Below are 144,179 nucleotides of genomic sequence, written 5' to 3'. Positions count from 1 at the left end.
ACACACGCACGCACACACACAAAACCTTCCTATGACTCACTGGGCTTTGCCCCTGCTCTCTCATCAGTGACACAGACACAGGAAGAGAGACAGAGAGGTCACATCCACACGCCCCAGACCAACGCTGGCCAGCTTCCCTCCCCAGGCAGGCCTTACCCTGGCAAGGCAGAGGTAGAGTCATTAGCCCTCCCTCCACTACAGCCATATAGTGCAGGCCTCTGTCGTCAGTGACAATTTACAGGAAATGAGAGGTGCTTTTGACCAGGAAAAAATCTATGTGTCTCTACTTGTGTGTGTGTGTGTCTACATCGGGTGTAGATAATGACCCTAATATTTTCTCATAGACGGATGACTTGTACCATCTGTAGTAGACAGCAGCTGTTGCCAATTGAAGGGAGTGAGGGGGGCGTTGCCGGCCATCACACAGATTGCTATGGCGCTGGACAGACACCACTCAACTAATGGGGCTGTATCTTCATGAACATGTAAAGATGTGCCTTAATGAGTGTGTGTGTCCTTGTGTGTGAGTGTGTGTGGGGGAGGGGTGTGAATGAGTGAGCTTGTGTGTGTGTGTGTGTGTGTGTGTGTGTGTGTGTGTGTGTGTGTGTGTGTGTGTGTGTGTGTGTGTGTGTGTGTGTTAGCTCGTTCCTGCACATATGTGTGTGACAATGTGAGCAATAGAGTGCCTTTGCATGCGTGTGTGCAATAATTTCTATCACGGTTTTGCGAAGACGCTGGAAATGAAATCTCTCCCTGTATCTTCTGTGGGACCTATGGTTTACATAGAGATCATCGGTACAGATTAGAATAACAGGTTAGGTTGGCGTCAGAAGAAGTTGAACTGTGTACCCCAGGGTAAGCGGGTCAGGTCAGGTGTGGTTGACACAGACGAGACAAGGCGAGGCTGGGAGTAGGTTGCCACAGAGTTGAGGTAGCAGCCTTCTCACATCAACTCACTTCCTCTCGCTGCCAAGCTTCTCACGCCATGGCGGTTGATCACTTTCAGTATCTGTGACATCAGGCTGCCTGTCTGTGTCTCACACACTCCTCTGTGTCACCTGTGTCCTCCGACTCCTCTGTGTCCTCTGTGTCCTCCGATTCTTCTGTGTCCTCTGTGTCCTCCGATTCTTCTGTGTCCTCTGTGCATGATAGCTTTTCTTATTTTGTTTAGTTTCGTTTCTCCTTGTTTTTTCTCTTTTCTGTGTTGTTCTTCTCCTCTTTTCCCTGTTAGGTTATCTTGTCTGTGTGCCATTCGTATACACTCTCCAAACAGTATATCAATCTTATCCAATACTACAAGCCTATAGGAGTCCAATAAACCATGCATACATCATTTGGACTTCTGCTTATGTTAAGACTTACTTAAGACCAGGAAAGAGATTAACTGTGCTCTCCCGCCCAGGTGGAATGGCCAGTTGTTTTCGGAACTCTCTCTCACTCTCACTCTCTCTCTCTCTCTTTCTCACACACACACTCCCCCTCTCTCCTGCACTCTCTCTCATGCCCTCTCTCCCTCCACTCCATTTCACCCTCTCCCTCCCTCTGTCCCTGCTCTGGTTTTCACAAGACCCTCCCAAGGTTCCCAGAGGAGGAGTTGCAGGGCTTTCTGGGAGAGAGAGCTGTCAGATTAATAGATTTTATTTTTCCTCCCTGTGATGCGAGAGGGCCAGAAAGCCTCTCCCTGCTAGGGGCTCACTGCTGCTAAAAGCAACGTTTTTGTGTTTCGAAGGGGAAAGTGGTTGGGAGGAGGGTGTGTGTGTGTTGGGGGTGTGTGTGTGTGTGTGTGTGGGGGGGGGGGGGGGGGGGGGGGGGGTTGCTTGTGTGTGTGTTTGTGTGCATGCGAGCAACACATCCTATTTCCCTGTTCCCCTCTGTGTGTCTTGGCTTGTTTTCATTAGTCCTAACAGAGTAGAGGAGTAGGAACACTAAACACAAACAGTATATGCCCCATGACTTTGCTCTCCATGCCAGTGAACCTGTGGCCATGTATCTGGTATATTGGTGAGTCTAAAAACTTACCCAACAGTGCCACCTACCAGCCAATCAGTGTCCTTCAGCTGCAATGAAGTTGCTTTCATAAGTCAGGTGCTTTTTAAAAAATGTTTGCCTAAAATGACATACCCAAATCTAACTGGGAGAATATAATAAAATGGCTCAGGGTTGAACTCCAGTGTTCTTATTGAAGTCACCATGCAGATTCTGTCAAATTAAACTATCCTTCATGATTCATGACCACTGAGTCCGAAAAATAAAATAGTCTAAACTGCACTTATGACCTACTACTTTTAACTATGCCTATGAAAGAAAGCTCCTTATTTCAATAAGCTCTTCTATATCAGGATTCTAATGACGCGTTTTCATCTCTCTTTGGTCATGTGGTTCCACATACACTGAGTGTACAAAGCAAGTAGCCTAGTGGTTAGAGCATTGTGCTAGTAACCGCAAGGCTGCAAGATTGAATCCCCGAGCTGACAAGTTAAAAATATTTTGTTCTGCCCCTGAACAAGGCAGTTAACCCACTGTTCCTAGGCCGTCATTGAAAATAAGAATTAGTTCTTAACTGACTTGCCTAGTTAAATAAAGGTGAACATTTTTGGGGGGAACATGTTCCTAATATTGAGTTGCACCCCCTTTTGCCCTCAGAACAGCCTCAATTTGTTGCCCCATTATCTCTACAAGGTGTCGAAAGCGTTCCACAGGGATACTGGCCCATGTTGACTCCAATGCTTCCCACAGTTGAGTCAAGTTGGCTGGATGTGTTTTGGGTGGTGGACCGTTCTTGATACACATGGGGAACTGATAAAAAAAAAAACCAGCAGCTTTGCAGTTCTTGACACACTCAAACTGGTGCACCTGGCACCTACTTCCACACCCCGTTCAAAGACAATTCAATATTTTGAATGACCAATTCACCCTCTGAATGGCACACATACACAATCCATGTTTCAATTGTCTCGTAGCTCCAAGGGATCATAGCTTTCACCTGGATTCACCTGGTCAGTCTATGTCCTGATGTTTGGACACTCCATGTATATTTTAAGCCCCAACTCTGAGGCTTTGTCATCACCTAAAGATAGCACGGAGAAAGTGGGGCATTGGTATGCGGGTATTTACTGCCTACCAAACAGCACCAAGTCTATTTTTATGGCCTAGCGCAACAGCACCTTATCAACATCACCACCAAGACCTTGTTTAGCTGAATCAGGTAGTGGTGGGCTCAGATAAAAGTCTGCACAGACTGTGGTCCTCCAGAACCAGGAGTTAATAACACTGTGTTGAGCAGCACTTCTATATGCAATAACTACAGTAAGATCAAGACAGTCGCCTTGAAGAAATCATTTAAGTGATATTGTCGAATTGGGGAGTGATGCAATTTGACCTATTTTAACTAAGATCATCGATTGACCAGCATCCAATGAGCATCCAATCAATATCCCGGGCAGCAGTTGTGGATCTTTGACTTACAGTATAAATGCTAGAAGTGTAAGGGGTTGTAATATGACTCTTCCTGAGTTCCTCAGCTATAAATACTCTCTCCTCTCCTCCCTCTCTATAACTATGACTGAGTGTCTCTAGGCTCCATGAATCTCCTGACTCCATCGCAGGGAGGATTGTGGGTGACACGCAGACATATGGCCCAACTCCCAGCATGCACTGGAAGGCACCTGCCATACGCAGCTAAAGAGTGGACCAGACTCAGTTCTTTATGACTTCCGTCTTGTGGTGATCAATACACACACACACACACACACACACACACACACACACACACACACACTGTCATCTTATATCTGCACACATAAGTCCCAAAGCCACCACCAATTAATTTAGTCGCTACTGTACATGTTTTGTTCTTGTGTTGAGTTCAATAGTTAAAAAAAAACGAGGGAGGGCTATTTTCAACTTCATTGATGTGACAGACTTTTTTCACAATTTCTTAGGGTCTGAAGTTGCGCTGGGGGTTGAGGTGAACTTGCACAAAACTGTTTGACTTCGTATAGAATCACTATCTGTGATCCTTGAATATCTCCAAGTAGAGCTAATTACTGTGTTTTTGTGACGGTGAATGGTAGCAACATTAGAGGGTGATATTTACAGTGTACGAATAAACAATTAGCCTAATTCTAGGTTTTAGAGTGTAGCCTGTTTCCGACTGTGAATGGTAATACCATTTGCCGAGGGTGATATTCTTAGAATGACAGGTCACAAAGTGTCTGATGACTGAAAAGTACATTCTGGAAATGAAAAAAGCAGCGCTCATCAATTTACTTTTATACGCTACTGTCATATTGCTATAATCATGGGGTCAGCATTTATACTACCAGGCAGTTGTCTAAAATAGATCTCAGTCTGTGCTACTGTGCCAACAATACACAAACGGATGAACCTCCTTCGACTTCTGTTAGTCAGCGATGCATCATGTGTGTCTCTTCAAATCAAATCAAATGTATTTATGAAGCCCTTTTTACATCGGCCGATTGTCACAAAGTGCTGTACAGAAACCCAGCCTAAATCCCCAAGCAGCAAGCAATGCAGATGTAGAAGTGCGGTGGCTAGGAAAAACTCCTTAGAGGAAGGAACCTAGGAATAAACATAGAGAGGAACCAGGCTCTGAGGGGTGGCCAGTCCTCTTCTGGCTGTGTAGGGTTGTGATTATAACACTACATGGCCAAGATGTTCAAACGTTCATAGACGACCAGCAGGGTCAAATAATAATAATCATCACAGTGGTTGTAGAGGGTGCAACAGGTCAGCACCTCAGGAGGAAATGTCAGTTGGCTTTTCATAGCAGAGCATTGAGTTAGAGACAGCAGTTGAGGTTGAGAGAGAGTCGAAAAACAGCAGGTCCAGGACAAGGTAGCACGTCCGGTGAACAGGTCAGGGTTCAATAGCCGCAGGCAGAACATAAACTGGAGCAGCAGCACGACCAGGTGGACTGGAGACAGCAAGGACTCATCAGGCCAGGTAGTCCTGAGGCATGGTCTCAGGGCTCAGGTTCTCTGGGAGGGGAGGGAGAGAGAGAGAATTAGAGGGAGCATACTTAAATTCACACAGGACACCAGATAAAACAGGAGAAATACTCCAGACATAACAGACTGACCCTAGCCCCCCCGACACGTAAGCTATTGCAGCATAAATACTGGAGGCTGAGACAGGAGGGGCCTGGGAGACACTGTGGCCCCATCCGACGATACCCCCGGACAGGATTAACCAGGCAGGATATAACTACACCCACTTCGCCAAAGCACAGCCTCCACACCACTAGAGGGATATATTTTAACCACCAACTTACTACTGAGTATACTACTGAGTACAGCCCACAAAGATCTGCCCCATGGCACGAACCTGAAGGGGGCGCCAAACCCAGACAGGAAGATCGCGTAAGTGACTCAACCCACTCAAGTGATGCACCTCTCCTAGGGACGGGATGGAAGAGCACAGGTAAGCCAGTGACTCACCCTATTACGGGGGCTAAGAGGCAAAGAATCCTGGTGGACTGAGGGGAACCGGCCAGGCAGATACAGCAAGGGCGGTTCATTACTCCAGTGCCTTTCCGTTCACCATCACACCCCTGGGCCAGACTACACTCAATCATAGGACCTACTGAAGAGATGAGTCTTCAATAAAGACTTAAAGTTGAGACCGAGTCTGCGCCTCTCACATGGGTAGGCAGACCATTCTATACAAATTGAGCTCTATAGGAGAAAGCCCTGCCTCCAGTTGTTTGCTTAGAAATTCTAGGGACAATAAGGAGGCCTGCGTCTTGTGACCATACTGTACGTGTAGGTATGTACTGCAGGACCAAATCGGAGAGATAGGTAGGAACAAGCCCATGTAATGCTTTGTATGTTAGCAGTAAAAACTTGAAATCAGCTCTAGCCTTTACTAGAGGCCAGTGTAGAGAGGCTAGCGCTGGAGTAATATGATCACATTTTGGGGTTCTAGTCAAAATTCTTGCAGCCGTGTTTAGCACCAAGTTATTTAGTGCTACTTTTTCAAAGTAGAACATTGCAGTAGTCTAATCTAGAAGTGACAAAAGCATGGATGAACTTTTCTGCATCATTTTTTCTTGAAAGTTTCTTGAAATAGTCTTGATATGTTCATCAAAAGAGAGATCAAGGTCCAGAGTAACACAGAGGTCAATCCACAGTTTTATTTGAGACGACTGCACAACCATCAAGATTCACTGTCATATCCAACAGAAGATCTCCCCGTTTCTTGGGAAAGGATCGTTTCCGAAGATGGAACAAGCATCTCTGTTTCATCTGAGTTTAAAAGTAAAACATTTGCTGCCATCCACTTCCTGAAGTCTGAAAAACAGGCTTCCAGGGAGGGCAATTGTGGGGCTTCACCATGTTTCATCGAAATGTACAGCTGTGTATTGTCCGCATAGCAGTGAAAGGTAACATTATGTTTCCAAATGACATCACCAAGAGGTCAAATAGATGGAAGATGGAGTTCCAGCAGCAACACAGAGCCAGGGCCTCGTCTCTGCTCACAGACATACCTGGTGCATTAGCTCATTGAACCAATCCTGAACTATGAGGATAGCCCCCTAGTGCATGGCCACAACACTTGGATCCTAAAGGAGAGTTTTGGGATCACGTCAGTGTCCAGCCATCTGTAGCCTTCACTTCTAGTATGTCGCCCAAGCCTAGCCAACACCCCCAAAATAGTCAGGGGTGGGGCTCCAAACACATGTATGAAACACCAGGGACAACATTACCCCGTTGATCTCATCCAACAGCCGTGACTCAGGGTAGAGGGTGGAGTGTGGTAAGGCGACCCTCAGCTGTGGCACGACCAACCCAGCGCTGTGACTAATGAACCAATGACAAACACAGAGGTAAAAATAGAAGCATCTCCCCGTAAAAACGTAAACAGGATATGGCCATAAGCTCAGTTTAAACCACTGACTTCTCGCAGGGTATTCTTGTTTCTTGTACCATACCACTTAATGCCCCCTTCCCCCGTCCTTCTTTATTGAGCTCATGTGTTGTAAATAGGGCAACAAGGCGGAGGGCTTTAGGGAGAGAGGGAGTATATAAGCCTGAGAGGTACTACCACAAGTTCAGAAACACTTGCGGGAGTAGAGCACCAACCAAGAGATCCTCACAGCAAGAGATCCAAGGAACTCACACTCCTCTTCTTCTAAACAGACTGGAAAGGAAAACAGAAAAAATAACAATATGACTCAGTCCGCCGCCCCAGCAATCGAGAGCATCTTCGGAAACGATCCTTTCTTCAGTCAGGAGAGGATGGTCTTCCCCCCCATGCACCACCAGGCCCTCTCCGGCGTCCAAGAGGACTTCTTTCAAAGGAGGTCCAACCTGGCCAGTGATCTCCTCAAGGAGGTTCGCGATGGGCTCCCCAGTATGCACCAGCTACACGAGAGGGCCCACCTCCGAATGGCCTCCCCATTCATGGAGAGGAGGATCACAGGAGTTCCAGCAACAGCACAGAGCCAGGTGGCTGAGACAGGCCGGAGCCACAGCCCCCTGGCCCTGAGCCTAAACGTCCAAGGCTTCAACCCAGAAGACATCACAGTCAAGCTGGATGGACGGAGGCTAGCCGTGGTGGCCATGAAACAGGCCAAAGCAGAAGAGGCTAAATCCACCTCCTCCGCCAACTCTTCCTGCTCCTTTTCCTCCTCCTCGTCCCAACAGAAAGGCTTTGTCCAGAAAATTGACCTGCCTGCCCACCTAGACCTAACAGCCTTGACCTGTTCTCTGGGAGAAGATGGACAGCTGAGGATCGAAGCTCCCACAGCCGCCCCCCAGCTGGAAGCTCCTACAGAGGAGCAGGAGGTCCCCCTCCACTTCAGAACCTCCCTGGACGTACCCATAGCCAAGGGAACCATGGAAGAGTCTACAACAGGGAAGACCTCAAAACCTTGAATTACAAAGACTGTCTGAATATTTTATAAAACACTTAATTGTATTAATAATCCGGTGGATGACATTGTGGAAAATCATTTATAATATGCCTATTTGAATAAATATTATTTAATAAAGACAATATGATATTGGAATGATGGTTGCTAGAATTGTGGCTTGTGTGGGTGACAGTTTTAAAATAGATAACTAGATAACTGTCATTGCCAACAAAGGATATATAACAAAGTATTGAGATAAACTTTTGTTATTGACCAAATACTTATTTTCCACCATAATTTGCAAATAAATTCATAAAAAATCCTACAATGTGATTTTCTGGATTTTTTTTCTCATTTTGTCTGTCATAGTTTAAGTGTACCTATGATGAAAATTACAGGCCTCTCTCATCTTTTTAAGTGGGAGAACTTGCACAATTGGTGGCTGACTAAATACTTTTTTGCCCCACTGTAAGTGATGGATCCTGTCATTACTAGCATACTATACACTTTAAACAGTCATGTGAACTGAATATTTTTACAGTCCAAAAAACAAATGCAACCTTGCACTCCGTACCTCAAAACACACAGTATTTTTCTCACTCACATCTGGATTAGGAGACAGATGTCTCCTGGACAAAGACATTGTTGCATGTCACGTTGGTTGCATTTGCATGTTCTCTACATCTGTATTGAAATCAGGGGTACAGGCATGTGTGGACTTGGTGGACACAGGCCCACCCACTGCGGAACCAGGTCCTACCAGGCCGACCCAAACAGATTGAGCAAAAACAAAACAAAAATATTTATTTTAACCTTAGCGGATCCCTTTATGTTCCTGTATGTCTAAGATGGCGTAGCAGTCGGACATGTGTTTTGTCTTGTCCCATGTAAATAATAGTTTTACTCGGTTTTTTTCTTATATATTTAGTACGGATTAAATATACTCCTCACCCAATGTGGTACGGATCTGCTATTTTTATACTTTAGGACCGGAACCCCCATCAGAAGCAAGCCAGCTAACTAGCTACTAGCTAGTAGTCAGTTGGCTAGCGGTCTTCACCGTTAACTCTAACACCAGCTAGCCTCAGCTCAGTCAATACCTGCCAGTCTGCACAGCGCGATATCAACCCAATGCAAATCGGACTTCTATTTCTCAACCACATCTCAGGATTCCTACCGTAAGCTCTGGACCATTACACCGGATCATCGCAGCTGGCTAGCTGCAATCCGAGTGGCTACTCCTGGCTAACGCCTCTGTCCCAAAGCAAGCACAAGTTAGCCTTGAGCTAGCCTCGAGCTAGGCCCACCTCCCGGCTAGCCGAAGAGGTCTACCAGCTAATTATTGGGCAACAATATCTCTTTCGCCAATTGGCCCGGACCCTTTATTGCCGACATGGAGCCCCGCCGATCCATCACGACTGGTCTGCCGACGTATTCGTCCGAGCTGGTTTCAACAGGCTTTTCCGTTGTCACGTCGCCGAAGACCCATCTGCTAGCCCCGGCCCGCTAGCTCCAGCTCACCTAGCGTAGTAGCGACTACTGAACGACTCCCTGGCTCACCTATTGCTGCTCATTGGACCCTATGATCACTCGGCTACACATGCCTCTCCCTAATGTCAATATGCCTTGTCTACTGCAGTTTAGGTTAGTTATTATTGTTTTATTTCACTGTAGAGCCCCCAGCCCCGCGCTAAATGCCTTAGATAGCTCTTTTGTCGCACCCTCCACACATGCGGAGACCTCACCCGGCTTAACTGGTGCCTTCAGAGACGCAACCACTCTCATCGTCACAATGCCAAGGTTTACTTCCACTGTACTCACATCCTACCATACCCTTGACTGTACATTATGCCCTGAATCTATTCTACCACGCCCAGAAATCTACTCCTTTTATTCTCTGTCCCCAATGCACTAGACAACCAGTTCTTATAGCTTTTAGCCGTACCCTTATCCTACTCCTCCTCTGTTCCTCTGGTGATGTAGAGGTTAACCCAGGCACTGTAGCCCCCAGCACCACACCCTTTCACAAGGCACTCTCATTTGTTGACTTCTGTAAATGTAAAAGCCTTGGTTTCATGCATGTTAACATCAGAAGCCTCCTCCCTAAGTTTGTTTTATTCACTGCTTTAGCACACTCTGCCAACCCTGATGCCCTAGCTGTGTCTGAATCCTGACTTAGGAAGACCACCAAAAATGATGACATTTTCATCCCCAACTACAACATTTTCTGACAAGATAGAACTGCCAAAGGGGGCAGAGTTGCAATCTACTGCAGAGATAGCCTGCAGAGTTATGTCATACCATCCAGGTCTGTGCCCAAACAATTCGAGCTTCTACTTTTATAAATCCATCTTTCCAGAAATAAGTCTCTCACCGTTGCTGCTTGTTATAGACCCCCCTCAGCCCCGAGCTGTGCCCTTGACATCATATGTGAATTGACTGCCCCCCATCTATCTTCAAAGTTCGTGCTGTTTAGGTGACCTAAACTGGGATATGCTTCACACCCCGGCCGTCCTACAATCTAAGCTAGATTCCCTCAATCTCACACAAATTATCAAGGAACCTACCAGGTACAACCCTAAATCCGTAACCATGGGAACAGTCATATATATCACCCTGACCAACTTGCCCTCTAAATACACCTCTGCTGTTTTCAACCAGGATCTCAGCGATCACTGCCTCATTGCCTGAGTCCATAACGGGTCCGCGGTCAAACGACCACCCCTCATCACTGTCAAACGCTCCCTTAAACACTTCAACGAGCAGGCCTTTCTAATCGACCTGACCCGGGTATCCTGGAAGGATATTGACCTCATCCCTTCAGTAGAGGATGCCTGGTTGCTCTTTAAAAGTCCTTTCCTCACCATCTTAAAAAAGCATGCCCCATTCAAAAAATGTAGAACTAAGAACAGATATAGCCATTGCTTCACTTGTCACGCCCTGACCTTAGAGAGCCTTTTTATGTCTCTATTTGGTCAGGGTGTGATTTGGGGTGGGCATTCTATGTTTTTGTTTTCTATGATTTTGTATTTCTATGTTTTGGCCGGGTATGGTTCTCAATCAGGGACAGCTGTCTATCATTGTCTCTGATTGGGAACCATACTTAGGTAGCCCTTTCCCTCCTTTCAGGGTAGGAAATGAACTTTGTTTGTGGCACTTAGCCCTGAAGCGTCACGGTTGTTTTTGTATTGTTTATTGTTTTTGTCGGCGTCATCATCATCCTAATAAAAAATATGTACTCTCACCACGCTTTGGTCTACTTCATTTGACGGCCATGACATCACTCCAGACTTGACTGCCCTTGACCAGCACAAAAACATCCTGTGGCATACTGCATTAGCATCGAATAGCCCCCGTGATATGCAACTTTTCAGGGAAGTCAGGAACCAATATACACAATCAGTTAGGAAAGCTAAGGCTAGCTTTTTCAAACAGAAATTTGCATCCTGTAGCACTAATTCCAAAAAGTTTTGGGACACTAAAGTCCATGGAGAATAAGAGCACCTCCTCTGCCCACTGCACTGAGGCTCGGAAACACAGTCACCACCGATAAATCTACGATAATGGATAATTTCAAAAAGCATTTTTCTACGGCTGGCCATGCTTTCCACCTGGCTACCCCCACCTCGGCCAACAGTTCTGCACCCCCCCCCCCCCCCCCCCCGTGCTTCTCCTTCACCTAAATCCAGAATGCTGATGTTCTGAAAGAGCTGCAAAATCTGGATCCCTACAAATCAGCTGGGCTAGACAAACTGGACCCTCTATTTCTAAAATTATCAGCAGAAATTGTTGCAACCTCTATTACTAGCCTGTTCAACCTCTTTCGTATCGTACATTGGAAAGCTGCAGCGGTCATCCCCCTCTTCAAAGGGGGAGACACTCTAGACCCAAACTGTCATAGACCTATATCCATCCTGTCCTGCCTTTCTAAAATCTTCAGAAGCCAAGTTAACAAACAGAACCATTTCGAATCCCACCGTACCTTCTCCACTATGCAATCTGGTTTCCGAGCTGGTCAAGGGTGCACCTCAGCCATGCTCAAGGTCCTAATCGATATCATAATTGCCATTGATAAAAGACAGTGCTGTGCAGCCGTCTTCATCGACCTGGCCAAGGCTTTCGACTCTGTCAATCACCGAATTCTTATCAGCAGACTCCTTAGTTTCTCAAATGACTGCCTCGCCTGGTTCACCAACTACTTCTCAGATAGAGTTCAGTGTGTCACTGGCCATAGTCATATATAACACAACAGATTGGATAAACTGGAATGACATTCTCATTTGCACAAAAAGAGCTGCAAGCAAACCACGCCCCAAAATATTTGAATGAGCCGCCACCCCTACATTTTAATTATTACTAAAAGAGCAAAGAACCCTTTTGTGAACTGCTAATAACCATTTGAAGATTCTTTGAGAACCAAAGGGTTATTTGAGTCATTATGGTTCCACATAGGACCATCACCCTTCCCAAAGAACCCTCCTTTCTTAGTGTGTACCCTTAACAAACACTACCTCTTCATTGTCAGATGATGGCGCCAGTACCCTATAATAAGGAATTTCCCATTCCAGTTGATGTTTGTGTAATTCAATCAGACATACTCTTCCAAACCATCTATCATTCTGTTGAAGTAATGGTTTGCTTCATATTTTCTGTTGAATAAATTAATTGCAACATTTGATCGTATAAGTTCGTATAGGTCCTGCATACTGTTTACTGGTGAAGACCAAACAAGTCTGTATAGATCCATGTTAACTTCTAGTAATGGTAAAACTAAACAAAAGGGACACTGAGCAGGAACGCAAGCTGTAATTTGACATATGCAGTGTAAGAGGCCTCTTCTTCCTTATTCATTTCATGTGACTTTTTGTGTATGCCACATATAATCTTTTATTTCTATATTTTTTTAATTCAACCTATATTTATCCAGGTTAGTCTCATTGAGGTAAAAAAAATATTTATTTTTCGAGAGACCTGCTTCCAATCTAGACCTGGTAGCTAATCTAGCTAGATTTGCGTACACAACAATCCATTTGCATACACCACAATTCAATTCACTCGTTGTGTAAAACCCCACAATTCACTCTTTGCTTTCACCACGTTCACAAGACACACTGAACCTCCTGGCTCAGACTTACATCAGTCTGGTTGTTACTGGTTACTGAATGTGAACTTCAACAGAGCAGGGAGTCAAGTCAGGAAAGTTGTAGCAAGTTATAGTCAAGCACTAATCATGGATACGTCCTATACAGCCACTGAAACAAATGTTTTCTCAACTAAAGCTCACGGGCAACTTTTCAATCACCTCTAGAATCCCTTCCAGAATCCCTTTATTAAGGCTGATGACGAAGAATCTACCGGAGACAAAGGGGTTCAGAGAAGGGTAAGACGCCAAACGGAAAACAGCATCTTTCGTCTCTACACTTGGGGGAACTCAACACCAGGGAAAGGAGAAGAAGAAAGAGCTTTAAATGCTACCATTACACCCAACACCCTGAAGGGGCCTAAATTAGTATCTGTAAAGGTTCCTCTGACATTTGCTACCTGAGAGACACTATTTGTTGTCGAGCCATAACAGGGACAAAACACAGCAGTTAATATTTGATGAGTACTGCCCGGGGCAACGCGATAGACTCTAGGAAGAGAAGAAGAAAGGAAACCACTTAAATCTTTAGCTTTATTTAAATGTCACTGAAATCAAAGATTTACATAATGAGAGCTAGCTGACCCTTTCCAATGTGTAAAGGCTCCACTCCAATGTAGAACAGGCAAATTCGTATAGGTGAAAGAGCTGGTACAGTACGTTCAGAGAAACATACACTAGTCGAGTTGCACTATTCAGTTAACAGGGATCTGTTTTTCTGTTTTTCACAAATTAAGAGTGCTTCCTCTGCCATGCTTATACCCAAGGATCATCTCATGTTAGATAGAGCACTTTCACAATGTTTTGGGGACACAAATAAAGCGTTGTCAATCCAAGTGGATAATCATCACCTGGAGGGGGGAACCAAAAATCTCAGGGATCCCGTTTCTCCCCAGTAAATATGGTTCCTTGTATGACAAACTAAACCCAATGACACAGTCCACAGCCGGCCTGGCAGCTTGTATAATCTGGATGAATATGTAGACAGCACGTGTTGGTCTAAAATAGTGTCTGACTGGTATCGATGTTCAGCCCTGATGAGGTGCAGAGAGCTGCTGCCACATCATCATCATCATCATCCCAAAGTGTCAGTCAGTGTTGCTATCGTAAGCTGAACCCCCAACTTTCTCTCTCTCTCTCTCCCTCCATCTGTCTCTCTCTTTCTTTCTCTCTGAGAATAGTGTGGGTTGTTTTCATTATCATCCTTAACTACACTACAGATCCATAACTACACTATCCTCTCTGAGAATAGTGTGGGTTGTTTTCATTATCATCTTTAACTACACTACAGATCCATAACTACACTATCCTCTCTGAGAATAGTGTGGCCTGTTTTCATTATCATCCTTAACTACACTACAGATCCATAACTACACTATCCTCTCTGAGAATAGTGTGGATTGTTTTCATTATCATCCTTAACTACTGTCACGTCTTCCTCCTCTTCATCTGAAGAGGAGAGGCGAGAAGGATCAGAGGACCCAAATGCAGTGTGGTATGTGTTCATAGTGAATTTTAATAAAGAGAACACTGAACACTGCAACACTATACAAAAACAATAAACCAATGACGACCGTGAAGCTACAAATGAGACCTGTGCTGACACAAGCCACTAACATAGACAATCACCCACAAACAAACAGTGCAACCCCGGCTACCTAAGTATGATTCTCAATCAGAGACAACTAATGACACCTGCCTCTGATTGAGAACCATACTAGGCCCAAACATAGAAATGCCCAAATCATAGAAAATCAAACATAGACTGCCCACCCAACTCACACCCTGACCATACTAAATAAATACAAAACAAAGGAAATAAAGGTCAGAACGTGACAACTACACTACAGATCCATAACTACACTATCCTCTCTGAGAATAGTGTGGGTTGTTTTCATTATCATCCTTAACTACACTACAGATCCATAACTACACTATCCTCTCTGAGAATAGTGGGTTGTTTCCCTTCTCATCCACTACCCGACCCACAGCCTCATAACAGTAGATCCTTGATCGTCAGTATTGTTTCTCACTGATGTTCAGTGGAGTAAGACTAAATGATCTTGCCCTAGTTATAAGGGCCCAGAATTTTCCTGGCCAAGTCACATGAAAAACAGGAAAAACTCCCTGACTTATAAACTAGATGAGCTTCACAAGGCTTACAGATCTTCCTGATACAGTCTACAGCCAACTTATGGATATGAACAAGATCAATACCTCACTATGACTGTCCATTATGATGTGTGATCATCTGTGGCCCCTGAGGTGGAAGAACAGGCGGACAGACAGAAAATGTTATGTTATGCCTCAGCCCTCCAGAGTCTCATCTGTGAAATCTGACCTGAATGATGTGTTCTATCAGGACACGGGCATTTGGTCTTTGTTCCTGGTCTTGGGTTTGTTTGCTGGAGAGTGAAGCCATGACGATAATGGTCTGGGAAGAGCTTTCAGAGGCTCAGTAATCTCTCTTGGGCAGATTTTGTGTGTAATCCAAATAATGTGAAGGATAACACAGCAATAGTTCCTGTAGCATCAGGCATCAGTAGTTCCTGCGTTTTGGTTATCTTCACTGATATTTGGATGGGGGGGCTTTGGCTGAGAGCTTCATTTTGCGAGAGTGGACTTCACAAATTAGAACTCCCCATTTCTAACACGTATGGACCCAGAACTAAATCACTCACCTGACCAAATTGTTCTCGGTTAACCGAAATTAGAGGCTCAGTGGTGTTTTGGTCGAGTTACATATTCTAGCTCTCATCCGAGATATCCATTTTATAGGTGTAGGACTTTTCAAAGGGGATACTTTTTGTTGACATCTCTCCGCAACCATCAGTATCTTCCAGAATGTAATAGGATTCTAATATTTAGAGGGTTCTATTCTATTGTTTGTCTTGATCTTCCAGAAATCCTCTCATCTCCCCAAGGTAGGGTACCTAATTTGGAGAGCGCAATGGGAGAACATTATTGCCACCGTCAGCTATTACAGACCTGTGTAATATTAGATCATGTTGCTATTGGGCGTTTATGAGCGGGCGGTAGGACAAGGTCTGGAGCGCAGCTCCCCCGAAGGTTCTGGATGTCATAGAGACGACAGCATGAAATGTGGTCCGCTGCGTCAAACCCAATGAGCTTTGCCATGGCGACGAATATGAACTGGTAATGAAGATGGATTCCGACGGTGTCTCGGTATGGCCAGGGCCGAGGCAGGGGGTCGAAGGCTGATTTGATTTGTCAGGCGATCTAGCCGATACAGGGGCGAGTGCAGACAAGCGTTTAGCTGGGTCTCCAGTCCTTTATCTGGAGCTCACAGCACATTAGTGATTTTGGTGATAGCTCAGCCACAGGTTGCAGATGCTGTGGTGTACTAAACTAAGCAGACAGACATGTGTGTGTTCCCGTGGGATTATGAGGCTGCAGCATGTGACTCACGGGTTTAAAAAGATTTCTGCTTTGACAAATCTTTAAATATTCATGGGGCCGGTGGCTATTAGTGGTAGGTAAGATAATAAATAACTATAAGCAGGTAATTTCACGCAAATCATATAAATGGACAAACTAAGAATGCAGATATGTAAAAAAAAATACAAATATATACAGTGCCTTGCGAAAGTATTCGGCCCCCTTGAAATTTGCGACCTTTTGCCACATTTCAGGCTTCAAACATAAAGATATAAAACTGTATTTTTTTGTGAAGAGTCAACAACAAGTGGGACACAATCATGAAGTGGAACGACATTTATTGGATATTTCAAACTTTTTTAACAAATCAAAAACTGAAAAATTGGGTGTGCAAAATTATTCAGCCCCCTTAAGTTAATACTTTGTAGCGCCACCTTTTGCTGCGATTACAGCTGTAAGTCGCTTGGGGTATGTCCTTATCAGTTTTGCACATCGAGAGACTGAAGTTCTTTCCCATTCCTCCTTGCAAAACAGCTCGAGCTCAGTGAGGTTGGATGGAGAGCATTTGTGAACAGCAGTTTTCAGTTCTTTCCACAGATTCTCGATTGGATTCAGGTCTGGACTTTGACTTGGCCATTCTAACACCTGGATATGTTTATTTTTGAACCATTCCATTGTAGATTTTGCTTTATGTTTTGGATCATTGTCTTGTTGGAAGACAAATCTCCGTCCCAGTCTCAGGTCTTTTGCAGACTCCATCAGGTTTTCTTCCAGAATGGTCCTGTATTTGGCTCCATCCATCTTCCCATCAATTTTAACCATCTTCCCTGTCCCTGCTGAAGAAAAGCAGGCCCAAACCATGATGCTGCCACCACCATGTTTGACAATGGGGATGGTGTGTTCAGGGTGATGAGCTGTGTTGCTTTTACGCCAAACATAATGTTTTGCATTGTTGCCAAAAAATTCCATTTTGGTTTCATCTGACCAGAGCACCTTCTTCCACATGTTTGGTGTGTCTCCCAGGTGGCTTGTGGCAAACTTTAATAAACAACACTTTTTATGGATATCTTTAAGAAATGGCTTTCTTCTTGCCACTCTTCCACAAAGGCCAGATTTGTGCAATATACGACTGATTGTTGTCCTATGGACAGAGTCTCCCACCTCAGCTGTAGATCTCTGCAGTTCATCCAGAGTGATCATGGGCCTCTTGGCTGCATCTCTGATCAGTCTTCTCCTTGTATGAGCTGAAAGTTTAGAGGGACGGCCAGGTCTTGGTAGATTTGCAGTGGTCTGATACTCCTTCCATTTCAATATTATCGCTTGCACAGTGCTCCTTGGGATGTTTAAAGCTTGGGAAATCTTTTTGTATCCAAATCCGGCTTTAAACTTCTTCACAACAGTATCTCGGACCTGCCTGGTGTGTTCCTTGTTCTTCATGATGCTCTCTGTGCTTTTAACGGACCTCTGAGACTATCACAGTGCATGTGCATTTATACGGAGGCTTGATTACACACAGGTGGATTGTATTTATCATCATTAGTCATTTAGGTCAACATTGGATCATTCAGAGATCCTCACTGAACTTCTGGAGAGAGTTTGCTGCACTGAAAGTAAAGGGGCTGAATAATTTTGCACGCCCAATTTTTCAGTTTTTGATTTGTTAAAACAGTTTGAAATATCCAATAAATGTCGTTCCACTTCATGATTGTGTCCCACTTGTTGTTGATTCTTCACAAAAAAATACAGTTTTATATCTTTATGTTTGAAGCCTGAAATGTGGCAAAAGGTCGCCGAATACTTTCGCAAGGCACTGTATGTACATTAAAGTTGAGGGGCCCTTGTGTTGAGGACCAGCGTGGTGGATGTGTTGTTACCCTTACCACCTGGGGAAGGCCCGTCAGGAAGTCCAGGATCCAGTTGCAGAGGGAGGTGTTTAGTCCCAGGTTCCTTACCGTATTGATGAGCTTTGAGTGCACTATGGTGTTGAATGCTGCGCTGTAGTCAATGAATAAACGACCTGGCCTGGGTATCCTGGAAGGATTTTGACCTCATCCTGTCAGTAGAGGATGCCTGGTTATTCTTTAAAAGTGCTTTCCTCGCCATCTTAAATAAGCATGCCCTTTTCAAAAAATGTAGAACCAGGAACAGATAAAGCCCTGGTTCTCTCCAGACCTGACTGCCATTGACCTGCACAAAAACATCCTGTGGCGTTCTGCATTAGCATCGAACAGCCTCCTTGATGTGCAACTTTTCAGGGAAGTTAGAAACAAATATACACAGGCAGCTAGGAAAGATAAGGTTAGCTTTTTCAAGCATAAATTTGCATCCTGTAGCACAAACTCAAAAAAGTTCTGGGACACTGTAAAATTGAGAATAAGAGCACTTCCTCCCAACTACCCACTGCGCTGAGCCTAGGAACACTGTTACCACCTATAAATCCACTATAATTGAGAATTTCAATAAGCATTTTTCTACGGCTGGCCATGCTTTCCACCTGGCTACCCCTACCCCAGTCAACAGCCCTGCGCTCCCCACAGCAACTCACCCAAACCTCCCCCACTTCTCCTTCACCCAAATCCAGATATCTGAAAGAAAGAAAGAGAAAGAAAGAGCTGCAAAATCTGGACCCCTACAAATCACCCGGGCTAGACAATCTGGACAATCTCTTTCTAATATTATCTGCCGAAATTGTTGCACCCCCTATTACTAGCCCATTCAACCTCTCTTTCGTATCGTCTGAGATTCCCATAAATTGGAATGCTGCCGCGGTCATCCCCCTCTTAAAAAGTGAAGACACTCTAGACCCAAACTGCTACAGACCTATATCTATTCTTCCCTGCCTTTCTAAGGTCTTTGATTGCCAAGTTAACAAACAGATTTCTGACCATTTCGAATCCCACCGTACCTTTTCTGCTATGCAATCTTGTTTCAGAGCTGGTCATGGGTGCACCTCAACCACGCTCAAGGTCCTAAACGATATCATAACCGCCATCGATAAGAGACATTACTGTGCAGCCGTATTCATCGACGTGACTAAGGCTTTCGACTCTGTCAATCCCCACATTCTTATTGGCAGACTCAACTGCCTTGGTTTCTCAAATGATTGCCTCACCTGGTTCACCAACTACTTCTCTGATAGAGTTCAGTATGTCAAATCGGAGGGCCTGTTGTCCAGACCTCTGGCAGTCTCTATGGGGGTGCCACAGGGTTAAATTCTCTGTATACATCAATGATGTCGGTGATTCTTTGATCCACCTCTACGCAGACAACACCATTCTGTATACCTCTGGCCCTTCTTTGGACACTGTATTAACTAACCTCCAAATGAGCTTCAATGCCATACAACTCTCCTTCTGTGGCATCCAACTGCTCTTAAATTCAAGTAAAACTAAATGCATGCTCTTCAACCGATCGCTGCCCTTCACCTGCCCGCCCGTCCAGCATCACTACTCTGGACGGTTCTGACTTAGAATATGTGGACTACAAATACTACAACTACAAATACCTAGGTGTCTGGTTAGACTGTAAACTCTTCTTCCAGATTCACATCAAAATTAAATCTAGAATCGGCTTCCTATTTCGCAACAAAGCATCCTTCATTCATGCTGCCTAACATACCCTCGTAAAACTGACTATCCTACCGATCCTTGACTTTGGCGATGTCATTTACAAAATAGCCTCCAACTCTCTACTCAACAAATTGGATGCAGTCTATCACAGTGCCATCCATTTTGTCACCAAAGCCCCATATACTACCCACAACTGAGACCTGTACGCCCTCATTGGCTGTTCCTTGCTTCATACTCGTCGCCAAACCCACTGGCTCCAGGTCATCTACAAGTCTCTGCTAGGTAAAGCCCCGCCTTATCTCAGCTCACTGGTCATAGCAGCACCCACCCGTAGCACGCGCTCCAGCAGGTATATCGAATTGGTCACCCCCAAAGCCAATTCTTCCTTTGGCCGCCTCTCCTTCCAGTTCGCTGCTGCCAATGACTGGAAAGAACTGCAGAAATCACTAAAGCTGGAGACTCTTACCTCACTCACTAGCTTTAAGCACCAGCTGTCAGAGCAGCTCACAGATCACTTCACCTGTACATAGCTCATCTGTAAATAGCCCATCCAATCTACCTCAAGTATTTATTTATTTATTTATCTTGCTCCTTTGCACCCCAGTATCTCTACTTGCACATTCATCTTCTGCACATTCTACCATTCCAGTGATTAATTGCTATATTGTAATTACTTCGCCACCATGGCCTATTTATTGCCTTACCTCTCTTATCCTACCTCATTTGCACATGCTGTATATAGATTTTTCTACTGTATGTTTGTTTATTCCATGTGTAACTCTGTGTTGTTGTATGTGTTGAACTGCTTTGCTTTATCTTGGCCAGGTTGCAGTTGCAAATGTGAACTTGTACTCAACTAGCCTACCTGGTTAAATAAAGGGGAAATAATATTTTTTTTAAATAGCATTCTCACATAGCTGTTCCTTTGGTCCAGGTGGGAAAGGGCAGTGGAGTGCAATAGAGATTGCATCATCTGTGAATCTGTTAGGGCGGTATGCAAATGGGAGTGGGTCTAGGGTTTCTGGGATAATGTGAGCCATGACCAGCCTTTCAAAGCACTTCATGGCTACATTCGTGAATGCTACGGGTCGGTAGTCATTTAGGCAGGTCACCTTAGTGTTCTTGGGCACAGGGACTATGGCGGTCTGCTTAAAACATGTTGGTATTACGGATTCGTACAGGGAGAGGTTGAAAATGTCAGTGAAGACACTTGCCAGTTGGTCAGTGCATGCTCGCAATACGCGTCCTGGTAATCCATCTGGCCCCGCGGTCTTGTGAATGTTGGCCTGTTTAAAGGTCTTACTCACATCGGCTAGGGAAAGCGTGATAACACAGTCTTACCAGAACAGCTGGTGCTCTCATGCATGTTTCAGTGTTATTTGCCTCGAAGAGAGCATATAAGTAGTTTAGGTCGTCTGGTAGGCTCGTGTCACTGGGAAGCTCTCGGCTGTGCTTCCCTTTGTAGTCTGTAATGATTTGCAAGCCCTGCCACATCCAATGAGCGTCAGAGCCGGTGTAGTACGATTCGATCTTAGTCCTGAAATTGACTCTTTGCCTGTTTGATGGTTCGTTGGAGGGCATAATGGGATTTCTTATAAGCTTCCGGGTCCCGCTCCTTGAAAGCGGCAGTTCTAGCCTTTAGCTCAGTGCGGATGTTGCCTTTAATCCATGGCTTCTGGTTGGGGTATGTACGTACGGTCACTGTGGGGACTTTGGCATCGACACACTTATTGATGAAGCCAATGACTGATGTGGTGTACTCCTCAATGCCATCAGAGGAATCATGGAATATATTCCAGTCTGTGCTAGCAAAACAGTACTATAGCTTAGCATCTGCTTCATCTGACAACTTTTTTATTGATCAAATCACTGGCGCTTCCTGCTTTAATTTTTGCTTGTAAGCAGGAATCAGGAGGATAGAATTATGGTCAGATTTGCCAAATGGGGGGCGAGGGAGAGCTTCGCGTGGGTCTCTGTGTGTGGAATAAAGGTAGTCCAGAGTTTTTTCCCTCTGGTTGCACATTTAACATGCTGTTAGAAATGTGGTAAGATGGATTTTCCTGCAGTAACGTCCCCGGCCACTAGGATCGCCGCCTCTGGGTGAGCATTTTCCTGTTTGCTTATGGCGGAATACAGCTCATTGAGTGCAGCCTTAGTGCCAGGATCAGCCTGTTGTGGTATGTCGACAGCTACAAAAAATACAGATGAAAACTCTCTAGGTAGATAGTGTTGTCTACAGCTTATCATGAGATACTCTACCTCAGGCAAGCAAAACCTCAAGACTTCCTTAGATATCGTGCACCAGCTGTTATTTACAAAAATACATAGTCCCCCGCCCCTTGTCTAACCAGATGCCACTGTTCTATCCTGCCGATTCAGCCTTGATAACGTTGTCTTTCAGTCACAACTCTGTGAAGCATAAGATATTACAGTTTTGAATGTCCCGTTGGTAGTTTAATCTTCTGTGTAGGTCATCGATTTTATTTTCCAAAGATTGCACGTTTGCTAGCAGAATTGAAGACAGTGGGGGTTTATTCAATCACCTATGAATTCCCAGAAGGCACGCAAATCTTCACGCAAATGAAGGGGATCTGGGCCTGTTCCCAGGAAAGCAGCATGTCATTCACGTCGGGCACACAAGACTCTTTAAAGGAAAAAAAGGATTCTGCCAGTTCGTGGTTAGTAATCACAGTTCTGATGTCCAGAAGTTATTTTCGGTCATAAGATACTGTAGCAGCAACACTATGTACAAAATACTGTCAGTGAAAAAAACAAGTTACAAACAACGCAAAAAAAACAAAACCCCCCCACAATTGGTAAGGAACACGTAAAACGTCAGCCTTCTTCTCCGGCGGCCATCTTGCCATTCTAATCTGTACTACGACACTGATGGCATAGATATTTTTTGCACTTATTGTACTCCGCAAATTGAACTTTTTGTATTCTTTTGGTATGGAATTCAATTAAGTCTTTTTTTTTTTTTACATCTCTGGCTCATTGGTTTTTCCTTTTGTGGTTTGAGTGTAAGTAGCTGCTGAACTGATGCATCAGAATAGAACCACACATGAAATCAAAACCATCACAGTATAGAAATTTAAAGAACATATGTAGTTTTGGATAAAAATCCACAATGACTTTTGAGGATGACCAAATTAGTGTAGGAGGAATTGACTCCAAAATCTTGTGTATAAAATGCAAGAGGCCCTCTGATGGATCTAGCAAGATAGCTAATCGTGGCCTCCCAAGTGGCGCAGTGGTCTAAGGCACTGTATCGCAGTGCTAGCTGTGCCACTAGAGATTCCAGAGTCCAGGCTCTGTCGCATCCAGCCACAACCCGGAGACCAAATGGGGCGGCGCACAATTGGCCCAGAATTTGCCGGGTTAGGGGCTGGTGTGGCCGGCAATGAAGTCCTTGTCCCATCGCGCTCTAGCGACTCCTGTGGCGGGCTGGGCGCAGTACACGTTGACACGGTCGCCAGGTGTACGGTGTTTGACATATTGGTGCGGCTGGCTTCCAGGTTATGTGGGCATTGTGTCAAGAAGCAGTGCGGCTCGGTTGGGTTGTGTTTCGGGGGACGCACGGCTCTCGACCTTCGCCTCTCCTGGGTCCATATGGGAGTTGCAACAATGAGACAAGACTGTCACTACCAATTGGGGAGAAAAATAGGTAAAAAAAGAATACTGTGAATTATAAAAACCTCAGTATGAATCCAATTTAAAAGTAACTAAGATACATTATAAGTTTAGGCAATTAGAATACAATTATCAAAGGTGTACACATACCATAGGTCTTCAAAGTAACTAATGCACCGTACTGTGGCATACAAAGTATAAACAAGAGATTTGCAATACAATTTCTCCATGAACAAAGCAACCATCAACCATTAACCCTACCTAGGGCGAACTCAATGTCTATAACCCTCATCATTTAATTAGCGTCGCACTGCTAGCCAGGAAACAATAGGCTATAGCGAAAGGCATAAAACTTCACACTCATTCTCTAAACCTAATTATAAACACCTCACCAGCCTATGTCGGCCTTCCACATGTGCAATGGAAGGTGGCCGAGCCACAGCTGTGCTTATCGGACCAATAGACATCCCGAAAATCAATATTCTCACGAAAACGGCTCTCACGACACAAATGTCACGGGACTCATCTGAAGGTAACCCATACAAACAAATGGAAGTATGGAGGTAGTTTTGTGCTCTTTGTGAGCTATTGAAAGGATCCAAACATGACAATTAAATTCATACAGTTACATTCAACACAAGTTTCATCAGCTTTCAAGTCTCTGAGGGCTCCCGTATGGAGTTCCGTGGGAATGTCCCGCCCTGGAGGAAGCCATGGGCGAAGGTGTGCTCACTCCTATGATGTGTAAACATATGGCCATACATTCGGACAGGGCCATGAATTGTGATCAAATGATCAGGCTGTGCCTTAGTGCTGACAAGTCGCCGACATGTCTTCATCACTACCTTCATCATCGGTTACCCACATGCTGTTTGGGTTATTAAATGCCGCTAGTGTTTCCAGGCCTTCTCTGGGCTCCTGGGCCGACCATGTTGTGTCTGAGACAAACTGCTGCAATAACAGTGGTGGCCATTTTGTTTGTGGATTGTTGATGCTTGTGGCTGTGAGCCTCTTGGTCAGTTTTGAATAAAACAACAAATTTAGGGCATCAGTCACTTTTTAATAGGCCTAGCTGTATTTCTGCCATTATTTGATAGATGTTTCAAATAAGAACAATATAATTTCATGCGACAACACAGACTTGTTAAACGCTAGAAGCTAGCTGTTAAAAACGAATGGAACTAGGCCTAGTCTGGATGACTTTTTTAGAGTAATTATACATTGTAGAGTGAACCACTGAAAGCACTGGGTCTAAATCCTGATTTGTGTGCATATCCATATCCTGTCTATAAAAAAAATCTTCAAAAAATGATACCTTGAGGATACCAGTATTGTCTATGTCTCAATAATCTGCGGTATGTTCATTCCTCACTGCTCAACTGACCTCACCCTCCCTCTCTCTGTCCTAAGGTAAAGAGACAACAGGTGCTTCATTCCAAAGGATGGATCAATGGTCGAAACGAGCTTTGTGATCCCACCCGAAGCCGACAAAAACACACTCCCATCTTTCCAACCTCCCCCTAGTACTGACAAAATGGATGAAATGTAGGAGGATGATAAAAATGTATGTCCTGGGTCTGCCCGGTGGTCAACCCCTTCCTTTCACTCCTCGCCCCCTCAACATGGAACTCCTGGTAATCCCCTGAAGAGCCAATACAGCCCTGTGGATTTCCAGTAATGTTTCGCTTGTATTGTGTATCCTAAAAGCTACGTAAAGCTACGTAAAGCTGTCATAAACATGATACGTCACCTGTCATAATAACAAAGTACAGGTGATAGAATACAAAACATTTCACAAACTATATGTTCTTTTGTGACACATGCAATGACTACCAAGTGGCTATTTGGCAAACGCCTTTTCTCTGCTTCCTTCCACTCCAAACATTTCCTCTGATTGGTGGAAATTGCCAGGCATTAATATTACCTTGTTACAATAACCCAATGACACTTTTAATTCAGCTGACGTCACTTTTGTGAGACATTTGCGACCCAAGAGCAAATAAAGTATACATTCCTATCCTAATAATGGTAAATTGTCAGTGCTTGAATGAATATGAAATCATGAGGAACTGTCTCATATGACAGGCTTCAGGCTTTGCCTAAGTTATAAACAGATGGGCATATGTTACGTTCTGACCTTTATTTCCTTTGTTTTGTCATTATTGAGTATGGTCAAGGTGTGAGTTGGGGTGGGCAGTCTATGTTTGTTTTTCTATGATTTGGGGATTTCTATGTTTCGGCCTAGTATGGTTCTCAATCAGAGGCAAGTGGCATTAGTTGTCTCTGATTGAGAATCATCATCAGCCTGGGTTTCACTGTTTGTTTGTGGGTGTTTGTTTCCGTGTCTGTGTTTTTCACCACACAGTACTGTTTTGGGTTTAGTTCGTTCCACGTTTATTGTTTTTGTATTCAGTTGTGTTCATGTTAAGTATTTCTTATTAAAAGAACCATGGACACTTACCACGCCGCATATTGGTCCTCTGATCCTTCTCGCCTCTCCTCTTTGGAAGAAGAGGAGGAAATCCCTTACAACATAACATTATAAAGTTATAAACACATGGGCATAATGTGTGAATACAATTCATTTCTTAGGGATATTTGAATGTCATTTTGATATGACATATGGGAATATACACTGAGTGTGAAAAACATTAAGAACACCTTCCTAATATCGAGTTGCACCCCCACCCACCCCTTTAACCATGAGAACAGCCTCAATTCATCAGAGCATGGACTCCACAAGGTGTCGAAAGCGTTCCATTGTGTCAAGTTGGCTGGATGTCCTTTGGGTGGTGGACCACACGGGAAACTGTTGAGCGTGAAAAAGCCAGCAGAGTTGCAGTTCTTGACACAAACCATTGCGCCTGGCACCTACTACCATGGCCCGTTCAAAGGCACTTCAATCTTTTGTCTTGCCCAATCACCCTCTTAAAAAAGGCTTAAAAATGCTTATTTAACCTGTCTCCTCCCCTTTATCTACACTGATTGAATTGGACTTGACAAGCGACATCAATAAGGGGGACCGTATCTTTCACCTGGATTCACCTGGTCAGTCCATGTCTTGGAAAGAGCAGGTGTTCATAATGTTTTGTTCATAACGACACAATATCAGTTCCACTTTCTTCACAGACCATGATGTGTGCTGTATAGGTTATTCTGGATGACATCTTCCTTACGGCTTTTGAGATCCTGACAGTATAAAGTGTTTTATTGACCAGGCTTAGCCTCAGTAAGCTGAGTAGCTAACCAACTGTAATATCTATCATCAAAGACAGATATGGAGGCAAAGATAGATACAGCACATCCTAAGAGAGAAATAAATCAAACAGGCAATTATACTATTTCTTGAGGACCTCTTTATATCGCACAAAACAATGGACAATACCCTACAAGAGCAGATCCAAAATTCCGACTAATATATATTTTTTCTCCCCAAAACGTTCTGTCAAACCGTAAAGACACAGTGTGGTTTACCTACGGTGTTCTCACTGATCAAATGAAGACATTCCCCTTGGACAGAAGCGACACCAGTAGTGCCTTGATGTTTCATATCCAGCCATTGATCTGTTCACATCCTTTTTCTGTGAATTGAGTAGATAGATTAAAACAGGATCTGGGAAGCCCAGCAGATGTGTTCTATTCCCCGGGCTAAGAAATGATCTGCCTGCTGAGCCTTGTCGCTCTCTTGTCTACATTGCTTTCTCTGTTGTTGCCTGAGCTAAAATCTTGAAATCATTCCTATCCCGTCGGTGATCGGCCACTTTTTCGCGCCCATTGTATGTCACGGCTGCAGCTTTAACCAAATGTACTTACCTGCAGTATGTGTGGATTCAATTAGCTTCATTTCTCTCATTTTCAGATTAGCTACAATTACACAATTTAAAATAAGGCTTGTGTTTACACTTTTAACTCAAAATTCCATGAATGTTCACAGTTCACACCCCAAAGATCAATGTACTGTATCATATTTTATAACCCGGTACAACTGGTAGTTGTGCATTATCTGTATATCGTGGCCATTGGGCAGTCTTCCAACGTTGAATTTGTTTGCTTGCCTTGGCTCTGTGGATTGACACTATCAGTGGGTAGCTTATCGGCCTTCCCATAGACAAACACTGGACTTTAAACAAGCAGTGCTTTCCTAGAGTGCTCTGGATCCCTCACTTAGAAGATAAGACCTGGGATCAAATGCCTATTTCCTGTCTAAAGAAGTAAGAGATGTGTATTAAGTGCAAATGTTTAAACGTTACAGTTCTGTCCATCTAAGTTATTCTGGTTGACCTGGAGCATTGGTCAACCCGAACATCCTGCTGATAAAGCTGTAAAACCTGTCATGTTGTTAGATAAGAATGAACCAATAACACAAAAATCTGTGATCGACTGAGTAACTTCGGCATCGGAGAACTGATTAGGGTGTGCTTTTATTCATATTTGAGAAGCAATTTTTATAACATGCAAATATGTAAATATAGTTTTGATATCCATGGATAATTTGGGGCAGATGGATCTGAAATGCTCCCGTTTACAATTGGTCAATGGGTTATTAAGAGTGACCAGAATGGTTGACTTTTGATCAGAATATTACATTTTCTCTGCCCTCTTCAACGGAATATCTAGCGGCATTGTCTGTAGTTATATTACTAAATTAAATACCAATTTGCACTGTTATTTCCATAATGCACAATGTCACAGCTCAACCCCATGACTCAAGTAGTTCAGTTTATCAAGGGCTTTTGATGTCTCTCAATAATATCATGTTGACATTGAGAAATTGCGAGGTCCCGGTAGATTGTAAGCCTACAAGGCAGATTTCATTTGTGTTGCAATTGATTTTACATTAAGGAAGCATGAAGCCGAGTATTTTTTCTTGCTTGTAGGCCCATGCTATGATAGCTTTTTTGGTGCATTTTTCCAGCACATAGAAACTGACTTTTTGATTAATTCCTGGACAAGCTGGATACAGGTATTGATTAAATGAGACAATAATAATCACATATAAGAATGACAGCTTTTTCTTGTTATCTCCAATAGCGGAAAGGTTCTCTGCTAGTCTGTTTAATAGCTCCATTTGTAATGACCTTTTACCAATGTCCTGTTTGACATCATCATGAACAGCAAGCAACCTGTCAAAACAGTCAGACGCAGCCTATCACACCATCAGCCACGCCTGACATATCCTCGGCGCTGCTAAATACTCCCAAGCGCCAGAGATGGAGAACAAAATGTGCTATCAAATATCATCGGGAATCAGATTGGCACTGATCCCTCTATTAATGCGTGTCATATTGTTGTCTTTACAGTCTGGTTTTGACAGGAGCGGTTCCATTCTGTCTGGCCCACTCTTTGCTCAGTGCGTGGCTAGTGTAGGGCCCAGTGGTGGCAGCCTCCGATCTGATGCCCGCCACTAGTTAGTCTAATGTTGTTTTAACAGTATTTTCCCATCCATTATAGGGGAAGACTAAGAGGGTTACACCACCTGGCCCTGTTCTCTGCTGAGCTGGCACTAGCCTGGTTATGTAATGCTGCATAGGCTGCTGGAGGAGAGGGTGTTTGCTTAATTTACGAGTCTATAAACCACAGGCTCCTCCAGCAACCACAGGCTCCCTCTAGGAAACCCTTGGTTTGACTTGGCCCTGATTTGGACAATTATGGGTTGGAGCGGTCTGCCCAGATGGTGTTCCTAAAAACTCCATTCTGAAGGCACTTACGTACAGGACAGAGATTCTACCAACTACCCAGTTGGCTCTGCTTCCCAAATATATTTAGCAACTCTGAGAACTCCCTCCATTCCAAATTGTTCTAGAAGCGGGTAAGAACGGTCTTAAGCATGGGCCTCTTCTAAATTCGACTTATCACAACTCTATATACACGACGCGTTGGGATGACAAAGATGGATTGAGAGAAATCAAACACAAGAACACATCAACACGCGTTCATTGTAATTGTACAACCACCACCATCATGCATACTGGTTACATGCATGATACAGTACTACCTGCCCACATCAAGTTCCCGGCTGTGATTATGAAAGTGTGGAGGTTGGAAGGTCGGGTCACTACTGCTGGGCTGGTTAGTGCACAGGCAGCAGGTGCTAGAGGCAACAACTGAGACCCTTGGAGAGGGGGGAGAGCTGTCAGCTCTGATCAAAAACCAGACTGGATCCGTAGCAGTCTCATGATGCCTCTCTCTCTCTGCACCACCCACGATTGAAGTCTGGACAGGGCGGATAGTGGGCTCTGAACCGTCCCTCTAAGGTGAACCTTCAACGCAGTCGGCAAGGTGTGGGCTGGGGATGCCAATTCGGTCCAGCAAGTAAAGCTTCTGGGAACAATCACTGAGGCGTACAAAATAAGCATTGTGCATCCCTGTTTGATCCAGACGAATCATTATTCTGGACAATTGAATCACCATTTGAATAAAAAAAAAGCTAGTTCTGAAGTAACCTCTGTACAAGATAACCTGGCAACTGTTTTTAGGTACGATGATGATTCTTTAAATAATGAGTACAACACTGTCAATTCAACCCTTCAACCTTTCAATTCATACTTCATCAATAAAAGCTATTTCAAATTACAGCAACTTATAAGTGAAAATACACCAAATCAATACCAGCTGCAACCGATACCAGATGTAAACAATCACTTAAAGGGATAGTTCACTTATATTACAAAATGTCATTGTTTCCTTACCCTGTAAGCAGTCTATGGACAAGGTATTACAGCAATCCAGGCTTTGGTTTAGTTTCCACATGCTAACTAACGTTTTCGCATTTGTGGCACAAATCCCATGCATGTCATAGTACTTATATTACCATTTTTCACACATCATATCCAATGTGTCAAAGACTGCTTACAGGGTAAGGAAACCTTATGTTATTTAGTCATTTGGGTGAACTATCCCTTTAACATATTCAAGGCAATTTGTCTCTAATCTCCATCCTGTCTCTCTGGGGAGTCGAGTCTATATTTCACTCCAAAGCCTTTGTCTACTGATTCTCTGGGGTCACTAAAGATTCCATGGCACTTATCGTAAGAGTAGAGGTGTTAACCCCGGTGTCCTGACTAAATTCCCAATCTGGACATCATACCATCATCGACACTTAATAATCCCCAGTTTCCAATTGGCTCATTCATCCTCCCTCCTCTCCCCTGTAATTATTCCCCAGGTCGCTGCTGTAAATGAGAATGTGTTTTCAGTCAACCTGGTAAAATAATGGTTACATTTAAATAAATACAATCATTGAATGGAGTTAAGTTAAATATAAATTATTCAACATGTCATGGTTGGAATTGAGCAGTGTAGGCTAAGGGTCATCCGTATACAACCACAACCGTGTGACTACATATCCCATCCCATAGTGAACATCAGACGCCCCTAGAATAGCTCGGGAACATTTACTCAGCCCAAGAGTTGCTCGCTAGAAATCACAAACATCCCCCCTTCTCAGTGATCTCAATTGTAATTGCCCTTTCGGAAACACATTAGCTCAAGACGTGTTTGAGGAAGGAATTGGTGCGCAGAGCCTTGTCCAAACAGCCTCTATACACATGTAGAGCTTCCGTACACACACACACACACACACACACACTCACACTGCGGCAGACGGGAGTGCTGTCCTGTGTTTGCTCATACATATAGATCGGAGTGGCGACATGTAATCTTGGCTTGGAAGAAGTAGGAGAGTCCTACGTGTGTTGATGATATGATGATGCGGTGGTGGTAGGGAAAACATATAGGTCACAGTGTTGTGGGGGTGTCAGATATGGACTGCCTAGCCTTACAGCTGGCATGCAACAGAACGATCTTCACAATGAGAGTCTGTTTCAGATGGTCTTGTGTCCATATAGTAGAATTGTAAATGGCACACACCTCTCTCTCACACACATCTTCCGGAGGTGTCTTGGATAATTTATTCAGGCCTGGCGTCTCTCTGATGGAAGATGTGGTGTGGTGTGTGGCTGTTCTGCCTGGGAGACCATGCAACAGTGGGCCGGGTGTGTCCGTCCGTCTGTCAGTTTGTCCCCAGGTGTGCCAGGTGTGTGTGTGTGTGTGTGTGTGTGGGCCAGCCAATGGTATCTGTCTAGGGGTGTCTGTCTGTCTCTTTGTTTCCAGGGGTGTCTGTCTGTGTGTCTGTCTGCAGGCGTCCAGGCCAGCAGCTGGGTCTGGCTGACTGACAGTGTGCGTCTACACAAAGCTGATTCACCACCACTCAGATTCAGTGGTTTAGGTGCCACTGCTAACACACAGGTGCGCACGGACGCGCACGGACGCACCCACGGACACAAACATACACAGACACACAGACACACACACACACAGCTTAAAGGCCCAGTGCAGTCAAAAAACGTGATGTCCTGTGTTTTATATTCATATATTCCCACACTATGAGGTTGGAAAAATACTGTGAAATTTTTAACATTATGATAATGCCGTTTTAGTGTAAGAGCTGTTCTGAAATTGCAGCCTGTTTTTTTGGGGATGGAGTTTTGGCCTGCCTGATGATATCATCAGGTGGTAAATGAGTTAATAGACCAATAAGAAAGAGAGTTCGAAACATCTCTGCCAATAACAATTAGTTTTCAGTTTTCCCCTCCACATTCAGACCACTCCAAGACAGCCTTAGCAAAATATTTGCTTGAGAAATTGTTATTTGCTTTTTTTTTTTTTACAAAAACCTTTTTTTTTTTTACCATTTTAATTTAAAACAATCACATTAAGGCACTTAATCGTTATGCATAAATGATTTGATATTGAGAGCCAGAGAGGGGCAAGGATAATGGGATTTGTATGGTGATGAGATGTCTGTATTTTCATACTCTATTTCCAGGATAGATGGATCCCCTGGTGCTGACAAAGGCAGTGTCACCCACTAGAAAACATACCCTTACATTCTATTTAATATAGAATGATTTTCCTTTTCGAAGAATCGCATGGAAACTACCCTGCAAACAAAAATGAGTAGTTAGAACGTCCCCAGAACATCACGAAATGGTTGCGTAAAGGAGTCTGGACGTTGTGTCATGGTCCCCGAGGACATTTTTAGGATGTTCACGCGACATTATTTCATGGTCCCCTGGAGGTTTTTGTCTAGTTTGTGGTTTGCCGCGGGGAATTCGCTGAGGACGTTCTTGGGATGTGGCGTCATGGTCCCCTGGAGGTTTTTGTCTAGTTTGTGGTTGGTCGCGGGGAATTCCCTGAGGACGTTCTTGGGATGTGGTGTCATGGTTCCCTGGAGGTTTTTGTCTAGTTTGTGGTTTGCCGCGGGGAATTCCCTGAGGACGTTCTTGGGATGTGGTGTCATGGTCCCCTGGAGGTTTTTGTCTAGTTTGTGGTTTGCCGCGGGGAATTCCCTGAGGATGTTCTTGGGATGTGGTGTCATGGTCCCCTGGAGGTTTTTGTCTAGTTTGTGGTTTGCCGCGGGGAATTCCCTGAGGACGTTCTTGGGATGTGGTGTCATGGTTCCCTGGAGGTTTTTGTCTAGTTTGTGGTTTGCCGCGGGGAATTCCCTGAGGACGTTCTTGGGATGTGGTGTCATGGTTCCCTGGATGTTTTAGCCTCATCTTCCTGCTACGCCATAATGTCTGAGTCAATGACTGATTTCACCTCTATTCCTAACTTTGCACTTGAAAGTAAATCTCACCCCTGTTAAAAACATACACAAAATAGAACAAAACAGAGATTCAGGAGTAACATTAAAACAGAGTAATACGCCTCACCAACATTGGACAACTATGCTGAAAATCAGAACTCAAATTGCTGAAATAAGTAAATGAAATCAATGATGAGAGAATAGTCAGATTAACTGATTGTAAAAGGAGGGGCCATCTACACTTTTACTTTAAGTGCAGAGATGTTTTATAGGTTTTTATATTTATATCCTGCTCACTATACCTTATCCAACCTATTAGTTCCACCACCCACACATGCAATGACATCTCCTGGTTTCAATGATGTTTCTAGAGACAATATCTCTCTGTTCATCACTCAATACCTAGGTTTACCTCCACTGTATTCACATCCTACCTTACCTTTGTCTGTACATTATACCTTGATGCTATTTTATCGCCCCCAGAAACCTCCTTTTACTCTCTGTTCCAGACGTTCTAGACGACCAATTCTTATTGCTTTTAGTCGCACCCTTATTCTACTCCTCCTATGTTCCTCTGGCGATGTAGAGGTGAATCCAGGCCCTGCAGTGCCTAGCTCCACTCCTATTCCCCAGGCGCTCTCTTTTGACGACTTCTGTAACCGTAATAGCCTTGGTTTCATGCATGTTAACATTAGAAGCCTCCTCCCTAAGTTTGTTCTATTCACTGCTTTAGCACACTCTGCCAACCCGGATGTTCTAGCTGTGTCTGAATCCTGGCTTAGGAAGACCACCAAAAATTCAGACATTTTAATTCCAAACTACAACATTTTCAGACAAGATAGAACTGCCAAAGGGGGCGGTGTTGCAATCTACTGCAAGGATAGTAGGACAGAACTCTGCAGGCTATCCAGGTCTGTACCCAAACAATTTGAACTTCTACTTTTAAAAATCCACCTTTCTAAAAACAAGTCTCTCACCGTTGCCGCCTGCTATAGACCACCCTCTGCCCCCAGCTGTGCTCTGGACACCATATGTGAACTGATTGCCCCCCATCTATCTTCAGAGCTCGTGCTGCTAGGCGACCTAAACTGGAACATGCTTAATAACCTCTTAGAGCTCTAGGGGCGCTATTTCATTTTTGGATAAAAAACGTTCCCGTTTTAAGCGCGATATTTTGTCACGAAAAGATGCTCGACTATGCATATTCTTGACAGTTTTGGAAAGAAAACACTCTGAAGTTTCAGAATCTGCAAAGATTTTGTCTGTAAGTGCCCCAGAACTCATTCTACAGGCGAAACCAAGATGATGCATCACCCAGGAATTAGCAGAATTTCTGAAGCTCTGTTTTCCATTCTCTCCTTATATGGCTGTGATTGCGCAAGGAATGAGCCTACACTTTCTGTCGTTCGCCCAAGGTCTTAGCAGCATTGTGACGTATTTGTAGGCATATCATTGGAAGATTGGCCATAAGAGACTACATTTTCCAGAGGTCCGCCCGGTGTCCTTTGTCTAAATTTGTGCGTAATCTTCAGGTGCAGGCATTTTCTCCTGGGATTCAGGAGAGAAAGCATGTTTCCAAGAACGATGTATCAATGAAGAGATATGTGAAAAACACCTTGAGGATTGATTCTAAACAACGTTTGCCATGTTTTCAGTCGATATTATGGAGTTAATTTGGAAAAAAGTTTGCGTTTTGAGGACTGAATTTATGGATTTTTTTTGGTAGCCAAATGTGATGTATAAAACGGAGCTATTTCTAATACACAAGGAATCTTTTTGGAAAAACTGAGCATCTGCTATCTAACTGAGAGTATCCTCATTGAAAACATCAGAAGTTCTTCAAAGGTAAATTATTTTATTTGAAGGCTTTTATGTTTTTGTTAATGTTGCGTGATGGATGCTAACGCTAATGCTAACGCTAAATGCTAACGCGAAATGCTAACTCTAGCTAGCTACTTTTACACAAATGATTGTTTTCCTATGGTTGAGAAGCATATTTTGAAAATCTGAGATGACAGTGTTGTTTACAAAAGGCTAAGCTTGAGAGATGGCATATTTATTTCATTTCATTTGCGATTTTCATAAATAGTTAACGTTGTGTTATGCTAATGAGCTTGCTGATAGATTTACACAATCCTGGATACAGGGGTTTTTTCATAGCTAAACGTGACGCAGAAAACGGAGCGATTTGTCCTAAACAAATAATCTTTCAGGAAAAACTGAACATTTGCTATCTGAGAGTCTCCTCATTGAAAACATCTGAAGTTCTTCAAAGGTAAATGATTTTTTTGAATGCTTTTCTGTTTTTTTGTGTAAATGTTGCCAGCTGAATGCTAATGCTAAATGCTACGTTAGCCATCAATACTGTTACACAAATGCTTGTTTTGCAATGGTTGAGAAGCATATTTTGAAAATCTGAGATGACAGTGTTGTTAACAAAAGGCTAAGCTTGAGAGCTAGCATATTTATTTCATTTCATTTGCGATTTTCATGAATAGTTAACGTTGCGTTATGGTAATGAGCTTGAGTCTGTATTCACGAACCCGGATCCGGGATGGGGAGATCAGAAAGGTTAACACCCCAGCCATCCTACAATCTAAACTTGATGCCCTCAATCTCACACAAATTATCAATGAACCTACCAGGTACCTCCCCAAAGCCTTAAACACGGGCACCCTCATAGATATCATCCTAACCAACTTCCCCTCTAAATACACCTCTGCTGTCTTCAACCAAGATCTCAGCGATCACTGCCTCATTGCCTGCATCCGTAATGGGTCAGCGGTCAAACGACCTCCTCTCATCACTGTAAAACGCTCCCTGAAACACTTCAGCGAGCAGGCCTTTCTAATCGACCTGGCCGGGGTATCCTGGAAGGATATTGACCTCATCCCGTCAGTAGAGGATGCCTGGATATTTTTTAAAAATGCCTTCCTAACCATCTTAAATAAACATGCCCCATTCAAGAAATTTAGAACCAGGAACAGATATAGCCCTTGGTTCTCCCCAGACCTGACTGCCCTTAATCAACACAAAAACGTCCTATGGCGTTCTGCACTAGCATCGAACAGCCCCCGTGATATGCAGCTGTTCAGGGAAGCTAGAAACCATTATACACAGGCAGTTAAAGCCAAGGCTAGCTTTTTCAAGCAGAAATTTGCTTCTTGCAACACTAACTCAAAAAAGTTCTGGGACACTGTAAAGTCCATGGAGAATAAGAACACCTCCTCCCAGCTGCCCACTGCACTGAAGATAGGAAACACTGTCACCACTGATAAATCCACCATAATTGAAAATTTCAATAAGCATTTTTCTACTGCTGGCCATGCTTTCCACCTGGCTACTCCTACCCCTGTCAACAGCACTGCACCCCCAACAGCAACTCGCCCAAGCCTTCCCCATTTCTCCTTCTCCCAAATCCATTCAGCTGATGTTCTGAAAGAGCTGCAAAATCTGGACCCCTACAAATCACCCGGGCTAGACAATCTGGACCCTTTCTTTCTAAAATTATCTGCCGAAATTGTTGCCACCCCTATTACTAGCCTGTTCAACCTCTCTTTCGTGTCGTCTGAGATTCCCAAAGATTGGAAAGCAGCTGCGGTCATCCCCCTCTTCAAAGGGGGGGACACTCTTGACCCAAACTGCTACAGACCTATATCTATCCTACCATGCCTTTCTAAGGTCTTCGAAAGCCAAGTCAACAAACAGATTACCGACCATTTTGAATCTCACCATACCTTCTCTGCTATGCAATCTGGTTTCAGAGCTGGTCATGGGTGCACCTCAGCCACGCTCAAGGTCCTAAACGATATCTTAACCGCCATCGATAAGAAACATTACTGTGCAGCCGTATTCATTGATCTGGCCAAGGCTTTCGACTCTGTCAATCACCACATCCTCATCGGCAGACTCAACAGCCTTGGTTTCTCAAATGATTGCCTCGCCTGGTTCACCAACTACTTCTCTGATAGAGTTCAGTGTGTCAAATCTGAGGGTCTGTTGTCCGGACCTCTGGCAGTCTCTATGGGGGTGCCACAGGGTTCAATTCTTGGACCGACTCTCTTCTCTGTATACATCAATGAGGTCGCTCTTGCTGCTGGTGAGTCTCTGATCCACCTCTACGCAGACAACACCATTCTGTATACTTCCGGCCCTTCTTTGGACACTGTGTTAACAACCCTCCAGGCAAGCTTCAATGCCATACAACTCTCCTTCCGTGGCCTCCAACTGCTCTTAAATACAAGTAAAACTAAATGCATGCTCTTCAACCGATCACTACCTGCACCTACCCACCTGTCCAACATCACTACTCTGGACGGCTCTGACTTAGAATACGTGGACAACTACAAATACTTAGGTGTCTGGTTAGACTGTAAACTCTCCTTCCAGACCCATATCAAACATCTCCAATCCAAAGTTAAATCTAGAATTGGCTTCCTATTTCGCAACAAAGCATCCTTCACTCATGCTGCCAAACATACCCTTGTAAAACTGACCATCCTACCAATCCTCGACTTTGGCGATGTCATTTACAAAATAGCCTCCAATACCCTACTCAACAAACTGGATGCAGTCTATCACAGTGCAATCCGTTTTGTCACCAAAGCCCCATATACTACCCACCATTGCGACCTGTACGCTCTCGTTGGCTGGCCCTCGCTTCATACTCGTCGCCAAACCCACTGGCTCCATGTCATCTACAAGACCCTGCTAGGTAAAGTCCCCCCTTATCTCAGCTCGCTGGTCACCATAGCATCTCCCACCTGTAGCACACGCTCCAGCAGGTATATCTCTCTAGTCACCCCCAAAACCAATTCTTTCTTTGGCCGTCTCTCTTTCCAGTTCTCTGCTGCCAATGACTGGAACGAACTACAAAAATCTCTGAAACTGGAAACACTTATCTCCCTCACTAGCTTTAAGCACCAACTGTCAGAGCAGCTCACAGATTACTGCACCTGTACATAGCCCACATATAATTTAGCCCTATCAACTACCTCTTTCCCAACTGTATTTAATTTATTTATTTATTTTGCTCCTTTGCACCCCATTATTTTTATTTCTACTTTGCACATTCTTCCATTGCAAAACTACCATTCCAGTGTTTTACTTGCTATATTGTATTTACCTTGCCACCAAGGCCTTTTTTTGCCTTTCCCTCCCTTCTCACCTCATTTGCTCACATTGTATATAGACTTGTTTATACTTTATTATTGACTGTATGTTTGTTTTACTCCATGTGTAACTCTGTGTTGTTGTATCTGTCGAACTGCTTTGCTTTATCTTGGCCAGGTCGCAATTGTAAATGAGAACTTGTTCTCAACTTGCCTACCTGGTTAAATAAAGGTAAAATAAAAAAATAAAAAAATAAATAAAATATGTAATGAATGCGTAGGGGACTTCTGAAATTCAACAGAATTTGTGGCGCAGCAGAAAGATCAGCACGCCCCGAACTCAATGGTTGTGAGTTCAAATCCCATGTGGGGTCATATTGAGAAGTTAGTACTAACTGTAGTCATATTGTCATTGATTAAAGATTTTTACACTTTTAGCTGAACAGTGCACCATTTACCTTAATTAAGTGATAATACCCGAGAAGCCGGTGTTTGGAGGATATATTGGCACGGGTGTTGTTAGGCCCGAGACCAAGTCGAAGGCCGGCAAACTGTGTCAATATATCCTCCAAACACCAGCTTCAAGGGTCAAGGCTAATTTTTGTTGGCAGGGACATTCCCTGGAGACAGTCACGCAACATCCTAATGACTAGTAAAATTTAAGTTTGAGAACGTCCTGAAAAGTTCCGGACATGGTCCTCCGTGATGTCCTGGTAACTTACAGGGAACTAGACAAAGGTTCCCCAGAGAATGTCCCATTGGGACTATCATGCAACGACCTCTTGACCATCATGAAACGTCCCCTTGTGGTCATTGAATGTCCCATGGAGGGCGTCCTTATAGGCAAGTAATTGAAAGTGGTGGAAAGAGTTGGTAAAAATGTAAATTCCCGCAAAAGCAAGGGCCATGCAACAGTTCTTTCTCTGAAGATTATGACAATAACAAATACATAAATAAATGACATTGCTGTAGAATTACTGACTAGAATACAACTGCACAATATTGCTTTCTCTCATCAACTTATTCACAATTACATTATCATGTCTACATTTTACGCTTCATAACTGAATTCATACCTCCAATATGATATGCGAGAATTTCTTAATCACCAGTTAGTATCACATTTCTAACCATAACGAATGTACCATAAGAATCGAGCTCTCCTCCCTGCATCGCTAATGACAATCTCATGTTGCTGCGGTAGGTTGGGTTTAGAGTTGTATTTTCTCAAGGTATTTGTCACGTTGTTCGTAATAATGAAGGTCGGACCATACTTCGAGTTCCACATATTTGAATGAAAGTGAAACTTAAGCTAATACAAAACAAAATAAAGAAGAAACAACCCGTGATGACAATGTATAGCGAATAGGCAACTAAACATAAACAATATCCCATAACCCACAGGTGGAAAAAATGCCACTTAAGTATGATCCCCAATTAGAGACAACGATTACCAGCTGCCTCTAATTGGGAATCATACACAAACACCAACATAGAAAAATAAACCTAGAACCCCACATAAATAATAAACTAGACTAAACACCCTTAGTCACACCCTGACCTACTCTACCATGGAAAATAGAGGCTTTCTATGGTCAGGACGTGAGAGTATTATGTTTACTGATGTCTCTAGTAAGTAATCAGTTTGTCAACTGAGGTAAGTGTCTGATTTCACCAGACGCTGGAATTGGTGTTTTTACACACACCAGCTCAATGAAAGTTTTAGGAAAAAAATACATTGAAATCATTGTTATTCAAGCAATTTATGTGACATGGTGGACATGTAGTAAGACACATTGATAACTCTTAAGTGTAGCAATATTGACTGTATGCCACTGTGAAGACTTCATGACATTTTTGACACTCCAGAGTCAGAGGTAAACTACTACTACTTTAAGGGTGACATTTTAAAGCATGTGAATTTACAGTAATCTGCGGAACACATCTGATCTTTTAGTGTGTGTGTGTGTGTTCACTGATTAGATTATTCACAACGTCATGATGCAGTTGTTGCTAATGGTAACGCTTTGTCGATTAGATTGCTCTATAACTCTTAAAATGAGACACAGCTATATTGCAGCACGTACACCAAAATCATTAATGTAATCTGTTTCTCTCGCTTTTAAGAGAGGGCTACTTGACACTTGATGGGTTTGAGATAAAAGCAATTAGTACCCAATTGGATCTTTATCTGCAAGTCACTTGCCACATAATAAGGAAAATAGGAAGAGGCGGATTCCTTCTCTCTTTCTCTCTCGTTTCTCGATCTTGCGTTCTCCTCCCGATCATATTTGGCTGCTTTCCATCCATCTCTCATTTAGTGAAACCGTAAACAGCGGAATACTGAGACGGAGGTTAGGTTGATGTTGGTTCTTCGGGGCCTTGTGACCAGCTCACACCACGAGGAGTTGTGAGGGACGTGGTGTGTGTGTAATGAGAGATGTCCTCAGGGCGGAGGAGGATTAGTATGGATGAGAAAGCCACTGACGCCTCATGTGGGGAGCCACGTCAGACGCTTTGGGCGTCTTTTCGGAAGGGGGCCCGTGTATATGGGGAGAGGGCATGAGCCCTGAAGTTATTTTGAGACATTTGACGTACAATGGGTTACGGCCGGGTGGGGTGAGTTGAGTGAATCAACAACAGAAAGAGGAGAGAATGGTCACAGTCAACCAAGAGGAAGTGTCAAATAGGGGAGAGGGGCAGAGAGAGGAAGGGAGGAAAGGAGGGGAGAGCCTCTGGGCCCTTAGAGATACAACTGGTGTTATTTGACTCAGTGTCTTACACTGATTGACTAACACTCATATGGATTCTTTCACTGGAATAAAACCTGGCCTCTGGCTTATTTAAAATAGGCCTAATCATTCCCATTGCTAACGTGTGTATTCATTTAGTTGTGTGTTGACAGTGTTTTAAATGCTTAGCCCATGGTGATGTTTTCACAAATCTCTGCTCATATTCAGACATACCTATGCATTGTACAAGTGTTTCTTTGTACAAATATAGCCCTCTACACTTGTGATAAAATGTATGACTTGTTAAGTCCTAGTCCCCCCTTGATTCACACTGACCTGAGTAAATTAAGGTGTGCGTCTCTTGACTGGTCGGATAATTACTCACTCGTAGTCTCAGACAGTAATTGATGGAAGACATTGATTCGGCCCCGACAGCAAACAGTCTGTGTGTTTTATAATCCTGTGGAAAGCCGTGTTTGATTTCTGATTCACCCGACTCCCACGTCTTCTCCTCTCCAAATCCCCTGCAAATCATTTACAGTGCCATTAGTTATCGTGAACCTAGAAAGGGAACAATTAGACTTCTAATTAATTATTATTTTGTATTTCGTGTTCAGTCATATTAAATTAACATGGACACTTACCACGCTGCGTTTTGGTCCGATCTTTCCTGTTCCTCTGATGAAGAAGATCGTTACAGAGTTACCCACCACCAAAGAACCAAGCAGCGTGGAGAAGAGGACTGGACATGGGAACAGGTGGAGGCAGCAGGAGAAGGGAACCGGAGATAAGAGGGAACACGGCTGGCATGGAAGCCCGAGAGGCAGCCCCCCCAAAAAATTTGGGAGGGGACACGAGGAGTGTGACAGAGTCAGGTTGGAGACCTGAGCCCACTCCCCGTGCTTACCGTGGTGATCATGGGACTGGTCAGGTCCCAGGTTATGGGGTGAAATTGGAGGTGAGCAAAAGAAATGAAGCCGAGACTGTGAAGGAGATGGGGAGATTAGAGGAGAGAGCAATGAGAGAGCTGCTGTGTTGGTGCATGAGGCAAGACATCCGCCTGACGGAGCGTGTCCGCGATTTGATGTAACCTGAGTCAGCTCTCCATACTCGTCCTGAGGTGCGTGCTAGCCGTCTGGTGAAGACTGTGCCAGCCCCACGCACCAGGCCTCCTGTGCGCCTCCCTGGCCCTGCACGTCCTGTGCCATCTCGGTGCTACAGCTCTCCAATACGTGCTCTGAGCCCGGTGCTCTAAATCAAATCAAATTTATTTATATAGCCCTTCGTACATCAGCTGATATCTCAAAGTGCTGTACAGAAACCCAGCCTAAAACCCCAAACAACAAGCAATGCAGGTGTAGAAGCACGGTGGCTAGGAAAAACTCCCTAGAAAGGCCAAAACCTAGGAAGAAACCTAGAGAGGAACCAGGCTATGAGGGGTGGCCAGTCCTCTTCTGGCTGTGCCGGGTGGAGATTATAACAGAACATGGCCAAGATGTTCAAATTTTCATAAATGACCAGCATGGTCAAATAATAATAATCACAGGCAGAACAGTTGAAACTGGAGCAGCAGCACGGCCAGGTGGACTGGGGACAGCAAGGAGTCATCGTGCCAGGTAGTCCTGAGGCATGGTCCTAGGGCTCAGGTCCTCAGAGAGAGAAAAAGAAAGAGACAGAGAGAATTAGAGAGAGCATACTTAAGTTCACACAGGACACCGGATAAGACAGGAGAAGTACTCCAGATATAACAAACTGACCCTAGCCCTACGACACAAACTACTGCAGCATAAATACTGGAGGCTGAGACAGGAGGGGTCAGGAGACACTGTGGCCCCATCCGATGATACCCCCGGACAGGGCCAAACAGGAAGGATATAACCCCACCCACTTTGCCAAAGCACAGCCCCCACACAACTAGAGGGATATCTTCAACCACCAACTTACCATCCTGAGACAAGGCCGAGTATAGCCCACAAAGATCTCCCCCACGGCACAAACCAGGGGGGGGGGGCCAACCCAGACAGGAAGATCACATCAGTGACTCCACCCACTCAAGTGACGCACCCCTCCCAGGGACGGCATGAAGGAGCACCAGTAGGCCAGTGGCTCAGCCCCTGTAATAGGGTTAGAGGCAGAGAATCCCAGTGGAAAGAGGGGAACTGGCAAGGCAGAGACAGCAAGGGCAGTTCGTTGCTCCAGAGCTTTTCCGTTCACCTTCACACTCCAGGGCCAGACTACACTCAATCATATGACCCTCTGAAGAGATGAGTCTTCAGTAAAGACTTAAAGGTTGAGACCGAGTTTGCGTCTCTTACATGGGTAGGCAGACCATTCCATAAAAATGGAGCTCTATAGGAGAAAGCCATGCCTCCAGCTGTTTGCTTAGAAATTCTAGGGACAATTAGGAGGCCTGCGTCTTGTGACCGTAACGTACGTGTAGGTATGTACGGCCAAATCAGAGAGATAGGTAGGAGCAAGCCCATGTAATGCTTTGTAGGTTAGCAGTAAAACCTTGAAATCAGCCCTTGCCTTGACAGGAAGAAAGTGTAGGGAGGCTAGCACTGGAATAATATGATAAAAATAAATTGTTCTAGTCAGGATTCTAGGAGCCGTATTTAGCACTAACGGAAGTTTATTTAGTGCTTTGTCCAGGTAGCCGGAAAGTAGAGCATTGCAGTAGTCTAACCTAGAAGTAACAAAAGCATGGATACAATTTTCTACATCGGTTTTGGACAGAAAGTTTAGGAGTTTTGCAATGTTACGTAGATGGAAAAAAGCTGTCTTTGAAACAGTCTTGATTTATTCGTCAGAAGAGAGATCAGGGTCCAGAGTAACGCCGAGGTCCTTCACAGTGTTATTTGAGACGACTGTACAACCATTAAGATTAATTTTCAGATTCAACAGAAGATCTTTGTTTCTTGGGACCAAGAACAAGCATCTCTATTTTGTCCGAGTTTAAAAGTAGAAAGTTTGCAGCCATCCACTTCCTTATGTCTGAAACACAGGCTTCTAGCGAGTGCAATTTTGGGGCTTCACCATGTTTCATTGAAATGTACAGCTGTGTGTCATCCGCATAGCAGTGAAAGTTAACATTATGTTTTCGAATGACATCCCCAAGAGGTAAAATATATAGTGAAAACAATAGTGGTCCTAAAACGGAACCTTGAGGAACACCGAAATTTACAGTTGATTTGTCAGAGGACAAGCCATTCACAGAGACAAACTGATATCTTTGACAGATAAGATCTAAACCAGGCCAGAAACTGTCCGTGTAGACCAAGTTGGGTTTTCAATCTCTCCAAAAGAATGTGGTGATCGATGGTATCAAAAGCAGCACTAAGGTCTAGGAGCACGAGGACAGATGCAAAGCCTCGGTCTGATGCCATTAAAAGGTAATTTACCACTTTCTTTATTTATTTATTTTATTTCACCTTTATTTAACCTGTTTACGATATTGGTTCCCAATTGGGGATCAACCCTCCCACGTGCAGCTGAAACGGTGGCGCATGGAACGCAAAAATATTCTTAAAAATATTTAACCTCCACACATTAACAAGTCCAATAGCTCAAATGAAAGATAAACATCTTGTTCATCTAGCCAGCAAGTCAGATTTCTAAAATGTTTTACGGCGAAAACATAGCACATATATATGTAAAACCACCACCAGACACAGCTCATTTCAATAGCCAAAACATGCAATCAACAAACGCAGGATTAAAAAATAAATCGCTCACTAACCTTTTGAAAATCTTCATCAGATGACAGTAATATGACATATTACACAGTACATATTTTTTTTTTCAATAATATGCCATTTATATCCATAAATGTCCATTTACAGTGAGTTCACCTTCAGAAATTACTCAAAAATGCCCGCAGGAAATCTATGTAGCGCGGCAAGATAACGTAAATAGACATCATAAACTTTGACTAAATATACATGTTCTACATATAGTTAGAAAGATACACTGCTTCTTTATGCAACCGCTGTGTTAGATTTATTTTTAACGTTACAGAAATCGCACACTATTCCACATGCTGAGACAGCGCTCAGTTCCAAGCTACATTTCCACGTAATGTTGGAGTCAACAGAAACACAGATTTAAGCATAAATATTCCCTTACCTTCGATGGTCTTCGTTCAGAATGTTCTGGAAGGCTTCATACTTACCCAATACATCGTTTGGTTTCAAGTCTTGCGTCTTTGTATTAGCTACTGCTAATAACATCAGCTGAAATGCACCCAAAACGTCCTCTGGTCCGGATAAGTTGCGCATCAAAACTTCAAAATTACACATTATATGTCGACTAAACAGGTCAAACTAAGTGCAGAAGCAAGCTTTATGATGTTTTAGACGTGCAAAACAAACTTCAATTCAATCGGCCATCGTCTGCCCTTCTCTTGAGTGCTGGAAACAAAGGAATGGCTGTGACCAATTCGCGCCCATACGCACAGCCTATTCTCTCGTGGCACGCACTAATTTCACTCCCATAGGGTCAATTCTCGCGGGATTTGAACGGTTTGAAGCTCTAATGAAAGAGGACATCTAGCGGAAGAGATAGAAAGTGTCCCCAGAATCATAGCTGGTTGGGAAGGGTGGGGGCCATGACGTCAAAGTTGCTCCAACTTTCATGGCCACAAAAACTAGTTTGGAAGAATGCCTGCCCTGTGAGTTCTGCTATACTTACAGACATAATTCCAACGGTTTTAGAATCTTTAGAGTGTTTTCTATCCAATAATAATTTTTATTTGCATATATTAACAATTTTTGACAGATTTTTTTTCCAGTTTACTAGGGGTACCCAATCTCTCCAAAGGGGGCGTATGTCTGCCATATCCTTAACAGGTTTTAACCAGGTAGGCTAGTTGAGAACAAGTTCTCATTTACAAATGTGATCTGGCTAAGATAAAGCATAGCAGTGTGAACAGACAACAGAGTTACACATGGAGTAAACAATAAACAAGTCAATAACACAGTAGAAAGAAAAAAATAGTATATATACAGTGCCTTGCGAAAGTATTCGGCCCCCTTGAACTTTGCGACCTTTTGCCACATTTCAGGCTTCAAACATCATTCAGAGATCCTCACTGAACTTCTGGAGAGAGTTTGCTGCACTGAAAGTAAAGGGGCTGAATAATTTTGCACGCCCAATTTTTCAGTTTTTGATTTGTTAAAAAAGTTTGAAATATCCAATAAATGTCGTTCCACTTCATGATTGTGTCCCACTTGTTGTTGATTCTTCACAAAAAAATACAGTTTTATATCTTTATGTTTGAAGCCTGAAATGTGGCAAAAGGTCGCAAAGTTCAAGGGGGCCGAGTACTTTCACAAGGCACTGTATATTGTGTGCAAAAGGCATGAGGAGGTAGGCGGATAATTACAATTTTGCAGATTAACACTGGAGTGATAAATGATCAGATGGTCATGTGCAGGTAGAGATACTGGTGTGCAAAAGAGCAGAAAGGTAAATAAATATAAACAGTATGGGGATGAGGTAGGTAAATTGGGTGGGCTATTTACTGATGGACTATGTACAGCTGCAGCGATCGGTTAGCTGCTCAGATAGCAGATGTTTGAAATTGGTGAGGGAGATAAGTCTCCAACTTCGCGATTTTTGCAATTCGTTCCAGTCCTTGGCAGCAGAGAACTGAAAGGAAAGGTGGCCAAATGAGGTGTTGGCTGCACCTTCACAAGTGCAGTCTCAGTGCTATGATGGGGTCTAAAACCAGTCTGAAGCATTTCGTATACATTGTCTTCAGGAAGGCAGTGAGTTGCTGCGCAACAGCCTTTTCAAAAAATTTTGAGAGGAATGGAAGATTCGATATAGGCCGATAGTTTTTTATATTTTCTGGGTCAAGGTTTGGCTTTTTCAAGAGAGGCTTTATTACTGCCACTTTTAGTGAGTTTGGTACACATCCGGTGGATAGAGAGCCGTTTATTATGTTCAACATAGGAGGGCCAAGCACAGGAAGCAGCTCTTTCAGTAGTTTAGTTGGAATAGCGTCCAGTATGCAGCTTGAAGGCCATAATTATTTTAATCATTGTGTCAAGAGATATAGTACTAAAACACTTGAGTGTCTCTCTTGATCCTAGGTCCTGGCAGAGATGTGCAGACTCAGGACAACTGAGCTTTGAAGGAATACGCAGATTTAAAGAGGAGTCCGTAATTTGCTTTCTAATAATCATGATCTTTTCCTCAAAGAAGTTCATGAATTTATTACTGCTGAAGAGAAAGCCATCTGTTGGTGAATGCTGCTTTTTAGTTAGCTTTGTGACAGTATCAAATATACATTTTGGATTGTTCTTATTTTCCTCAATTAAGTTGGAAAAATAGGATGATCGAGCAGCAGTAAGGGCTCTTCGGTACTGCACAGTACTGTCTTTCCAAGCTAGTCAGAAGACTTCCAGTTTGGTGTGGCGCCATTTCCGTTCCAATTTTCTGGAAGCTTGCTTCAGAGCTCGGGTATTTTCTGTGTACCAGGGAGCTAGTTTCTTATGAGAAATGTTTTTAGTTTAAGGGGTGCAACTGCATCTAGGGTATTGCGCAAGGTTAAATTGAGTTCCTCAGTTAGGGGGTTAACTGATTTTTGTCCTCTGACGTCCTTGGGTAGACAGAGGGAGTCTGGAAGGACAACAAGGAATCTTTGTGTTGTCTGTGAATTTATAGCACGACTTTTGATGTTCCTTGGTTGGGGTCTGAGCAGATTATTTGTTGCAATTGCAAACGTAATAAAATGGTGGTCCGATAGTCCAGGATTATGAGGAAAAACATTAAGATCCACCACATTTATTCCATGGGTCAAAACTAGGTCCAGAGTATGACTGTGACAGTGAGTAGGTCCACAGACATGTTGGACAAAACCCACCGAGTCGATGATGGCTCCGAAAGCCTTTTGGAGTGGGTCTGTGGACTTTCCATGTGAATATTAAAGTCAACAAAGATTAGAATATTATCTGCTATGACTACAAGGTCCGATAGGAATTCAGGCAACTCAATGAGGAACGCTGTATATGGCCCAGGAGTAGCTATACAGTAGCTATGAAAAGTGATTGTGTAGGCTGCATAAATTTCATGACCGGAAGCTCAAAAGACGAAAACACAATTTTTTTTTTGTAAATTGAAATTTGCTATCGTAAATGTTAGCAACACCTCCGCCTTTGCGGGATGCACGGGGGATATGGTCACTAGTGTAGCCAGGAGGTGAGGCTTCATTTAACACAGTAAATTCATCAGGCTTAAGCCATGTTTCAGTCAGGCCAATCACATCAAGATTATGATCAGTGATTAGTTCATTGACTATAATTGCCTTTGAAGTAAGGGATTTAACATTAAGTAGCCCTATTTTGAGGTGTGAGGTATCACGATCTCTTTCAATAATGACAGGAATGGAGGAGGTCTTTGTTCCAGTGAGATTGCTAAGGCGAACACCGCCATGTTTAGTTTTGCCCAACCTAGGTACAGACATGGTCTCAATGGGGATAGCTAAGCTGACTACACTGACTGTGCTAGTAGCAGACTCCACTAAGCTGGCAGGCTGGCTAACAGCCTTCTGCCTGGCCTGCACCCTATTTCATTGTGGAGCTAGAGGAGTTAGAGCCCTGTCTATGTTGGTAGATAAGATGAGAGCACCCCTCCAGCTAGGATGGAGTCCGTCACTCCTCAGCAGGTCAGGCTTGGTCCTGTTTGTGGGTGAGTCCCAGAAAGAGGGCCAATTATCTACAAATTCTATCTTTTGGGAGGGGCAGAAAACAGTTTAACCAGAGATTGAGTTGTAAGACTATGCTGTAGAGCTCATCATTCCCCCTAACTGGGAGGGGGCCGGAGACAATTACTTGATGCCGACACATCTTTCTAGCTGATTTACACGCTGAAGCTATGTTGCGCTTGGTGACCTCTGACTGTTTCATCCTAACATCGGTCCTCCAAGGACCAGGCTGTCTCTCCGTCTCCTCTCTCCAGGTTCTCCCTTCACTCCGGCGCTGCAAGAGTCGCCCGCCTGTCCGGCGCTGCCAGAGTCGCCCGCCGTGGCGAGGGTCCCCGCTCCAGAGGCGGGGACCCAAGCCTAAGGTGGGCCAAGCCTAAGGTGGAGCGGGGTCCACGTCCAGCACCAGAGCCGCCGCCATAAATAAGGCCCACCCGGACCCTCCCCTTTAAAGTCAGGTTTTGCGGCCGGAGTCCGCACCTTTGGGTGGGGGTACTGTCACGCCCTGGCCATAGAGGTTTTTATTCTCTATTTTGGTTAGGCCAGGGTGTGACTAGGGTGGGCATTCTATGTTCATTTTCTATGTTTTGTGTTTCTTTGTTGTTTGGCCGGGTGTGGTTCTCAATCAGAGGCAGCTGTCTATCGTTGTCTCTGATTGAGAACCAAACTTAGATAGCTTTTTCCCACTGGGTTTTTGTGGGTAGTTGTTTTCTGTTTTTGTGTCTGCACCAGACAGAACTGTTTCGGTTTCGTTTATTCTCTTTGTTGTTTTATTATTCAGTGTTCAGTTCAATATAAAAAGATGAACACGTACCACGCTGCACCTTGGTCCTCACCGTCTTGCACCAACAGCAGTTACACTAATATGGAAAGTGCAGCCTATTTCTCTTAATCATATGACAATCAACTTTTAACAGTTGAATGTAGACACATATTTACAAATCTATACATACATATATATATACATACATACATACATACATACATACATACATACATACATACATATATACACACACCCACATATACATATATATATATACACACACACACCCACATATATATATATACATATATACACACATATATATATATATACACATATATACATATACATATATACATATACATATATACATATACATATATACATATATATATATACATATATACATATATATATATATATATATATATATATATATATATATACTTTTCTGAAATATGTCATCAAAATATGAAAATTATGCAATGGCTCGTTAAAGGTGCACATACAGTGGCAAGAAAAAGTATGTGAACCCTTTGGAATTATCTGGATTTCTACATAAATTGGTCATAAAATTAGATCTGATCTTCATCAACAGACAAACACAGTGTGCTTAAACTAATAACACACAAATTATTGTATTTTTCTCGTCTATATTAAATACATCATTTATTAAACATTCGCAGTGTAGGTTGGGAAAAATATGTGAACCCCTAGGCTAATGACTTCTCCAAAACCTAATTGGAGTCAGGAGTCAGCTAATGTAGAGTCCAATCAATAAGACGAGATTGGAGATGTTGGTTAGCGCTTCCCTGCCCTTTAAAAAAACTCACAAAGAAGCATAACCTGATGTGAACCATGCTTCAAAACAAGAAGACCCAAGATTAAGAAAAGTTGACTTGCATAAAGATGGAAAGGGTTACAAAAATACCTCTAAAAGCCTTGATGTTCATTGTCTATAAATGGAGAAAGTTCAGCACTGTTGCAACTCTCCCTAGGAGTGTATGTCCTGCAAAGATGACTGCAAGAGCACAGCGCAGAATGCTCAATGAGGTTAAGAAGAATCCTAGAGTGTCAGCTAAAGACTTACAGAAATCCCTGGAACGTGCTAACATCTCTGTTGACGAGTCTATGATACGTAAAACACTAAACAAGAATGGTGATTATGGGAGGACACCACGGAAAAAGCCACTGCTCTCCAAAAAAAACATTGCTGCACTTCTTAAGTTCACAAAAGAGAATCTGGAAGTTCCATAGTGCTATTGGCAAAATATTATGTGGACAGATTCAACTTTGGGGCGGCAGGGTAGCCTAGTGGTTAGAGCGTTGACTAGTAACCGAAAGGTTGCAAGTTCAAATCCCCGAGCTGACAAGGTACAAATATGTCGTTCTGCCCCTGAACAGGCAGTTAACCCACTGTTCCTAGGCCGTCATTGAAAATAAGAATTTGTTCTTAACTGACTTGCCTAGTAAAATAAAGTTGAGTTGTTTGGAAGGAACACACAACACTATGTGTGGAGAAAAAAAGGCACAGCACACCAACATCAAAACCTTACCCCAACTGTAAAGTATGGTGAGAGCTGCTTTGCTGCCTCAGGCCTTGGAAAAATGAATTCCCAAGTTTATCAAGATATTTTTCAGGATGTAAGGTTATTTGTCCGCCAATTGAAGATCAACAGAAGTTGGGTGATGCAACAGGACAATGACCCAAAACACAGAAGTAAATCAACAGATAGCTTCAACAGAAGAAAATACGCCTTCTGGAGTGGCCCAGTGAGAGTCCTGACCTCAACACGATTGAGATAATGTGGTATGACCTCAAGAGAGCGGTTCACACCAGACATCCCAAGAAAGTTGCTGATCTGAAACAGTTTTGTAAAGAGGAATGGTCCAGAATTCCTCCTGACCGTTGTGCAAGTCTGATCCGCAACTACAGAAAACGTTTGGTTGAGGTTATTGCTGCCAAAGGAGGGTCAATCAGTTATTAAATCCAAGGGCTCACATTTTTCCACCCTGCACTGTGAATGTTTAAATGGTGTGTTCAATAAAGATGTGAAAATAATTGTTTGTGTGTTATTAATTTAAGCAGACCATGTTTGTCTATTGTTGTGACTTAGATGAAGATCAGATCAAATTTTATGACCAATTTATGCAGAAGTACAGGTAATTCCAAAGGGTTCACATACTTTTTTTTGCCACTGTTTTTGCAAACTGCGCAAATGCAATTTTCTGGACACCAAATGTAGTCAGCATAAATATTTTTGTTTCATTTTGTTAAGACACAACAGGATCAGACTTGTCCAGAGAAGATTGTGGATAAATACTTTTTTAATTTTTCCATCTGTAAAATACGAAAGATATATATTGAAAATGCAGTTTTGGCACATTTTTTCACATAAAATGTTGTCTGGAATAAAAAATGTACAACATATCAACAAGTCTCTCTGGGCCAGTCTGAGGAATATATCCAAGGATAACCATATACAATTTGGTGAAGGCAGATGCTTCTGAAACTGAGAAAAAGGTGTTGGCCTGTGGGAAGAGTCTGACTTTCAAGAAATGGCATTTAAAGACAAGTACACCACTGAATTAAGACTACCAAAGGCCAAAAGCCTATTTAGACACAATCACCATTTCTTCAAAGTTACTAAAAGTAGTCCAGTTTGTAACATTCTGTATGAAATGGGCTTAGCAATGATGTGTAATTCAATGTCGTTAGCCTTGAAATTGACACGTCACTTTATGTGGTTAAAATTCATACAAATTCATACACGCAGTCAGTCAGGAAAGCAAAGACTAGCTTTTTCAAACAGAAATTTGCATCCTGTAGCTCTAACTCCAAAAAAGTTCTGGGACACTGTAAAGTCCATGGAGAATAAGAGCACCTCCTCCCAGCTGCCCACTGCACTGAGGCTAGGAAACACTGTCACCACCGATAAATCCATGATAATCGAGAATTTCAATAAGCATTTCTCTACGGCTGGCCATGCTTTCCTCCTGGCTACCCCAACCCCGGCCAACAGCACCGCAACCCCCGCAGCTACTTGCCCAAGCCTCCCCAGCTTCTCCCTCACCCAAATGCAGATAGCAGATGTTCTGAAAGAGCTGCAAAACCTCGACCCGTGCAAATCAGCTGGGTTAGACAATCTGGACCGTCTCTATCTAAAATTATCTGCCGCCATTGTTGCAACCCCTATTACCAGTCTGTTCAACCTCTCTTTTGTATTGTCCGAGATCCCTAAAGATTGGAAAGCTGCCGCGGTCATCCCTCTCTTCAAAGGGGGTGACATTTTAGACCCAAACTGTTATAGACCTATATCCATCCTGCCCTGCCTTTCTAAAATCTTCGGAATCAAAGTTAATAAACAGATCACTGACCATTTCAAATCCCACCGTACCTTCTCCGCTGTCCAATCCGGTTTCCGAGCTGGTTACGGGTGCACCTCAGCCATGCTCAAGGTACTAAACGATATCATAATCGCCATCGATAAAAGACAGTACTGTGCAGTCGTCTTCATCAACCTGGCCAAGGCTTTCGACTCTGTCAATCACCGTATTCTAATCGGCAGACTCAACAGCCTTTTGTTTCTCAAATGACTGTCTCACCTGGTTCACCAACTACTTCTCAGATAGAGTTCAGTGTGTCAAATCGGAGGGCCTGTTGTCCGGACCTCTGGCAGTCTCTATGGGGGTACCACAGGGTTCAATTCTCGGGCCGACTCTCTTCTCTGTATATATCAATGATGTCGCTCTCGCTGCGGGGGATTCACTGATCCACCTCTACGCAGACAACACCATTCTGTATACATCTGGCCCTTCATTGGAGACTGTGTTAACTAACCTCCAAACTAGCTTCAATGCCATACAACACTCCTTCCGTGGCCTCCAACTGCTCTTAAACCCTAGTAAAACCAAATGTAGGCTCTTCAACCGGTCGCTGCCCGTACCCGCCCGCCCGACTAGCATGGACGGTTCTGACTTAGAATATGTGGACAGCTACAAATACCTAGGTGTCTGGCTAGACTGTAAACTCTCCTTCCAGACTCATATTAAACATCACCAATCCAAAATTAAATCTAGAATCGGCTTCCTATTTCACAACAAAGTCTCCTTCACTCACATACCCTCGTAAAACTGACTATCCTACTGATCCTCGACTTTTAATTTTTTTTTTATTTTGTACCTTTATTTAACTAGGCAAGTCAGATAATATTTTTTTTTTTCTTCTGCGATATCATTTACAATATTTTACTCAGAAAACTGCATGCAGTCTATCACAGTGTCATTTGTTTTGTCACCAAAGCCCCTTATGCCACCCACCACTGCGACCTGTATGCTCTAGTCGGCTGACCCTCGCTACATATTCATCGCCAGACACACTGGCTCCAGGTCATCTATAAGTCTATGCTAGATAAAGCTCCGCCTTATCTCAGCTTACTGGTCACGATAACACCCACCCGTAGCACGCGCTCCAGCAGGTATATCTCACCGGTCATCCCCAAATCCAACACCTTTGGCCGCCTTTCCTTCCAGTTCTCTGCTGCCAAGGACTGGAACGAATCGCTGAAGCTGGAGACTTATATTTCCCTCACTAACTTTAAACATCAGCTATCTGAGCAGCTAACCAATCGCTGCAGCTGTACATAGCCCATCTGTAAATAGCCCACCCAATCTACCTACCTCATCCCCATATTGTTTTTATTTACTTTTCTGCTCCTTTGCACACCAGTATTTCTACTTGCACATCATCATCTGCTCATCTATCACTCCAGTATTAATTTGCTAAATTGTAATTACTTCGCTACTATGCCATCCTCATGCCATTTGCACACACTGTATACAGACTTTCTTTTTTCTCTATTGTGTTATTGACTGTATGCTTGTTATTCCATGTGTAACTCTGTGTTGTTGTTTGTGTGGCATTGCTCTGCTTTATCTTGGCCAGGTCGCAGTTGTAAATGAGAACTTTTTCTCAACTGGCCTACCTGGTTAAATAAAGGTGAAATACAAATTGAATAAATACACGGCAGTAGTATGATGAACTGTAGAAAATATACATTTTCATCATGTTTTTTTTTACACTTTCAATTTAACTTTTTGAAAATACTAATATTAGTGGACAAAAAAAACAACAAATATCAAAATTGAGGTAGATGCAATTTTGAGAGGTGGTTGCAAAAAATGTTTTTCCGCCTGTGGTGCTTGACTTTCAGGGCATTACCGTACCAGTAGGAACTTGACCGCCACCTGGTGGTTACTGGATGGGGCTACTCCACCACGCACTCAAATGCGTACATCTCACTTTCTGACCTATAGGGAGTTCTCCCTTTTAAATAATAATAGGCCATATTAATTTAGCCTACTGATCAGTGTAATCCGTATATGTCGAGGACCGGGCCTATATGTTCGCTGCTGTTTTAACCAAGATATCCATTGGAAATTGTGAAAGATTGAGTGAAGGCCTAATAATGACCTGTTTGTAGCTTATTACCATTTAGCTATGTTTGACACCATCCATCCAAATAGTTTGACAGCATTCCATTGGTTTGTCAATGTCAATAGGACAGGTGTGATCCAAATTGCCCCACTGTCCTTATAGCATACGTCAGAGATTCCAATTGCGTTTCCCCACATAGTTCGACTAGGGTGATGCATTAGTAACAAATTATGTTAATCGTCAGGTGACGTCGGTATTATGCCCCCATCCTCCTTCTAACCATCACATCACAGCCACCCGTCCCACCTCGTTGACGAGGCGACGATGGGTATATAAACCCCCTTGTGTTGGAGTGAATCAAAAGACCAGCGATTTGCTGCAAAGACACCAGTTGAAAAAGGAAAATTGCAGAAGCCAAGCAATAGAATCCACGCTGCTGGACGCAGACACCACTTGTCTTAACTACCTGTCGCTCACGTCAAGTCTTCTCAAAGTAAGTACAACTTTTAGGCTTGTGCATTTTAAATGTTTGCTAGTTTTGCTTGTATTACCTTTTAAGCTTACATTTCTTTGCATATTTGGGCATTAAAAAAATGAGTAGTTATTTGTGCAGTTCGTCATTGAAAAAATGTGATTGGTCCGATCACCTATAGCAATGATCTGCATGTTGCAACCTACAGTTAGAAGTGTTTCCCCAACAGGAGTTGGTTTGAAAATACTATAAAAATATTTTCAGAACCATGGACAGCTACGGGGCGAAAGTTGCGCAAATGAAATTTGGATAAAGTCGTGATTTCTGCAGGCACAACATGCATTCCTATAACAGCTGCAAATATTTGACAATAGCATAAAAAATCATGTTCATGTTGAATAAGCTACTATTTTCGCAATGACTAGTGAATTATAGCGAAAACATGTTTCAGATTTGACCAATTCTTTCTGCTGTTTTACTTGTTGCTTTTTCCCTTTCAAACTCATTCCTATTACTTTTGTCGGTAATTATTTAGATGTGAGTTCGAATTAGTAATCAAACATGGATAATTAGCGTGTACTGTAACTTGCTCTCAATACGCATTCAGTAGCCTACAGAAAATGCAGATTTCATTAAAGAATAATGCAGGATCGAAATGATCTACTACTAACAGGTCGACATCATTGCGCCTGATGTTAGCCTTCTAAAACATGTTTTTATTAGGATGCCTGCTGATCTGTGAAATTGGTGTAATGTTGGCTATATTATTGAGCTCGGTTGAGGCTTTGTTAAATGATAAAATCGCGTGCTCCCTAACCCCATTCTCCTGACAACAGATGGCCGTTATGCTGAAACCCTGGACCGTCTTGGTCGCCTTGGTGTTGTGCGTGCTGGTGTGTCTCGGGACTTTCGTGGACGCTTACCCACCTAAACCGGAGAACCCCGGAGAAGACGCGGCTCCCGAAGAGCTGGCCAAATACTACACCGCGCTCAGACACTACATCAATCTCATCACGAGACAGAGGTACACAGCAGCGTTTGCTTTTTGAATTAGATTTCTTCCTGGTCCTAACATCAAGGGAAATGTTTTCTATTAAGTTATAAACCACATACCTCGTTTTCTTTTGGCAAATGGAGCTGTATTTCATTTTGATTCCGGACTAGGTTAAGTCGTCTACTGTGACAGTGGCCCCTGAGTGTTCTGCTCTTATTGTTGCCTCAAGCTCTTAAATGTTCCATACACCATGATATTTATTTTCAACATTTTATTACAGGGCACTCTCAAAAAGATTTAGGCCCTCCTCCTATAAATAATGCCATAGCAATAAAAACCGGTGAAGACAGACCCATGTGAAGTCTCCAAATCCAATTATGGATCTCTGTGTGCAGGCAGGTTCCCTATAACATATTCTATATTGATATGGTAATGTCTGGGTCGAATAGGTGGTCTCTGTCTTATTGCTGATATGGCACTGGATCAGGCACACCTGATATTATTCACGATATTCAAATAGGCCATTTGACCTTTAAAGAAAACCTATCCAACCCTCTTACATTCAATTTAGAGGGGAAACAGGTTTACTCTTTTGTAAATCCATTATCATATAGCATCCACATTTAAGTTGTCATAATATCACAATGGCCTGGATGATGACCAGTAATATCCTGGAATAGTGTAGATCAGAACTACATAGTCCAAGAGGAACGACACTTGGTGGAGTTTGTTCTTCTTGTCTGCCATAATCACACATTGGTCTACATTTGACATTTTAGTCATTTAGCAGACACTCTTTTCAGAGTGACTTCCAGGTGCAATTCGGATTACGTGCCTTGCTCAAGGGCACATAGGCAGAATTTCTACCTGGTCAGGGGGGGGGGGGTTCAAACCAGTGACCTTTCAGTTACTGGCCCAATGTGCTCTTAACCGTTAGGCTACCTGCCGCCAAATGTGAACGACCAATCGGAAATGCTCATTTGAAACATTAGAGAAGCTTTGCTTGCTGCAAGAGCACTGATTTTCCAGGGAATCCAAACTATACAACAGTAATGATGTCTTCTGCATTCTCACAAAGTGGTTTCTAAGTGGGGAGATGAGTGCGTGGTGTGACAATGATGGTTCCCTTTTACATCTTGTTACAACCGGCTGTCTATGGAGCAGATGTGATTGCCTCGGTCGCTTTCTTAGAAGGCATGGCTGATCATGCTTACCTCCGCTTCACCGGTATCACTTTGGAGTGCCTAGTGGGGTTGAATTGGAGTGTAAAATTGCACAGCCATTATGAATGCCAGGTTAGGTGGCATGATGGGGAAAGTGAACATCTTCCACTCAAAACGTTTTCCCCACAGAGGAAGCAATTCCAGCCAAATCCCGCTGAGATATTCAACTTCCAATTTCAAAGAGAAATTGATCGTTTGTACAGACATTATCTGCGCAGGGAGTGCTCATACAAAAACAGACAAACACACAGGAAAAGAAAAACTATTTGATTTTGCCCGAATAATCCAAGCGTAGTCTATAACCTACCTTATGACAGAGAACTACATTATCATGCTATTTAAAACCCTCATTATCTTTGGTAGTTGAGCAAGAAAGGCCTCGAACAGCCTCTTTTCAGAGGAAAGGAGCTCTGACTCACGATCGGTTCTAATTGGCCTTGTCTGGTGGCCCCAGTGTCTGTAGGAGTTTGTGGGCTGACATGCTCAAGTTTCAAACATACACATAATTACATCACCCCTCTCCCATTACACACACCTCCGACAGCTGCCGTGGCACCTTGAGACACATTCAGACAGCAAAATGTTCTACCTGTCATCGAGAAGTGGGGTCCTCCTGCAGCATGCTTAGAGTGGAGTGGAAGTTTGACTGTCTTTTCTCTCTCTCTCGTTCTTTTTTTCTTTTTTCTAGGTATGGAAAGAGGTCCACCCAGGAGGGAGTGATGTCAGAGTTGCTGTTCGGCAACAATGCAGAGAGAGACCAGAGATCAAGGTCAGTCCATCAAAGATATCAAAAAAGGACAATGCAATTTCAACGGAAGGTGCAAAGACTGTTATCTCTTTGTTTCGTTGGGGTTACATCAATAGGGTAGTGTCAAAGAATGGCCACTTTATCAGCTACAGCCACCTACTGTACAGAAAAATACTGGTGCACAGCTTTTAGTAGGTCTGACTTTGGGTAGCCCGGGAGTGAAGCCAAAGGTTAATTTCCACAGGACTCATTCTCTCCTCTCTCTCTCTCACTCTCTCTCTCCCTCGTGCCCTCTTTCCTCTGTTCCATCTCCAGATATGACGACTCCTACGTGTGGTGATTCCTCTTCCTCATTGGGCATTCTCTCCAGGTGTCCACCAATACCTGGAGAGGCCAACCAGTGCCTCCCACAACCGCCACCCCCTCTGACCCATGGCCACAACCAATGACCATCACAGGACCTTAAGACAACATAAAAATCAACCTTATATAGCTAACCCTCCTTTCCCCCCTCTTCTCTCTCTCTCTGACTTCTCACTCGAAGTCTCAGCCTCACTTCCTCACACGAAGACAATTGTACATAATGAATAGTTGATTTAAGATCTAAAATAAAAAATATAATGATTTGATGAAATCATATGTGTAACCTACAATGCTGTATGTCTTAGCAGAGTATGCTCTTTTATGGTTGGAACTGTATAAATGCTTTGTGTGTGATTAAAGTTTGATGGATGACTATGACAAGAGAGATGATTGTGTCTCATTCGTTCTTACAGTCAAAATGATTGTGGCATTTTAAAAGGATCTCTTGGAGTAAAATAATGTATTGATGAGCAGAAGACATTCATTCTAGTTGAAAATGGATAACACCCTCTGTGAGGACTTTCCCCAACCATGTCACCATAAGGCTATGGGTGACTTCTACTAGCCGGCTTGAAAATCAGACATCTGTTGTGTCTGTTGCAAGTACTGGACATCAGGCTATGTCTCCTCTTGATAAATATGCAAATGATTGCTCTTCACTGTAATACTTCTCTTCCTCCAGTAGATGTCACTCCTGTAAGGCAGGTTCCTGACATGAACACGAGTGCGGAGTGAATACAATGTGAACGCTGATTGAATGAGTAAACACTGATTTTCTGAAATACATATATTATAATGGAGTACATATAGTTTAATCATATATTTTAATATGATATAATCATATATTTTACATATAGTTTAACATATATACGTGTATGCATAATTTAAGTACCATCATTTGCTTAGCGCACGTGTTGCTTGAGTTGAAGAGAATATGGAATTATAGCATTTTTGATAGATTGACATCTTGACCATTCAGTTCCATTAAAGCCACAATATGTAAGATTTCCATTTGCTCAGGTTGCCCTTTCAACGAATGGAATAGCCATGATTTCTGAGGAATGTGACTCATAGATGCCCTGTCCTACCTTATCATAACCAAAGCAATAAGGACATTTTACGCCATTGAGTATGATATTTTAAACGTGCTCTGCACAACTTAAGAGTGTGGCTTTAACCCAAACAAATGTGTATTTGTTCCTAAATGTGAATAGGAATATTCCTTGGAAGAATAAGGATTACACACAGATCATGTGATGAGAATCATGTAAATCCGTGACATGTAATGGTGGTCAATTATTTGTATCAAGAATGTTTGTGTGTTCTCGACTTGTAGGCCTTTCATTGTTATTGTAAAAACATGAAATGGGTGTGCAATAATTATTTGTTTACTAGCTTAGAAAGACTGTAAAAGACATGGACAGGATATCTATTCTACACAACGGCCATATGTAGCTGGTGGGGCACACATTGAGGAAAAAAAGTGCGTTGCCCGTTTAAATCTCCATCCCGACGACTTTACAGTGGTTCGACAATCCGTAGAGGTTCAGAGATCTCAAATTAAACGGAGACGACGCGACCACGAGACGTAACAGGTTAGTGCAGTCCGTTTATGTAGAATTGCGTTATGTTTTTAAATTATACGATATATTTTCAGTGGAATGGGGTGTTTTTCGTTGTGCTTTGTTTGCGTGTGGGGGCATCATGCTGTCAAGTAGTAGATGATTCCGATAATGTAGATACAGAGTCAGGCAAATACTCAAATGGATCAAGACATAGCCTAACCGAACCCAATTTCTATTAATACCTACATAATTGTGTTTCGCATTGGTTTCATGTTAAATTATGTATGCGTTTCTCTGTGTCTCGGTTGCAGACCCCCAGCGTTAGGTGTGCTGTCTGACTACCATATGTGGGCGTGAGCTATCGGCTACGCACCAAAGATAACGGTTCTCTTCAGTAATTTAAGTAAATCTAAATACACACTAATATGAAGACTGTTTTGTAATACAGTATTTTCGTTAGTGGAAAAATATAATTTGTGAATAGTGTGGTATAGTGGTGCATGCTGCAAGCAAAACAGCACAATGCGCCCCCTACACTCAGACAAACTCTTACGCACGCACACCACCTGCACACGCAGACTTTTGGCAAGGTACAGTAGGATCATAAGATCACACATGTCATGTCATGTAGGCTATAAGACGCACCTAACCATACTCTCTCTCTATCTGGGGTGTGGAGGAGTTTGCTCAGGTGTAAGAATCAGACCTTTGGAACATTGCCTTTTCTAGTTTGTATATTGTATGTTGAAGCACAAAAGTGAAAGTGGACGGTCCTTCTAATAACAAAATGACACTATTGTAGACCTCAAAATTCAAAAGGCACTCTCACATCTGAGCAATATGAGAAATGGAGAGGGATGGGAGAGAGATGGGAGGGAGAAAAGGATGGAGAGAGGAATGGTAGGGTGGGAGGAGGTGGAGGGATGAGAGAGAAGGATGGAGAGAGAAGAGAAAATATGCAAGTACCCACGTTGGTCTGCCCATTATGAGTGAGGAGAAAGGGAAAGAGAAAGGCAAAGGGAGGGAGGGAGGGAGAAGAATGGAAAGAGGATATTAACTACCCAAGTGGACTGCCTGCCCTATGGTTCGTAAACCCCCCAATATGAATGAACATGAGGAGGGAGAGAGGTGAGGCAGGAAACCTCCCTAGGGATCTGTGTGTTATTGCTGAGCTTGCATATTATCTACCGTCGGCTAGGAGCACTGTGGCGGGTGATGTGGTAGCAAGGTTGCCATTTAGTAGTAGAGCTACTGAGCTATTTCAGTAGGGGAATATTGTACAGTAAGCAGGATCTCTTTATGCCAAGAGATAAAATAGGTACAATAGTAGAAAAAGCAAGTGGATGTTTTGGGTGCTCTCTAAAGTTTTTTAGGTTATTTTCTCCATCCAATTGAAATCAGTTCAATGCAGATTAACCTTTCGGTTACTGGCCCAACACTCTAACCACTAGGCTACCTGCCACCCCAAAACGGCTGTACTATTTGCAGAGTTAGCGCCAGGTAAATGTTGCAAGTCTTAAGCCATTCAGCCAATCCTGAACCTGCGACCAAAAACTAGCTACATATGGACAGTACCAAAACAAATTAGCTAATGATTCTGTCTCTTCGCAGCAATATATATATAACATTCCATTAGTTGCAAGAATTTTGTAGAATAATTTATATTGAAAAAAGTTGACTCCAGCGTTGTTTTGTGTATCAGTTCATAAACCATGTGTCATGGATCTCTTCCCAAGTATTTTGCAATCTATATGGCACCTTCGTTAGCTATAGCCATTTGGGAGGATTTATTACACTACAAAATAAAAAAAATATTCTTAGTTTGGCCTGCACCCATGTTGAAATAAGTCTCCTCTAGTTATTGTTTGTCTGATTGTAACGGTTACTGCTTTGCTAAGGGCTCAAATACATGATTCAGTTATAAAAGCTATACTTTTTATATTGCTTCGTACTATTTGTCAGAATCATAATTCAGCATACAAGTCATCAACATTAGATGCCATTGTATCTGCCAGGTTATGGTACAACATCATGCACAGGGTATTCTGCCATGGAAATGGCTGACTGCACATCATAATCTAATGAAAATGCAGAATAAATATCCGCACACACAGACTTGCTCCTAGAAAGGGACATGTTATTTAAATGGTTTAGGTCAGACATTCCAACCATTGCTTAATTTTTGTGTTATATTCATCTTCCCCCATGTATACACTCTTAGGTTACATTTTGTGCATAAAAGACAAACAAGCCACCACATCTGTCAGTGGCTTTATGGATTGATTAACCATATTGCCCCTAGATGTCTCCAGATGTACTCCCTCTCCACCTTCTTCTTGCACAACGCCTAGCCTCTCAGCAGTGTGAATGTGCGTTAAAGGGTAGGGGTACAAAGCGGTACATCTCATTGGTTGCCTACCTCCCATGAGGGCATAATCACCTTTTCCTTTTTTCGGGTGGCCAGCTGAGAAGGCTGGAAGGCTGCTTTGTTTCCCCACCTATATCATTGGCATGAGTGGTGGAATGATGGAACGGTGTGTGTGTGTGTAGCTTAGATTAATCACCCCTGCTGACAGTGCTCCTCTACCCCCGTTCCCCCTGCTCCCCCCTCTCCATCCCAGAAGCCGCGCTGAAAATATGCATCCCGATCCCTTTCCCTAAGCATCATTACTGGTCACTATGGCGGCTGCAGACTGTACTAGCAGATCGTCATAGCAACTGGCTGACGGGGAAGAAATGAGGCAGTCCATTTCAGTGCCTTGTAAAAGTATTCACCCCTTGGGGTTTTTTCCTATTTTGTTGAATTACAACCTGCAATTTAAATGGATTTTTATTTGTATTTCATGTAATGGACATACACAAAATAGTCCAAATTGGTGAAGTGCAATGAAAAAAATTACTTGTTTCACAAAATTCAAAAAAATGTTAAACGGAAAAGTGGTGCGTGCGTATCTATGTATTCACCCCCTTTGCTATGAAGCCCCTAAATAAGATCTGGTGCAACCAATTACCTTCAGAAGTCACATAATTTGTTAAATAAAGTCCACCTGTGTGCAATTTAAGTGTCACATGATCTGTCACATGATCTCAGTATATATACACACACCTGTTCTGAAAGGCCCCAGAGTCTGCAACACAACTAAGCACCACCAAGCAAGCGGCACCATGACGACCAAGTAGCTCTCCAAACAGGTCAGGGACAAAGTTGTGGAGAAGTACAGATCAGGGTTATAATAAAAAGTATCCAAAACTTTGAACTTCCCACAGAGCACCAGAAAATCCAGTATTTAAAAATTGAAAGAATATGAGACCACAACAAACCTGCCAAGAGAGGGCCACTCACCAAAACTCACAGACCAGGCAAGGAGGGCATTAATCAGAGAGGCAACAAAGAGACCAAAGATAAGCCTGAAGGAGCTGCAAAGCTCCACAGCGGAGATTGAAGTATCTTTCCATAGAACAACTTTAAGCTGTAAACTCCACAGAGCTGGGCTTTACGGAAGAGTGGCCAGAAAAATGCCATTGCTTAAAGAAAAAAATGAGCAAACACGTTTGGTGTTTGCCAAAAGGCGTGTAGGAGACTCCCCAAACATATGGAAGAAGGTACTCTCGTCAGATGTTACTAAAAATTCAGCTTTTGGGCCATCAAGAAAAACACTATGTCTGGCACAAACACAACATCTCTCATCACCCGAAAACACCATCCCCACAGTGAAGCATGATGGTGGCAGCATTATGCTGTGGGATGTTTTTCATTGGCAGGGACTGGAAAACTGGTCCGAATTGAAGGAATGATGGATGGAGCTAATACAGAGAAATTCTTGAGGGAAACCTGTTTCAGTCTTCCAGAGATTTGAGACTGGGACGGAGGTTCACCTTCCAGCAGGACAATGACCCTAAGCATACTGCTAAAGCGACACTCGAGTGTTTAAGGGGAAACATTTAATTGTCTTGGAATGGCCTAGTCAAAGCCCAGACCTCAATCCAATTGAGAATCTGTGATATAATTTAAAGATTTCTGTACACCAGCAGGAACCCATCCAACTTGAAGGAGCTGGTGCAGTTTTGCCTTGAAGAATGGGCAAAAATCCCAGTGGCTAGATGTGCCAATCTTATAGAGACATATCCCAAGAGACTTCCAGCTGAAATTGCTGCAAAAGGTGGCTCTACAAAGTATTGACTTTGAGGGGTGAATAGTCATGCACATTCAAGTTTTATTTTTTTTGTCTTATTTCTTGTTTGTTTCACAATAAAATATTTTGCATCTTCAAAGTGGTAGGCATTTTGTGTACATCAAATGATGCAAACCCACAAAAAAAATATTTATTTTATTCCAGGTTGTAAGGCAACAAAATAGGAAAAATGCCAAGGGGGAGCTAGGCTTGTCTGACCACAGATCTATAGGTCGATAGCCCTAGGAGATGTGTTATACAGCAGCTCTGTCTATCAGTCATAGTGTGTGCAGATAAAGCCGATCGACCACACTCAGTCCTTGGCGTCAGAATAGCATCATGGGAGACCTGTGGTTTCTGGCATACTGCAGATTTTATTGGACTGGACCTCTGTGTGTATGTCTCTGTGTGTGTGTGTGTATGCTTGCGTGCATATGTACACTGTACATACGTGCATGCATGTGTGTGTGTGCCTGTTGTGGCTCTCCCTACAAAGGGGCTATTTTCAGCCCTAGCTTATTAGAGTAGATCAGCGGACAGAGAGGAAAGGAGAGCTGCTGGCTTACTATGGGATGGATGTAAGGTAGCCATCGCCAGCCAAGCGCACACATGGAAGTTGGAACACCATTAAATCTAATGAAATATTTCACAGGACAGATACTGTATGGCTGGATTCACTGACACAGGACATATTTCTCTTCTTACCATTTTACAGATAAAGTATATTTTCTTTTACGACTGTTTTGACAAGTCCTACAATTCTTCTGAAATGAAATGTTATTCGAAGATGAGCAATGACATTTTCACTCCTTATCACATTCATCAGTTGAGTCCATCTATTCAAATGTAATTGGTGCCACTGTCTATTTTAAATCAAACCAACTATTACTTTGGGAAAATATGCCTCAAAAATGTTTTGTGGGGGTAATAGGTAGGCCTAAGGCCACTCGTCACCGATGTTGTGTAATGGGTCTGCTGTTGGTCAGTGTGTTGTTGTTGACCACATGACTGCCCTCTGACAAGATGTGTTAATAGGCTACTGAGGGGGTTAACAGGCTACCTGAGTTCAAGGGTCACTCATTAAAAATGTTTCAGCAGCAATGGTTCTCTATTTTGACTTTAGTCCAGCAGTATGAGAGAAGAAACATTTGCGGTCACGAGAGTTTGTGGTCGTCATACCGATTAATTTGTTTGTTGCTAAATCTTTTGTTTGCGGCTACACACATATTATGCTTTCCATTTTGTTCAAAGTAGCCTGAATCCTAACTACAGTGATTTTGGTCACGATTCACTTGAAAGTTCATGTTAATGTTAATGTAAATCCTTACTTTGCTGGTTCTTGACTGTAATTGTAGAGGGGTCATTCGTGTTTTGGTTGTTGTTGATTTGGCATGTTTCAATGGCTTGAATGAAAAAGTCAATGTTGCCAAAGCGAAGTGATGCGCATAACAATTATGAAAACAACAGCGACAAGAATAAGAGCAGTACCTATAATAGTAAAGAAAACACATACATATATATATATATATATATATACATATATATACACATATACATATACATATATATATATACATACACATATATATATATATATATATATACATATATATATATATATATATATATATATATATATATATATATACATATATATATATATATATATATATATATATATATATATATATATATATATATATATATACACATATATACATATATACATATATACATATATACATATATACATACATATATACATACATACATATATACATATATATATATATATATATACACAACAGATTAAACAAATAAATATCTAATACAGAAGTGTAATAACTGTATTAATGGTAGAAGGAGGTGTAATCTATGTGAGTCATTCAAGAGTCACTCCTCATGTCATACTGCCTGTCTTGCTGCCTCAGAAGTATAAGGGAACTCGTCCTCCTCTTCTGAGGAGGAGTAGCGAGAAGAATCGGAGGACCGATGCGCAGCGTGGTAAGTGTCCATCATGTTTATTCAAACACAACACTGGAACAAAACAATAAACGTGAATAAACGAAACAGTCCCGTGTGGTAACAAACACTGACACGGAAGACAAACACCCACAACTCAAAAGTGAAACCAGGCTACCTAAGTATGATTCTCAATCAGGGACAACGATTGACAGCTGTCTCTGATTGAGAACCATACTAGGCCGAACACAGAAATCCCAAATTATAGACAAACGAACATAGACAACCCACCCAACTCACGCCCTGACCATACTAAAACAAAGATATAATAACAGAACTAAGGTCAGAACGTGACAAGAGTCTGTAAATGAGGGGAATCTGGCCGATATCTTTCTAGCAGACGTTATCAAAACACTTTGAAGCCGCAAAATGGCTTCTTACAGCAAGTGTGTTGGTAGAGTACATTTGTCTGCCTGATTTGTCTGTCTGCCGCCTCAGGCTCTATTGTTTGCTTAAGTAGGATTTTCTGCTCTTTATTCTGCTCCTTTAATTTTACTCTCGCTCCCTTTCTGTGTATCTCTCCTGCACTCTCTCATCTTGCTATCTAACTCCCATTGTATGTCTCTCTCGCTCTCTCATCTTGCTATCTAACTCCCATTCTCTCTCTCTCATCTTGCTATCTAACTCCCATTCTCTCTCTCTCTCAATTCAATTTCAATTCAAGGGCTTTATTGGAATGGGAAACATGTGTTAACATTGCCAAAGCAAGTGAGGTAGACAACATACAAAGTGAATATATAAAGTGAAAAACAACAAAAATTAACAGTAAACATTACACATACAGAGGTTTCAAAACAGTAAAGACATATATATATATAATATGACATTTGTACAGTGTTTTAACAATGTACAAATGGTTAAAGGACACAAGATAAAATAAATAAGCATAAATATGGGTTGTATTTACAATGGTGTGTGTTCTTCACTGGTTGCCCTTTTCTCGTGGCAACAGGTCACAAATCTTGCTGCTGTGATGGCACACTGTGGAATTTCACCCAGTAGATATGGGAGTTTTTCAAATTTGGATTTGTTTTCGAATTCTTTGTGGATCTGTGTAATCTGAGGGAAATATGTCTCTCTAATATGGTCATACATTGGGCAGGAGGTTAGGAAGTGCAGCTCAGTTTCCACCTCATTTTGTGGGCAGTGAGCACATAGCCTGTCTTCTTTTGAGAGCCATGTCTGCCTACGGCGGCCTTTCTAAATAGCAAGGCTATGCTCACTGAGTCTGTACATAGTCAAAGCTTTCCATCATTTTGGGTCAGTCACAGTGGTCAGGTATTCTGCCGCTGTGTACTCTCTGTTTAGGGCCAAATAGCATTCTAGTTTGCTCAGTTTTTTTGTTAATTCTTTCCAATGTGTCAAGTAATTATCTTTTTGTTTTCTCATGATTTGGTTGGGTCTAATTGTGCTGTTGTCCTGGGGCTCTGTAGGGTGTGTTTGTGTTTGTGAACAGAGCCCCAGGACCAGCTTGCTTAGGGGACTCTTCTCCAGGTTCATCTCTCTGTAGTTGATGGCTTTGTTATGGAAGGTTTGTGAATCACTTTGTGGTTGTAGAATTTAACGGCTCTTTTCTGGATTTTGATAATTAGTGGGTATCGGCCTAATTCTGCTCTGCATGCATTATTTGGTGTTCTACGTTGTACACGGAGGATATTTTTGCAGAATTCTGCGTGCAGAGTCTCAATTTGGTGTTTGTCCCATTTTGTGAAGTCTTGGTTGGTGAGCGGACCCCAGACCTCACAACCATAAAGGGCAATGGGCTCTATGACTGATTCAAGTATTTTTAGCCAAATCCTAATTGGTATGTTGAAATGTATGTTTCTTTTGATGGCATAGAATGCCCTTCTTGCCTTGTCTCTCAGATCGTTCACAGCTTTGTGGAAGTTACCTGTGGCGCTGATGTTTAGGCCAAGGTATGTATAGTTTTTTGTGTGCTCTAGGGCAACAGTGTCTAGATGGAATTTGTATTTGTGGTCCTGGTGACTGGACCTTTTTTGGAACACCATTATTTTGGTCTTACTGAGATTTACTGTCAGGGCCCAGGTCTGACAGAATCTGTGCATAAGATCTAGGTGCTGCTGTAGGCCCTCCTTGGTTGGTGACAGAAGCACCAGATCATCGGCAAACAGCAGACATTTGACTTCGGATTCTAGCAGGGGGAGGCCGGGTGCTGCAGACTTTTCTAGTGCCCGCGCCAATTCGTTGATATATATGTTGAAGAGTGTGGGGCTTAAGCTGCATCCCTGTCTAACCCCACGACCCTGTGTGAAGAAATGTGTGTGTTTTTTGCCAATTTTAACTGCACACTTGTTGTTTGTGTACATGGATTTTATAATGTTGTATGTTTTACCCCCAACACCACTTTCCATCAGTTTGTATAGCAGACCCTCATGCCAGATTGAGTCGAAGGCTTTTATGAAATCAACAAAGCATGAGAAGACTTTGCCTTTGTTTTGGTTTGTTTGGTTGTCAATTAGGGTGTGCAGGGTGAATACATGGTCTGTTGTATGGTAATTTGGTAAAAAGCCAATTTGACATTTGCTCAGTACATTGTTTTCATTGAGGAAATGTACGAGTCTGCTGTTAATAATAATGCAGAGGATTTTCCCAAGGTTACTGTTGACACATATTCCACGGTAGTTATTGGGGTCAAATTTGTTGCCACTTTTGTGGATTGGGGTGATCAGTCCTTGGTTCCAAATATTGGGGAAGATGCCAGAGCTAAGTATGATGTTAAAGAGTTTTAGTATAGCCAATTGGAATTTGTTGTCTGTATATTTGATCATTTCATTGAGGATACCATCAACACCACAGGCCTTTTTGGGTTGGAGGGTTTTTATTTTGTCCTGTAACTCATTCAATGTAATTGGAGAATCCAGTGGGTTCTGGTAGTCTTTAATAGATGATTCTAAGATCTGTATTTGATCATGTATATGTTTTTGCTCTTTATTCTTTGTTATAGAGCCAAAAAGATTGGAGAAGTGGTTTACCCATACATCTCCATTTTGGATAGATAATTCTTCTTGTTGTTGTTTGTTTAGTGTTTTCCAATTTTCCCAGAAGTGGTTAGAGTCTATGGATTCTTCAATTGCATTGAGCTGATTTCTGACATGCTGTTCCTTCTTTTTCCGTAGTGTATTTCTGTATTGTTTTAGTGATTCACCATAGTGAAGGCGTAGACTCAGGTTTTCCGGGTCTCTATGTTTTTGGTTGGACAGGTTTCTCAATTTCTTTCTTAGATTTTTGCATTCTTCATCAAACCATTTGTCATTATTGTTAATTTTCTTTGGTTTTCTATTTGAGATTTTTAGATTTGATAGGGAAGCTGAGAGGTCAAATATACTGTTAAGATTTTCTACTGCCAAGTTTACACCCTCACTATTACAGTGGAACGTTTTACCCAGGAAATTGTCTAAAAGGGATTGAATTTGTTGTTGCCTAATTGTTTTTTGGTAGGTTTCCAAACTGCATTCCTTCCATCTATAGCATGTTACTCAGTTCCTTTGGCTTTGATGCCTCATGATTGAGTATTGCTCTGTTTAAGTAGACTGTGATTTTGCTGTGGTCTGATAGGGGTGTCAGTGGGCTGACTGTGAACGCTCTGAGAGACTCTGGGTTGAGGTCAGTGATAAAGTAGTCTACAGTACTACTGCCAAGAGATGAGCTGTAGGTGTACCTACCTAGGAGTCCCCTCGAAGCCTACCGTTGACTATGTACATACCCAGCGTGCGACAGAGCTGCAGGAGTTGTGACCCGTTTTTGTTGGTTATGTTGTCATAGTTGTGCCTAGGGGGGCATATGTGGGAGGGAATGCTGTCACCTCCAGGCAGGTGTTTGTCCCCCTGTGTGCTGAGGGTGTCAGGTTCTTATCCGGTTCTGGCATTTAGGATCGCCACAGACTTGTCCCTGGGCCTGGAAATGATTGATTTCCCCCTCCAGGATGGAGAAGCTGTCTTCATTAAAATATGGGGATTCTAGTGGGGGGATATAGGTAGCACACAGGAGGACATTTTTCTCTGTTAGGATAATTTCCTTTTGAATTTCTAGCCAAATGTAGAATGTTCCTGTTTTGATTAATTTAATGGAGTGAGTTAGATCTGCTCTATACCAAATTAGCATACCCCCTGAGTCCCTTCCCTGTTTCACACCTGGTAGTTTGGTGGATGGGACTACCAGCTCTCTGTAACCTAGAGGGCAACCAGTGGGTCTGTCTCCTCTATACCAGGTTTCTTGCAGGATGACAATGTCTGTATTACCGATTTCTTTGGTGAAGTCCGGGTTTCTGCTCTTTAGGCCAAAGGCAGATGACCTCAGGCCTTGGATATTCCAGGATAATATAGTGAAGGCTTTTTGTTCCATAGAGTGTCCAATGTTGTTGGTCGTGGTTTGGCCTCAGGCCAGTAAGTGTGAGCAGTGGTGGGTGTTATATGGGGCTTTTGGTGACAAAACGGATGTCACTGTGATAACTGCATGCAGTCTTTCTGAGTAGTGTTGGAGGCTATTTTGTAAATGACATTGCCGAAGTCGAGGATCAGTAGGATAGTCAGTTTTACGAGGGTATGTTTGACAGCGCGAGTGAAGGAGGCTTTCTTGCGAAATAGGAAGCCGATTCTAGATTTAATTTTGGATTGGAGATGTTTAATATGAGTCTGGAAGGAGAGTTTCCAGTCTCGCCAGACACGTGGTATTTGTAGTTGTCCACATATTCTAAGTCTGAACCGTACAGAGTAGTGATGCTGTCGGGCGGGCGGATGCAGGCAGCGATCGGTTGAAAAGCATGCATTTAGTTTTACTAGTGTTTAAGAGGAGTTGGAGGCCAGAACTGGAGGTTAGTTAACACAGTGTCCAAAGAAGGGCCAGATGTATACAGAATGGTGTTGTCTGCGTAGAGGTGGATCAGGGAGTCACCCACAGCAAGAGCGACATCATTGATACATACAGAGAACAGAGTCGGCTCGAGAATTGAACCCTGTGGTACCCCCATAGAGACTGCCAGAGGTCCAGTCAACAGGCCCTCCGATTTGACACACTGAACTCTATTAGAGAAGTAGTAGGTGAACCAGGCGAGTCAGTCAGACTCAACAACCAAGGCTGTTGAGTTTGCCGATAAGAATACGGTGATTGACTTCTGGCAATGGTGAAGCTCTAACAAGACGTGTCTGCATAGCATCCTCGAACTCTCAAACAATATTATGGCATTTTGACACGGTTTACCTGTTCGTTAATAGTGAGCTGGACGTTTAAACATCTTTTGTGTCGCCAAAGCAAAGGATTCCCAATATGTCAAAGCCTTAGACGAGGCATGGAAAATGTCCCTCTCTGACAGCCCTTCTTCGGCCTCGGTGGATGCTAGCTCGGAAGAAGAACCAGCATGGTTCAGAATGGAGATGAACAAGGGTATAACAAAAATCCAAGAGACACTTTCTGAACACCTCTGAAAAATGTATGTACTGGTCGATAAACTCCACGAAGACCAGAAAGTCACAAAGGGATGAGTGACAAAGTTAGAAGAGGAGAAATTTGATTATTACGAACATTTCCGAAGGCGCTCAAATCTGAGATTTCAAGGTTTCCTGGAGGCCGGGGAGGGAAGAGACGCGATCTCCATTCTACAGGAATGGATTCCCAAAATTCTGGATCTAAATTAAATAGTTATGTTAGTTATGTGGCTTTTGACTGGGTTTCAAGCCTAACTGTTGTTTATATTACTTCAGGGAATTTTAGCACTATTACGTTGGCTGGCTTGTTTATTGTTTGAGATGTATGCTAGCGTTAGTGATACCGAGGCAGGGATAAGCTGCACACTGGCTGGCCGCCTAATTGCCAGCTGGCTGATAGCTTTACACTTGTGTATGTGTGTATATATAATATTTTGGGGAGAGGGTGAACTCAGGAGGATGGTGATCGTTTAACTACTTGTCCCTATTTTATATTTGAGAGATGATAGTTATCGTCTGGTAAAGGTTTTTGTTTATACATCCTAGCTTGATGTCTTTTTGCCTGACCTGCTGGGGTGCTTTTGTGGTCATCGATGTTGTCGCCGCGCAGCACAGGTTTCAGGGCGCATTGGGGAATGCCGATTGGTTGACACTTGGGTGTGCGGGTAGGCTCTGTTGGTGACTATGAACGCATCTGAGGTTTTTGTTGTTGTTGTTGAGACATGCTCAAGTGGGGCTAAATAGTCTGGTCATTATTTGTTGTAATCAAATTGTATTTTGTTACTTGACGAACAATTTTTTCATGCTACAAGGAACAGTCAATGTACTTCTAATTCCATCTACATGTCATTTAGAATTAACCTAATTCGAGCGATGCTATGCATAGCAGGTACATCTAGCTTAAAGTCTAGCGTCTAAGGATATGAGTTCTTTAACTCCCTCAGTTGGGGAGGAGGTTGGGTAGGTTTGTGGTAGGGTCAGGGTATTAGCTCACAAGATGTTTACTACTTTATACTTCATCATTTCATTTTGTACAAGTTGTAGACTCAATGCAATTTGGTTTTTCTTTTTCCCCATGTCTTATTTTCTTTAAAGATGTCGGCACCTAATATCTATACATTTATGACACTTAACATTAAGGTACTAAATGCCCAGTCAAGTGTACTATTCATCTTTCACCTCTCGGGCAAGAGGGGTGGCCATACTCATGAATAAGCATTGCCCCTTCCAGATACAATCTCAGATTAAAGACAAAGGGGGTAGGTTTGCTATCATTCAAGGTTTCATTAACATGGAGCCCATTATCATTGTGAATATGTATGGGCCTAAACATGATGATCCTAAATTGTTACCAAGACATCTTTTTGAAGTTAATGTGCCCATCATCAGAGATCATAATGGCAAGGGGTTTTAACTTGGTACTGGACCCTTCCAGTGATAGATATTCCTCTAATAGTATCAACCTCACACAGGCAGCTAAAATGTTAAATGCAGAAATGAAACATTTTGGACTTCTGGAGATTTCACAACCAAAAGGTTAAAGAATACTCATTTTACTCCCCTGTCCATAACAGTTACTTTCATTTACGTATTTCTTATTCCTGCAGCCAAGGAAAGTTTAACTACTGGGTGTAAGTACTTACCAAGATGTATATCAGATCATTCTGCCCTGCTGGCTTCAGTACCACTCAGTAAAACACAACCACCCTCAAGAAGATGGAGGTTTGGCACATACTTACTAAATAATCCCACATTTGTAACATTTCTGAACACTCATATAGACATATTTTTTAGCACCGATAACAACTCTGCCCCCCCCCCCCCCCCCCCCCCAAATCATAGCCTTTAGTTCAGGTGCTCGTAAGATGTATAAGGCTCAAGTAGATTCAATGGAAAATGGACATAGTGTAACATTTGACGACTCAACTCTACAAAAATTTGACTCGATTGGAACATAACACCCTGATGACCCATAAAGTGGAAAATGCTCTTCGGAGAACAAAACAAAACTACTACGAACATGGAGATGAAGCAGGAAAGTTGCTTGCTTGGCAGATAAGAGAGTTAGAGTAGAGTTATGAGCTCTATTAAGCTACCCAATAACACAGTTGTTCAATCCTGAGAAAATTAATCTAGTCTTCAGGGAGTTTTATAAAACATTGTACAAGTCTGAAGGGGATGTCCCTGCCACAATGCATGAGTTTTTGAACAAACTCAATTTACAAACTTTAAGTGATGAGGATAGAGAGCACCTGGAGAAAGAGATTACCTCAGAGGAAATTAGGGAATCCATTTTCAACACTGCTTGAGGAAAATCACCAGGGTTAGACGGATTCCCTATTGAATTCTATCGATCCTTTTTACCCAAACTAATTGAGCCTTTCTGCAGTATGTTTAATTATGCCATAGAGACAGAAAAGCTCCCAGACACATTTGAACAGGCACTGATCACAGTTTTGTTAAAATCTGGGAAAGATCCTCTGCTTTGTGGGTCATATCTCTATTGAACACTTCATACAAGATTCTTGCGAAACTCATAGCTCTTAGACTGGATAAGGTTCTTCCGGACTTGGTTGATGTGGACTAAACAGGCTTTGTAAGAAACCGCTCATCTCCTGATAATATCAGAGGATTATTTAATATTATGTATTATGACCAAGAATCTGTAGTGGCGGGTTCATTAGATGCTGAAAAATATTGACCGTATAGCATGGAACTACCTGTTTGAAGTTTTACAGATGATGAATATTGGACCTAAGTATGTAGGTCTGATTAGATTACTGTACAAATGTCCGGTAGACTAATGGGAACATTTCCTCACAGTTCTCCCTATCACGTGGCACAAGACAGGGTGGTCCCGCAAGTCCGCTCCTTTTTTTCTTTGGCTATAGAGCCACTGGCAGAAGCTTTAAGATCTCATCCATCCATCCATGGTGTTCGTATAGGTGGGCGTGAACATCTTGTCTCGCTCTATGCCGATGACATTTTTCTTTACCTCGCTAAACCAGAAATTTCACTCCGAACATGAGTTGACATCCTGAAAGAATATGGGACCTTTTCAGGATATAAAATAAACCTATTGAATAGTATAATTATGCCTTTTAACAGGGCAGCTATGCAGAACTCTACCTGACATTCAGTTGTTTTACTGGGCATCTCAGTTAAAGGCTGTGTGGGTATGACAAGATACAACACCAAGTTCACCCTCTTGGAGACAGATAGAGGAGTGTCTGACCCCTGCCACATTGGCATCTATACCTTATATTAGCCCACCTAAAGCTTTCAAGGTCTCATAAACAACCCTTTCATTAAAAACACTTTAAATACATGGATTGAAGTCTGTAAACAAACAGAAGGGCTTAGATCTATATATGAACAAACACCTTTGTATAATAACCCCATCTTACCCAAAGCCCTGAGAGATGGTATTATTTTCTTGGTTCAAAGGAATTTGGTAATCTCTATAGAGAAGGTGAACTACTATCCTTTCCACAACTGGCATCTCATTTTCAGTTACCTCAACTCATTTCTTTAAATTAAATACCGCCAGGTTAGGCATTATATTGCCACACATCAGGGAGGTAGGATTCATCCCATGAGTAAACCTATAACTGATTAACTGTGGCTGGAAAGGAAAGGGTTAAAAGGTGTCATTTCTTACATGTACCCTCGGCTTCAAGCTCTGTTGGGGAACGATGAACCTCTGAACGCTTGCATGAAGTGGCATGATGACTTTTGCATGACGTGGCATGATGACCTTTGCATGACGTGGCATGATGACCTTTGCATGACGTGGCATGATGACCTTTGCATGACGTGGCATGATGTCTCGTTGAGGATGAGAAATGGGGAAAGCTCTTTTTTAGATGCTCAGGGTCTTTCATTTAACACAAGGCATCAGAGAGACTGTATAAGATCAATTCTAAATATTCAACATTTTTCCTAAGGTGTAAAACGGGAGTGGGCACACTTATGCATATGTTTTTGTCCTGCCCTGAACTATGCAATTATTGGAAAGACATTATTCAGATCTTATCACAGGTCACTAATATGACGGTACAAACTAAATCCTTCCCTTATTCTTCTTGGAGATGATTCTGTTCTACCAGTTAATATTTGTAGCAAAACCAGATCCATTACATTGGCAGTCATTGCAGACAATAAATGCACAGCTAGAGACGTCACCTTAGCTGCCTCATTACTTCGTCATTCATATAATGTTATTATTTATTTTTGTGTTGAATGATTTTTTTTCTAGCATGGAATGTGAAGGTCATTCTGGTTATTTTTGTTGTTGTTAATGAGTGAAGCTAATACCGGTAGAGGGGAGGGAGGGGGGTGTTCCTGTGTTGGGGAGGGAAGGGTTTTGCACGATGTGCCCCCATGTAGCATGGTGTTTTGTGTAGGTGGAAGGAGTAAAGGGGCATTATCTGTGTCATATTTTTCTGATTGTTAAATTGTAAAAAGAGAAATGGCAATAAATTTATTGTAAAAAAAAATAATTTAAGAATACGGTGATTGACAGATTCGAAAGCCTTGGCCAGGTCGATGAAGGCGGCTGCATAGTACTGTCTTTTATCAATGGCGGTTATGATATCGTTTAGTACCTTGAGCGTGGCTGAGGTGCACCCGTGACCAGCTCGGAAACCGGATTGCAAAGTGGAGAATGGTCAGTGATGGGATTCGAAATGGTCAGTGATCTGTTTGTTAACTTGGCTATCGAAGACTTTAGAAAGGCAGGGCAGGATGGATATGATCTGTACTTCTCCACAACTTTGCCACTGACCTGTTTGGAGAGCTCCTTGGTCTTCATGGTGCCGCTTGCTTGGTGGTGACGCTTGCTTAGTTGTGTTGCAGACTCTGGGGCCTTTTAGAACAGGTGTATATATATACTGAGATCATGTGACAGATCATGTGACACTTAAATAAAGTCCACCTGTGTGCAATCTAACAAATTATGTGACTTCTGAAGGTAATTGGTTATACCAGATCTTATTTAGGGGCTTCATAGCAAAGGGGTGAATACATAAGCACGCACCACTTTTCCATTTGGAATTTTTTGGAATTTTGTGAAACAAGTAATTTTTTTGTTTTACTTCACCAATTAGGACTTTTTTGTGTATGTCCATTACATGAAATCCAAATAAAAATCAATTTAAATTACAGGTTGTAATGCAACAAAACAGGAAAAACGCCAAGGGGGCTGAATACTTTTGCAAGGCACTGTGTTTTCTGAATGGACCTCTTGTTGTTTGTAACTGTGTTGGACGAGAAAGGTCATACAGCCACCTCAATTAGCCTAGCTAGTTAACTGGGGGGGGGGGGGGGCAGAGGGTTAAACTAGCTCCTCCCGGTTAGATGCAGCCAAAACCGGTACCAAATAATCTTGTTGAATGATAAATAACCTAGCTATAGCAGCTATTAGTCTACTATAGCACGAGTCGGCTTGGTTGGTTTCTGTCTCTCGTCTCCCCCCTCCTCCCTGTTCAATGTGTCACTCGCTCATACTCACAGTAAACTTCACACACAGTACAGCACCTGGTCCTCTCTCTTCCTCTCCCTCATGTTTTATCAGCTCCGGTTAATTAAGTACCTTAAAAATCGATTTTTCTGCTGCTTCCCTCATTCAGACCGGGTCTGGAACCGACCAGGTCTATACGAAAAGGGTCTAGTTGTCATCGGGTCCGTTCGGAATGGGTTTTATATTTTTTAAATGAATTTATGCATATCGGGTCCGGATGGGAAAACCCCATTTTGGAACGTGTCCAATTTTTTTGGCCCGTGAAGGCCTCTACCATCCATTTTAGCTCTGATGACCGCATTCAAAATGGATGTCTGTTCTGGCTCACATGCATGCACACATGAGGGAACACCCTCAATACAAAGAATCTTTTATTAAACTAAATGTTTATTAATGTCCCCCCCTCTATCTCTGTCTCTCTCGCCCTCTCTCTCTCTCTCTTCTTCTCCTCTCTGCCGGCAGCTGACACAGTTTGACTAAAGCCTCAACATGCCTGTGGCGTTGACTGGCACCGAGCGTGGTGAGTTTTGTTTTCCTCTCCCTTCCTTTCCTCCTTCCACCCCTCCTTTCCTTCCTCCAGCCCCTCAACCTCTTCCTCCCTTACCCAGCTCATCTCCTCTCTGTAGCTCTGAAAAATGGGGCCTCCCCATGTTCTATATGACACCCACATCCATAAACACACCACACAGCCATTAAGACCCACAGTTTCTCAATGCCGCAGCAAGAAAAGGGCTACTTTAATGAAGCCGTATAATGTGTCCCCTAAATGGAGATTGAACTGACACTGTTACTTCCTGGAAGTAGACCCATTTTTCACTGCTTGTCCAGACAACTGCCGCCATCTTTTCCTGCATAAGTTTTGGGATTTGGTGGAGGGAGTCTTGGGTCACACTTGACATTAAAGGGCAATCTGCAGTTGCAACATCCATTTGTTGACTTATAAATCAATGATATGCGCCCATTGATTCTTGAAGAATATAAATTATAAATGCCTCATGAGCTTAGTTCAACTGCCGTGCCCCATCACAACCCAAAATAAGCTTGTTTTACTCCAATGTTTTTAAACAACATAAATGTACACAAACACTGTATAACCTCAAAACATGGTTAAAATTCTATTTGCATCCATAGCTCTTTATATGAATTTGAGAGTGGTAACATTTCTCCAGCCTCATCCCCTCAGCTTTTTACTGAAACAGTGGTTGGTAAACATTATTATTTATTTTTTACTGTTGATTGCCCCTTTAAGATACACAAATGTTACCCAGCAGTGATATAGAGAGAAGATACTGTATGAGCACTTATTGTTTTCTCTGGGACATAGCTACCTCAAAATGGATTTTTTTAATCAATAGCAGATGGTCAACTGAGACCTTGGGCAAACCACGTATGAGATACTATGACAGTATAGGATGCGGCCATTGATTGTGACTAACGATGTGTATATCTATTTTGTAAAGTCCTTATATCCTGTACTGGAGAGTGACATGCTAACGAAATGTACATGTCATTGTTAGTCACTCATAGCTTTGTCACTCATAGCTTAGTCACTCATAGCTTAGTCACTCATAGCTTAGTCACTCATAGCTGGGTGCAGAAATGCAGAGACAGCATACAGCTACAAATCTTGTTTAATAACGGGGGGAGCTTCATGACTGGGCTGTAAATTGAGTTGGAAGGCTGTAAAACAACCGCTTGCTTTATACATTTAGCTGCCTGCTGAAGGTTTTATGAGATGAAGCTAAAACTGATGATCCATTCAAGGTGGTCCGGAAAAGCTCCTGAACCTTGGCAGTAAAAATGTGATAACTCCTCCAAAACTTTCACTTCAAGTTTAACTTGCCTTCGCAAAAGGGCGAGTCTTTCCTCTTTCCAAGGGTCAGTCCTGAATTAGTCCTATTTCTCTGTGTGAAGCTGGGTGTAAACTCATTCCTCTGAATCTGTGTCTGTGTTTTTGTGTTGCTGTATGAAGCTGGGTCTAACTCATTCCTCTGACTGTATCTGTGTTTCTGTGTCTCTTTGTGAAGCTGGGCATAACTCATTCCTCTGAATCTGTATCTGTGTCTCTGTGTTTCTGTGTCTCTTTGTGAGGCTGGGTGTAACTCATTCCTCTGAATTTGTATCTGTGTCTCTGTGTCTCTGTGTCTCTGTGTGAAGCTGGGTGTAACTCGTTCCTTTGAATCTGTATCTGTGTTTCTGTGTCTCTGTGTGAAGCTGGGTGTAACTCGTTCCTTTGAATCTGTATCTGTGTCTCTGTGTGAAGCTGGGTGTAACTCATTCCTTTGAATCTGTATCTGTGTTTCTGTGTCTCTGTGTGAAGCTGGGTGTAACTCATTCCTTTGAATCTGTATCTGTGTTTCTTTGTCTCATTGTGAAGCTGGGTGTAACTCATTCCTTTGAATCTGTATCTGTGTTTCTGTGTCTCTGTGTGAAGCTGGGTCTAACTCATTTCTCTGAATCTGTGTCTCTGTGTGAAGCTGGGTCTAACTCATTCCTCTGACTGTATCTGTGTTTCTGTGTCTCATTGTGAAGCTGGGCGTAACTCATTCCTCTGAATCTGTATCTGTGTCTCTGTGTTTCTGTGTCTCTTTGTGAGGCTGGGTGTAACTCATTCCGCTGAATCTATATCTGTGTCTCTGTGTCTCTGTGTCTCTGTGTGAAGCTGGGTGTAACTCATTCCTTTGAATCTGTATCTGTGTTTCTGTGTCTCTGTGTGAAGCTGGGTGTAACTCATTCCTTTGAATCTGTATCTGTGTTTCTTTGTCTCATTGTGAAGCTGGGTGTAACTCATTCCTTTGAATCTGTATCTGTGTTTCTGTGTCTCTGTGTGAAGCTGGGTCTAACTCATTTCTCTGAATATGTGTCTCTGTGTGAAGCTGGGTGTAACTTGTTCCTCTGAATCTCTGTCTGTGTTTCTGTGTCTCTGTATGAATCTTGGTGTAACTCATTCCACTGAAACTGTATCAGTGTTTCTGTGTTTATGTGCGAAGCTGGGTGTATCTCATTTCTCTGAATTTGTATCTGTGTCTCTGTGTGAAGCTGGGTGTAACTCATTCCTCTGAATCTGTATCTGTGTTTCTGTGAATCTGTGTGAAGCTGGGTGTGACTCGTTCCTCTGAATCTGTATCTGTGTTTCTGTGTCTCATTGTGAAGCTGGGTGTAACTCATTCCTTTGAATCTGTGTCTGTGTCTCTGTGTCTCAGTGTGAAGCTGGGTGTAACTCGTTCCTTTGAAGCTGTATCTGTGTATCTGTGTCTCTGTTTGAAGCTGGGTGTAACTTGTTCCTCTGAATATCTGTCTGTGTTTCTGTGTCTCTGTTTGAAGCTGGGTGTAACTTGTTCCTCTGAATATCTGTCTGTGTTTCTGTGTTTATGTCTGAAGCTGGGTGTATCTCATTTCTCTGAATCTGTATCTGTGTCTCTGTGTGAAGCTGGGTGTAACTCATTTCTCTGAATCTGTATCTGTGTTTCTGTGTCTCTGTGTGAAGCTGGGTGTGACTCGTTCCTCTGAATCTGTATCTGTGTTTCTGTGTCTCTGTGTGAAGCTGGGTGTAACTCGTTCCTTTGAATCTGTATCTGTGTTTCTGTGTCTCTGTGTGAAGCTGGGTCTAACTCATTTCTCTGAATCTGTATCTGTGTCTCTGTGTGAAGCTGGGTGTAACTTGTTCCTCTGAATCTCTGTCTGTGTTTCTGTGTCTCTGTATGAATCTTGGTGTAACTCATTCCACTGAAACTGTATCTGTGTTTCTGTGTTTATGTGTGAAGCTGGGTGTATCTCATTTCTCTGAATCTGTATCTGTGTCTCTGTGTGAAGCTGGGTGTAACTCATTCCTCCGAATCTGTGTTTCTGTGTCTCTGTGTGAAGCTGGGTGTGACTCGTTCCTCTGAATCTGTATCTGTGTTTCTGTGTCTCATTGTGAAGCTGGGTGTAACTCATTCCTTTGAATCTGTGTCTGTGTTTTTGTGTCTCTGTGTGAAGCTGGTTCTAACTCATTCCTCTGAATCTGTATCTGTGTTTCTGTGTCTCTGTGTGAAGCTGGGTGTAACTCATTCCTATGAATCTGTATCTGTGTTTCTGTGTCTCTGTGTGAAGCTGGGTGTGACTCGTTCCTCTGAATCTGTATCTGTGTTTCTGTGTCTCATTGTGAAGCTGGGTGTAACTCATTCCTCAAAATCTGTATCTGTGTTTCTGTCTCTGTGTATAGTGGTACCCCCCCAGGTCCTGGATACCCTGAGTATCCACCACCGCCAATGACCTGGACCTCATCTTCCTCAAGGGCATCATAGACAGCCCCGTGGTAAGTCAGAGAGAGAGAGAGACCTTGTATACATACAGTCAAACATGGCAGGATGTATTCACACACAGGCCTACACAGAGCCTTGTAGTGAGTTAGAGCAAGGTGAAAAGTATAGGCCTAGTATGTAGGGTCACACACACACACACACACACACACACACACACACACACACACACACACACACACACACACCAGAGAGAGTGATTGAATAAGGCCCACAGTCCTAAAACCAAGAATTTCCAGTGCCAAAAATACATTGCACGTTCCCAGAAGCTATCACTCATTCAAGCCTTTACGAACTCACAACCCTGTATGGCAACAGAGACAATGCCATGTAAACTGACACCCTCCCTCTGAACATGCATTCTATAAAAGGTGAGGGGCATTACAGCATGTAATTGCAACTGATATCCCCCTTCTGCTGACATGCATTTTAAAAAAGGTGGGACGCATCAACCTTTGCAAATCCGTTAAATGATTTACTACCAAATGAAAATAGCAGGGAGAGCTGTAAGTCATTACAACTCTCTCCATGTCTGAGGGGAAAAGGAAACCACAGCTGTAAACAAAGGAGACAGAAAGAGGAATCATTCAATTGCTTAGGAAATAAATAGGGTGTTTAGCCTTTTGTTCAATTAATGGTACCCAAGGAGAAGGGTTTTGCACCTTTCATTGAAGTCTTGCTCAGTGATTAAAGGGGATGTGTATGGGTACTGTTGTTGGAAATGCAGGGGGTTGGTTTGGAACAAAGGCTACTAAGTCTTACTCAGTGATTAAAGGGGACGTGTCTGGGTGCTGTTGCTGGAAATGCAGGCGGTTGGTTTGGAACAAAGGCTACTAAGTCTTGCTCAGTGATTAAAGGGGAAGTGTCTGTGTACTGTTGCTGGAAATGCAGGGGGTTGGTTTGGAACAAAGGCTACTAAGTCTTTCTCAGTGATTAAAGGGGAAGTGTCTGGGTACTGTTGCCGGACATGCAGGGGTTGGTTTGGAACAAACGCTATTAAGTCTTGCTCAGTGATTAAAGGGGAAGTATCTGGGTATTGTTGCTGTAAATGCAGGGGGTCGGTTTGGAACAAAGGCTACTAAGTCTTGCTCAGTGATTAAAGGGGATGTATCTGGGTACTGTTGCTGGAAATGCAGGGGGTTGGTTTGGAACAAAGGCTACTAAGACACAGATCTTTTTTTTAAAGCACAACAGGTCTTTATAATTGTGTTATTCATTTATTCATGATTAGTTGGGGCAAGTAAATTAAATGATTTAAATTAGGCCATCTCTTGAAGAGGGTAATATAATCTCAAACTATGTCGACATCTGAGGATGTGGAACTGTCATGCCCCAGCACTAATGACTGCTGCTGGACCGCTTTGATGTCAGATGATGAGAGGAGTTACTCTATGTCTCTCTCTCTCTCTCTCTCTCTCTCTCTCTCTCTCTCTCTCTCTCTCTCTCTCTCTCACACACACACACACACACACACACACACACACACACACACACACACTCGCTGGCTCTCCCCTACAGGGGAAATGAGAAGTGACAGCCCAGACTAAAATTTGCGCTTCTAAGGGAGGCCTGACATATTGATTTGCCTTGAACCACAGTTTGTCAATGAATCAGATTTAAGGTGTAGGTGCACTACTTGTCCACCATGTGGCATGATTAAAAAAAAATCTAATTAAATTGGTCTGGCAGTGAGGCCCATATACTCTGTGTAGGTGGGTCACTTTGCCTTTAAGTGTTGATCCCAGTACAGATTTGCTAAATCCCTCTTCATGTTAAGTTTACGTTAAAGAAGAATAGATGGATCCTAAATCTGCTCTTAAGACAACTACTGGGCTGGAAGCCTAAATTCCAGGCTCGTGCCAGATGCCACTCAGTCCCAGAACCCAGGGTCATGTCTGGCCCGTCCCTTCAGTTGTTCATGTCCACTAATTCTCTCAATAATTACTTTCAAGCATCTGCTTTTACATTAAAGATATGATCAGCTGACTTTGAACTCATTTCCCTCTGTGAATGAACTTCAAAGGGAAAGTCAGCCAGGCAGTAAGGACATTTTGGGCGGATCTTGGAGACTCTGTGAAGTATTAATGGCTTCCACTCTACTTTGATGAAAAATACTTAATTAATCAGATTAAAGTCAAAGAGAGCAAAATAAAAGTTTCAATGATTTTGAAAGATTTTTATATATATTTTAAGGTGCAAAGTATGTGTACTTACTATTTTTAAATAACCAAACCATTCTGAAACATATTTATTTCCATCTTAATAACTTCTTATGGCAGGGGGCAGTACTGAGTAGCTTGGATGAATAAGGTGCCCAGAGTAAACTGCCTGCTACTCAGGCCCACATAAAAAGATGAGAGAGGCCTGTAATATTCATCATAGGTACACTTCAACTATGACAGACAAAATGAGAAGAAAAAAATCCAGAAAATAACATTGTAGGATTTTTAATGAATTTATTTGCAAATTATGGTGGAAAATAAGTATTTGGTCAATAACAAAAGTTTATCTCAAATACTTTGTTATATACCCTTTGTTGGCAATGACAGAGGTCAAATGTTTTCTGTAAAACAAGGTTTTCACACACTGTTGCTGGTATTTTGGCCCATTCCTCCATGCAGATCGCCTCTAGAGCAGTGACGTTTTGGGGCTGTTGCTGGGCAACACGAACTCTCAACTCCCTCCAAAGATTGTCTATGGTATTGAGATCTGGAGACTGGCTAGGCCACTCCAGGACTTTGAAATGCTTCTTACGAAGCCACTCCTTCGTTGCCCGGGCAGTGTGTTTGGGATCATTGTCATGCTGAAAGACCCAGCCATGTTTCATCTTCAATGCCCTTGCTGATGGAAGGAGGTTTTCACTCAAAATCTCACAATACATGGCCCCATTCATTCTTTCCTTTACACGGATCAGTTGTCCTGGTCCCTTTGCAGAAAAACAGCCCCAAAGCATGATGTTTCCACCCCCATGCTTCACAGTAGGTATGGTGTTCTTTGGATGCAACTCAGCATTATTTGTCCTCCAAACACGACGAGTTGAGTTTTTACCAAAAAGTTATATTTTGGTTTCATCTGACCATATGTCATTCTCCCAATCTTCTTCTGGATCATCCAAATGCTCTCTAGCAAACTTCAGACGGGCCTGGACATGTACTGGCTTAAGCAGGGGGACACGTCTGGCACTGCAGGATTTGAGTCCCTGGCGGCGTAGTGTGTTACTGATGGTAGGCTTTGTTACTTTGGTCCCAGCTCTCTGCAGGTCATTCACTAGGTCCCCCCGTGTGGTTCTGGGATTTTTGCTCACCATTCTTGTGATAATTTTTACCCCACGGGGTGAGATCGTGCGTGGAGCCCCAGATCGAAGGAGATTATCAGTGGTCTTGTATGTCTTCCATTTCCTACTAATTGCTCCTACAGTTGATTTCTTCAAACAAAGCTGCTTACCTATTGCAGATTCAGTCTTCCCAGCCTGGTGCAGGTCTACAATTTTGTTTCTGGTGTCCTTTGACAGCTCTTTGGTCTTGGCCATAGTGGAGTTTGGAGTGTGACTGTTTGAGGTTGTGGACAGGTGTCTTTTATACTGATAACAAGTTCAAACAGGTGCCATTAATACAGGTAACGAGTGGAGGACAGAGGAGCCTCTTAAAGAAGAAGTTACAGGTCTGTGAGAGCCAGAAATCTTGCTTGTTTGTAGGTGACCAAATACTTATTTTCCACCATAATTTGCAAATAAATTCATTAAAAATCCTACAATGTGATTTTCTGGTTGAAAAAAAAATCTCATTTTGTCTGTCATAGTTGAAGTGTACCTATGATGAAAATTACAGGCCTCTCTCATCTTTTTAAGTGGGAAACATGCACAATTGGTGGCTGACTAAATACTTTTTGCCCTACTGTATGCATATCATTAGTAGATTTGGATAGAACACACTCTGAAGTTTCTAAAACTGTTTGAATGAAGTTTGTGAGTATAACAGAACTCAAATGGCAGGCAAAAACCTGAGAAAAATTCAAACAGGAAGTGGGAAATAGTTCAATAAATTTGTAGTTTTTCAACTCTTTGCCTATCGAATATACAGTGTCTATGGGGTCAAATTGCACTTCCTAAGGCTTCCACTAGATGTCAACAGTCTTTAGAACCTTGTTTGATGCTTCTACTGTGAAGGAGGGGGGAATGGGAGCTGAATGAGTCAGTGGTCTGGCAGAGTGGCATGAGCTGGTCACGCGCGTTCACGTGAAAGTTAGCTTGAGTTCCATTTAATTTCTGAGGACAAAGGAATTCTCAGGTTGGAACATTATTGAAGATTTATGATAAAAACATCCTAAAGATTGATTCTATTCTTCGTTTGACATGCTTCTCCAGACTGTAACGGAACTGACTGTTCTTTTCGTCTGCTCGCGCGTCATGAATTTGGATTACTGGACTAAACGAGCGAACAAAAAGGAGGTATTTGGACATAAATTATGGACTTTATCGAACAAATCAAACATTTATTGTGGAACTGGGATTCCTGGGAGTGCATTCTGATTAAGATCATCAAAGGTAAGTTAATATTTATAATGTTATTTCTGACTTTTGTTGACTCCACACCATGGTGGATATCTGTATGGCTTGATTTGTTGTCTGAGCGCTGTATTATTGCATGGTGTGCTTTTTCGGTAAAGGTCTTTTGAAATCTGACACAGAGGTTGCATTAAGGAGAAGTGTATCTATAATTCCATGCATAATAGTTGTATCTTTTATCAAGGTTTATTATGAGTATTTCTGTAAATTGATGTGGCTCTCTGCAAAATCACCGGATGTTTTGGAACTACTAAACATAACGCGCCAATGTAAACTCCGATTTTTGTATATTAACTTTATCGAACAAAACATACATGTATTGCGTAACATGAAGTCCTATGAGTGTCATCTGACGAAGATCATCAAAGGTTAGTGATTAATTTTATCTTTATTTCTGCTTTTTGTGACTCCTCTCTTTGGCTGGAAAATGGCTGTGTTTTTCTGTGACTAGGTGCAGACCTAACATAATCGTTTGGTGTGCTTTCGTCGTAAAGCCTTTTTGAAATCGGAAATTGTGGTGGGATTAACAACAAGTTTATCTTTAAAATGGTGTAAAATACTTCTATGTTTGAGGAATTTTAATTATGAGATTTCTGTTGTTTTGAATTTGGCGCCCTGCACTTTCACTGGCTGTTGTCATATTGATCCCGTTAGCGGGATTCAAGCCATAAGAAGAGATTCTCCAGTACTTTTGTCTACTTTTTAGCCAGGAGTTCTGAAAGTGGCGCTTACGAGACAAACGTGATCCCGAAAAGAGTGTGCATTTTGTTATCTGTCACTCAAATGGCGAGGGGCTGACTCACGTGGGGGAAAATGTAGGGAAAATGTCGCAGCACAGCTTACAGAGAAACAGTCGCTTTCAAACTAGGGATTTCGTAGCTTCTTGAGGTAAAACAGTCATTCTGCTCATAGATTATGCATGTATGAGCTACACATTGACACACCCAGGCCAAAGCGGGAGGTTTGTCTTTAATATTTCAAATATGTATTCAAATAAAATAATAAGTGTGTGTGTGTTTTCTTTATGTCCCATAGGAACCAGAGAGTCTGGAAAAGACCAGATTGGTGGCAGTGAGGGACAACAACGTAGAGCTGGTCGAGGAGATCCTCAGAGAGCTGAGTCCCTTCACACACCAAAGCAACACTGCAGCAGAGCTCACGCGCATCCTCATCGACCCCCACTTTCAGGTGCACACACAGACGCACACAAGTGTGCACACGCATACCCATACCCATTAAGCCACACACTCATGTGGACATCAATGCACACATACACCTACATGGACGTGCAGAGTAGACACATCCTTCATCACATAATACACTATTTAGTCTTAAGGAAGTATTGCCTCGGTCTGCTGTCAATCTAATGTTCTTTCTCTGCCGACTGGTTCCCAGTCTCTGCTGGAGACCCATGACTCGGTGGCAACCAGCCCGTGCCCCCAGATACTGTCCGGATGGTGGGCATCCGCAAAGTAGCTGGTGAACACCTGGTTAGTACCACCTTGCTCGTTGTCTATCACCTATCTGTTATAGATAGCATGGCACCCAGAGTTGAGGTGTTTTAGTAAACTCTTACTCCTTTGGCTGAATCCCAAACAGGCTAGGGGTTTTAACCACAGTGTAAAATTGTGGTGTATTCTCATTCATGTCCTTTTTTCAGGAGAGGGAATTCACATTATTTTGTCATTTTTAGATATTTTATGGAACATATTGGACATTGTAGAAGGACAATGATGAGAGGACAGAGTTTGTGCCAAAGTAGCAACATCCCACTCCACACATCCCCATTGGTTTATATGTTTTGAACCTGTTCAGGGCGTGACTTTCCGTGTGGAGGCGGGGGAGCTGGTGATTGCCAGGATCCTCCACGGAGGGATGATCGACCAGCAGGGTCTCCTCCACGCGGGTGACATCATCAAGGAGGTGAACGGGAAGGAGGTGGTTGAGGACCCGAGGGTGCTGCAGGAGATGCTGCAAGATGCCAGTGGCAGCGTGGTGCTCAAGATCCTCCCCAGCTATCAGGAGGGCCACGAGCCAGGACAGGTACGAGCAATAAAGTACCAAGGCCCCAGACAAAGTACGAGTTAATAACAAACGATAACACATTTTGGAGGGGATAGTCCCATCTGTAGATGCTCAACAGACAATCAGTAACATTTCAACTAACTATCTACTAACCATAACGTAAACCCTTGTCCTAACCCTAACATAACCCTTACCTTAAGCTTAAGCCTTACCCTAACCTTAAGCCTTACCCTAACCCTTATTCTAAACCTAACCCTAACCGTAACCTGAGTTGCTTATCAACAGATCGTTTTTTGATTGTAGAGAATCTACAGATGGACAATCCAGACTATCAAAATGAAGTGTGACCTAACAAACTGCTAGTGGACAGGTAAGGGTTAACATACACAACACTTACTGTAACAGCATGCTACCAGCCCAACAGACAGGTTTAACAAGAGCTCCATGCCTCCAGACAGACGAGCCATAAACCCCACAGACAGGTCCCCACTATTGTACCCAAATACTCATCTAGTGCCCTGCGGTAGGTAAAATGCACTAATCTGCCCCTGCCAATGAACTTCAATCTATTACACAGTTTGCACATAATTTACTGGATCTAAGAATATATGCTTTGAGGGGTGGATTATGACAGTGTCACATTGCCTGCTAGTGTTCACCCCCTCTTGTTGTCATGGATACCACCAGGCAGAGGGGGCTGAGTAATCCCTTTATGTCATTTTGGGGGGATTTCTTCCCTTTTATCTTCTCTCTTCTCTGTGGCTGGTGGTCTGGGGGGGGGGGGGGGGGGGGGGGGGGTGGAAAGTTAGTCTGAAAGTACAAACAAGTCGTCAGCAGAAGGGTGTTATGGCTGCTGAGGAAGAGTTGATGTTTGCACTAGGCCTGATGTAGTTCATGGCAGGATTGTAGAAAGTGCTTTGTTTTCATGCATTCTTGTGGATAATGGCCTGCTGTGATCAGCTGGAATACTGTATACAGCTTTATACTCTGAATGCACATATGGAGGGTTCTAGAGCAAAAATGACACTTCGATAAACATTTGATTTATTTCACCATTATTTAACCCGGGGTAGGCTAGTTGTAAACTATTTCTCATTTATAACTGCGACCTGGCCAAGATAAAGCAAAGCAGTGCGACACAGACAACAACACAGAGTTACACATGGATTAAACAAACAAACAGTCAATAACACAATAGGAAAGGTCTATACAGTGTGTGCAAATGAGGAAGGATAACGGAGGTAAGGCAATGCATAGGTCATAGTGGCGAAATAATTACAACATAGCAATTAAACACTGGAGTGATAGATGTGCAGATGTATTTAAGTTTAAATGTAGACTTTGCAAGTTGGAAATGTGCACGACTCAAGCTTCTCCTTTTTGAATTTGGCACAAAATGTTCAACACTATCCAACAGTAACAGACTCGTAACCATCTGGATGTGTCATCTTCCTGTTCCCATTAGGTGTTTGTGAAGTGTCACTATGACTATGACCCGGCCAATGACAACTTGATCCCGTGTAAAGAGGCGGGGCTTAAGTTCTACACCGGTGACATCCTGCAGATCGTCAATCAGGATGACCTCAACTGGTGGCAGGTGGTTGCATAGGGATTATTTTGCCATGTACTGTACTGTATGTAACACATTGTTTTGTGCATTGCTTCAGCTGTCAATACTATCACCTCTATATTTGGCTACTCGTTCCTATCGGTAAACGTGTGAGTGCTGGTGGGTCTAAGTATTGATGAGAGGTTCATCCTGTGGGTCTGTTAGGCTCGTCGTTGTGTGGAGGGAGGCAGTGCTGGGCTGATCCCCAGTCAGCTGCTGGAGGAGAAGAGAAAAGCCTTTGTCAAGAGAGACGTGGAGCTAGCCCCCCCCCCCCCCCCCCCCCCCCCCCCCCCCCCCCCCCCCCCCCCCAGGTAGGACCAGTGCATATGTCACAGTATAGCAGACATCTTAAATCAGTTTTATTTCATTTGTTTCATTTTTCAGAAGGCTATGTATTGGGGTGGGAGGTAGCCTAGTTGTTAGAGTGTTGGGCAAGTAACCGAAAGGTTGCTGGATCACATCCCCGAGCTGACAGGGTCAAAACATGTCGTTCTGCACCTGAACAAGGCAGTTAACCCATTGTTCCACGGTAGGCCGTCATTGTAAATAAGAATTTGTTCTTAATTGCCTAGTTAAATAAAAGTGAATTTAAAAAATAATTGGATAACTGCACAAACATGTTGGGTACAACCAAAGCGTGTCTAGAGTGCATAGAAGGAGATAACCATCACTCAAAGGTCAAATGGAATTTTACTGCGGTCATGACTCATAGCTGGTGGTGTGGCAGTCATACAGTCACCCAACAGCCCTACCAGTGGAGCCCACCTTATTAACTCTTCATAACTCTTACCCCCTGTCTGTCTGTCTGTCTGTCTGTCTGTCTGTCTGTCTGTCTGTCTGTCTCACTCATCACTAATGAACAGACAGCATTTAATATGAGCCACATCGTCAGATCCTAGATGTGTAGCTTATGTAGAGGGGAATGATGGGTGAGGTACAGAATACAGAGACCCGAGTGGGTCCAGATCCAGAATTGTAAATAATGTCACGGGTCTGGGTCGGATCTGATATGATATGATTGTCAGGGGTCTTTGGGTATGTTTAATTTGAACTGACTTGTCTGAAAGGACCCGTACATACCCGAAAGGCGACTGCTGCAGTAGAGAGAGATAAATTGTATAATTTATGCTGCCACTCTTTTCACGATAGTGTCACTTGTAGCTTGTTGTTGGCCAATCGTAAGTCATCAAAGCGTCATAGAGCCTCCGTGGCAAAAGTTATGAGATATCTAATCAATGGAAGATGGAACAACCATGAGTCAACGGTTAGGCTCGTACTTAATATTCTGAATGGAGTTGTTGTTATTTGTAGTTGTAGGACGAGAAACCTCAATCACTGCAGCCTCAATTAGCCTTCCTATCTATCTAGCTAGCTTAACTAGCTTCTCCCGTTTTGATGCAGTCAAGACTGGTACTAGGTAATTGTATTAGATGATAATTAACCTAGCTATGGCAGCTATTAGCTTGCTATAGCACAAGTCGGCTTTGTTGGTTAATATCTCTCATCTCTTCCTCCCTCCACCCTTAACACACTCCCTCCCACACCTGCTAGAGCGACACCTCTCCCTCCTCTCCCTCTTTGCGTGATCAGCTCCGGGTTAATAAAGTAGATTCAAAACTTCACTTTTCTGCTGTTTCCCTTACTCGGATTGAGTCAGCAACCAGGTCTATACTGAATGGGTCTAGTTGTCCTCGGGTCCGTTCAGAACGGGTCTCTTTATTTAACTTCTTGTGACTCTCAAACCCGGGTCCGGGAGCGTAATCATCGCCTGACACTAATTAGCATAACGCAACGGACATAAATCTTCCTAGAAAATCTTCCTATTCATGAAAATCACAAGTGAAATATATTGGAACACAGCTTAGCCTTTTGTTAAACACCCTGTCATCTCAGATTTTCAAAATATGCTTTACAGCCAAAGCTAGACAAGCATTTGTGTAAGTTTATCATAGACTAGCATAGCATTATGCCTTGCTAGCAGCAGTCAACCTTGTCACGAAAATCAGAAAAGCAATCAAATTAAATCGTTTACCTTTGATGAACTTCGGATGTTTTCACTCACGAGACTCCCAGGTAGATAGCCAAAGCTAATTTTTTCCCAAAATATTATTTTTGTAGGCGAAATAGCTCCGTTTGTTCTTCACGTTTGGCTGAGAAATCGCCCTGAAATTGCAGTCACGAAAACGGTGAAAAATATTCCAAATTAGGTCCATAATATCGACAGAAACATGGCAAACGTTGTTTAGAATCAATCCTCAAGGTGTTTTTCTAATATCTATTCGATAATATATCCGTCGGGACAATTCGTTTTTCAGTAGGACCGATTGGAGTAATGGCTACCTCTGTATTTTACGCGAGAATCTCTCTCGGAGCCACCATGTGACCACTTACGCAATGTAGCCGCCTACGGCTATTCATCAACATAAATGCGTAAAACTACGTCACAATGCTGTAGACACCTTGGGGAATACGTAGAAAGCGTAAGCTCGTTGATGGCACATTCACAGCTCAATAGGGACTCATTGGAACGCAGCGCTTTCAAAACCTGGGGCACTTCCGGATTGGATTTTTCTCAGGCTTTCGCCTGCAACATCAGTTCTGTTATACTCACAGACAATATCTTTACAGTTTTGGAAACGTTCGAGTGTTTTCTATCCGAAGCTGTCAATTATATGCATATTCTAGCATCTTGTCCTGACAAAATATCCCGTTTAAAACGGGAACGTTCTTTTTCCAAAAATGAAAATACTGCCCCCTAGTAACAAATATTTATGCATATTGGTTCCGGGTGGGAAAGCCCCAGGTCCATTTCGGAATGTTTCCATCTTTTTGTACCCATGATCTCTACTTGGCTTTGTTATATACTGCCCCCTAGTGTAAAAATCAAATTAATGATCAATAAGAAAACCATGTGAATACCTGTGGATGCATGTGGATAGATGGAGTTTGTATGGGATCATGTTTGTGTGTGATTATTTTTGTATGGGATCATCGTTGTTTACATGTGTGTTATTGTGACAGGAAACCTTTGTACTGGAGTGGCGGGAAAGAACAAGAAGAAAAAGATGATGTATCTAACCACTAAGAATGCAGGTGGGAATTCTATGAATACTGAGAATTTTCTGTAGGTTACATTGAAAGGTTGACACATAAATAAAGCTATCAATTTGTCACTGTATTTCTCTGGCTTTATCTGTCATTGTTTTTATTCACCCTCTCTCTCTCTCTCTCTCTCTCTCTCTCTGTCTCTCTCTCTCTCTCTGTCTCTCTCTCTCTTTCTCTCTCTATTTCTCTATCTCTTAGAGTTTGACAGGCATGAGTTACTGATCTATGAGGATGTTGCCAAGGTGCCTCCGTTCCGCAGGAAGACGTTGGTTCTGATTGGTGCTTTGGGAGTGGGCCGACGCAGCCTGAAGAACAAACTGCTGCTGTCTGACCCACAGCACTACGGCACCACCTTCCCCCGTGAGTGTTGCTAACGCTAACTTTCCAACTAATTAACAACAACAACAAAAATGCTAACATGCTAAAGCTAGCTGTTGATGTAGAGTTCTGACAATCCAAGAATGTTCTTTGGATTTTTGGATTGAATCCATTGTGTTAGGACACCTTCATACAGTAACTAGTGATTGTTGAAATAGTTTCCAGCAAGTCGCTCTGGATAAGATTGTCTGCTAAATAACTGAAATGTAGATGATATTCTTGCCTTCTCCAGACACCTCCAGAAAGCCAAAGTTAGGGGAGCGGGATGGCCAGATGTATGCCTTCACCTCGCGGAGCAAGATGGAGGCAGACATCAAGAACGGTCGCTACCTGGAGCATGGCGAGTACGACGGCAATCTCTACGGCACCAAGATGGACTCCATCCATGAGGTGGTGGAGGCCGGTCGCATCTGTGTACTGGACGCCAATCCTCAGGTAGGAGCGATTGGCCACATTGTGACCTCTCACACCCCAATCTGGAGCCCTATATGGGTGAATTCAGGGTTCTAACAGTTATAGACATTGGTACCTCTTACAGACATCGTTTTCCTTGCACTACTTCCAGGCCTTGAAGGTACTGTGGACGTCTGAGTTCCTGCCTTACGTGGTGTTCATCGAGGCCCCTGATTTTGAGGTCCTCAAGGCCATGAACCAGTCGGCCATCGAGACTGGAGTCGTCACCAAGCAGCTGACGGTGCGCACTAGGGTGAAGCCAAACAGAGAATAATGACTGAATGGATAATGACTGACAGCTACTGACTATGTCTTTCATTCAGGAAGACCAACATGCCTCACTTTGTTTAGCCATTATACACTGAGTATACAAAACATTAAGGACACCTGCTCTTTCCATGACATAGTCTGACCAGGTGAAAGCTATGATCCCTTATTGACGTCACCTGTTAAATCCACATCAATCAGTGTAGATGAAGGGGCACAGTTAAAGACACAGTTAAAGAACAGTTAAATAAGGATTTTTAAGCCTTGGAACAATTGAGACATAGATTGTGTATGTGTGCCATTCAGAGGGTGAATGGGAAAGACAAAACATTTAAGTGACTTTGAACGGGGCATGGTAGTAGGTGCCAGGCACATTGGTTTGTGTCAAGAACTGCAATTTTATTTATTTATTTATTTATTTATTTTACCTTTATTTAACCAGGTAGGCAAGTTGAGAACAAGTTCTCATTTACAATTGCGACCTGGCCAAGATAAAGCAAAGCAGTTCGACAGATACAACAACACAGAGTTACACATGGAGTAAAACAAACATACAGTCAATAATAAAGTATAAACAAGTCTATATACAATGTGAGCAAATGAGGTGAGAAGGGAGGTAAAGGCAAAAAAAGGCCTTGGTGGCAAGGTAAATACAATATAGCAAGTAAAACACTGGAATGGTAGTTTTGCAATGGAAGAATGTGCAAAGTAGAAATAAAAATAATGGGGTGCAAAGGAGCAAAATAAATAAATAAATTAAATACAGTTGGGAAAGAGGTAGTTGATAGGGCTAAATTATATGTGGGCTATGTACAGGTGCAGTAATCTGTGAGCTGCTCTGACAGTTGGTGCTTAAAGCTAGTGAGGGAGATAAGTGTTTCCAGTTTCAGAGATTTTTGTAGTTCGTTCCAGTCATTGGCAGCAGAGAACTGGAAAGAGAGGCGGCCAAAGAAAGAATTGGTTTTGGGGGTGACTAGAGAGATATACCTGCTGGAGCGTGTGCTACAGGTGGGAGATGCTATGGTGACCAGCGAGCTGAGATAAGGGGGGACTTTACCTAGCAGGGTCTTGTAGATGACATGGAGCCAGTGGGTTTGGCGACGAGTATGAAGCGAGGGCCAGCCAACGAGAGCGTACAGGTCGCAATGGTGGGTAGTGTATGGGGCTTTGGTGACAAAACGGATTGCACTGTGATAGACTGCATCCAGTTTGTTGAGTAGGGTATTGGAGGCTATTTTGTAAATTACATCGCCAAAGTCGAGGATTGGTAGGATGGTCAGTTTTACAAGGGTATGTTTGGCAGCATGAGTGAAGGATGCTTTGTTGCGAAATAGGAAGCCAATTCTAGATTTAACTTTGGATTGGAGATGTTTGATATGGGTCTGGAAGGAGAGTTTACAGTCTAACCAGACACCTAAGTATTTGTAGTTGTCCACGTATTCTAAGTCAGAGCCGTCCAGAGTAGTGATGTTGGACAGGCGGGTAGGTGCAGGTAGTGATCGGTTGAAGAGCATGCATTTAGTTTTACTTGTATTTAAGAGCAGTTGGAGGCCACGGAAGGAGAGTTGTATGGCATTGAAGCTTGCCTGGAGGGTTGTTAACACAGTGTCCAAAGAAGGGCCGGAAGTATACAGAATGGTGTCGTCTGCGTAGATGCTGCTGGGTTTTTCACGCTGTCTCCCGTGTGTATCAAGAATGGCCCACCAACTAAAGGAAATCCATCCAAATTCACACAACTGATTTTTTTGTTGTCAAAAATGAGTGAGCCACATTTAATAGATCTTCAGATGGTTCTTTATACTGTACATCTGTGAAGTTAGATTTTTGAAAAAGTACAAGTGGGGAAAAAAAGTCAAAACTAGAAAGTTCGAACTGTATGAACCCATTTGAACTTGGAGCTATCCAATCACAAGCCTGAACAAATGCAGACGGACGAATCAGGACGTGTCTTTGCCGACAACACTGTCAGAAATGTCAGAAGTAAACGATGTCACATCGTTGTTCAGTGACGACAGTCATTCGTCTGATGATCATAATACGTTTCTTGATGCAGGATGTATTCTGACTTTATCTGGGTACAATAGTGTTATTCTATCATTTATATATTCAAATAGCAACAGTGAACATGACTAGTTCAGGTAGAACTATGCTTTGCACCGCTAGAACGTTATAGACCCAAGGCCACAACTTGCTGTAAAGCTGAAACGCCCAAACGTTGCTCAATAGCTACATGTCTGAACCGCCAGGTTCGTAGCTATTGGCGCCTCATAAACATAACTAATTAGCTTGTGCGGGGCCTCTTCCCTTCCTGTTACTCTAAGTTCTATCAACCTCCGTCTTTGTTCTCTGTAGGACTCAGAGCTAAAGAGAACAGTGGACGAGAGCCCCCGTATCCAGACGGCATACGGACACTACTTTGACCTCACCATCGTCAACGACAACCTGGACGAGAGCTACAGGAACCTGAAGGCAGCTCTGGAGAAGGTCTCTGCTACCCAGCATTGGGTCCCAGTCACTTGGGTCTTCTAGTGAGAGACAGAAGGACAAGAGGCTGGTTCATCATCACAGTGACCTCTGGACCTCTGACCTTTGGACCCCATACATAAGACTGAACTGACAGCATTCTTTTTGCTGTGTACATATTGCTTTTGGAAATTTGTCGACAAAACGTCAAGGATTTTCTTGTTTGGACATTATGTGATTCTGGTGTGTGTGTGTGCATGTGTGTGTGCATGTGTGTGTGTCTGTGTGTGCGTGCATTCGTGTGGTTGCAGAGTGTCTTAACCATAATCATGTTCGCTACATTGATTCTTTAGGTCAGCAGTAGTTTGTCTATGTTTACATGAATCATTAAATGGACATTCAGAATACACACACACACACACACACACACACACACACACACACACACACACACACACACAGACTCAAAGGGAGCCAGCTGTCTTATTCCCCAAATTCTATTTTTATTACCAAATTCTATTTTTTGTACGGCGAGTTCAAGTTGAAACCCTTTTTGACACCTACTGTTGAGTATTTCTTTTTTCTATCATTTCAAAAACGCAAGACGCTGAGGTGTGAACATAAAACATTCAAATAATTTGAAGAGAGCATGTAGATACACAGAGAGATGTGTATGACAGATAGACTGTAAGTACCACCTTTATTTATGTGACCACACGGGCACTTTTTATATTTGTTTTTGATGTGTCAAAAGCCTTCTTTCTATTTTATAAAAAAAAAAAAATACTATTTCCACCCAGGTCTGCTGTACAGTACAGTACACACCAATTTGACAAATAAACGTCTCCAGATTTTTACACGATGGGTTGCTTGATGTTGGTTACAAGGAAGGCCTTCTGGAGCCATTCATCAGGCCTTCTGGGTAACCAACAGCAAGGAACCCATCAAGTAAAACTCTGGAGCCGTTTTACTTGTTCAACTGGGCAGACCTCTTTATTACACTTTCGCAACAGAGGACCTTGTGATGCAGTAGTACAGGATGCGTGGTCTATTGGGTCAGTTGAAATTGATGCACCCCAGGCTTTGGGAAATTTGGTGATAATTCGTTTGGGAAAGAGAAAGCTAAAGGCACTAGACACGAAACAGAAGAAAACAGACTGAGGATGTACTACTTCTCCAATAGGATACGCTTGTTTTTTTGTTTTCTGTTGCGAAACATTTAGCTATAATGTGCCCTAATAAATATGACCCTGGAAACTCCAGAGGAATGACACACGACACACAACAATGACAAGTTTGTGTACTCCCGATGAGTGTAAGGTCATGGGCTCTTATTTTTAGTATGGTTTCTACATTCCATGATGCTCACATGTATCCATGGCATTTTCAAACACCAAGAATATGAGTTTGGAGATTTCAATTAGATGAATTCATGATTGAACAATTTCAAGATGCCTCTGTATTTGACTGTGTATCAGTCACAGTTTCTAGATGTACTGTAAATGACAGACTGTGAATGTAGATAGAGAATAGACTAGAGGCAAACGCTAACTACAGTAACAGTGTATTGTTTAAAGGAAAATGAACTATGCATTTGATGATGCACACAATTAAATGCTTAAAATCAATGAGACCAAATTGGCGTCTGATTCTGTGGAAGGATCCATTTTTTACTTAACCTTTATTTAACTAGGCACGTCAGTTAATATCAAATTCTTATTTACAATGACGGTCTAGGAACAGAACCGCCTTGTTCGGGGGCAGAACAGCAGATGTTTGTTTTAACCTTGTCACCTCGGGGGATTCCTTCTAGCAACCTTTCGGTTACTGGCCCAACGTTCTAACCACTAGACTACCTGCCACCCCATAGCATCCCATTAAAGCTACATTTATTAGGGGGTTTAAGAAACAGCAGAAACTCTCCCACTTTTTAGGCCCACGTGCCAGGGTTTTCCAGTGTTAAGAACACGTGTGGTAGCCCAAGCACATGATAACGTACTATTGGTAGGCCTATCAGGAGGATATGCATTCCACGCCATAATGACCTCATCTGACTCCATTTTCCACTGTCACTAAAAAGAATGGATTGTTCCAACTGATATTCAATGAAACTAGCATCAAATATTAGATTATCAATGCCTCGTCAGATAATACTGATGGAAACAGTTCCCCTGTGTTTCTAAGAGCCCTGCCCATTGTCACTCCTCATCCCCAAAGGCCAAAGCACAAATGGTGGGTGATTTAGATGATTTAATCATCTGTGTTATATATATCATTCTCTTCTTTCTTTCCATCCCTCAGTTCCCCCAACTGCTTCAACCTTCAGTCTCTTCCGCAACAGACAGGGAATCTCTTTGCCTTTGTAGGTCTAAGGTGGCCAGGTGTCTTTAGGATATTTTCCAGCTCAGGACATTCAGCCATCTACCAACCAACAAGCACAATACTTAAAAACAGTTCCAACAAGCGTAGGTGTTTCCTTCAGGACGTGACAGATACCCGTGCTCCCTGTGCCTCTAACCTCCTGCCGAACTGTCCAGGATGTGGCCAGTGCTGTTTGGTGTGTTCACTGCTTTGGCGGTGGCCTGGGTAACCGTCTACATTCTAAATTATTCCAAGAGAAAGAGGGTCTTTTCCCAGGAATGCCTGCGACCACCGGGGCCATTGGTGACCGACAAGAAGCAGAGAGATGAGGTGCTGAAGAAAGGTGAGTTGTCAATGGTTACAGGACTCAATGTTGTTGATGTTGCTAGGTTTGCTGACATTTTGACTAAGTAAGATGGGGGAATTAGTTAGCTGTGTTTTTGAACTGCTGTTGAAAATGACGCCGTGCTATGAATAGAAGAGACAGGAATATATCCATCTCTGGATTGGGTTACTGTATACATATAATGTCAAATGTGATCTGTTACTGTTGTGTTGATGTCTGACAAGGCCATATCTAATATAATGTAGGCTTCAACATTATGTGCTTAAACAATGAATGGTTATTTGACAGCAATACCCTAACTTGACAAGGGTTACAAATATGACCTAAGCATTTGAATGAAATATTAAAACAACGGGTGTGAGGCATGTGCATTGTGTGACAAACGTAGCAGCTCCTGGAAATATTACATTTGAGTTCACCATTCCTTAAAAAACCCTTTTATGTGTGTGAGTGGATGAGGAAAAAGGAAAAAGTGCATCCACGTTGCCTGACGCTTCCGCCGGTCTTCCCAATTAGATGGTCGACTCCCCGGGGATTGTCTGTCTAAATCACACTGATGTTATTCTGAGTGATTGTTTTTTTAGAATCGACTTCAACGCCAACATGTGAAAATGAACCGAGCAACTTTTACGAATAGGATATCCTCTTTTCTGCCTATATCTATGATGATATTAACCCCCCCCCCCCCCCCCCTATCACCATTTCCAGGTTTCAGAGTGGACCGTGTCCCGGAGAACCTTGACGCTATAGTGATTGGCAGCGGTATCGGGGGGCTGACAGCAGCAGCGGTTCTAGCCAAAGCAGGGAAGAGGGTTGTGGTTCTAGAGCAGCATGACCAGGCTGGGGGGTGCACTCACACCTTTGAGAACCAGGGCTTTGAGTTTGACGTAGGTAAGAGCCACTGTGACAGAACCGCCCATGGACCACACTCAATGAGGCCTTAAAGTGCATATAACTCAAGTTGTTCGGGCTAGTAAGGTTATTCGTGTTTGTTAATCTCGGTGAAAAAGCAGAACTTGTTTCATTGAGAATTTACAAAGCGAAAAGTAGTCTCTGGTGAGTGGTGACAGACGGCCAGAGGCCAGTGCTCCACGCAAGAGTTGGTTCAGGGCTGCAGAGATTAATAAGCAAAATGAAATGGCGAGTGGTGTTTGATGAACTCAATCTAGGCACAGTCATAAGGGAGGATCATTGGGCAGGATAAGCTTCTAATACATGCACAAATGATCCAGCAAATATTCTCTCACCACCTCTACCCCCTCCCTCTGTCAGGGATCCACTACCTGGGCCAGCTCCATGAGAACAGCATGTTTCGTGTGGCCCTGGACCAGATCAGTGAGGGCCAGATCCAGTTCAACAGGTTGGAGCAGCACTTTGACACACTGATCCTAGGTCAGGGTGAAGACCGCAGGGACTACCACATCCTCTCTGGGAAGACGGAGATGGCAGAGAGCCTGAAGAGGCAGTTTCCTGATGACGTGGAGGCCTTGAATGAATATTTCAAGTATATGAAGGTACTGTGTGTGTGTGTGCATGTGCGTGTGCGTGTGTGTGTGTGTGCGCGCGCGTGTGTGTGCGTGCGTGTGCATGCATGTGTGTGTGTTTGCGTGTGTGTGTGTGATCATAACCCCTCTCATGTCACCCCCATGCTGCAGAAGGCAGCTCGTCGTATCAATCTCCTGGCCGGCCTCAAGATGATGCCCATGTGGCTGGTAGACTTCCTGGCTCGGACCGGCCTATTAGAGCGCATCTCCTCAGTGTTCCGCATGGCCATCACCAAACACACAGAGAAGATGGCCACTCTGACCAAGAACAAAGACCTGCACGCCCTCTCCGCATACCTCTTCTATGGTCAGTCCCTGTACACATCCACTCCCAGGGTGAATTCCAATACTTTTTCAATGGACAACTATTTTCCGAACTGAACTGACACACTCTTGCTAGTTTACAACATAGTCCTAGAACACACAATTGAGTGCTCTTCTGTCCTTCTTGGATGTAGAGCATGTGGTTACATTTCTCTCTCTCTCTGCATGTTCTGTAATGTAGTGGTTTGGGGGTCCCTGGGGGAAAAAGGTTGGCAACCCCTGCTCTAATGTGAAATGTAACTGTTTCCCCTGCTGGTAGGTGTTCCCCCTAAGGAATCCAGTTTCCTAATGAATACTCTACTGCTGCAGCACTATAAGAGGGGAGCCTACTACCCCATTGGAGGGGCCAGTGAGATCGCCTTCCACATCATCCCAGTCATCCGGAAGGCAGGTGGCGCTGTGCTGGTCAGAGCCCCTGTACAGACGGTCCTTCTGAATGAGGAGGGCTCAGCGTATGGTCAGTATCTAGTTCCGGGGGGAAAGCACTAAATCAATGACTCATTGTACTATTAGATATGCTTACTGTTGACCGTCTTCCATGGGAATCTTTGGCGTTACATTAGACTCGTTGCAAAGTGAGTTGTTGGTCTATGTCCACTGACCTCTGGTTGACCCCTGGTTGTCAGGTGTGACGGTGAGGAAAGGTCAGGAGGAGGTGGAGGTGTTGGCTCCAGTGGTCATCTCCAACGCTGGCATCTTCAACACCTTTGAGAAGTTCCTGCCCCCAGAGATACAGGCCAAGCCGGGTGAGTGGGGGCGGTCATGAATTGTATTGAACTCTAGCCATGCTGAACTTTAAACTGAAACAGGTTGAAACATGAGGAAACGTGATGAGTAGACAGTGTTGGACTGATTTGGACTAATCAGATTTGTTCTATGTTCCCAGACGTCCAGGCCCTGCTGGGGAGGATGCAGCATGGAATGGGCAACTTCCTGGTGTTTGTGGGTCTGGACGGCACGAAGGAGGAGCTGGGCATCACCTCTATGAACTACTGGATGTACAAAGAAAACGACCTGGACACACTGTTAGTACAGTAGCGGGTCTCTTGAATTGTATTCTCTTTGATTCTGTCACTCGCTCGTTCATTTGGTCTTTGTTCGTTCTGGAGCGAAATATAGTACGACATTTGTGTTCTATTGTGTTCTATTTCATTCAGGGATGTGCAACTCCAGTCATTGGGGGGCCTGATTGGTGTCACACTTTTGCCCCAGCCAGCCCCAGCTAAAACGCCTGACTCCAGTAATCAGCTAATCACGATCTTCAGTGTAGAATGCAACTTGTTTCATGAGCTGTGTTTGCTAGGGATGGGGGAAAGGTGTGACACCCGTAGCCGTGGGAAGTAGGGGTGCTGAGGGTGCTGCAGCATCCCCTGACAAATCAGAATTAAATCATATAATACACAGATAAATGAAATCAAAATGTTTCCACGCCAAATGAGTGCACTAGGCCTTAATTACTTACTCCGGTATGTGCCGAGAAAATTAAATGAAATGAACTGCACTTTGTGAAATCCCTTGCACTTTGAGGGCCTAACCACAGTATTACTTGCCTTCACTTTTAAATCACATGTAGACTTATTTCAGCGTACGTGTCGTGTTTTGATTGTAGGATGGAGCGCTACAGCTCTCTGAGCCGAGAGGAGGTGGTGGGGAACATCCCCATGATGTTCATTCATTCCCCCTCTGCCAAAGACCCCACCTCCGGTACCCGCCATCCAGGTAGCAGCCTCAACAACACACACCCGCACCAATGATAAATCAATCCAATTTCATTTGTCACATGCTTCGTAAAAACAACAGCTGTAGACCAACCGTGAAACCCTTCCTATATGGAATATAACGCCGTATTTGAAATTCATAGAGCACCTATCACACCAACAGAAACACCGAAAAGACAGAGTAAAGTGTAAATATATCGAATGAAACATTTGAGATGAGCAGTGATGAACGGTACTTCAGTGCTGCTGAAGGTCGATTTTCACAACCCCCCCAAAAAAAGGAAATAGATTCACGTATTAACTATGAGAAAGAGTTTTTATAGCTCAAATGATTGTGTTCTAAGACTCTCTCTCCACCTCCCAACAGGGAAGTCCTGTATGACTCTGTTGACCATGGCCAAGTTTGAGTGGTTTGAGGACTGGAAAGATACCAAGATAAACAAGAGAGGGCCCGATTACGAAGACCTGAAGATGAGCATGGCCAAGGAGCTCCTAGACTGGGCACTGGTTGTCTTCCCTCAGCTTAGGGATAAGGTACTTTGAAAATATCGCGTAATTTGAGCAAAATACACGGTCATGTTCAATTTACTGATGTATACAGTAGAGTAGCGTTTCTTTGACAATCCAAAGAGGCATTATAATTCGTTATCACACCCATTGTGCTTGGAATCAAGTCTTCTTTGAGGCAATAATGTCATCCAATTGTAATGTCTCATACCTGCTGGCTGTCTCTGTACCTACCAGCACAAGGTGTTGAAAATACGTATTTTTGGTTGAAAGATGTTGAAAAACCGTCTTTCAACCGAGTTTTCTCACTGGGTACCTTGTGTCTCGCTATAGGTGGTGTATATGGAGGCTTCCACTCCCCTGACCAACATGCACTACTTGGGCGCCCCACGTGGGGAGATGTATGGGGCTGAACACAACTTGGACCGCTTCAGCCCGGAGACGGTGGCCAGAACCCGGCCCCCCACCCCGGTCAAGGGACTCTACCTCACCGGTGAGAAAGAAATGGGTCACTGTGGTAGTATTTGAGTTGTTTTTGAGTACATTGGTCACAAAGGCACAAGGTGATGCTTGACGGTGGCAGTTCTATGAGTTACTCAGCAGCGTAACATGCAAGAACTGAAAGTCATTTTAAGGTGCTACCATAGATAATACTATTTCTGATCTATTCTGGACACATTGTTCAAACCTACTGTCAGTAGTTTTTATATCAGCAAACCCTTTGTTTGTCTTGTTCTGAACCCCAGGCCAGGACGTGTTCTGTAACGGGATGGCCGGTGCTCTGCACGGAGGAATCCTGTGTGCCTCGACAGTTCTGGACCGTATTCTCTACATGGACCTCCTAGCGCTGAAGAAACAGCTCAAAAAGCAGGCTCGTGAAAAGGCTCGTAACAAGGCCTGAGAAACTATTTGGACACAGCACTGACCACAGTCAAAATCATTACATAAACCAATACCGTGTAGGCTACTGCATACAGTATGTCACATTTCTTCACCCTATCTATCACCCTATCTATGACCCTGTCTATGACCCTGCCTATCACCCTGTCTATGACCCTGTCTATGACCCTGTCTATCACCTTGTCTATCACCTTGTCTATCGCCCTATCTATGACCCTGTCTATGACCCTGCCTATCACCCTGCCTATCACCCTGTCTATGACCCTGTCTATGACCCTGTCTATCACCTTGTCTATCACCTTGTCTATCGCCCTATCTATGACCCTATCTATCACCCTATCTATGACCCTGTCTATGACCCTGCCTATCACCCTGTCTATGACCCTGTCTATCACCCTGTCTATCACCTTGTCTATCGCCCTATCTATGACCCTGTCTATCACCCTTTCTATCACCCTGTCTATGACCCTGTCTATGACCCTGTCTATCAGTTTCATGTAAAAGTACCATGTTGTCTTATATTGAATGAAAATACGGTGTCTTTCTTTCTTACCTGTTATGGTTACACGTTGCCATCTCTTTAGCTTTGTTTAATGATGTTCGGAAAAAAAGTGACATCACTGGATTCCTCACAGTCGTAAATGATTGCTACTCTTTAGTCAGATCGCAGGCAGAAACATGGGTGTGTTTTATGTTTCGTTTCCATTGAAGTGCTTCTGTGGGATAGACACAACTCATTAAGGTGCACTTTGCACCCCCCTCTCCACTGCGGGTAGTTTCAACCAGATTATGTTCAAATAATACTTGTTACAATCCATTGTAACCAAGTAATGCTGTTACTGTAGTACCTATCACTGTTACACTGTGCTTACACTGCTGTACGTTTTGCACCTAGTACTGTAGACAGACACCAGGTAGGTTTCAGCTTGTCCTGTTCTATCGACTCAAATGGCAGATAGGAGAAAATAAGTCACTCTCACTGCACCTCACGTCTCAGTACAAACACTATGCTGGGAACTGGACATTGAACTCCCATGCCATTAAAATCACTTAAACATTCACGACAAGTGTTACTGTGCCTTCGGAAAGTATTCAGACCCCTTGACTTTTTCCACATTTTGTTACGTTACAGCCTTATTCTAACATGGATGAAATAAAAAATAATGTCCTCATCAATCTACACACAATACTCCATGATGACAAAAGCGAAAACAGGTTTTTAGAAATGTTTGCAAATGTATTAAAAATGAGAAAAAAAACAGAAATACCTTATTTACATAAGTATTCAGACATTTTGCTATGAGATTCGTGATGAGTGAGTAACTTTGCACTGACACCTGTCCTGAAGACAAGTGTTAGTTCCCCAAGTTAATGCCTAGGCTTCAGCTCATCGGGCTAACACAGTCCACAAGCACACTAGAGACCCAAGTTTCAATCCCAGTCTGTCATATTTGCAAAATGCTAGTATTGTTCATGTACACAAAGCAAAACAGTGTTGGGTTAGTAGCATTGAGGCATCTCAGTAACAACTGCTCAACCTCTGGCCTAATCTTAGATCATGAATGACAGAGATGGGCCATATATGTTTTGATCATAGTTTACAGTCATAGGCAAGGGGGCATTAAGTCAAGGGGTTACTATTTTACTGTCACTTAGTACACTACACACCATCAGCCAAAGACTTGTTCATATTCATGTCAGGATATTTGATTGGGCAACTGGAGTAAGAGGAAATAACATGTTTATAGCTGAGAGGAATGCCAAAAACTGTCATGTCCATCACATAGTACATTTCTTTCAGTTTGTTTGTTCAATATCTTACCAGTGTTTTACAGAACAGCTTCCTGGTTATGTTATGTAACCTATCTGGCCAAAGAGCACGGACGATGTGTTACAGCATCAGACATGACCAATGTAGGACAGATTGAATCTTTGGTAACGAAAACAGACTTTATTTACCATGTTACAGAAGTTCCATGGCACCTTGAAAAATAACATTTGAAAGATGTATATATATTTACACACTGGTATGTACAGATTGGTAGCTATAGCTACTACGCAACCCCATTCAATCTCTTGTCCCCTACTTCTGCTTTACAGTTACACACTTTCATAGGTGTCGAAACACTTGCTTTTCCTTATGGTCTCCAAACTTTCCACCTCACGTCCCCATTGAACAATCCCAAGGACCAAGTCTCTGTGGTATACATGTACATATCCAGCTTCAGAATCCCCACTCCACATACAGTATGTGCCATATTCTGTGTCATTTATCCCTTAGTCTGTGGCTTCAGGCCTCCCCCTCGCAGGCTTCCTAAGCTGGTACGGTCCTATGGTTGGGAGTGGGGTTCAGGAGACGCCGAGTAAGGTTGCAGGGGGAAAACAGGCGCGTTGGAGACCTCCGAGTAGGCTGGAGGAAGCTCTGGGTGGATAAAGTCTGGCTTCATCTCCACCTAGACAAAATGAGATTGGATGAATAGACTAGAAGCATTGATATGAAAAACACTTACAATACAGTCCAGTGTTTTACCCCAAAAAAGTGTGAATAAAAATGTACTGTAAAGTTGTAAACCCTATTGAACAGTACAATTTGTACCTCGTGTTTAGGATGGACTAATACCTCATTGTAGGCCGGAGGTGGGCTGGAGAACTCTGAGGTGCTGTAGCGAGGAGGCCTGTGGATGTCTTCGCTGTCATAAGATACTGCGGGGAAGGGAATGACGTAGATGGAGGGCCTGTCTCGTCTCTCCTCCCGGTCCAGTTGCTCCTGGCGGGCCCGGTGGAAGGCCTTACAAAAGGCTGTGCAGCAGATGATGGTGATGCCAAATGTGATCATCGGGATGAAGATTCTAAGGGGAGATCATGTAATTGGTTTGTGGAATTTCTCGTCGCTGTAGGAGCACATGACCAGACACAGGCAAAGTCCATTTTGGTGTGTGTGTGTGTGTGTGTGTGTGTGTGTGTGTGTGTGTGTGTGTGTGTGTGTGTGTGTGTGTGTGTGTGTGTGTGTGTGTGTGTGTGTGTGTGTGTGTGTGTGGCCTAGACTGATATGAATATGGACAGGAATGGGACTCTTACTCTAAAAAGTAAAAAGACTCTTGTATCGGCATCTTGTGACGTTAACACCCGCACACCTCAGTAGAAACCTGCAAGAACAAACACACAACACCATAGTTTTGACATTCCTTTTCGTCCTCCCAATCGAATAATCAACGGTGTTCGTCCGTAGACGCCGGGGCGGTAGGCAAATTGGACAGGGTCGAGTGTGTCTGGGAGGGAGGAGGTGATGTGGTCTTTGAATAGCCTCTCGAAGCACTTCATGGTGACGGAGGTGAGGGCTAAGGGTCGATAGTCATTCAGTTCAGTTCATTTCTCATTCTTGGGCACGGGGATGATAGTGGACGTCTTGAAACAGGCATAGCCTCGGGAAGTAGGGGTGCTGAGGGTGCTGTAGCACCCCCTGAGAAACCAGAATAAAAAAATATATATACAGTTTGGACACACCTACTCATTCAAGGGTTTTTCTTTATTTTGACTATTTTCTACATTGTAGAATACTAGTGAAGACATCAAAACTATGAAATAACACATGGAATCATGTAGTAACCCCCAAAAAAGTGTTAAAGAAATGTGCGGGGGTACAGTGTTGTCGTGCCCTCTTCGCGACTGTCTTGGTGTGTTTGGACCATGATAGCTTGTTGGTGATGTGGACACCAGGGAACTTGAAACTCTGGACACACGTAAAACTTCATCTGAGTGAAGTGACTTCACTAGTGAAATCATGTTTTTCCACAACGGTCATAAACATGACTCAGGAAACAGTACCTTTGCCACACTCAGAACCAAATGTCAGCTACCAGAGACTAGTTGCACTTTAAAAGAAAGAGCGTTGCAGCGAAAATGTAATGTAAACGTCTGTCACGCTCAATTTGAATTGGTCAGTATCAAGCTACAGGTAGTATCGGCATTCTACTGTAAAGCTGTGGTGTGTTTATATAAATAGGTTGTTTATGGCCGTCTGTGGCTTGATCGAGAGGCACTCACAGGTGATAGTATCTCATGTTAATAAGTCCACAGGTGGATAAAATCACAAGTGGATAAAAAAAACACAAGTGGAAGTGGAGTGAAAGAACAAGTTTCCAAAGAATAGCATAACTAACCGCACAGTCAGTGTGTACAACACAAAGAAGTCAACACCAAGAAGAACCTATTCAATTCAGTCTGTCCGAGTAGATATGTGTCCCACATTCATGCCAACAACGTTCTGTTGACCTATAGTCATATTATAAACATATAAATGTAAACATATAAATCCAAATGAACTTTATCTTACCTTAAAGCCAGCAGGCCGCTTTCAGTGAACCTGGGAATTCAACGGAAATCAATAAGGACCTGAACCTATGGGTACTGTGTGTGTGTGTGTGTGTGTGTGAATATAGAAGACCTGAGTGTATGTGTACTGTAATGTCTGTGTGTCTTATCTGGCAAAGGGTGTGCTATTGAACTGAGGGTTAAGGTGACAGTTTTATAGCAGTCCGTTTCTGTTTAAAGGCACAGTGTTACTGTATCCTGTTGTCTTAGCATTAGAATAAGACCTATCGTTTCAGGCAACAAAATGACATGGACTTAGTTTGTTCCTCCTCTTATAACGCTCTTCATGGCACACGCAGTAGTAGTCTTTTGTTCTATAGTTGGTCTCTAGATTAAGCATGAGAACTTGAGGAAGTTTGATTTGGAAAAGCTACGCATTTTATTGACAGACATGTAAAATGAAACATTGTTCAACCTCAAAGGATACACTAAACATCAAAAATGAAACTAACTGACCACATTAACAAGTTTAAAATCACTTTTACATTTCTCAATCTCATATGACCTCACTGCCAGTCAAATATTTTCACCTCGTAACAGAATTCATACACATATTTTCTCCGGGAAATGTTCTCTATAATCCATATATTATTTCATCTGAGTTTGAATATTACAAAATATATTAGTGCAAGTCTAATTAAGAGACCAATATCATCCTGCAGAGCCAAAAACTGCAGCAGCAAACAGTGGCTGGTCACATTGACAACAAAAAAAAACGGAAGAAACTTTACCACATCATTATACAGCGTTTAGGGCTTGTCCTACTGAGCACAACAGTAGCTCATATACTGGTACTACAGTACTTGTAAAACAATACTGAACGGGACATAGAGCTATTGTATAACTTGCAAAGCATTTCCCAAGTATTCACTACCTTCAATGGTTAATAAGCAAGCTGACTTTTTATATTTGATCTAGTCTTGGATGAAAGATAGCAGGTATTAAGTCGTCCTACCTAGTGACCCTCTTGGTAATATATAACTAGCCCACCGCGCCATATAGTGGCTATATTTCAGAGTCCTGTCATCATTGCCTTATTTTCCATTCATATTACTATGACCAGTAGGGGTCAGTAGAGGTCTTTCTACAGTTGACCACGTCACCGTCAAGAAACAACTCAACAACCACTAGCCCCAAACTCTATACCTGACAGGCAATATGATTGAAATTCCACCTGGCCTATCAAAGGGACAGATAAAGCTACAATAGTTATTTCTTATACCAATGATGTGAGTATGTATGTTTGCACCCGTTCAATTCTTCCTGATCAACATAAAGTGCCTAGGTAGACCTAGGGTTTAGGGTTAGGGGTTGTTTGTGGACAGAGCCGACTTTCACTTCATATTAAAAAGGTAGACTAAGCGAAATGACATTGCCACGAGCAGCACCGCAGATATTGCGATAAGCCGAGATGCACGACTCCGCTCTCACACGGTATCTGCGCACGTGCACGGGTGCGCTTCACGCTTTTACAACAAGGTAGCCACAAGACCAAAACAGAGGACAAGTTGAGCCTCGGGCTTCAAAACTCTTACTTGTCGCGGAAATTGACCCACTGTGCTGTTTACTTTCTGCATATACGTCATATCGCTGAGTCTACCTTTAAGTGGTCTAATATCTTAGTTGGTGAAGGAATCTACGTAGTTCCCAGGGAAGAATCCCTCTACTCCGTTGAGCGTTCCCTCACACCAGCCGTCTTCATTCCTCTTGATCAGGTAGATGACTTCTCCCTCCTGGAACATCAGGTCGCCAGGCTTCCCTGAGTTGTAGCTGTACAGCGCCACCACTGGGAGGGAAAGTGAATTGCAATGAGACAACCAAGACACCACAGAAACACAGGCCAAATTTGAATGGTATTACTTGGTCAGACATTGAATAAGTACTGTAGAAGTATGCATGCAATTTGGGCCATGGCAGCATTTAGTAATTTATCCATTGGTGAATGTGCATGGAGAACTATCATACCTTTCTCTAAAAAGTCTGTAGGGCCAGTCGTGTCATAATCAGCAGGGGGAGGTAGGGGTGGCATGACATCATCGAAGCCACCCACACTGTCGCTAAAAGGTGGAGGAGGCGGGGCTGGGATCACCAGATCTACAGGATTGGGCAAAAAGGCATATAAACCCAAACTGATAGGCTGCACCACTTCCCATACAAGTCATTCTTGTTCCAAAGTGTATCAAAACCACAGTGTATAACTTGTTCCCGAGGACTGTTTAAATCCATTTACAGTACCTAGCTTCTTTGAAACTATTTTCTCCACATAATGTGTTATCTGTTACATTGAAAAGCCAAAACAAAAGACGTTACCAACCCAGTGTCTGGCGCACTTCTAGAGGACAGGATCTGTCCATGGCTTTACCTTCCAACACAGTAGACTCAACAGCAATAGCAGCAGCAGCAGTAGCAGTGATGCAGTAATTTGGACAGTGGCCTGGAGGGTGTATTGAGGTCTCACACAGTCTCCACTTACCCAGGTGATCAAGGCGGGCGGGCAGGCTGGACAGGGGGCTCAGCGACACGGGAGGGGCGAGAGGAGGAGGGTATGAAGGGGGAGGAGGGATCATGACTGAGCGGTGAGGTCACAGAGGGAGAGGTAGGAATGGGTGACGGAGAAAGGTAACATCAGATCAGCCAAAATGGGTCTTCAGAGGGGACTCCACATTTATTGAAATCTATTTACTGGTTGAACCTTTATATAACCAGGCAAGTCAGTTAAGAACAAATAGTTAGTTACAATGACGGCCCAAATGCTAACGCCGGCACTAAGCTAACACTATTGCTTAAGCAAGGCTTGAACTTTCATCATGCATCATAAACCTAAACAACGGTGGTGTAATATTAAACCAGTTTTGCATTAGCCATGTTCAGCTCCTCACAAACTAATGATTGGTATAGTAATACTAAGTCATGAGGCCATATTGGACTACAGCCAGGGGGAAGGACCTGGGATGCGGGGGGGGGTTGCCAAAGTGGCCTTACGTGATTGGATGGTTGGCAGGAAGAGCGAGCGAGTGTAGAGCGAGCGAGAGCTAGGGCCCGTGCGGACCCTGAGGGACATGGAGCGCGAGCTGGGGGGGTGACGACGTACACGAGGCCGCCTGGGCTGCAGAGCTGAGCCGGAGAGAGACAGGTCACAGGTCAAGAAGAAGCAGACAGATATAAGGACAGGAAAACACCAAAGATCAGCATCAGCGAGCATGCTCTGCATAGACAGACAGACAAACAGACAAACCCCAGACAGACAGCTAAACTAAACAAACAGATAAGCAACATTTCAACAAATCAGATCCTTTACGGCATTAGAAATGGATGCGAGGTCTCATTCAAGAGTCCTTTCAAAACCACTTGTTGAAAGACCATTAAAAGTACAGTGTGACACATTCCACTCCTTTCACCTTCATCCACTTCATCACTCGGTGGAGGGGGCGGGTCAGGGAGCTCCAGGCCCTCACTGGCTGGTGGCGGGAGAGGCTCGTCAGATGGTGGTGGCATTGGGGGCGGGAAGCTGTTCTCTTCAGCCACTGAGAAAAGAGAATATTAATTGAAGAATATCTGCTTAAGTTGATATTCAGCGTTTCATACCGTGTGAAATCAGTAACACAATCATGCAACTAAGGGGGGAAAAAAAGGATCTATTTCTTAGTATCACAGTGCAGGCACAAGTATCACAGTTCCTGGTTTCCTGCCTCTAGACGTGTCAGCATGCGCATTTCTCTGGGTGTCTGTCTGCACACAACGTGTTCTCATTTCCTCTCCTACACTGTGCTGTGCAGTGTGCTAAAGCTGTCTCACAGTGTGGGAAACACAAAAAACAAGCGATATTTCCCGCCAGGGTGTTTGATATTGAGTGTGATATTCAGTTTAAGACATGTTACTGTACTTTAGTTACTCATACAGTACGTTTACAGTCAATTACTAACAGTATGTACGCTAGTTACAAATAGTTTGTAAAAATGTATGAAAATTCATAATGAAATGTGATACAGACACTTACCAGTCTCCAGTGGGGGTGGGGCAGGGGGAGGGGGGATGCAGGCTAGGCTGGTATGGGCAGGTTCAGGGGTGCTGGTTGTGGTGGTGGGGGCCAGCGGAGGGACATCCAGAGAGGAGGCAGGAGGCGCCATGGGAGGAGGAGGAAGAGGGGCCGCAGCTGTCATGGCGGCGTCACCATCCTCCATCAGAGACAGGGGCGGTGGTGGGGGCGGGGCCTCCTCCAGCAGGGTGGTGATGATGTCAGAGTCAGGTGACGCGGGCCAGCCGGGGACCACGGGGGGAGGCACGGCCTTGCCGAAGCTGGACCTGTTACAGGAGGGGAGGGCAACGTCAAAGTGAGCTAGAGGTATATTTCCATGTCTGGTTGGAGATATTCTACAGTGTTTGGGAGTAAGTGTCAAATCTTACATGTGTACAGTAAAACTGTGTTTCCAGTAAGTGTTTTTTACCCAATGGAGCGATCATTGAGAGAGGTGAGGGACGCCCCTCGAGACAGAGAGGGGGCTATGGGACACTGGACAGGCTCTGGGGGTGCTCTGGAAGTGCTCCTGCTGAAAACACACACACAGCCCTTAAGCGTCACATAGCATTATCACAAATGCTGACACTTGGACATCACACAGACCAGCTCTATCAACTCATAAATAGTGAGAAACATGCAGAAAGCTTCAAATCGCACTCGCGCACAATGACAGTGAGACGTTGTTCTCTTCTCTCGCGAAACAGTTTGAATATGCTACTCGGTGCAAATGACACCTGCACATTTGATTTCTATACTTCCTGGTTTGTTCTTGGCATAATCACAATGTGAAAGCTCTGTAATCGCTCTCTCCTGTCCACAGTAAATCTCCCTCTTACCAATCATTCAACCCCCGACTGAATGAACACAACAAACATGACTGGACAGGAGGTGTGGTTAGCCATGAATACATTCCCCAATCCTACCCACAAGCTCACACAAATTATTTTAAACATTTATTTTGCTGATGTTTCTGGTCTCGAATAAAAGTTGAACAAGGGGTTTTCGTGGACCACTGAGCACAGAGGATGTGCGGAAACTCGGCTTCCTGTCCGAAGGACTTTTACAGGAAGTGAAACAGTTACAGTTAGACTGGTAGTGTGAGAGCAGAGCAATCACATGGAGTCAGCTGTGTCAGCATCATACCTGATTGTGCCGCCATGTTTGCGTTTTGATGACCCTGCTTTCCCCATCAGCTTACCAGAATCCTGTGGGGATGCGGTGAGACAGAGCGATAGATAGAGAGAGAGAAAGAGAGAGAGAGAGAGAGAGAGAGACAAAGGGAGAGCAGAGTGAAAAGGAAGAGGTCGTTTATGTGTGTGTGTGTGTGTGTTGTAGATGAGCGAATTGTGTTGGAGCATCAATGAAGCGGCTGAGCCTTGGCAGCACTAATTAGTGTGTCTAGCCATTTTCCCACGGTGCACAGTGGCTGGCTGGCTGCTTGTTCTGTGTGTGTGTGTGTGTGTGTGTGTGTGCGTGCGTGCGCTAATCGAGGTCAGCCTTACGCAACAAGCTGCTCCTCTCTAACTGGATGTGGTGTAGACGAGAGGCAGGGTGGTAAAACAAAAATCATGGCTGCATCTTAAACGGCTTGTCTTGAGAGCTAAGGAAACCTACGGAGCCTTTGGACTCCAACCACAGTACCCTGGTGACACAACCCAGGTTTTAAAAAGCTGTTTTCACCAAAGAGAAATGACATTTCCACATCAGTAATTTCCAGCATTACTATTGAATATTGATTGCAACATACAGTAGTGTACAGTTCTGTAGCTGTATAGTAAGACACGTGCAGGGAAAGTATTTGCGCCTTTGGCCTTTTTAATGTCCTGGGAATGTGAGGTAAAACATGTGAGTAATTGCGCTTGAACTTGAACACTCAGTCTCACCTTCATGCCATGTCCCAGTGTGTCCAGGTCAGAGTAGGCGATGGGACTACGGGTGTACTTGGGTTTGGGCTCCTTGCCTGTTGCCGGGGGGATTATTTTGTGGCTGCGGGGAACCCTCTTGGCTGTGGTGAAAGCCCCGATCTCTCTCCGGGCCACCTTCTCTCTGTGCATGTCCACTGTCTGCAAGACAAGGGGCAGAGGATGTGCTATTATTAATTCCTTTCCTCTGGTAAATCTTTTTTTTCCTCCAAAATACAAAATAATCCATACAGGATGGAATAGCGTGGTACCCTTTCTCTGGCAACATCATTGGCTCAATATAGCTCATAAACGAAAGTGGTAATATTCTCAAACCCTCTTTCAAGTGAGCCCTATCATTTAGTATACAGTTGTTAGGGACCCTTCACGGGTGCCAGCAGACAATGGAGGACATCAATCAGAGGTTCGCAGGAAGGAACGCTCAGAACAGAGAACATTGGGGTCTTTCATTCCATCCCAGCCCCAATGATGCTCTGTGTTGAAGGTCAAATTTCACTCTGTAGCCCCTCAACCCACTCACCCCTCCACCCTCAACCCCCTCCTCAGGTGACCTGGTTCTGTATGATAATGCTGGGCACGGAGCATGCAGGAATGCCTGGGGTCTGTGCCAGCTTTTGGGGACAGTGGGCTACAGAGAGGGGGAGGGGAGGGGGTGCAGCGGGGAACAGTGGGGCTACAGAGAGGTGGATGGGGGGGCAGCGGGGGACAGTTGTGCTGGTGTAAGAGAGTAAGCTGGGGGGGGGGGGGCACGCGGTGTACTGGGGATGGAGAATTCCGCTATTCTGCATGGAAGAAGGCCAGGGTCCCCAAAGAGTCCCTGGAAACCAGCCCAGATCAGCGAAGAGGCAGACCCTGCAGCTTTCATATGCTGAGCACCAGGTGTAAGGAGATGAGGGGGAGGAAGGAAGGGATGGTGGGGTGGAGGGAGGGGTAGAAGGGTAGAGGTTAAGGAGGGGTAGAGGAAAAGGAGGACGAGAGGGAGGGGGAAAGGAATAAAGACAATTGGCACAGTGGGTACCATTGACACTCAGAGAACCCTGCTGATCTAGGTGCAACAACGCATCAACCCGGACGGAGGGTGACTCATGAAATCAAATTTCCTTTTTTTGTGCCCCTTCAGTCCAGTCACTAACTCTGATGGGCCTCCTCATTCTAAAGCCTGGGTTCAAGCAAGCAAATCTTCCTTTTTAGCATGCTAACCAGTGAAGGCGCCTGAGAAGAGGAAGGGGAGGACCATCCTCCTCAGTGAATTTGATCAAAATAAAAATAGTGAAACACCAAAAAAGTTATCCTTTTTAAATAAATGAAACTATTCTAAATATATTAATGTCACCAAATAATTGATTAAAACACACTGTTTTGCAATGAAGGTCTACGGTAGCCTCAACAACACTCTGTAGGGTGGCACCATGGAGTAATCAGAGGACAGCTGGCTTCCGTCCTGCTCTGGGTACATTGACTTCAATACAAAACCTAGGAGGCTCGTGGTTCTCACCCCCTTCCATAGACTTACACAGTAATTATGACAACTTCTGGAGGACGTCCTCCTACCTATCAGAGCTCTTGCAGCATGAACTGACATGTTGTCCACCAAATCAAAGGATCACAGAATGAATCTAGAGCTAGCTATATTGAATTGTTGTTTTTTTCACTTTCACTTACTTAGCAAGCAAATGCAGCTAACTAGTTTAGCCTACCAAACAACTGGCTCAAACAGATTGGGATGCTATGTTAGGTAGCTGGCTATGGCTATCCAACACAAGAACTCTTCCAAGTTAAGGTAAGCTTTTGGTTTTATAAATGTTTTGCAACCGGGGCTTGCCAGTGTGCTAAACTGCTTGCTGCTGACTGTACACTGTAGTGCATGATTGTAGTGGGTTTACTAACGTGTTAGTTCTAGTAGCTATGTTGACTATTAAAATTTGGTGACGATGATCTAGGCTGTGTTTAGCGGTTAGCAGTTATGAAAAGAAGGTTTGGCTTCTGATGACAGTTGATGTGTTCTGCACTGAAGTCCACAAGTAAAGGGGAAATGTGAGAGGAGGAGATTACATAGATGCAGATTACATATACAAAGAGAAAAGTGATCATGCTGTTTGTGAGTGGCTGCTATGAAAGTAAACGGTGTTTGCGTGTGATCAGGGGTGTAGAAATTCCACCGATTCCGTTGAAAAACTTTTCGTAAACGGAAGCAAACGGAACTAAACGGGTACAAAGATTCCTGAATTTGTCCTATAGAAACTCTTGTTTGCAACTGTTGGACTAATGATAAACTAGATACCGGCAAGGGTGTGCAAGGCAGTATTGAATGTATTAATGTCTGTCACCTTGACTATTCAAATTTCTCTCGACCTGTGCACCTACGTTGTAAACTCTCATTCATAGGCTAAGTTGTAGCAACCTCATGATGCGTATAGAGAAAATTTGAGTATCGTGTAGTAGCCTAAACCTAGCGATGTTACATTGAGCTGGGTGAATGGAATATGAATGACAGTCATCCAATATCCTGTAATAGAAATTAGTCCATGATCATAAAAAAAAGAAGAAAAAAAAAGGTCCTCCCTTACCTTAAACGGCACCGACCACCACTGCTGCTAACATCCACATGCTCGTGTTCTCTTCCTGAAACTGAATCGTGGCCTAACCCACAAGCGTGTATGGAGACATGCTAGTGACAAAAAAAAAGGTGTGGAGATGATGTACCTGTCCGATGAGGTTGACAGAAGACTCCATGTGTCTGAGCTGGGAGTTCTGTGCGTCTAGCAGCTTGAGGACGTTGGAGGCCAGGGTGCTGATCTGGTAGGCCACACTGGCCAGAGACTGGGTGGTAAAGTTCTTAGTCTCCTCCAGGGCCTTGACCGCATCCGCACCTGCCTAATGTGAGGGAGAGCGAGAAAGAAAGAGAGAGGGAGAGAAAGAGAGAGACAGAGAGCGAGACACGGGGAGACAGTCGTGAAAAAAGGATGCTCATGTCACAAATATAGTATGATAACTTGGGGATCATAACAACCATGATAATAATAGCATGTGATTTTGACATTGACAATGTGAGATGAGATTTTTCTGAGTTATATGTCATAGGATTCTGTTGACGTGTCTGAGAAGAGCAGTGCAATAAGACCTCTCACTTCCTCCTCACACAGTAGAATGCCTTCCTGATCTAATTCTCCCATTATATCAAAATACACACACACAGTCTTCGACAGCTCAGTGATGAACACATTACCCCTTCTTTTTTTTTTAGATAGACAGTGAAAGCACCTATTTACTAGCCTGGAAGAAACAGCCTGAGCGCTGCGTTCACAATTCTATTTCATTTCGTGGTGAATGTACACAGCAATTTCTCCGTTCAATCAACACTGACAGTGTTAAGTTGAACACTGGGAAAGTGTCTATACAGGTCCAGACTTTTGAGCGTTAAATTAACACTGAGCTTAGTGCTGACCCTGTTAGTGTTATACAATAACACCTCATAAAGAATTTCTAACCATTACACTAATAGGTCTGTATCTCTTGACAAGGTCATTCAGCGTTGGACATTATGAGTCACGGTAGTTGCCACGTGCTCTTTTGTACGGTTTTACAAAGACTTCATGAATAGCAGCAGATGTGCTCAGACTTTAATTAACATAACCATAGACCACTTTTTTTTAAACCTTTATTTAACTAGGCAAGTCAGTTAAGAACAAATTATTACTTTCAATGACGGCCTAGGAACAGTGGGTTAACTGCGGCAAGTATCCTAGTGGTAGAGCGTTGGGCCAGTAACTGAAAGGCTGCTGGAACGAATCGCTGAGCAGACAAGGTAAAAATCTGTCTGAACAAGGCAGTTAACCCACTGTTCCCTGGACCCCGAAGATGTCGATTAAGGCAGCCCCCTGCACCTCTCTGATTCAGAGGGGTTGGGTTAAAGGCGGATGACACATTTCAGTTGTACAACTGACTAGGTATCCCCCTTAAATTTATACAAAACTTCTACCCACAGATGGCCAATAATAAGTCATTCAAAGCCACTAAGCCATGACCCCAAAATAATTTCAGTGTTATATCAATCAAATATATTTATAAAGCCCTTTTTTACATCAGCCGATGTAATGACTGTATTTGTTAGTGACAGAGACATGATTGTTAAATTCGTTCATTCTCAGTCCTGTGGACTTCACTGAGTTCCTACTGTTAAACTGTTTAGGACAATACATTCAATTCAGAATATCATAAGGACTTACTTTGAGGGCCATGTTTCACCCCAAAACAGTGGTGTTATGAACCTTCTGGTTTACAGGCCACATCAGGCCTGCAAGTCATGTTATGCTGGCTTGCAAAGTGCTATGTAATTCCTATTGGAATCCAGCCAGAGTTAGGACAGCCAACAGTTGGAATTTTTATTCACCTGCAACCCGCATTCAGAATGACTGCCAGGGTTAGAAACATTGATAAAGGAGCCCACCTAAACCCTTTAAACTGGAACAACTATTTCAGTGATTGGATTACCGGTAGTTGAGAAAACTGTATGCTATTTATCTTTGTGTAGCACAAGATTAATAAATCAAGAAATGAACATGCAAAAACACAGATACTAAAGACAATCCCCCAAAATTGAGCTGCAGTGGAGCATGCTGGGAAATCACAGAATGACTCACACTCAACACTGGTTCTTAACATCAACACTGGGGTTCTTTTACACCACGAGAGTTAATTTCACTCCTGAATCAACCCTAGAAAGGTTACACTGAGAAATCAACACTGGGTAACACTGTCCAATTTGCTGTGTTGCGATCAGACAGGTTCCAGCAGGCTACCTACAGTATTTAGAGCATCACCTAACAACTAGGTTGACAAAAGACTGCACACGCCTGCCATAGAGCATGAGGAAGTAGAGCCTACCCTTACATGTGCACTCCTTCACACTCACATAGAAATGGGCACATATACTGTACACGCTCACTTTACATATACTGTACACGCTCACTTTATACTTCACATATACTGTACACGCTCACTTTACATATACTGTACACGCTCACTTTACACTTCACATACTGTACACGCTCACTTTACACTTCACATATACTGTACACGCTCACTTTACACTTCACATACTGTACACGCTCACTTTGCACTTCACATACTGTACACGCTCACTTTACATTTCACATACTGTACACGCTCACTTTACACTTCACATACTGTACACGCTCACTTTACACTTCACATATACTGTACACGCTCCCTTTACACTTCACATACTGTACACGCTCACTTCACATATACTGTACACGCTCACTTTACACTTCACATATACTGTACACGCTCACTTTACACTTCACATACTGTACACGCTCACTTTACACTTCACATACTGTACACGCTCACTTTACACTTCACATATACTGTACACGCTCACTTTACACTTCACATACTGTACACGCTCACTTTACACTTCACATACTGTACACGCTCACTTTACACTTCACATACTGTACACGCTCACTTTACACTTCACATACTGTACACGCTCACTTTACACTTCACATACTGTACAAGCTCACTTTACATATACTGTACACGCTCACTTTACACTTCACATACTGTACACGCTCACTTTACACTTCACATATACTGTACACGCTCACTTTACACTTCACATACTGCACAAGCTCACTTTACATATACTGTACACGCTCACTTTACACTTCACATACTGTACACGCTCACTTTACACTTCACATATACTGTACACGCTCACTTTACACTTCACATATACTGTACACGCTCACTTTACACTTCACATACTGTACACGCTCACTTTACATTTCACATACTGTACATGCTCACTTTACATTTCACATACTGTACATGCTCACTTCACATATACTGTACACGCTCACTTCACACTTCACATACTGTACATGCTCACGTCACATATACTGTATACGCTCACTTTACACTTCACATACTGTACATGCTCACTTCACATATACTGTACACGCTCACTTCACACTTCACATACTGTACATGCTCACTTCACATATACTGCACACGCTCACTTTACATTTCACATACTGTACATGCTCACTTCACATATACTGTACACGCTCACTTTACACTTCACATACTGTACACGCTCACTTTACACTTCACATTCACTGTACACGCTCACTTTACATTTCACATACTGTACACGCTCACTTCACATATATTGTATACGCTCACTTTACACTTCACATACTGTACAAGCTCACTTTACATATACTGTACACGCTCACTTTACACTTCACATACTGTACCCGCTCACTTTACTCTTCACATATACTGTACACGCTCACTTTACACTTCACATACTGTACACGCTCACTTTACATATACTGTACACGCTCACTTTACATATACTGTACACGCTCACTTTACACTTCACATACTGTACACGCTCACTTTACACTTCACATACTGTACACGCTCACTTTACACTTCACATATACTGTACACGCTCAGTTTTCACATACTGTACACGCTCACTTTACACTTCACATACTGTACACGCTCACTTTACACTTCACATACTGTACACGCTCACTTTACACTTTACATATACTGTACACGCTCACTTCACATATACTGTACACGCTCACTTTACACTTCACATATACTGTACATGCTCACTTTACATGTACTGTACACACAGATGCACAGAGACTTCCTGTGTTACTTGCTGTGCTCAGATGAACACCATTTCTCTCTCAGACTCCAATGCCCGACAGAGACACGCGTCACATGCAGGCACAACCAATTAGGATGCACTCAATTGTGTTTCTCTTCACAATGAAATGCTCTCTTTACACTGAAATATTTGAAGGAGATGGGTGTTCACCAGAAGTGCACTTCTTCCTGCTCATCTCGACAATGCCCAATCTAGCAGCATCACTCTCCCAGGGTGCACACTGGATTAGAATACAAGCACCGAAATGCTCCTTGTCACTTTTGTAAGCTTTCAAGATGAGTATGAGTACTTCTGACTACGTAAACGAATCTGTTCCTCTTTCTTTGACAGGAATGTTTCTTAATGTTTACTGAACAAAAATATAAATGCTGCATACAACAATTTGAAAAAATGTTACTGAGTTACAGTTTATATAAGGAAATCAGTCAATTGAAATAAATGAATTAGGCCCTAATCTATGGATTTCACATGACTGGGAATACAGATTTGCAGCTGTTGGTCACAGATACCTTTTAAAAAAAGGTAGGGTCGTGGATCAGAAAACCAGTCAGTATCTGGTGTGATCACCATTTTCCTCATGCAGTGCGACACATCTTCGCATAGAGTTAATCAGGCTGTTGATTGTGGCCTGTGGAAAGTTGTTCCACTCCTCTTCAATGGCTGTGTGAAGTTGCTGGATATTGGCGGGAACTGGAACATGCTGTCATGGACGTCAATCCAGAGCATCCCAAACATGCTCAATGGGTGACATGTCTGGTGAGTATGCAGGCCATGGAAGAACTGGGACATTTTCAGCTTCCAGGAATTGTGTACAGATCCTTGCAACATGGGGCAATACGACAATGGGCCTCAGGTTCACGTCACGGTATCTCTGTGCATTCAAATTGCCATTGATGAAATGCAATTGTGTTTTTTGTCCGTAGCTCATGCCTGCCCATACCATAACCCACTGCCACCATGGGGCACTCTGTTCACAAAGTTGACATCAGCAAACCACTCACTTACACGACGCCATACACATGGTCTGCGGTTGTGAGGCCAGTTGGACATAGCACCAAATTCTCTAAAATGACATCGGAGATTCCTTTTCATTAACATTAAATTATCTGGCAACAGCTCTGGTGGAGATTCCTGCAGTCAGCATGCCAATTGCACGCTCCCTCAAAACTTGAGACATCTCTGAAATTGTCTTGTGTGAAAAAAACTGCACATTTTAGAGTTTTAACCCACTAACCCCCCCCCCCCCCCCCCCCCCCCCCTAAAATACTGCCAAGTTTAAAACATTATTGTAAAGCCCTAGTGATTTGACAAAGTTATTTCTAAATATTATTTATTTAACGTGATTAGTGATTAATTTAAGACCATGTTTTCTGGTGAAAAACTGAGCGTGTCGAGCATAACACCTCCACCCCGTTACCATTAGATTTTAACAATTGAAAGGTTGTTGTGGATCTTGCATTCAATTGTCCCTCCATGTTGCACACAACAAGATTCCATTCCCTTTGTCACAGGGGGATTCATGGCAGATTTAACTAGGAATTAGCAGTTGGAGGGTCGTTCAAGTGGATATTTCCCAGACGTGGTAAATTCCCATTTCCCACTTGGTTACGAAAGCACCATAACACTGCTAAAAATCCACTGTAGAGCCATATAGTTGTCACGGTTGTCGTAAGAACTGGACCAAGGCGCAGAGCACGTAGAGTTCCACATCTTTATTATCAAGTAAAACTTAAGCAAAATAATATATAAAAAAATAAACAAACAACAAAACGTGACTAGGTGATGCACAAACACAAAGTAAAATCCCACAAACAGGTGGGAAAAATAGCTACTTAAATATGATCCCCAGTTAAGAGGCAATGATTACCAGCCCGCCTCTAATTGGGAACCAAACCAAAACACCAACATAGAAATATTAAACTAGAACACCCCCTCGTCACACCCTGACCTACTACACCATAAAGAAACATGGTCTCTCTATGGTCAGGGCGTGACAATAGTAGTATAGTAATAGCATAAACACTCATTGGAAGCACAAGACACAGACCTACACTTTGACATACTGTGGACCGTTGTACAGTTTTCATTTAAATCGGGCACTTTTATTTTATTTTCATTATTTAACTACGCTGAAGAAAGGCACTTGTTTTACCACTTGAGATAGGAAAACATTTTTCATGAAGCTGAACATGTGCTGTTAATCACAGAATGTTAAAATTTGGTGAAATCAAACATTGTTTTTGACTCACCATCACAATTTAAATTATATCACTGCAACAGTTTTGGCTTGGTGGCCCAAAAAAATGATCTCCATTGATCAATACGTAAAGAGTAATTTAAGAAGCCGAATTAGGAACCACTTTGGCCACGCTGTAGCCTATACTCTTAGAATTAGTGGTGATTCGAGGAACCCCATGGATTTGCAAGGAACCTTTGCTAGTAAATGGCTCATATTTGCACCTTCGGTTATTTGAGGGGTTCTTGGAGGAACCTTGAATGGTTCAATGTAGCAACACATTTATGGTGGAACAATATACAATGCATTTATTATTAAAAAAGGTTGAACCCCTCCCATCACAAAAAGATTCCGGGTTGAACATTTACACAGGGGTTCCTCGAAGACCCTTCTCAGGGGGGTTCCTCAAGGAACCTTTTCGAACTGGAAAGGCTCCGCCGGTGTGGCGACCCAAAAGGTTCTTCCAGGCACCTTTACTTCTAAGAGTGTACACGCTTCGGAAAAAAAAGGTGTTATCTCGAACCTAAAAAGGTTATTCGGCTGTCCCCATAGCAGAACCCTTTGAAGAACCATTTTTGTGCATTGGTGCAGGTAGCGTTGTCCTGGCATCCGCCAAACCCAGATTCGTATGTCGGACTGCCAGATGGTGAAGCGTGAGTCATCATTCCAAAGAACACATTTCCACTGCTCAAGAGTCCAATAGTGGCGAGCTTTACACCACTCCAGCTGACGCTTGACATTGCGCATGGTGATCTTAGGTTTGTGTGCGGCTGCTTGACCAGGGAAACCCATTTCATGAAGATCACGACAAACAGTTCTTGTGCTGATGTTGCTTCCAGAGGCAGTTTGCAACCGAGGACAGACGATTTTTACAGCACTACAGCACTCGGCCATCCCGTTCTGTGAGCTTGTGTGGCCTACCACTTCACAGCCATTGTTTCTCTTAGACGTTTCCACTTCACAATAACAACACTTACAGTTGACCGGGGCAGCTCCAGCAGGGCAGACATTTGACAGAACTGACTTGTTGGAAAGGGTGCATCTAATGACAGTGCCACGTTGAAAGTCACCGAGATATTTAGTGAGGCCATTCTACTTCCAATGTTTGTCTATGGGGATTGCATGGCTGTGTGCTCGATTTTATACACCTGTCAGCAATGGGTGTGGCTGAAATATGCGAATCCACTAATTTGAAGGGGTGTCCACATACTTTTGCATATATAGCTTATGTTGAAATGTATATTATTTTTCTCATTGGATATGCTGTGTGATAACATTTGTGTTATGGAATGAGGTGAAAGATTCACCCATTCTCTTTCACTATTTTCATCGATCGAATAATAATGTCGGGCCTAGATTTGAATAGCCTACTCTCCTTGCTGTGAAGTTAACGGTACTGTGGGCCATTTGTTCAACTGTACAAGTAATTGATAGCCTATGGCATGTCTACTAGCTACGGCATAATTTAGGCAGTGTCCTAACACTGACATAGTTATACATTAACTATGCGATGTCTGCACTAAACTTCCAATCTCACCTGCAGGTAGTTGCTCTCGCAGTATTCAGCCACCTTCATCAGGTTGTCGTAGTTGTCCAACAGGGCTCGTCTCGCCGACGGAGCCTCCTGGAAGATTTGTGTAATTTCATCAGTACAGCTCTGGTCCTTCATGATTCCCCTTTGCGCGCAACTGTCTTCTTTGGAAACCCGTGGCGACTGAAACCTCTCCGTGAGGCACTTGTGGGAACTTGCAAGCTGAAGAAAAAAAAAATCACTTTATAAGTCCAGCACGCAGAGACATCATCACTTTGCAGAAGCAGTACCAAAAGTCGGGCTGGAGATTCTCCCGTCTTGCATTACCAAAAAAAAGAGAAGCTGGTTTACTTACCACTTGACTGTGTGTGTCGTGTAGCTCACTTGATCTTCCTCTTTCTGCAACGCCTTGACATTTGCAAGGCGTTGCTGCTGATGGTGTGTATAACGCAATAAAGCCTTTGATGTTGCATCTCACGTGAACCTGCCGCGGAAAATCAGTGCGCATAATAAATAGGCCTAATGTGTGCAATTTATCCCTAAATGATCTCTTTAAAACCAGTGAGTAATGACAATAAAGCTTCTTTTTTTAAAGGTATGCATGTCAGTTTAGCCTACGGTAAAACATGGCTTAAAAGAAAAAGTAACAGGCTTCGAGCTGTCAGCATCATAGGCGTCCCCATTGGCATCCAGGCTAATGCACTAGTGCCACCTATTGGCTATCAGGCAAAAATCCAATAGGGTAGGCAATAGCAGAAGTTTTTGGACACATGTTCCTACATCATTAGCACACTTTATTAACACACTTTCTTTCTTTAGCTTAGAGTTAGTTCAAGTGGAAGTAGAGGCAATTCTACATTTCACAAAATGATTTATTAAAAATAACTCAACAAATACCAATCTCACCAAGTGTCAAGCACACCTCAAGTATTTGGCTACTTTTGGTCTTACTGTGCGCCAGGTATACTTCAACAGCACTATCAAAACAAATATCCCCAGTCATCCCCCCATAGTAGAGGAGAATAATCCTCAGGGCATAAGAGACTCTGAGAGCAGACGCTTGCAGCCCAGATGGTAGTAAACACCCAGCCTGATCTCAGCAGCCCTCTTCCCCTGGATCCAGCAGGACCCTCTGTCCTCCTGTGTTGCTGGGCTGCAGTGCAGGTGGTGGCCTGTGTCTATGAACAGACGGGAGGTCTCATTCAGGCCCTCCATGTAGTGGGAGACAGAGTCCTAGAGCCTTGGTCCCAGGCTACCACGTGCTGAGGTTTGGCCCCAGGGCAGGAGAGGATGAGTGGGGTGCCACCTCTGCTACTCTCCCCCGTATCTGGGCACAACTCCAAGGAACCCTGTGAGCCTCTGGGGCATCCACATCATAAGCATAGAAGAAGTCCCCCATTGGTCCTCCCACAGAGGCAGTGGCCCGAGTTTTCCTTCTGGGCCCTGAAGATGAGCAGGCTGAAGAGGCGGATGGAGAACCTGCTCCGGAGGTGCCCTCCCCGGACCACTTTGGATGAGTCTACCACAGAGGTGCCCTGGAAGTCAGTGAGGGCCCTGGTGTCCGGGCTGCCCAGCTGTATCTGGTAGTACCGCACCACAGAGTGGATCTCCTCAGGCTTACAGTGACAGGGCAGCTCTATGGTCATGTCAGCCAAGTAGGCAGCGTTGTCAAACACAAGGAAGGCAGGATGGGCCCTCCTGGCAAAAATGTCCTCCTTGTCTTCAGGGGCCTCATAGGTAGACAAGAGGGAGAAAGAGAGGGTCTGGGGGAGGTGTAGCAACAGAGACTGGTGTTTTATAGGGACCATCATGTCCCTAGCCCCATTGTTGTCATCTTCAAGTTATCCTTAGCCTATGTAACGGATGTGAAACGGCTAGCTTAGTTAGCGGTGTGCGCTAAATAGCGTTTCAATTGATGTCACTTGCTCTGAGACCTTGAAGTAGTAGTTCCCCTTGCTCTGCAAGGGCCGCGGCTTTTGTGGAGCGATGGGTAACGATGCTTCGTGGGTGTCAGTTGTTGATGTGTGCAGAGGGTCCCTGGTTCGCGCCCGGGTATGGGCGAGGGGACGGTCTAAACTTATACTGTTACACCTATCTAGATATGCTATGAAAGGGCCATTACGTATTCTAGAATGTTCAGAGATCCACAAAGAGATTATCTGGTTACCATGGTAGTTCATGTCATTTCACTCTGACACTGCATTGCATAATAGTGAACATTGTCCTTCATATAACTTATTCATATTATACATTTCAGAATAAAGAACACACAAAGATATTAACGTTTTTGCAACCACATTAAGCTCTACAATGTATAGTAACAGTCATTCTATTATTTCTGAAAACAATAAGTCCAATATCGGTTTATGTAATGTTTCTTACTGAGGAGGAGAGGCAGTTTGAACCCCATACAACTGCATTATACCACATAAAGTTTCAGCAACGGTGCTTCTTCTGGCCGCCTCACTGGTCTGTCCTGGAAACAGTCTCTGCCTCAGCATCTCGTCTCTTTAACCGCTTCCACATTACTTCCACGGACGATGACATCCCCTTCGGATCCTCGGACACTGCTATTCCCCGCTGCTGATGCTTTCCTCAGGTTCTGAAACAGCTCTCCACATGCCTCCCTCTCAGACCCGGCTCAGGAGGGACATATTGATGCCAAACCTGGGGAGTATTGGGCAGCCCCTCCAGGACCCCTATCACCGTGGCCTCATCCCCAGGCTGGAGGCCACTGGATAGAAACACAAACAACTCCCCCAGTAGACCAAACCCACCTCAGCCCTGAAGACGTCCCCGAATGCCCTCTCCACCTAGGGAGAGCAGGAGGCTGTATTTATCTTCTGGGGTTTTCACTGCCAATTTAATGAGACTGTTTGATGTTCAGATTACCTTAATATGCTTTGCATGCCTGTTTGGTAACATCCCTGCCGTATACTATGAATACAGCTTCTCTAACATAAAACTAGGAGTCCTTATCCAGGTTCTCCCCAGGATTTTTAACAAGGTGGTGCTGCTGAGTACGGAAATCTTAAATTATTTTTCAAATAGAATAAAATGACATAGTGGCGCAGCCAGTCCACTAGGTGGCGCAGTCACCACTTACATTCTTTGGGTAGAATCCTGATATTAGAATGGAGAGATGTTTGTGTTGCTGTGTGGTGGCAGAAGTTTAACCTTTAGGCCTATTTCATTACAGCTAGTCTGGTTCTGCCCTTTGTCAGCGGAGGTGAGGGCATTCCAGGGCTGTTTGCGGGGAGCTTCAGCTTTATCCTTCCTGTCCAGTGGTTTCAGGTGGGATGCCAGGACTATGTCCCTGAGAGGATTGGGACATAAGGTCAAAACAAACCATACAACTGTCTGCTGTCTGGACTTCATTGTTTCAAGACAACATTTCATTTCTAATGGGACATAATGATGAAAGGAAATGTTCCTGATCCAAACACGCATTTATGCCCGACGTAGAATTCAAACCAAATCCACGTCGGGTCTTCAGGCAATACGTCTCAGAACTGCTTGGAGAATCAACTCCTCAAACTATGTTGCGAGATAGAAACCTTTATCGACTACTTTTTCTTTCATTGATTCCGCGGTGGTGAACTTACCTGAGCTTTAAGTTAGCTAGCTAGTATTATTTTGATGAACAACCTTAACATATGGACGTTGTTGTTGGTATGTTGTTTGTGCTGTAGCCTGATGCAAGTCCGTGTCCCCCTCCTCAAACACACGTCGTCACCATGACAACTTGAGTAAGGAAAAACTAAAGGTACTATCTGGGATCGTTGGGACGCCCCTACACCATTGAACTTGACATCTAGGTAAGGGTTAGGGGTTAAGGTTAGGGTTTTAACAAAGATATTTATTGTTATATCTGTGGTTTTAGGGTAGGGACCTTCCAAGGATCTCGGATTGCAGGATCCGTGTGAAAAGCCCATGTGTAACAACTTCAAAATAAAAGTCCCCCACGATATGTCTCATTTACTGAGACACAGCAACTGATTTTTGTCCACACTAATGGACATTAGATCTTGGTCCGTATCATTGACGTCATACATTTTACTTTCTCTTACTGGTTCTTGGATTTGGCTGCCAATCACAATTCCCACATTTTATGGTAAAACAAAGTTGTGTGTAATAATGTTTGTGAGTTTGATATTAAAATACTATTTTAGTAAAAAAAACATCTCAGGAATAACTTTGGAAGTTTAAAAAAAAGTTGAATACACATTAAGTAAGAGCTTGTTTATAAATGTAGTGGACATCAGGGTGTGCCAACTATTATTTACTGTACACATGTACTGTAATGTTACATTTTTATATTTACTAACCAAGTTCTAATGTCCACATACCATATAATAATATATAAAGGCACAACATTGCTGTGCTAGAGGCATCACTACATACCCGGGTTCGATCCCAGGCTTTAATCACAACCAGCTGTGATCGGGAGTCCCATAGGGCAGTGCACAATTAGCCCAGCGTCGTTATGGGAGGGTTTGGCCGGGGGGGGCTTTACTTGGCTCATCGTGCGCTAGTGATTCCTTGTGGCAGGCCGGGTGCCTGCAGGCTGACCTCGGTCATCAATTCTTAATTGTAACATGTTTTAGTTCACATCAAACACTTATGCGACGTAATAAAATAAAATAAACATTTTTTCCAGGTTCCCCTCTGGATATTTTTTTTTATGTACAAATAAACACTTAATTATGTGTCTACAACCCATCATTAGAATGGTAGTCTTGCATTTGTTCAACATAAAAATGACAATGTGAATTAAGACTACTGTGAATAGTGTCTTAATAATAAAGGAGTCTTTTTGCACCAGGTATGGTTGTTAAACATTTGCCAGATGTAAGTTTAATATATGTATATGCACAAGCATTTCGCTACACTCGCATTAACATCTGCTAACCATTGTATGTGACTAATACAATTTGAGAAGAAGAAAAAAAATATATATATATACACAGTGCCTTGCAAAAGTATTCGGCCCCCTTGAACTTTGCGACCTTTTGCCACATTTCAGGCTTCAAACATAAAGATATAAAACTGTATTTTTTTGTGAAGAATCAACAAGTGGGACACAATCATGAAGTGGAACAACATTTATTGGATATTTCAAACTTTTTTAACAAATCAAAAACTGAAAAATTGCGCGTGCAAAATTATTCAGCCCCCTTAAGTTAATACTTTGTAGCGCCACCTTTTGCTGCGATTACAGCTGTAAGTCGCTTGGGGTATGTCTCTATCAGTTTTGCACATCGAGAGACTGAAATTCTTTCCCATTCCTCCTTGCAAAACAGCTCGAGCTCAGTGAGGTTGGATAGAGAGCATTTGTGAACAGCAGTTTTCAGTTCTTTCCACAGATTCTCGATTGGATTCAGGAATGGACTTTGACTTGGCCATTCTAACACCTGGATATGTTTATTTTTGAACCATTCCATTGTAGATTTTGCTTTATGTTTTGGATCATCGTCTTGTTGGAAGACAAATCTCTGTCCCAGTCTCAGGTCTTTTGCAGACTCCATCAGGTTTTCTTCCAGAATGGTCCTGTATTTGGCTCCATCCATCTTCCCATCAATTTTAACCATCTTCCCTGTCCCTGCTGAAGAAAAGCAGGCCCAAACCATGATGCTGCCACCACCATGTTTGACAGTGGGGATGGTGTGTTCAGCTGTGTTGCTTTTACGCCAAACATAACGTTTTGCATTGTTGCCAAAAAGTTCAATTTTGGTTTCATCCGACCAGAGCACCTTCTTCCACATGTTTGGTGTGTCTCCCAGGTGGCTTGTGGCAAACTTTAAACGACACTTTTTATGGATATCTTTAAGAAATGGCTTTCTTCTTGCCACTCTTCCATAAAGGCCAGATTTGTGCAATTGTTGTCCTATGGACAGAGTCTCCCACCTCAGCTGTAGATCTCTGCAGTTCATCCAGAGTGATCATGGGCCTCTTGGCTGCATCTCTGATCAGTCTTCTCCTTGTATGAGCTGAAAGTTTAGAGGGATGGCCAGGTCTTGGTAGATTTGCAGTGGTCTGATACTCCTTCCATTTCAATATTATCGCTTGCACCGTGCTCCTTGGGATGTTTAAAGCTTGGGAAATCTTTTTGTATCCAAATCCGGCTTTAAAATTCTCGGACCTGCCTGGTGTGTTCCTTGTTCTTCATGATGCTCTCTGCGCTTTTAACGGACCTCTGAGACTATCACAGTGCAGGTGCATTTATACGGAGACTTGATTACACACAGGTGGATTGTATTTATCATCATTAGTCATTTAGGTCAACATTGGATCATTCAGAGATCCTCACTAAACTTCTGGAGAGAGTTTATCACTGCTTTGGTTCAGTGATAGTATAGGCCTAGCAGAACAGCTTTTTAAAATCTGATGGTTCTTCAACATGGAATCAATTTAAAAAAACATATGAAATTGCAGAAACGTCTTACATTGAATTAACGTAAAACAAAAAGGCAAGAATGCAATACTGAAATAGCCACTGGATCAGATGTTGGAGAGGCCACAATGCATTGAAATAGTGCCTGGTTTTGTTCAAGGCGGAGGAGACCTAGAGCTGGTAGGCAGAGCGCTAGTGCACTGGAGGTCACAGATGGTGAGCAGGTGGATGACGGGCACAGGGGGCCACTGATGTTGGCTTGCTTTTTTTGTGTAGTACTCCCAATGTCCATGTGTTATTCCACACACTGAGACATTCAATGGGGTTCCTTCCTCTTCCAGCTGCATGTGCCATGTCCACGCTCTCCTACGGAGCTCTTTGCAGGGCGTACACGTCCCCGGTGAAACTTTGCTGTTGGTCCAGGGTTGGCTATGCCAGAGTTTGATAGAGCGGCTATGAGTTCACTGTCTGTTATCATCTTCTTGAAGCTGGGAAACGAAGGACGCTACTGCAGGCCTGAAACTCACAGGATCCTCCCTCATCCTCTTTTTGAGGTCTTCAAAGATCTCCATCCACTCTTCCTCTAACATCGCCCCCTCAGCTGGTTTTCCAGATGTACCTTGGAGAGCACTACAACCACCATTCAGATTACCAAATGAGTTCTAGACTATACAGTCTTCAATTGGAGCCCTTCACTTAATATCAGATACATTGTTGTGACATTGTACATTTACCTGAGCCATTAACATCAGAAACAGGCATGCTCAATTTCAACGGTGTCCTCGGACGCATTGCCACGGTCTATTGTAGGAGGAGAGAATTACAACCATCAAACAACCAGATTGTTAGTCTTCTATTATTGTCAGGGATAATGTTACGAAATTCTGGATTTATTCAGTTATTGAGGAACATACCGAAAACATAGCATTCTGGTGATTATATTCCAGTTATCCAGATGCTCATTAGAATCATCAATCTTCTCCTCTACATACGATGCAACACATGCTTCTTTGAACAGCTTGTGGTACAATCTGCAATGGACAAATGAGGAACACACCTACAGCACATTATTTCTGGTGATAGCATTTAAACACACTGAATGAATCAGCAGTTCAAGTGTGTCAAGCTACTGACTTGAAGCAGAATTGAAGGTCGGGGCAAATGGAGCGATCCACAGAGGCACGCACATGGTTGTCTCCATACTGCACTTGCGACTCATATTTGATTGTATTTAGAGCTGATGAAGGAGAGTGGCTTATTTCAAACAGCTTTGTCAATTTCTCAATGGTGTCCGCTGACATCTCTCCTCTTCAGTCCCTCAGCACGTCTTGTCAGACTGTGGTTGTGGTTGTTCCGTAGACAGACATGAAAGAGGTATCTGGGACCTACAATAAATGGGATTAAAATAAGAGAATTTCAAGTTACTTTCTGAAAACAGGAACTTCATAACTTTTAGGCCTACTTAATAACTTTGTTTTGACTTGTTGTCTTATGATAGTGTGGATCAATTGTATTGCACTTATATTACTAACCTTGATTATATGAGTGGACCTCTTCAAGATCAGGTACATTATTGCACCACAACATGTGTTGTTGCTACTTCTGGCTGACCTGAACCTTGTGTTATGCTGGCCTCTTAGGTCCACCTGTAGAAGATGTAAATCAAATGTTAATTTCAATTCATGTTTTTTTTAACATGGACCAACTTACTCTTATTACGTTTCATTGTACGTTGTATAGCCCTTGGAAGCCCAGGCTTCTCATGTTTCAATAGTCAAGTGAACGAGATGGGATTTGGAACGATGGCCACACGAGGCTACAGGGCGATTCCTCACAAAACAGGACCATGATTTTGGGGATTTTCACAAAAATGTAACCCATAGAAGGTTCTTTGGAGGTTGATCAAATGTGGACCTGAAGTTGAGATGTCCATCTGAAACCATAACATTAGGAACACATGGATGCTAATATACCAGCTACTGGGATTCTAAATAAACAAAACCCAACTAAAATAGCCCTGATAATACTCCAACAGGTTTACCGTGAGGTTGGGTGGGTTGACGATGTCTCCAGGTGGCACACAGTGAGAGTCTGACGTCCCTTTGGTCAGTATCTCCGTCAGGTACAGCAGCTATTTGCCATTGGCTACCTCCCAGGGCCAATCAAACTCTGCCTCCAGGTTTCCAAGGTTACCCAGTGGCTTCCCCAGAACATTCACCCATGAGGAGAGGAAGATGTTTATTAGGATCTTCAGAGACGCTAGCAAGGATTGTTTTCTAAGTAAAAAATAAAACCATTTTTACCTTAAATGTGAACTCCACGTTGGGTCACCACATCATGGATCAGAGGGTTCTGTGGCATGTTGAGGGCAGCTTGCTTTTCTCTCAGTACTCCCCTTCTCTTCCAGCTCCGTGAGAAGCCTTGGACCAGATGACCAGTCCTGCTATGTCAACTCTGAATTTTCAGAGCCCTTGAGATGGCCAGGTTCAAATTATGGCCAAAGCACCCAAGCCACAAATCTGGGAACTCTTCAAAAGCCCTGGTCATGTTTGTTGCGTTGTCTGTGGTTATGCAGACCAGGTCTTTCTTGTTGATCCACCACTCTTCCAGCTAATTCACACAAAAAAACTCTGATGTTGTGAGTCGAGTGATCTTCTGGGAAGAACTGTGTTTCCAGGCAGTTTGATTCCAGTTGCCAGTGTCAGGTGAGGTAATGGATAGTGAAGCTGATGTAGGGTTGACCACCTCCGCTTTCACTGGTCCAGAGGTCAGTAGTTGCAGAAAACCATTTTCCTTGAGCCAAACTTTTTCCAACATCAGCTTTAACCTGGTTGTACAGGTTTGGGATTTCAGTCTTGGAAAATAAAGTTTGCGGTGGCACTTTGTAGTGAGGCACGGCAACCTTCGTCAGCCTCAGAAAGTCTTTTGCAATGTAATATGAAAGGGCTGCATTGAGGTCTTGAGGATCTTTTGATGTGGGTGAATAAGCAGCCTGCCTTTTAAATGGGTGCATAAGCAGCCTGCCTTTTAAATGGGTGCATAAGCAGCCTGCCTTTTAAATGGGTGCATAAGCAGCCTGCCTTTTAAATGGGTGCATAAGCAGCCTGCCTTTTAAATGGGTGCATAAGCAGCCTGCCTTTTAAATGGGTGCATAAGCAGCCTGCCTTTTAAATGGGTGCATAAGCAGCCTGCCTTTTAAATGGGTGCATAAGCAGCCTGCCTTTTAAATGGGTGCATAAGCAGCCTGCCTTTTAAAGGCTTTCTCAAGAGTCTGTGTCACAACTGTAGATGAGTGACCAGTAGCATCACTGGGTTTGCTTGCTGCATGTCCACTCTGTAAACAAAGGAACAGCAAATGTATAATTATTATTATTGGTGTTGTTACATTCTAATTCTAATTATTATTATTCACTCACTCAGCACCATGCACTATGACCCCATTCACAATTTACATAAATACAAATGAGTCTTAAGAAGACAGTGATAGTAATTGCAATGAGCCCAACAATTGACGTAAATACATACATTATTCTTGTATAGGAGTCTATAGTGTTTCTCCTGTTGGAACACTTTTACAACCAAGTCAACGACTGCCGGATTTGAAATGAACACAATACATAACGTGTTATCGTGTGTAATGGGCGAATAGAGTCCGCAGGCACATGACACATACAGCAGCAGAACAAAGTGTAGTGTTTTTACAAGAGTAGGTAACACTGAAAGCTTCAGTTCACATTATTGACAAACTACTAGCAAGTTAGACAGACAAACCATTACATTTTCCCCCTATTCCGATGTCCCCACATCATGAATTGAGCTAAATGTTAACTTACCTTGCATTCGCTATAAAGTAGTGGGTGGTGGTCACAAAGATGACTCAAAAGATTTGAAGTGTTGCCCCCTTGCTCAGCAATTGTTTTTGCATGTTCTGCAGACAGGTTGACCACACTTCAGATTTGGTTCTCTTGGAATGCTGAAAAATCTCCCGAGCGCTGTCAATGCCTTCCACCATGTTTTCACACAAAACAAAACCCATGTTACATGCTGCGCCTGCATCAGACTGTTGCTAACTTTGGTTGATGCTGGACAGTATTTACCGGGAGTTTTTCAAACCGCGGTAATCAAACATGGTTTTAATGATGATTCAAATTTGAAACGGTAACCGACGGGAATTTTACCGTGGTAATCGTTTCATCCCTATCTTAGTCTTGATCACGTTGAGGGAGAGGTGAATGTCCTGGCACCACACGGCCAGGTCACTGATCTCCTCCCTATATGCTGTCTCGTTGTTGTTGGTGATCAAGCCTACCACTGTTGTGTCATCGGCAAACTTAATGATGGTGTTGGAGTCGTGCCTGGCCGTGCAACCATGAGTGAACAGGGGGAGACTGAGCACGCACCCCTGAGAGGATCCCGTGTTATGGATCAGCGTGGCAGATGTGTTGTTGCTACCTGGGGGCGGCCCGTCAGGAAGTCCAGGATCCAGTTGCAGAGGGAGGTGTTTAGTCCCAGGGTCCTTAGCTTAGTGATGAGTTTTGAGGGCACAATGGTGTTGAACGCTGAGCTTTAGCATTCTCACATAGGTGTTCCTTTTGTCCAGGTATGAAAGGGAAGTTTGGAGTGCAAAAGAAATTGCATCATCTGTGGATCTGTTGGGGTGGTATGCAAATTGGAGTGGGTCTAGGGTTTCTGGGATAAGGGTGTTGATGTGAGCCATGACCAGCCTTTCAAAGCACTTTTTGGCTACAGTCGTGAGTGCTACGGGCCGGTAGTCATTTAGGCAGGTTACCTTAGTGTTCTTGGGCACAGGGACTCTGGTGGTCTGCTTGAAACATGTTGGTATTACAGACTCAGACAGAGAGAGGTTGAAAATGTCAGTGAAGACACTTGCCAGTTGGTCAGTGCATGCTCAGAGTACACATCCTGGTAATCCGTCTGGCCCTGCAGCTTTGTGAATGCTGACCTGTTTAAAGGTCTTACTCACATCACAGAGCGTGATCACACAGTCGTCCGGAACAGCTGGTTCTCTCATGCATGTTTCAGTGTTACTTGCCTCGAACCGAGCATATAAGTAATTTAGTTCATCTGGTAGGCTCTTGTCACTGGACAGCTCTCGGCTGTGCTTCCCTTTGTAGTCTGTAATAGTTGGCAAGCCCTGCCACATCCGACGAGTGTTGGAGCCGGTGTAATATGATTTGATCTTAGTCCTGTATTGACGCTTTCCTGTTTGATGGTTCGTCAGAGGGCATAGCGGGATTTCTTATAAGCTTCCGGGTTAGAGTCCCACTCCTTGAAAGTGGCAGCTCTAGCCAGTAACTGATGTGGTGCACTCCTCAATGCCATCCGAAGAATCCGGGAACATATTCCAGTCTGTGCTAGCAGAGCAGTCCAGTAGCTTAGCATCTGCTTCACCTGACCACTTTTTTATTGACCGAGTCACTGGTGCTTCCTGCTTTAATTTTTGCATGTAAGCAGGAATCAGGAGGATTGAATTATGGTCAGATTTGCCAAATGGAGGGAGTGCTTTGAATGCATCTCTGTGTATGTCGTAAAGGTGGTCTAGAGTTTTTTTTCCCTCTGGTTGCACATTTAACATGCTGATAAAATGAGTTAAAACAGATTTAAGTTTCCCTGCATTAAAGTCCCCGGCCACAAGGAGCGCCATCTCTGGATGAGCGTTTCCTGTTTGCTTATGGCCATATACAGCTCATTGAGTGTGGTCTTAGTGCCAGCATTGGTCTGCGGTGGTATATAGACAGCTTTGAAAAATACAGATGAAAACTCTCTAGGTAGATAGTGTGGTCTACAGCTTATCATGAGATACTCTACCTCAGGTGAGCAAAACCTTGAGACTTCTTTAGATATCGTGCACCAGCTGTTGTTTACAAATATAGATAGACAATCACCCCTTGTCTTACCAGAGGCCGCTGTTCTATCCTGCCGATGCAGTGAATAACCCGCCAGCTGTGTGTTATTCATGTCATTCAGCCATGGACTCAGTGAAACATAAGATGTTACAGTTGTTAATGTCCCATTGGTAGGATATACGTGCTTTTAGTTTATTTTCCAGCGATTGTACTTTGGCCAGTAGTACAGATGACAAGGGCAGATTAGCCACTCGTCGGCGGATCCTCACAAGGCACCCTGATCTTTTTCAGCAATATCTTTTCCATCTCTTTCTCCTGCGAATGACGGGGATGAGGGCCTGTTCGGGTGTCTGGAGTAAATCCCACTCCTCCAACTCATTAAAGAGCAATCCTTTGTCCAGTTCAATGTGAGTAATCGCTGTTCTGAATTCCAGAAGCTCTTTTCGGTCATAAGAGACGGTAGCAGCAACAAAACGAGTTTTTTTTAAATGCAAAAAAACAGCATGATGGGTTAAGAGCCCATGAAATGGCAGCCATTCTCTCCGGTGCCATCTTGCCATCTCTACATACACAATGTAGTCAAATATGTAAGTGTAAAACACTGTGGCTATTTTGTGATGTTCCTGGGACATCCTAGCACCTTTTTGTTTGCATGTGAAAGTTTAAATCCACATGTGAAAGGTTATGTGAAATACCATCACATGTGAAGTGTTCCAAAACCACATGGTTTCACATGCAAAATCATGTGGTTTTTCCCATAAGGGTTATGCCCAATTGCCCACTTGAACATACCTTGTACACAATTACATAGGCAGCCTGCCTTCTCCCCTGCTATATGATATTGCACACTTGGACAGACTGCTTTGCTTGCTTGGATTATTAGGATATCATCCGTGTTTGAGATGTTTTCCTTCCCTTCAAAGTATTTTCTAGTGTTTTGCACCTTTGTTCTTAGCAACTGCAGTGTGATACACAGTATAGTTTCAGTTACAATTGTTTAAGTAGAGCTCTTATCAACATACTACTATTTGAGTGAAATCACTTAATTCGTATAGCCTAACCTTTTTAACGATGTCATTGTCATAAGCAGTTAACAAAAGACACATTACTAGTTGTGTAAAGTACTTAAGTAGAAATACTTTAAAGTACTACTTAAGTAGTTTTTTGGGGTATCTGTACTTTAATATTTATATCACTTTTACTTTAACTTCACTACATTTGAAATAAAAGAATGTACATTTTACTCCATACATTTTCCGTGCCACCCAAAAGTACTCGTCACATTTTGACAGGAAAATTATCAAATTCACACACTTATCAAGATAACATCCCTGGTCATCCCTACTGCAGCTCATCTGGCAGACTCACTAAACACTGCTTTGTCAGTAAATTATTTCTGTGTGTTGGAGTGTACCCCTGGCTATCCGTCAATAACAAAAGAAACAAGAAAATTGTGCCGTCTGGTTTGCTTAATTTAAGGAATTTGAAATGATTTATACTTGTACTTTTTATACTTAAGTACATTTGAGTAATTCCAGTTACTTTTGATACTTACGTATATTTAAAACCAAATACTTATAGACTTTTAATTAAGTAGTATTTTACTGGGTGACTTTCACTTTTACTTGAGTCATTTTCTATTAAGGTATCTTCACTTTTACACAAGGATGACAATAGAGTACTTTTTCCACCATTGCATATTACCAAACCCCTTAAGCAAACACACTCATTCGTGTAATAGAAACGGCGAGAGTGCATTCACTTGTGCTACAGCAGGCAACGTTGTGGGCGACTGAGATGAAAGAAGCATAAGGGTCTCTGATTAAGCTGCTTGCCTCGGCTGCATGGGAACTCATGCTAAGACAGGTCACAATCACTTATTCACTATCTCTGAATCTCACCAAATCCTTTAGCGATGGAGGTGGGAAATCAGGGATAAAGAGGAAGATATGTCACAGTACACGTACACGTACAATAGACCTACTGTGCACACACACACACACACCTCCTAGTCCTAACCATCCCACACTGTACAAATGTCACCATTGACAACTCTCAGGGGGGAGAGTTGGCAAAGTAGAGTAAATAATTGACTAAGATATCTACATGAACACTAGATATCGTGAAAAGGCATGCACAGTAATAAGACGTGTGTTTTTCTTAGGGGTTGTGCTTCTTAAGGCATAAGCTCTGCTGGGTTTGAATGCACTTCAATGTGTATGTTACGATTAACTAGGAGTGGTGGGTGGAATCAGGCGCAGAGAGCAGGGTTCAGTAGATTGTCAAATTTATTCTCCGGCGCATCAAAACGGTCACGCCAACACACAGGGCGCATACAATTTACCAGCCCAAACAACAGGACCAAAACAGTCCGGAGAATACATACACGAAAAAAAAACGCAAATACCCAGCGGGCCTAGTGCCCTTAAATAGCCTACAAACAAACACTAACACAAAACAGGTGTACCCAATACCCAAAAAACAGAAACAAACAGAAAGGGAATCGATGGCTTCAGTCTGACTCTGATGCCACGGAGCCAGGACCGGCTGGTAGCCCAGTACGCATTCGAATGGCGACATATTCGTGGATGAATGCCGAAGTGAGTTCTGGGCCAACTCTGCCCACGGGACGTACCTCGCCCATTCTCCTGGCCGGTCCTGGCAATACGACCTCAGAAACCTACCCACTTCCTGGTTTACTCTCTCCACCTGCCCATTACTTTCGGGGTGATAACCAGAGGTAAGGCTGACCGAGATCCCCAGACGCTCCATAAACGCCTTCCAAACCCGGGACGTGAACTGGGGACCCCGATCGGATACGATATCCTCTGGAACCCCATAGTGCCGGAAGACGTGGGTAAATAGAGCCTCTGCAGTCTGTAGGGCCGTAGGGAGACCACGCAATCGGAGGAGACGGCAGGACTTAGAGAACCGATCCACAACGACCAGAACGGTAGTGTTCCCCTGAGATGGGGGAAGATCAGTAAGGAAATCTACCGAGAGATGGGACCATGGCCGTTGTGGAACCGGGAGGGGTTGTAACTTCCCTCTAGGAAGGTGCCTAGGAGCCTTACTCTGGGCGCATACCGAACAGGAAGAGACATAGAGCTTCACATCCCTAGCTAAGGTGGGCCACCAGTATTTCCCCCTAAGACCCCGCACTGTCCTATCAATCCCCGGATGACCCGCAGACGGTAGTGTGTGAGCCCACCGAATCAATTTATCACGGACACCAAGCGGTACATAACTTCGACCGGTCGGACACTGTGTAGGCGCAGGTTCAACCCTCAACGCCCGCTCGATGTCCGCGTCCACCTCCCATACCACTGGGGCCACCAGCCGAGAGGCTGGAAGGATGGGAGTGGGTTCGATGGACCGGTCCTCGGTGTCATGGAGACGGGACAGCGCGTTGGCCTGAGTGTTAAGGGAACGTGGTCTATAAGAGATCGTAAATCTAAAACGTGTAAAGAACATGGCCCACCTAGCCTGACGCGGATTCAGTCTCCTTGCTGCTCGAATATACTCCAGATTACGATGTCCAGATGAGGAAAGGGTGTTTAGCCCCCTCTAGCCAGTGTCTCCACACCTTCAGGGCCTTTACCATAGCTAGTAATTCCCGGTCCCCCACATCATAGTTCCGCTCCGCCGGACCCAGCTTCTTAGAAAAGAAAGCGCAGGGACAGAGCTTCGGTGGCGTGCCCGAGCGCTGAGACAGCACGGCTCCAACCCCAGCCTCGGACGCATCCACCTCCACTATGAATGCTAATGAGAGCCCCAGTGAACAGTGCCTTCAACTAGTTGAAGGCTCCATCAGCCTCTGCTGACCACCGCAGACGCACCGGCCCCCCCGTCAGCAGTGAGGTAATGGGCACTGCTACTTGGCCAAAACCCCGGATAAACCTCCGGTAGTAATTGGCAAACCCTAAAAACCGCTGCACCTCCTTTACCGTGGTCGGAGTCGGCCAATTACACACGGCGTTAACGCGGTCACACTCCATCATCATCCCCGAGCTGGAAATGCGATAACCCAGGAAGGAAACGGCTGGTTTGGAGAACACACATTTCTCAGCCTTGACGTATAGGTCATGCTCCAGCAGTCGCCCAAGAACCTTGCGCACCAGGCAGACATGCGCGGCGCGTGTGGCAGAATAAATCAAAATGTCATCAATATAGACTACCACACCCTGCCCGTGCAAGTCCCTGAGAATCTCATCTACAAAGGATTGGAAGAAGGCTGGAGCATTCTTCAACCCATACGGCATGACGAGGTACTCATAGTGGCCTGATGTGGTACTAAACGCTGTTTTCCACTCGTCTCCTCCCCGAATACGCACCAGATTATACGCGCTCCTGAGGTCCAGTTTTGTGAAGAAACGCGCTCCGTGGAATGATTCCACCGCCGTAGCGATGAGAGGTAGCGGATAACTAAAACCCACTGTGATCGAATTGAGACCTCGATAATTAATGCACGGACGCAGACCTCCCTCCTTTTTCCTCACAAAAAAGAAACTCGAGGAGACGGGTGACATGGAGGGCCGAATGTACCCCTGTCTCAGAGCTTCCGTGACATATGTCTCCATAGCCAGCGTCTCCTCCTGTGACAGTGGGTACACTGTCCTGTACTAACGGAATACCCAATTTACGGACGAGTCCGCGATCCACAAACTCCCAGCTGCGCCTGAATCGACTAGCGCCTTATGCTGAAGAGAGGGAAAAAACGCAGGAAAAAAAATAAACAAAAACATGTGACCAACAGGGAGCTCTGGGTGAGTTTGGTGCTTACTCACCTGGGGTGGCCGAGAAGTTGGAGGAGGGAGGGCTGGAAGGTGGAATTGACAGGACCCCTTCTGAACGCCCGCGGGCAGCTAGCAGGTTGTCCAATCGAATCGACATGTCTATTAGTTCATCCAGGGAGAGAGTTGTGTCCCTACAAGCTAGCTCCTGGCGGACGTCCTCCCGGAGACTACACCGGTAATGGTCCATCAGGGCCCTGTCATTCCACCCAGCACCAGCAGCTAGGGTCCTGAACTCCAACGCGAAGTCCTGCGCACTCCTTGTCTCCTGTCTGAGGTGGAACAGTCGCTCACCCGCCGCTTTGCCCTCTGGTGGGTGGTCGAACACAGCTCGAAAACGGCGGGTGAACTCCAGATAGTTGTCCGAGCCGAGTCCGGACTGTTCCAGACAGCGTTGGCCCAGTCCAGGGCCCTACCCGTTAAACAGGAGACGAGGAGGCTCACACTCTCCTCACCCGAGGGAGCCGGACGCACGGTAGCCAGGTAGAGCTCGAGCTGGAGCAAAAATCCCTGGCACCCAGCCGCCACTCCATCGTACTCCCTCGGGGGGGGAGAGACGCAGTGAGCTGGACCCAGAGGACGACGTAGGTGGAGTAAGTGGCGTCGGCTGTGGGGGAGCTGGGGTAGACGCCGGTAGACCACTCTCCCATCGTTCCATCCTCTCCATCATCTGGTCCATCGCTGTACCGATCCGATGGAGGACTGCTGTGTGGTGATGAACGCGCTCCTCCATAGTTGGGAGAGGGGTGGTCGCTGCTCCTGCTGACTCCATTTAATTGGGTGCGGGCTTCTGTTATGATTAACTAGGTGGTGGGTGGAATCAGGCGCAGAGAGCAGGGTTCAGTAGATTGTCAAATTTATTCTCCGGCGCATCAAAACGGTCACGCCAACACACAGGGACCAAAATAGTCCGGAGAATACATACACGAAAAAAAAACGCCATCCAACAGAGTAACAAAAAACAAGCCCGCACAAATAACCAGCGGGCCTAGTGCCCTTAAATAGCCTACAAACAAACACTAACACAAAACAGGTGTACCCAATACCCAAAAAACAGAAACAAACAGAAAGGGAATCGATGGCAGCTAATAGGCCGGCGACGACGACCGCCGAGCACCGCCCGAACAGGAAGAGGCACCATCTTCGGCGAGGTTCGTGACAGTGTAGCTCAAGACTCACTTCAATGAACTCTCAATGTTGTGAAGCAAAGTCTATCTGTAAGTGTCACAAGGGTGAGGGTGCTGGCACACACTTCTGCCAACTTCCCAATAAGCGATTTTACACTGGAATCTCAATAATATCACTAAACTTGTTTTACTCTGTGGTGAATACCAGGACTGTAGCCAGGTGGACGGAGTATTCAGAATGGACTTTAACACATGGTCAGTTTGCTGTGAAAAGTGAATGTCCAAGATCGATGTTCATGGATGGTAATGTGTCATCGACATGCTTGTCTTGTTCCCTCTCTCACAAAGTAGTACGAGAACTAATAGTTATCAACCAAATGTTAGCACTAGCATTAGCTACCTTACGTGACCTGGCCTTTTCAAACGTCTTTTCAAACACGGTCTTGGGAAAACGGCATGGGTTATATATATATATATATCTACTGTGAGGGAGAAAACTGAGGCCTAGCTTTGAATGTGGCAATGTGAGGGTGGCCTGAATACACAAGGCAACATAAGATCACCGTGGCTGATAAGCTCCGGGACCTGCTGCACGGTTGTCAGCGACAGCTAGGCCTGACAGAGAGAAGGAAGTGTAACTGCCCGCAGAGAGAGACCACACGGACCGCTGATCACTATAATGTTCCCTGGCATGAAGGCATCCACATAACTAAACATAGCACCTTTCTGTCAACTTGTAGGGCACATCTAAAGACATTCAGAACAATCAATGGGATTGGCATCTTGCAGGCATTGCAGTGGATTCAGTGTTTCCTGCACAGAGCAACACTGTTGAAGACATTAGATCAAGAACAATCTG

At 43.4% G+C, this 144,179-nt stretch overlaps 6 protein-coding genes and 2 pseudogenes across 12 annotated transcripts; 4 read left to right on the top strand and 4 right to left on the bottom strand.

The window, feature by feature from the left end:
• Positions 1 to 7,035: 7,035 nt before the first annotated feature.
• On the top strand, positions 7,036 to 8,109 carry LOC110486145 (heat shock protein Hsp-16.1/Hsp-16.11). The gene has a single exon (XM_021557533.2). It carries the CDS (start codon positions 7,191 to 7,193, stop codon positions 7,896 to 7,898), a length of 708 nt encoding a protein of 235 aa, XP_021413208.2. The 5' UTR covers positions 7,036 to 7,190; the 3' UTR covers positions 7,899 to 8,109.
• Positions 8,110 to 55,304: 47,195 nt separating this feature from the next.
• LOC110486144 (peptide YY) lies at positions 55,305 to 59,135 on the top strand. The gene is made up of 4 exons (XM_021557532.2): positions 55,305 to 55,450; positions 56,266 to 56,453; positions 58,335 to 58,415; positions 58,710 to 59,135. The coding sequence occupies exons 2-4, from the start codon at positions 56,266 to 56,268 to the stop codon at positions 58,732 to 58,734; spliced, it is 294 nt and encodes a 97-aa protein (XP_021413207.1). The 5' UTR covers positions 55,305 to 55,450; the 3' UTR covers positions 58,735 to 59,135.
• Positions 59,136 to 60,188: 1,053 nt separating this feature from the next.
• On the top strand, positions 60,189 to 98,268 carry LOC110486143 (MAGUK p55 subfamily member 2). 3 transcript variants are annotated; one of them, XM_036940796.1, is made up of 13 exons: positions 60,189 to 60,352; positions 77,941 to 77,998; positions 81,683 to 81,775; positions 87,379 to 87,531; positions 87,739 to 87,833; positions 88,159 to 88,386; positions 89,834 to 89,965; positions 90,143 to 90,245; positions 92,996 to 93,070; positions 93,281 to 93,442; positions 93,693 to 93,895; positions 94,026 to 94,166; positions 96,533 to 98,268. In XM_036940796.1, the coding sequence occupies exons 5-13, from the start codon at positions 87,798 to 87,800 to the stop codon at positions 96,707 to 96,709; spliced, it is 1,257 nt and encodes a 418-aa protein (XP_036796691.1). In that variant the 5' UTR covers positions 60,189 to 60,352; positions 77,941 to 77,998; positions 81,683 to 81,775; positions 87,379 to 87,531; positions 87,739 to 87,797; the 3' UTR covers positions 96,710 to 98,268. The 3 variants fall into 3 exon arrangements, with proteins under 3 accessions (XP_036796691.1, XP_036796693.1, XP_036796692.1); XM_036940797.1 differs by having other exon boundaries at positions 60,190 to 60,352; positions 94,026 to 94,154; XM_036940798.1 differs by lacking the exon at positions 94,026 to 94,166.
• A 125-nt stretch (positions 98,269 to 98,393) lies between these two features.
• On the top strand, positions 98,394 to 105,513 carry LOC110485151 (all-trans-retinol 13,14-reductase-like). The gene is made up of 11 exons (XM_021556218.2): positions 98,394 to 99,347; positions 100,059 to 100,241; positions 100,623 to 100,864; positions 101,006 to 101,201; positions 101,478 to 101,675; positions 101,845 to 101,964; positions 102,105 to 102,243; positions 102,828 to 102,937; positions 103,304 to 103,470; positions 103,777 to 103,936; positions 104,190 to 105,513. The coding sequence occupies exons 1-11, from the start codon at positions 99,182 to 99,184 to the stop codon at positions 104,342 to 104,344; spliced, it is 1,836 nt and encodes a 611-aa protein (XP_021411893.2). The 5' UTR covers positions 98,394 to 99,181; the 3' UTR covers positions 104,345 to 105,513.
• Positions 105,514 to 106,272: 759 nt separating this feature from the next.
• On the bottom strand, positions 106,273 to 108,873 carry si:dkey-283b1.6. Of its 2 annotated transcripts, none has more exons than XM_021557525.2 (4): positions 108,677 to 108,873; positions 107,422 to 107,489; positions 106,940 to 107,192; positions 106,273 to 106,796 (listed from the first exon to the last, which is right to left on the bottom strand). In XM_021557525.2, the coding sequence occupies exons 2-4, from the start codon at positions 107,451 to 107,453 to the stop codon at positions 106,674 to 106,676; spliced, it is 408 nt and encodes a 135-aa protein (XP_021413200.1). In that variant the 5' UTR covers positions 107,454 to 107,489; positions 108,677 to 108,873; the 3' UTR covers positions 106,273 to 106,673. The 2 variants fall into 2 exon arrangements, with proteins under 2 accessions (XP_021413200.1, XP_021413202.1); XM_021557527.2 differs by having other exon boundaries at positions 106,964 to 107,192; positions 108,677 to 108,843.
• A 196-nt stretch (positions 108,874 to 109,069) lies between these two features.
• Positions 109,070 to 125,677, bottom strand: LOC110486141 (ABI gene family member 3). 4 transcript variants are annotated; one of them, XM_021557519.2, is made up of 12 exons: positions 125,495 to 125,677; positions 125,146 to 125,361; positions 117,358 to 117,528; positions 114,616 to 114,795; positions 113,876 to 113,937; positions 113,160 to 113,261; positions 112,712 to 113,016; positions 112,113 to 112,238; positions 111,697 to 111,828; positions 111,188 to 111,283; positions 110,680 to 110,808; positions 109,070 to 110,500 (listed from the first exon to the last, which is right to left on the bottom strand). In XM_021557519.2, exons 1-12 carry the CDS (start codon positions 125,645 to 125,647, stop codon positions 110,334 to 110,336), a joined length of 1,839 nt encoding a protein of 612 aa, XP_021413194.1. In that variant the 5' UTR covers positions 125,648 to 125,677; the 3' UTR covers positions 109,070 to 110,333. The 4 variants fall into 4 exon arrangements, with proteins under 4 accessions (XP_021413194.1, XP_021413195.1, XP_021413196.1 ...); XM_021557520.2 differs by having other exon boundaries at positions 113,160 to 113,258; XM_021557521.2 differs by lacking the exons at positions 111,188 to 111,283; positions 111,697 to 111,828.
• Positions 125,678 to 126,145: 468 nt separating this feature from the next.
• LOC110485150 lies at positions 126,146 to 126,947 on the bottom strand (annotated as a pseudogene).
• A 686-nt stretch (positions 126,948 to 127,633) lies between these two features.
• LOC118938068 lies at positions 127,634 to 132,123 on the bottom strand (annotated as a pseudogene).
• Between the last annotated feature and the right edge of the window lie 12,056 nt (positions 132,124 to 144,179).

Source organism: Oncorhynchus mykiss, chromosome 13 (genome assembly GCF_013265735.2).
Source record: "Oncorhynchus mykiss isolate Arlee chromosome 13, USDA_OmykA_1.1, whole genome shotgun sequence".
NCBI classification, from domain to species: Eukaryota; Metazoa; Chordata; class Actinopteri; order Salmoniformes; family Salmonidae; genus Oncorhynchus; species Oncorhynchus mykiss.
The sequence above is the reverse complement of the archived record's forward strand: the minus strand, read 5'-3'. Positions and strand labels throughout refer to the sequence as shown.

Excerpts from the sequence above, each read along its gene's own strand:
- LOC110486145 (XM_021557533.2), top strand. The coding sequence starts at position 7,191 with ATGACTCAGTCCGCCGCCCCAGCAATCGAGAGCATCTTCGGAAACGAT.
- LOC110486144 (XM_021557532.2), top strand. The coding sequence starts at position 56,266 with ATGGCCGTTATGCTGAAACCCTGGACCGTCTTGGTCGCCTTGGTGTTG. Across the intron at positions 56,454-58,334 it reads AATCTCATCACGAGACAGAG|GTATGGAAAGAGGTCCACCC; the intron begins GTACACAGCAGC and ends TCTTTTTTCTAG. Across the intron at positions 58,416-58,709 it reads GAGAGAGACCAGAGATCAAG|ATATGACGACTCCTACGTGT; the intron begins GTCAGTCCATCA and ends TTCCATCTCCAG.
- LOC110486143 (XM_036940796.1), top strand. The coding sequence starts at position 87,798 with ATGGTGGGCATCCGCAAAGTAGCTGGTGAACACCTG. Across the intron at positions 88,387-89,833 it reads AGGGCCACGAGCCAGGACAG|GTGTTTGTGAAGTGTCACTA; the intron begins GTACGAGCAATA and ends TGTTCCCATTAG. Across the intron at positions 93,896-94,025 it reads TACTGGACGCCAATCCTCAG|GCCTTGAAGGTACTGTGGAC; the intron begins GTAGGAGCGATT and ends CACTACTTCCAG.
- LOC110485151 (XM_021556218.2), top strand. The coding sequence starts at position 99,182 with ATGTGGCCAGTGCTGTTTGGTGTGTTCACTGCTTTGGCGGTGGCCTGG. Across the intron at positions 99,348-100,058 it reads AGATGAGGTGCTGAAGAAAG|GTTTCAGAGTGGACCGTGTC; the intron begins GTGAGTTGTCAA and ends CACCATTTCCAG. Across the intron at positions 100,865-101,005 it reads AATATTTCAAGTATATGAAG|AAGGCAGCTCGTCGTATCAA; the intron begins GTACTGTGTGTG and ends CCCATGCTGCAG.
- si:dkey-283b1.6 (XM_021557525.2), bottom strand. The coding sequence starts at position 107,453 with ATGCCGATACAAGAGTCTTTTTACTTTTTAGA. Across the intron at positions 107,193-107,421 it reads GAGTCTTTTTACTTTTTAGA|AATCTTCATCCCGATGATCA; the intron begins GTAAGAGTCCCA and ends ATCTCCCCTTAG. Across the intron at positions 106,797-106,939 it reads TAGTCCATCCTAAACACGAG|GTGGAGATGAAGCCAGACTT; the intron begins GTACAAATTGTA and ends CATTTTGTCTAG.
- LOC110486141 (XM_021557519.2), bottom strand. The coding sequence starts at position 125,647 with ATGCGCACTGATTTTCCGCGGCAGGTTCACGTGAGATGCAACATCAAA. Across the intron at positions 113,262-113,875 it reads AAACATGGCGGCACAATCAG|CAGGAGCACTTCCAGAGCAC; the intron begins GTATGATGCTGA and ends GTGTGTTTTCAG. Across the intron at positions 113,017-113,159 it reads CTCAATGATCGCTCCATTGG|GTCCAGCTTCGGCAAGGCCG; the intron begins GTAAAAAACACT and ends CTCCTGTAACAG.